This window comes from Rattus norvegicus, chromosome 1 (assembly GCF_036323735.1).
Source record: "Rattus norvegicus strain BN/NHsdMcwi chromosome 1, GRCr8, whole genome shotgun sequence".
NCBI lineage: Eukaryota > Metazoa > Chordata > Mammalia > Rodentia > Muridae > Rattus > Rattus norvegicus.
Window position 1 is genome coordinate 14336200 of NC_086019.1, and position 144179 is coordinate 14480378.

Sequence of the window (144179 nt, forward strand, 5' to 3'; positions counted from 1 at the left end):
AAAGATCTGTATGACAAGAACATCAATTCTCTGAAGAAAGAAATTGAGAAAGATCTCAGAAGATGGAAAGATCTTCTATGCTCATGGATTGGCAGGATTAATATAGTAAAGACAGCCATTTTGCCAAAAGCAATCTACAGATTCAATGCAATCCCCATCAAAATTCTTACTCAATTCTTTATAGAGATAGAAAGAGCAATTTGCAAATTCATTTGGAGTAACAAAAAACCCAGGATAGCGACAACTATACTCAACAATAAAAAAACTTCTGGGAGGAATCATCATCCCTGACTTCAAGCAGTATTACAAAGCAACAGTCATAAAAACTGTATGGTATTGGTACAATCAATGGAACAGAATTGAAGACCCAGAAATGAACCCACACATCTATGGTCACTTGATCTTTCACAAAGGAGCTAAAACCATCCAATGGAAGAAAGAGAGCATTTTCAACAAACAGTGCTGGTTCAACTGGAGGTCAGCATGTAGAAGAATGTAAATCGACCCATTCTTACCACCATGTACAAAGCTTAAGTCCAAGTGGATCAAGGACCTCTACATCAAACCAAATACACTCAAACTAATAGAAGAAAAAGTGGGGAAGAGTTTCCCCCACATGAGCACTGAACAGAACACCATGGCTTATGCTAAGATCAAGAATCGACAAATGGGACCTCATAAAACTGCAAAGTTTCTGTAAGGCAAAAAAACACTGTCATTAGGACAAAACAGAAACCAACAGATTAGGAAAAGATCTTTACCAATCCTACATCTGATAGAGGGCTAATATCCAAAATATACAAAGAACTCAAGAAGTTAGACTCCAGAGAGCCAAATCACCCTATTAAACAATGGGGTACAGAGCTAAACAAAACATTCTCAGCTGAGGGTTACTGAATGGCCAAAAAGCACCTAAAGAAATGTTCAACATCCTTAATCACTAGGGAAATGCAAATCAAAACAACCCTGAGATTCTACCTCACACCAGTCAGAATGGCTAAGATAAAAAACTCAGGTGACAGCAGATGCTGGCGAGGATGTGGAGAAAGAGAACACTCCTCCATTGTTGGTGGGATTGCAAACTGGTACAACCACTCTGGAAATCAGTCTGGAGGTTCCTCAGAAAATTGGACATTGAACTACCTGAGGACCCAGCTATACCTCTCCTAGGCATATACCCAACATACAACAAAGACACATGATCCACTATGTTCATAGCAGACTTATTTATAATAGTCAGAAGCTGGAAAGAACCCAGATGCCCTTCAACAGAGGAATGGATTTTTAAAAATGTGGTACATCTACACAGTGGAGCACTACTCAGCTATCAAAAACAATAACTTCATGAAATCCATAGGCAAATGGAATGAACTAGAAAATATCATTCTGAGTGAGGTAACCCAATCACAGAAAAACATACTTGGTATGCACTCATTGATAAGTGGATATTAGCCCAAAAGCTGGAATTACTCAAGATGCAATCCATAGACCACAGGAAGCTCAAGAAGAAGGATGACCGAAATGCAGATGCTCCCACTCTTTCTTAAAAGGGGGGAAATATCCATAGGAGGGGATATGGAAGCAAAGTTTAGAGCAGCAATTAAAGGAACATCCATTCAGAGCCTGCCCCACATGTGGCCCATATATATACAGCCACCAAAACTAGATATGATTGATGAAGCTAAAAAATGCAGGCTAAATGGGACCAGACATAGATCTGTCCTGAGAGACACATCCAGAGCATGTCCAATACAGAGGTCAATTGGACAGCAGCAAACCACTGAACTGAGAACAGGACCCACTTGGGGGGAATTAGAGGAAGGATTGAAAGAGTTGAAAGAGCTTACAACCCCATAAGAACGACAATGCCAACCAACCAGAGCTTCGGGACTAAACCGCTACCCAAAGACTATACATGGACTGACCAGGGCTCCAACTGCATATGTAGCAGAGAATAGCCTTGTTGGGGCACCAGTGGAAGGGGAAGCCCTTGGTCCTGCAAAGGTTGGTCCCCCAGTGTAGGGGAATGTGGTGGGGAGGCAGTAAGGGGGATGGATGGGGAGAATACCTGTATGGGGGGAGGGAAGGGGATGGGGGTTTATGGACAAGAAACCTGGAAAAGGATTAACATTTGAAATGTAAGTAAAGAAATATATCTTTTAAAAAAAGCTAAAAAGGCAAATCCCTGCCCAGATTGTATATCAGTTGCTCAAAGGTATCAAAACTGAAAGCTTGACATATATAAATTAAAAAATAGATCCCAATGTGAATAAAGTGGGAGTTTTTAAGAGTAGATTGTTAAAATCTTCTGTTCAGTTTTCCTCAAGCTGTAACCTATTTTAACAAATGGGAAGAAATGTCAACAAATTAATGCTTGAAAAAAAATAGGTAAAAGACACAATTATTTCAAGTTCTTTTCCCTTTTCCTCCCCACTAAAAACTACCTAGAGAATGTTTTCAAATGTGATTGCTCAGATTCCCACCCGGCCATAGACCCGAACACCTTCTAGTCCCACCTCTGCTGAGGAACAGACTCCCAGCACCGGACGTGATCCTGCACACTTCACACCCCAGTTGCAGCTTGACTCCCCACGTATTCTGACACACCCAGCATCATAGGATCACAGGCTCACAGGAAAGACAGGTCCTACTCCGAGACAGAGAGGCCAGATAAGGACAGAGATAACCACAAGAACAACAGGCAAACACAAGAACATAACCAACAGAAATCAATTTGATTTGGCAACATCAAAACCTAGTTCTCCCACCACAGCAAGTCCTGGATTCCCCAACACACCTATGAAGCAAGATTCGTGAAGATGATAGATAACTTGAAGAAAGACATAAATGATTCACTTGAAGAAATACAGGAGAACACAAGTAAACAAGTAGAAACCCTTAAAGAGGGAACACAAAAATCCCTTAAAGTAATACAGGAGAATACAAACAGGTGAAGAAATTGAACAAAACTGTCCAGGATCTAAAAATGGAAATATAATTATTAATAAAAACTCAAAGGAAGACAGTCACAGAGATGGAAAACATACAAAAGAGAACAGGAGTCACAGAGGCAAGCATCACCAATAGAATGCAAGAGATAGAAGATAGAATCTCAGTGGTAAAAGATACCATAGAAGACATCAGCACAGCAGTCAAGGAACATATGAAAAGCAAAAAGCTCCTATCTCAAAACATTCAAGAAATACAGGAAACAATGTAAAAACCGAACCTGAGAATAATAGGTATAGAATAGAGTGAAGATTCCTGACTCAAAGGGCCAGCAAACATCTTCAACAATAATTATACAAGAAAAATTCCCCAACCTAAAGAAAGAAATGCCCACAAACATACAAGAAACCTATAAAACTCCTAATAGATTGGACCAGAATAGAAATTCCTCCCATCACATAGTAATTAAAACACCAAATGCACAGAACAAAGAAAGAATATTGAAAGTGGTAAAGGAAAAAGGTCAAGTAACATATAAAGGTAGACCTATCAGAATGACACCTGACTTCTCTACAGAGACTATAAAAGCCAGAAGAACCTAGACAGATGTCATACAGACCCTAAGAGAACACAAATGCCAGCCCAGGTTACTATATCAAGCAAAACTCTCAACTAACATAGATGCAGAAACCAAAGTATTCCAAGACAAAACCAAATTTAAACAATATCTTTCCACAAAGCCAGAGAATAATAGGAGGGAAACTACTCCCTAGAAAAAGCAAGAAATTAATCTTATTGCAACAAACACAAAAGAAGAGAGCCACACAAACATAATTCTACCTCTAAAAACAAAAACAACAGGAAACAACAATCACTATTCCTTAATATCTCTTAACATCAATGGACTCAATTCCCCAATAAAAAGATAGACTAACAGACTGGATGCATAAAGAGGACCCAGCATTTTCCTGCATACAGGAAACACACTTCAGTGACAAAGACAGACACTACCTCAGAGTAAAATAATTTTCCAAACAAATGGTCCCAAGAAACAAGCTGGAGTAGCCATTCTAATATCAAATAAAACTGACTTTCAACCAAAAGTTATCAAAAAAGATAAGGAAGGACACTTCATATTCATCAAAGGAAAAATCCACAAGGATGAACTCTCAATCCAGAATCTATCTATGCTCCAAATGCAAGGGCTCCTACATTCATAAAAGAAACCTTATTAAAGCTCAAAGCACACACTGCACCTCATACAGTAGTGGGAGACTTCAACGCCCCACTCTCATCAATGGACAGATCATGGAAACAGAAATTAAACAGAGATATAGAGAAACTAATAGAAGTTATGAACCACAGATATCCATAAAAGATTTCATCCTAAAACAAAGGAATATACATTCTTCTTAGCACCTCATGGTACTTTCTCCGAATTTGACCACAAAGCAGGCCTCAACAGATACAAGAAGATTGAAATAATCTGATGCATCCTATCAGATTACTGAGGACTAAGACTGGTATTCAATAACAACAAAAATGACAGAAAGAGCACATACATATGGAAGCTTAACAATGCTCTACTCAATGATAACTTGGTCAAGGAAGAAATAAAGAAATTAAAGACTTTTTAGAATTTAATGAAAATGAAGGCCAACATACTCAATCTTATAGGACACAATGAAAGCAATGCTAAGAGGAAAACTCAAAGCTCTGAGTGCCTCCAAAAAGAAACTGGAGAGCATACACTAGTAGCTTGACAGGACACCTAAAAGTTCTAGAACAAAAAGAAGCAAATAGACCAAAAAGGAGTAGACAACAGGAAATAACCAAACTCAGAGCTGAAATCAACCAAGTAGAAACAAGAAGAACCATACAAAGAATCAACAGAACCAAAAGTTAGTTCTTGGAGAAAATGAACAAGATAGATAAACCCTTAGCCAGACTAACCAGAGGGCAAAGAGAGTATCCAAATTAACAAAATCAGGAATGAAAAGGGAAGCATAACAACAGAATCTGAAGAAATTTAAAAAGTCATCAGATCCTACTACAAAAGTGTATACTCAAAAAAACTGGAAAACCTAGATGAAATGGACAATTTTCTAGACAGATACCAGGTACCAAAGTTAAATCAAGATCAGATAAACCAACTAAACAGCCCCATAACCCCCGAGGTAATAGAAAAAGTCATTAGAAGTTTCCCAACCAAAAAAAAAAAAAAAACTTCTTCAAGCCAAACTATAGATCAATAGTGATGAAAAAAAAATCTGCACAGTACTGGTACAGAGACAGGTAGGTAGATCAATGGAATAGAATTGAAGACCCAGAAATGAATCCATACACCTATGGTCACTTGATCTTTGACAAAGAAGCTAAAACCATCCAGTGGAAAAAAGATAAAATTTTCAACAAACAGTGCTGGTTCAACTGGTGGTCTGCATGTAGAAGAATGCAAATTGATCTATTCTTATCGCCCTATATAAAGCTCAAGTCTAAGTGGATCAAGGAACCCCACATAAAACCAGATACACTGAGTCTAATAGAAGAGAAAGTGGGAAAGAGCTTTGAATACTTGGGCACAAAGGATGTGTTCCTTAACAGAACACCAATGGCTTAGGCTTTAAGAGCAACAATCGACAAATGGGACCTCAAAATTGAAAGGGTTCTGTAAAGCAAAGGACACTGTCAATAGGACAAAACGGCAACCAACAGATTGGGAAAAGATATTTACCAACCCTACATCTGATAGGATACATCCAATGTATACAAAGAACTCAAGAAGGTAGTCCAGAGAACCAAATAACCCTATTGAAAAGAGGAATACAGAGCTAAATAGAGAATTCTCAACTGAAGAATCTTGAATAGCTGAAAAGCACTTAAAGAAATATTCAACATCCTTATCAACAGGGAAATGCAAATCAAAATGACTCTGAGATTCCACCTCACACCAGTCAGAATGGCTAAGATAAAAATCTCAGGTGACAGCAAATGTTGGTAAGTATGTGGAGAAAGAGGAACACCCTCCATTGCTTTTGGGACTGCAAGCTGGTACAACCACTCTGGAGATTCCTCAGAAAATTGGACATAGTACTACCTGAGAACCCTGTTACACCACTCTTAGGCGTATACCCAAAAGATGCTCCAACACATAACAAAGACACATGCTCCACTATGTTCATAGCAGCCTTATTTCTAATAGCCAGAAGCTGGAAAGAACCCAGATGTCCCTCAACAGAAGAATGGATACAGAAAATGTGGTACATCTACACAATGGAGTTCTACACAGCAATTAAAAATGATTTCATGAAATTCGCAGGCAAATGGATGGAACTAAAAAATATCCTGAGTGAGGTAACCCAGTCTCAAAAGAACACACATGGTATGCCCCGTCCTGCAGGGCAGTCGACAGGGGTTGGGGACCGCCTAGGAGAGAATGGGGTACAAGAGACGCAAAGAACGGACAGCAATACTTTCTGGTCTGATCAAGCTGACAATTTTTAATTTCTCTCAGGCAGAAGTCCTGGTAGAAGCAGGACGTGGGGTGGGGTTAGGTGACCACAAAGGAATGAGCTTGGCTCAATGAACAGGCTGTTGGCTGGGTAAATCGGCTGGCAGGAGGAACAGTACAGGGAGGGTTGCTAAGTGACCTGACCTCCAGTGCTAAGTGACCGAATGACAAGATTTATATCTATTAAATTCTAGCAGAGCTGCAGGTGCAGGCTTAAGTATGGTTGCTTAGATCTAACATGAGGCTGCTCCCAACAATGGTATATACTCATTGATAAATGGGTATTAGCCCAAAAGGCCACGATGCCCATAATACAGCCCATAGACCATAAGGAGTGTAGAAGGAAGTAAGTCCAGGGTATGGATGCTTCAGTCCTGCAATGAGGGGGGAACAGGAACATCGTGGGAAGTGGAGGGAAAGGGGGACTGGGGAGGGGGAAAGAAAGGGGTGGAAATAAGGGTGGCAGCATCAGGATCTGGAGGAGATGCTGGAAAGGTACAGGGTCAGGAAATCGAACAAAGATATGTAGCAGGGAGGATGAGGAACTGGGGTAGCCACTGGAGGGTTCCAGACACCAGGGAAGTGTGAGGCTCCCAGGACCCAACAGGGATGACTTTAGCCAAAATGTGCAGAGAATGGGGAGACAGATCTGTTGAGACCTCGTCCAGCAGATAGACACGGCTGCCGGTCAAGGGGTGGAGACACCCACTCATCTCAAACATTTAACCCAGAAGTGTTCCTGTTCAAAGGAAGAACAGGGATAAAAATGGAACAGAGACTGAAGGAAGGGTCAAACCAGGGACGGCCCCACCTGGGGATCCATCATGCCTGCAGACACCAAACCCAACGCTGTTGCCATGGTCTAAAGGCGCCTGCTGACAGGAACATAGTGTGGCGGGTCCTGAGGAAATCCAGCCAGCAACTGACCAATGCAGACTTGCATGCTTGAAGCCAACCATCAGACAGAGCTCAGGGAACCTGGTGGTGGAACTTGCAGAAGGACTGGAGGAGAAGAGGGAGATTGCAACTCCGTTAGAAGAACAACATAGGCTGGCCTGACTACCCAGTTCTCCCAGAGTCTAGACCACCAACCAAGGAGTGTACCCAGAGGGACCCATGGCTCCAGATACTTATGTAGCAGAGGAAGACCTTGCCTGATAGCAACTGGAGGGGAGGCCATTGGTCCCTTGGATGCTTGATACCCCAGAGTAGGAGGATGCTGGAGTGGTGGAGCGGGAGAGTATGTGTATGTGTGTGTGTGGGGGGGAGAGCACTCTCATACAGGCGGGGGGGGGAGGAGGGATGTGGAATGGGGTGCTGGTGGAGTAACTGGGGGGTGGGGTATCCTGGGATGGGGGGTTGGTGGAAGGGGTAATTGGGAAGTGGGATATCATTGAGATGGAAATGAATGCAATGATTTTTTAAAAATGTGATTACTTTGTGTGAATACATCACCCCAAATCAATGTGTCAGACACTGAAAGGTGGGACTTACCAGGAGGTGGTCTTTAGGCCCCCTGAACATATGTAGCAGATGTGCAACTTGATCTTCATGTGGGTTCCCTAACAACTGGAGCAGGGAGTATCCCTGACTCTTGTTTCCTGCCTGCCTACAAATTCTGTTCCCCTAACTGGGCTGCCTTATCTGGCCTCAATGGGAAGGATGTGCCTAGTCCTGCAGTGACAGGAGGTGTCAGGGATGATTGATACCCAAGGGGGATGACCTCTCCATCCCAGAGGTGAAGGGAGGGGTAGCCAGGGGAAGGAACTATAGAGAGGGAATGGGAGGAGTGGGGAGGGCTACCAGCAGGATACAAACTTAATAATTAGTGGAGAAATAGCTCCCTATAGTTGAAAATTATGGAACTGTTTGAATATTAGGATTGGGTGTGGCCTTGCTTGAGAAAGTATATCACTGTGGGTGAGCTTTGAGGTTTCAAAGGCCCATGTAAGGCCCAATCTCTCTCTCTGCAAATCAGGGTGTAAAGCTCTCAGCTACTGCTCCAGTGCCTGCTTGGATTGCAACCATGCTCCCCACCAGAACTAAGCCTCTGAAACTGTTTTCAGGTCCCAAACTAAATGCTTTCCTTTATAAGAGTTGCCTTGGTCATGGTGTCTCTTCACAATAACAGAATAACTAAGACAATGTCTAGGTGGAGATGAGGTGTTTCAAAACTACACTCTTTATAACCAGAACAATAATTTTATACTATACATATGAAAAGGGGAAGGCTGATTTGTTATTATTTTACTGCAAAAGCAGCTTATATGTGATACATATGTGTAAGCAGTGAGTAATTTGTAATTGTGGGTCCCCTCCCCCTTTTTTACATGTTTCTATAATGTATGTGCATGCACCAGAGCACACGCGTTCTGGTCAAAGAGCAACTTTCTGGAGTTGTCACTCCCCTCCTACCATGTGAGTTCTGGGGCTCAAACTCAAGTTGTTCAGTTTGATAACAGGAACCTTTACCTCACGAGCTAAAGGGTTTTGTTTTGATTAGTTGCAGTAGCACTTTTGAATGGCTGTCTGTATTTTTCTTTTAACTGAGAATATCCCTACTTCTCTACTATCTTTTCTTACCAAACAACCCTGTTTCTCAAAAGTCCCCAACAAAATCTAGTAACAGATTAAAGCAAAGCCCAATACTTGTTTCTAAAATTTTATTATTCTTAATACACACCTTTCACATACAGAAACCCTCTATCATCACACGACTCCATAACCCAAATGCTTCAATTTAATCAACATTCTTTAAGTATTTACATTGGCTTCCCTCAACAAAAGTGCAATCCAAGACATCTCGACAAGAAATCTTTATAGACAACAACGTATTTTTGAGCTGGTTTTCATGGTGTCCATTCATTATATTCTCTTTCAATTATCTGGAAAAATAATGAAGTCAACAAGGTATGAAGATGAACAAGGTTAGGCAGCGTCCTGTCACGGGAATCACACCTAAAGAAAAGTGCTTTCTCCTCACCTCTTCCCCAATATCCCAACTAAAATTACTCAACCACTGCTTCAAGGATTTGAACAGAAAATCAAACAGGTTAGAAAATAGGCACAGAGCAGACTGCACAATCAGCACTGGTGTGGTAAGACAATGTGAAGAACTCAGACAGGCAGTCTTGGTTGTCCAGCAAGTTATCACTCAATCCATTAAGTTTTAGCATTTAAACATATAATATTCTTTCTTCAAGATTTAATTTTTTCCAAAAAGGTATGAAATTTCTCTTACTTAGAAAAATTAATCCCTTTTACAAAAATTGGAAACTGAGGGATGCTAGAGAAGGCTCTGTGTAAGTGCTTCCCATGTGATCAGGTGATCAGAGACAGCAGAGAGCTGAGACGGTCTGAAGAAATTAGCCTCTCTCAAAACTGGAGCAGTTTAACTTGTTCAAAGTATGGAACACTTTAAAAATAAATGACTAAAAATGTTAAGGTCGGTAAAAAACACTAAATTATTAGTCAATCTGAAAATTATGGGTTATTGAGCACTACTCATCAGAAACAGAAGTTAGATCTCCTAGTTGACTGATAACCTTTACTATCCCAGCTACAACAGAAATGTTGATCCTTCTTACATAATCCAGTTCTAATCAAGGTGTTCAGGCAAAGATTGGTGAAAACAATAAGGTCAGCAGATTTCCAAGGTCAAATTTACCCTTATAGCAAGTATTAATGCCGGTATTTTATTCTCATATCAGCCAAATTTTCCTTCCAAACACAAGTGAAATTAATGCACTAACAGGAGGCAGTACTGGAGTGCAGGGAGAATGCTTCTCTTTTTATAAGACTATACATATTTATAGCCCTGCTTTATCCTCAACGTATCATCAAATGCCAATGTTATCCTATTGAAATAAAACCTCTTCATTTTAGGGTCAGAAAACAATCTAAGGAGCGAGAAGAGAATGTGGCTTACAGCTCCACAGTGTCTTTTAATCTAGAGAACTCACTGGGTACAATGAATAGATTGACTTTGGAACAACAATACAGCGAAATTTTACTAGAAAACGTCAACAGGTTAGAGAACAGCAGTACAAGTATTTTATTTATTTTAAAAAATCAGAAACATGAAGACAAATATGAATCTAAATAGAAACTTACCAAAATTTTAAACTTGAGTATATAACAGATTCATAGGGAAACAGCTAATTCATAATTACAGCTTTGTGCATCAGAGACAATTTTGCAAGTGCTATGTCATAAAGACCTCATGTAATTGCATTAAACTCCAACTGACCAATAATGATCTCTGCTTGTCCTAGGATGGTGATATTTTGTAGATGTGAAACATCAGATCATCAAACTAGAAGTAACGAACCAACTGATGGAGAATATCCACCCAAAGGTGAAGACTCTTAGCTGGTAAATGGGTTCCTTAATGCTATGGTTTCCAACAAATCACCAAGCAGTAGAATTTAAAACTCATTGGTAACAATGCTTAGACAATTTTGAAGAGAAACACCCCCTGTATTTGTAGGGGATAAACCAAGAAAGTGATATAAAATATTTACATGAACTCCAAACTTGCCTGGTCATAAAATGATTGTTTAGTATTCTTATATGTACGTCTGTGTCTTACTTGGAATGACCAAACTCCTTCCTAAGAAGTACTTCTCTAACTCTAATCGCACAGGCCATGTCTTTAGCATATTTCCACACTCTACTGAACAGAGGCTGGTTTTGGAATACTTGGTTTTCTGCATGTGACGGTTTTTAACTACAGTAAGGGATCATGGGAATCTTCAGGATCTATTTTCAGATATGCTCTTTTGCATTACTGTTTCCAAAACTGAACATTCTTTTAAAAAAATAAAACTATTCTTCGTCATCCTAACAAATTTCCCCTTCCTTCTTCAGACCAGTTCTGCATGTGTGGCACTAGCGAGGCAGGAAGGGAAGTGTGGTGCAGCTGGCTGTGCAGCACAGCAGTAGACAGAGGTTACCTGGGAGAAGACGTGGGTACCAGGCAGCATTTCAGCAATGCAATCTGCAAAGGATGCATCAGGACCGCAGCATCAGCGTCTGTGGGTTCCTGACCAACTCTGGAGATAGAGTTCAAATAACCTAGTTCCATCTTTCTGCTCGCTTGACTCAGTGGGCATCATTGCCAAACTCACTTTCCCAGGCCTGTCCGACTCAGCTCACCTAAACACCCACAGTTTTCACATGTCGCATAATTTGGATATTACTTCCAGTATGAGAACTGTTAATTACACAAATGGTCAAAGGAAGAGTACTCACTTCTACCCTCAATCACCCATCAGTGGAGCAAACCTCACCTCAGCCTGTGCTGAAGAAGAGTCCAGACAGCCCAGTACAGTGCTGGCTGTCCAGCTCACATGTACATTCACTTGTCATTTATTTTTCCCAAGGCCGAGAACTAACAATGAATCTCAAGAAAGCTAACGTATTAGTAAAAGCCCCTCCCAACTCCTACCACACCTCTAGCTTAGCCAGATTTCTATCCGTAAATGGCATCCTTCCTTCCTACTACCTTAGAACTCCACCAGATGTTCTGCATGAGTTCTGCACAATTTCCCATCTGGCCTCCAGTCTAACTAAAACACACACACACACACACACACACACACACACACACACACACACACACACACACACACACATATATATTTGGGAACCAAGAAAGGGCAAGGGGCAGCCCTCATTTTAGTGGCACAAATATACAAAGTAAACTCTGCTTCAAATTAGAAAAGAAATTAATGTCACAGAATGCTCCCCTATAAAAGATATGTAGTAAAGTAATAATATCAATAAAATAGCTATTACTAAAGCAAAGCTTTCATCAATAAGCTTCGAGAACTTTGAAGGAGGAGAATGGCTTCACGAAATGGTAGTCCAGGTTCCCACAGTGTGGACACTGCTGGACGTTGCTGTACTCGGAGAAGTACTGCATCCCGATCCGCACGTCGATCACGGGCTTGCCACAATGCTTGCAGTTCAGACGGGCCTGGGGAGACACGAATGGTAAGCCACAACAGCACCGGACACAGTGCTAGTCAAGCCACCTAATCACACCGTTGGGGGCTGACCGAGACTCAGTGGAACATCTCCGTTATTGGCAGAACCAAGGTATGCACATCTAAGATGCATACACTGGCATTCATCATCATCATCCTTCTAAAGACTACAGTCTCCCAGTTTCTCTCTTAATGTGAGGTGTCTGTCGATGGGAAAACTCTAACCGGTACTACCTAAACATCACCAACAGTTACCTAACAGCAATCAGTTACCCCTCGGATTTTAAGCAAGTGGCTGAAATGGCTCTCTCCACCTGAATCTACATAAAGCTTCCCTGAAGAGTCCATGTTTACTTTAAAACCTCATTTACACTTTCATTTGTCTCTATATATCAGTTTTCTTTGATAAAAATAAAATAAAAATAAAATTTCCCTAAAATATCGAGACAAAACGGGCAATCCAGGCAGGAGAGACATGTGTATCCTGAGACTCTGGAACTCACTAGCACTTGACCCCTCACCCATGCCTGTGTCTAACAGCTCAATCCTGGGGACTTCAGCAATAGATCTGGGAGTGAAGAGGATAGGCAGAAATTACAGATCAAACAGTCTAAATTTAGATCCTTCCTAAAAATGTGCTAACAAATTTGTCCTCAAGGCTTCTTGTGAAGGAGCATAATCTGCATTTCAGACAGTGAAAGGGGCACGGTGCTAAATACCAAGCCCAAGAAAACAGGAAGCAGACAGTTGAACTTTAAACTAAATGTGCTCCAAGGTGCACACTTCACCTACACACGCCAACCTCCCATAACCTAGAATGAACCCCCTTTTAACTACTTCACCTCTCTGAGTCCTGAGTAGAGTTCTCTTTAACCTGTCATTCCCTTCTGATAACCAATTACTACTTACTGTTGACTCAGATTTATTAGAAGACTTTCCTGGATACTTGAGAACTGTCTACAACCTGTATCTTCACAGTGAATCTTTCCAATTGCTAAATAATAATAATAAATAGTAATCAAACAGGTTTTCTGTTTCAGTTGAGGGCCAGAGAATAGAACCTTGGCATATATCAGTTTAAAGAATGAACATCTAGTGTAGACTAAAGGGCTGGTGGGCAGGATGCCACTCTCTCTGAATTTCTCTCTGAAGATAGGGAAACATCATGGCTGTTCAACAAATAGAAAGAACACCAGAATAGGAATCTCATATTTAGTCACAGCTGAGACACAATCTGTGTAGACCTGGGGAAAACCTTCAAGGACTTGAGTCATTCATTATAAGCATCCACTCAGAAAGCTGAATGAGCTCTGCAAGGTGCCATGCAAGGCTAAGGTGCCATGAGTTTTATTGTGGCCCAAACCTTTGTTCATGTCCTCACGTCCTTAAAGGGCTAACTCCTGCTACATCACATAGGTACACAGAAAGGCCCCACTTCCTGTGGTTTCTCTTGTCCTAGGGATGGACACAAAGGTACAGTGGTAACCATAAAGCCTGACAGCGAGAAACTGGAAGACGATGATACCATATTTCAAGGCTAATCCTGAATCTGCAATGTGGTCAGAACACCACAAGAACAAAGAGACATAAGGCTGCCCACCTCACTCACAAGCACATTTCTCTTACACAAAACACCCAAATATGCAAAAAAGAAAAGAACTATTGTCTGCCCACCTTTGACTACAACAGAAATAGGTCATCTACTAATCAAACTGATACTAGAAGAATATATTTTTAAAAATCAAGTTACAATGGTAATGATACAAAGTCATGTTGTAACCCAAAGTGTAATATTCATCATCTGTAAAGGATATGGGTTAACACAATGCCAGCAGAAAACGTCTCTGCTACCCAGAATCACCTACCAGGGAATTATGTATCAGGTTCTTCCTCAAGCACGCAGAGTAATCACACATTCAGGTGTTCCTCAGGATTTTTATCCTTTTGGTTTCTATTTCTTATTTAATGGGGTATTGTGTCAGCACCTCCTCCTTTCCTTTGTACAGCTACATTTTAGGTGCTCCTACGAGTCAGGAAAGAATATTGCTGCTTCTAGGTCCTTAGGAATTGTAAAGCTTTCTGGTCAACGTCACATAACTTAAGTGGGAGAACTAGGGTTTTGCAAACATCTCGCAGAAAGTATGCAAGAAGTGAATTTTTTTTCCTGTTCTAGAAAAAAATTTTCCTTTTCAGTTTAAGTTAAAACCGTCCGTTACAAATCTGTAGTACAAATTAATCTCACAAAATGAGAAAATTACAATCAAACAAAACAAAAACCAAAGAAACCGTACACAGAATCTACCTCCCAGGCCACCTAAACAACTGTAGCTACTCAGCATGGCACTTCCATGCCGCCTCGAATGGAAGCGAGGTGTTTCGCTTTTTCTTTTCACTTAACAGATGGAAAATAAATTCAGCTCTCCTACTCTGCATATGTGTATACTTTTGACTAAACAGTATTTTACCTCACCTGAATTCTTTACTCTTAGAAGTACACCCTGACCAAGCACTCACACTCCACATTCAAAGTAACCACAAAGCAGCCTTGAGCTCTCTAAGCTAACTTGGTAACAAAAGTCCAAAGTTATCTACTGCACCCTTACTTCAGTTGACACCAACCTGACAGCAGGGAGAGGCGGCCAGGATGTCGTAGGTGTACATGGTGCCCAACTGGTGCCAGCTGCCATCCCATCGTGACTTGCACTTGATGCAGATGATCTTGTGAACCCCTTCCAGGCAGTCCACACACACTGCATACAGATGCATGAGTCTCCCTGCACACAGAAAACACAAGAATGACGGTGGCTAGGGGGAAAGCAACTGTATCTCCAGTGGTGAGAAAATGCCCCCATCGTCAACAAAAAGCAAACATTTTATTGGATGGATGGATAGAGAGAGTGATTGATTAGAATATCCCTCTAGTTAGGATAATATTGTCTGTTCATCCAGATCCAAACAGAAAGCCACATGCTCATGACCAAACTGCAACCGTGACGAGTCTCCGGAGCCTACATGTGACATACATGCAGTGAACCAACAGGAACCAGCAGCATTGGTCTGACGGGCTGAAACCCACAAATTTCACCCAAAACTGTCTGTCTTGGTATCAACAGCCCCGAACTTTACAACAGCCACAATTACTATGTTAACAGTCCTCAGTCCCAAAGCTGCTCAGCTATCACCACAGATAATGTAGGAACTAGAATTATATATGACTTGTGATACATTAGAAATTCAACATATTATTTACTGAGCTTTTAAAAGTCACAACCTCATCCCTTTACTGTTTATCTAGGACTTAATGTTTATAAAGGAAAGAAGTCATCCAAATATATGAAAGAGTAAGGGTTCAAATAGTTAGTACGCATGTCTAGGATCTTCCTGGGCAATATGGAACAGCAGTACTGCTCAGAACAGGGAGCACTCCAGAACACCTCATGGTGGCTTCTTACTCACAATATGCTGCTACCTAACTCAGACTAGGGGTTTTCCACTGCAAAGACACCTAATGGTCCTTGGAGGGAATATTTTCATTGCATTTGTTTACATGACCCACTTCTTCCTGGAGGGCAGGAGCCACACCTCATTCATCCTTGTCAATTTGGAATCCAGCACAATGTCCACAGCCTGAAGAGCTCTGTGTCCTGAGTGAATGGATAGAGAATGGTAACAGCCATAGACACTATAAACTGTGGGGTTTATAAAGCAGGAAGACTGGAAAGAGCTCTTTGCAATACCATTCACCCATGTTCTAAAACACTGAAAACAGGATCTCATATGCCATACCCACTGAGTTCCTGGGACCATACCCAAAAGTCAATTTCATTATCTATGAGCCACTAGAACACTTCATTTCCAGATTCCTTCTTGGTCCTACTCAATACAGTGCTCAATGATACATCAGGGCTGCTAATGGAAGTTTACAGCGGACACAGAAGGTAATGGATGATGAAGACAGGAACGCTCACTGGGCTCACCAGGGTCTGCCTTGTGCTGTGAGCGTTCCATCCATCCTGTCATTTAACTCTCACTGCAACACTACAAAGGGATCGCGATTGTTATTCCCATTTCAAACAGGAGGGACAGATGCTTAAAGAGCCTGGGCAGCTTATGAATGCTTACAAAGAAAACAAGGAGCCAAAACGAGACTCAGTTCATGTCTATCTTGACGCTTAACTTACAGGCGAAGTCTTGGGAAGCCTGAGTCAAAACTTAGTTTCAGGAATTATTTCCCATTACTATTCCATGCCATTCTATAAAGAGAATTTCTCAGTCGTAGGAAAGATTCCGTAAGCACAATCACATGTGATGCACAGTAGTAAAGAAGGCCAGAGTCCCTCTTACCTAGACCAGTGTTTCTTAGAAAGACCAAATAAAACCATTTTCTGAATCAGAGAGCAGGGTTTGGAGACAAAGCTGGGGAAGGCCAGAAGGATTAAGGGGCAGAATAAGCGAGTAAGAATCCAATGAGCACAGTAAACATCTCAGTAACATATAATCAACTGTGAACTGTGGAATCCCATGGCCTAGAATGTGGCCATCCTGTTGGAATTGGAAATACTTCAAAAGTGTGTTAGCATTAGTGCTTACTATGAATAAGGTACCCAGACTTCTGAGTACAGCAGTAGAAACTGACCCATCACTAAGGCCTTACTGTGGCACTGGTGCCTTTTCTAGTATTCATTAAACCTCTTGACCAGATTCTAAAGCCAGCAGTTAGTTCTTGGTACCTCTAGAAAGTGTACAGAGCACAGTCATTATCTGTGAATACTTACATACAAGTGAGTGTGCAAGCATACAAGTAATTCAGGCCTCTCTAATTTTTGCCTTTTTCCATGCTCTCTCTGATCTGAGATTTAGTCTTGAGCGCTACCACAACTGCTTCCTCTTCTCTTTTCATTTCTAAGATGTAGCTACCGATGTTAAAAATAACATCCCACATGTTCACCAGCAACGCTTCTTTCTAAAGTCTCGCTAGATACCTTCACAAAAAGTTAACCAAATATACAAATGACCTCAGCTTTTTTTCCCACAAAATTGGGTATTTTTCCCAACCTTGTCTACCCCAGCCTGCGAAAATATCATTTATACGGTCTAGAATCAAATTGTACTACATTAGACCCTTCACTTTCATAGTCAAAGCCTCTCCAAATCTGTACTTTTCCTCCAATCTCCCGCAGATATCCTTTCCTTTGAGCTCCCACTATCTACAAACAGCAGTTCATATCTTCATGCATACAGATGTGCCAAAATTTCAACTCTGTCTCCAGGTTGAGACCTTTTCAAGTAGCTCTTTTTTTTATATATCAGTTTATTTTTTTTTAATGCTGAAAACATCTAAATTCAAATCCGTAAGAACCTGGCAAAGGGCTTCCTAGGCGTGAAGAAAACACTGCCTGCCCCGACCTGCTCTCCATATCTCCTACTCCATCCTGCCTCCTGAAGAACCAAAACCAAGAACCGGCCCTTTCTTCTTTGGAAGTCTCAGAGTGCTCAGAGTACAGGACATACACAATATGCACGAGTTATAGCATGTGTTATAGCACATGTGGTGCTATTATTCACAGTCTCGGGCTGAGTACAGTTAAGTTACATAAGTCAGCATATAGCAAGTACTCTACATACTAAGGGTATACACTGATGATCCCACCGAGCAGGTGTGCAAAGTTTGACTGACTGAGGATGGACTAATGATGGGGGTCCACCACAAACACCCTAATTCATTTCCAGAAAGTATGGTACAAGTTTTAAGGTGTAGAAATAAAGGTGTTTCTATCCATTTCCCTCTAAAATTACTAGCAGCTATGCTAAATTAGAAACAAAACAAAAAACTCCCACCTCTGAAAGACAGGAAGAAACCTAACTGCCATCTAACTGTACTTCTGTCACTAGCCATTCTCTTCCCTACCCTGGGAACGGTGCCACCTACCCTCCCCTGCTTCAGCTGAGCACTGTTCCTCTCTGCACTGAGATCAGTGGTTTGACTCTACCGCTGAATAAGGTCAGATGGCATTCGTCTTTCTGTACTTGGCCTATTTCATTTACTCATGTCCTCCAGCTTCATGCATTTGAATAAGCTCATGTGAATCTTCACATGCTTCCAATGGGATGTAGTAAAGCCATTAGAGAAAACCGTATACAGTTCCCTCAGACTGAAAAATAAGCCAGGGATGGTAGCTCACACCTTTAATCCTGGCATTCTAGAGGTAGAGCCAGACTGAATGATCTCTGAGGTTGAGCCTGATCTATCTACCGAGTTCCAGGCCAACCAGGGCTACACTGTAAGACTCTGTTTCAAAAATAAATATATAAATAAAAATTATGAATTACCTAATAGTAACACTAGAACATGTCTTGACTTGTGTAATTATAATAATTAGAATTACCACATGATCCAGAAGTCAAGTCAGTATGTCAGAAGTACTCCCATATTCACTGCAGTATTACTCACAAAAGCTACAGAATCAAACTAAGAGTCCATTAAAAGATGACTAGATGGAGAAAATATTTTGTGTATATACCTATATACACATATTTAGCCACAAAAGAAATTTAATCATGTTTCCATTAAATGGATAAACCCAAAGGGTGTTATATTAAATAATAAATAAACCAGGCACAGCAAGACTACTACCATGTGATGCACATAGTTGTGGGATGCAGAAGTACGGAATAGGTACAATGGTTACCCAGGGCTAGGGAAGGAAGAGAGGCTGGGGTGGGTGGGAAGAGGCTGGTTAATGGGCAAGCACCATACTGTTAGGAGGAGCAAAAGTGCTAGTGTCCCACTACACTGCAATGACTACACCTCATTACATAGTTTTCAGAATAAGTAGGATTTTGAATGTTCTTATCACACAGATTGAAAATATGAAGGGAATGGTATCTTCAGTACTCTAAAGTTCCTTGAGGCCACTCGGCTTTGGGGAATCCCACCTTGTAACAAAAGCTGAAGGACCCCCAGAAAAATCACACAAACACACAAACAAGGCTATCCTGTAACTGCCAACTTTTTCTTACTCTAAAAGACAATAAAGGAATAAAGGAAATTGCGTCTGAGAAACAAGAATGTTCCTGGTCTTTTGGTGGCACATGCTTTTAATCCCAGCATTTGGGAGGCAGAGCCAGGAATATCTCTTCTAGGCCAGCCTGATCTATACAGTGTCTCAAAAAAAAAAAAAAAGCAAACAAACAAAAGAATCCATATATTCAAAATACTAGGAGAGCAATCCAAGGAAATGTTCCACTTCCAGAAGGTTTAACAGAGTCTACACATAACAGGCAAACACAGGATTTTTCTTTCCCATTAAAAGGGGGTCAGAAATATCAAACTAAGAGGTATACTATCACATGAACAGGAGTTCCAGAAAGCGAAAGGTGAGGTATTTATCAAAGTAGTAACACGAAAGCAAAGTTCCTCCAAAGTGAGGATCTGTGTTATACTCAATAATCCATGACAGCCCATAGAATGTGAAGGTGGAGGAAATAAGAAACCACAGTATGGTAGGATTGCACAACAGGAGGCGCAGTAAGGGATCCTTTAAAGAGGACAGAGATTGGAGACATGGGGACGTTTAAGAATATCAGACTTCATGACAGTTGTAACAAGGTATGATAGGAGACAGTGAAGAAACACTTTCTGTAAAGGACGACATGACCCAGCTAGGTAACAAGCCTGTGTTGAGAATGAACAGAGGCATTCTCAAACTTCCAGTGTCTCAGCTTCTGAGGGTGCTGAGGGAAAAATAAAGAAAGGAAACTATAGGTTAGAGAACGAGACTCAAAGCATGAGAAATACCAGAGGCTTTTCTTCAAGTCCAACAGGTCCTGAGTTCTTCAGGGCAGAACAGAGCATGGAGAAGAAGGCCTTCAGAAGAGATGTTTACAGAAGGAAAGACCTTCAAAAACGCTAAGTGTGCAGAAATGCTTAGGAAGGTGGCTTACAGAGCTGCTGGATGTTTTAACCCAAAGTTAAAACAATGAATGCACCACTCTCGGGCCCTGGCCTTCCAGATGCTACACCAGCAGTCGCCTCTCAATAACACCTACGTCGTCACAGGACCGTGGCTCTGCAGCAAGCCTGGCTACAGACTGAGATCTTTGCCTCCAAAAGCCAAAACAAAACACATGGCAACAGAAGAAACGAACCCTAGTTTTGAGGAGTATGCCTTCAAGACTGTTCCTAGAATGGGAAGTATGTCCATATGTACACACTCTTGGTCACCAGCATTAACACGCAGCAGAAACATAGGATTATCTCCAAAGGGGAGAGATCTTACAGGCCAGGCTTATCAAAAGATATAGCGCCTAAAACCAGAGAATTAAGATAATTGTATTCAAAATCCTGATGTCAAAATCCTTGAAGAATCACTTAGCATTTCAATGGGTTTGGCTCTGGGGGTGGAAACAGCAGGGTTTAGTGGGAAGAGGACAGGAGTCACTTTTATCTGGCCCTGTAGCTTACTGTTAAAGTTATTAACTATGATATACAAGCATGTCTTCTTCAGAAGTTTTAATCTCACACCTGTACTGCCCAACTCCTTGCTATTTAAGTTATAGCTAAAATGTGCCAAGTCTTTGTCACACATAGAAGCTGACCACTACTGTCCCCCAACCAAGGGCACGCCCGGACTTCAATCATCCCCCACTGCCCTTTTGATGCTATCAATGTTCTTGCACAATTTTAAAATTAATTCAACTGCTGTGAAGCCATACTGTCCTCTTGTTTCCTCCTTTCCCCACTTACAAGCATCACAGCTTGCTGGGCACATTAAAGGTTTCAAACTATTTCACAGCAAAGAGAAAAATCTAATTCCTCCTCTAAATTTGTATCCCGTTGTGAAAAGCTAAACATTACCTATCCTTCCATCAAATTAGCACAGAATAAGGACATAAAATTGTACCCAGTACAGTGAAATCAGAGTACAAAAGCCACCAGCCACTAGGAGAAGCTGAAACACTCAAGTTACCAGGTTAGTCCCTAGCTAGAGTAAAAACGTCAGTTACAAGTAAGTGAGTAAAAAGGCAGCTCCATCTTGTTGGCTTTTTGGGTTTTAACAAATAGGCAAGGTGAGTCAACACCTATACCTTGAAGGTGACAAGGAACATCATATTCAATCTCATCGTGTCTGGAGGGGCTTAAGAACAGAGTTCCATCCACCAGAGGGAACTGTTCAAACACTGGGAGCGCCCGGTGGCACAAAGCGCAGTTTACCACGTTTCTGTGGCTGGCACTAAGGGCTGCGAGAATGAACTTCCGCAGATCTTCGCCTTGGCCCACTTGGGCATCGTCTTCCATCCGGACATGGAAAGTGTTTAGCTTATGCCTGGGGATGTGCGTGAGAAGTTCAGAGAGGTCCAGTCGCCGCAGGAACTGTACAGGGGTGTCAAAGTGTCCTGCCCTGTGTACGGACAGACCAGCCGAACTGTAATCAAAGTGGGCACTTCTGAACACGTGGCCTCCTGGCATGGCCTTTTTGTGAGGCTCAAGGTGAATGGCATTCTTTAAGAATTCCCCAAGGTATCTGGAGGATCGGGGACCACTGAAGTGGGCCGGGGAAAGGATGGAGTAGCCAGTGGGTGGGGACTGGCCAGGGGAGCCACAAGGGGAGCGGGCCCCATAGGCTGCAGAACTGACTGTCTTTTCCTGGGAGTTCTGCCTGTCCATGGAATGCCGCCGAGGAAGGTCGTGGCTCAGGCCTTTCTGGGGCTTGTTCAGGGGCCTGCACTTTTTTGCCTCCTCCCCAGCCTCCCCTGGAGGCCTTGCCGTGTTCTTCTCTGACCCAGACTTCTTCTTTTTTTCATCTTGCATCCGCTTTACCTGGTACCAGTCTGTGTCCTTTTTTAGGTGGCCCTGCCCGCAGCGGCAGGAGCAGAAGCGGAAAGCCAGGTCATAGCCCTTCTTGGTCCACATGTTCTGGCGGCACTGCTTCTCATTCCAGCTGCGGGCCCTGCCAATGCAGTTGAACTGCACCAAGATGCTGCTCTCCCACTCGTAGAAGCACTGAAGATGCATCCAGGTGCTGTAGGGGCAGTGCTCATTGTTGCACACCACCTTCTGGTAGTCATCCTTCTCCAGGTCCACTGCTCTCCCGAAGCTGCAGATCAGGGGCGTGGCACAAGGAGCTTCTGAAAGAATAAAAAGAGAGATTCAGCACAAGGATACGAAGACTCCATCAGTCTGTCCCTGCTGGCCCATTCATGTGAGCTACACCTCCCCTGGAACAAACACCAGGCAGATTTAGAAACATCCATTATTTCCTTCTGATATAATGCTGTCCCAAAGAAATTTATTTTCTATTATTAATTATTAAGTTTCAAGAAGTCCAAATCCTTCATAGTTCAATTGTGTGCCCAGCCTTATAACAGTGTGGTATAGTTTTCTCAATACGTGGGTGTGACAACATACAGTACCCAGTACCGGAGTTGTATATAAATGAGTCAATGCAAGGCAACCAGGAACTAGTATGAGGCTACTACACTGACCAGTTCTGGCAGCATCTCCAAAAGGGCCCACAAAATGTTTTATCACCAGGAGTTTTAGATAGCATTTGTCCTGAATAGCAGACAGTATTGAGAAAACAGACAGCCTCGGTTCAACTCTTCTTCTAGCAATCACCAGATACTAAGTACAGGATGTTTGGTCAGACTGTTGGCCTACACAGAACTCCAGTTCAGGACGAAAACAACCATTTTCTTAAAGCATACAGAAGAGGAAGCAACAAAGAGGCGTTTCTGAAGTCTTACAATGTTACCCACACAGGGTCCAAACAGTTAAGCAGATTCCCATGATTGAAGAAGACACACTAGCTCAAAGCAGGCCCATTCTGAAAAGGTCAATGTGTGCATGGAGACTGATGGGCACTGGATTCTTATAGCTTTCCAACACCAATCTAGTACATGAGCTTAGAATACACGTTTTAAAATGTAAATCCAACCTGTGAGAAAGACACTAAACAAATTGGTAGTTACCAGGGACGTGGAGATGAGGAGGAGGACAGTACAGATACTCCGTATGATACTGTGACAGAATTTGCATATCATCACACATATACACTTGTCAAAATCCACAGCACAGAAACACCAGCAGTGAACCCTAAAGGTAAGCTATAGAATTGAGTGCTACTATGTACCAACATAGGCTCAGAACTTAAGTTTACAGAACCTACTGACAGTGGGTTGAGAGGATCCATTTGGGGGTAGTATAAGACTATATACACATTTACTGTATTTTCATTTTTTCCCCAGTCTGAAAAAATATATTATTTTCTAAAGTGGGGAAGGAAAGAATAGGTAAGTCTAAATTCCAAGAAATACAAGGAAGTAGGCTGGTTATTTTATTTCTATAAATGTGTATAATATATATATATACACATACATACATACATACATACATACATACATACATACATAATTGTATTTAAATAATTGGCAGGTTATAATTTTGGTGAGAAATATACACATGCTTAGAAGTATATACTTAGGGAGTTCTCAGCACCTAGCATATAAGGCTTATTGATATTGTTTTTATAGATACAATTCTGGCCATTCAATACCACAGGCCCAAACTAACAGCTGCCAGTTATGTGGGCAGAGACTAAGTGTGACTTCCTGCCCAGAAAAGGCCAGGACACAGAACAACAAACCAACAGTTCCCCCAATTGCTTTCTTTGCACTTCTACAATTTTTTTTTATTAACTTCAGTATTTCTTATATACATTTCGAGTGTTATTCCCTTTCCCAGTTTCCGGGCAAACATCCCCCTCCCCCCTCCCCTTCCTTAGGGGTGTTCCCCTCCCCATCCTCCCCCCATTGCTGCCCTCCCCACAACAATCACGTTCACTGGGGGTTCAGTCTTAGCAGGACCCAGGGCTTCCCCTTCCACTGGTGATCTTACTAGGATATTCATTGCTACCTATGAGGTCAGAGTCCAGGGTCAGTCCATGTATAGTCTTTAGGTAGTGGCTTAGTCCCTGGAAGCTCTGGTTGCTTGGCATTGTTGTACTTTTGGGGTCTCGAGCCCCTTCAAGCTCTTCCAGTTCTTTCTCTGATTCCTTCAACGGGGGTCCTATTCTCAGTTCCGTGGTTTGCTGCTGGCATTCGGCTCTGTGTTTGCTGTATTCTGGCTGTGTCTCTCAGGAGCGATCTACATCTAGCTCCTGTCGGCCTGCACTTCTTTGCTTCATCTTGTCTAATTGGATGGCTGTATATGTATGGGCCACATGTGGGGGAGGCTCTGAATGGGTGTTCCTTCTGTGTCTGTTTTAATCTTTGCCTCTCTATTCCCTGCCAAGGGTATTCTTGTTCCCCTTTTAAAGGAGTGAAGCATTCACATTTTGATCATCCGTCTTGAGTTTCATTTGTTCTAGGCATCTAGGGTAATTCAAGCATTTGGGCTAATAGCCACTTATCAATGAGTGCATACCATGTGTGTCTTTCTGTGATTGGGTTAGCTCACTCAGGATGATATTTTCCAGTTCCAACCATTTGCCTACGAATTTCATAAAGTCACTGTTTTTGATAGCTGAGTAATATTCCATTGTGTAGATGTATCACATTTTCTGTATCCATTCCTCTGTTGAAGGGCATCTGGGTTCTTTCCAGCTTCTGGCTATTATAAATAAGGCTGCGATGAACATAGTGGAGCACGTGTCTTTTTATATGTTGGGGCATCTTTTGGGTATATGCCCAAGAGAGGTATAGCTGGATCCTCAGGCAATTCAATGTCCAATTTTCTGAGGAACCTCCAGACTGATTTCCAGAATGGTTGTACCAGTCTGCAATCCCACCAACAATGGAGGAGTGTTCCTCTTTCTCCGCATCCTCTCCAGCATCTGCTGTCACCTGAGTTTTTGATCTTAGCCATTCTCACTGGTGTGAGGTGAAATCTCAGGATTGTTTTGATTTGCATTTCCCTTATGACTAAAGATGTTGAACATTTCTTTAGGTGTTTCTCAGCCATTCGGCATTCCTCAGCTGTGAATTCTTTGTTTAGCTCTGAACCCCATTTTTTAATAGGGTTATTTGTCTCCCTGCGGTCTAACTTCTTGAGTTCTTTGTATATTTTGGATATAAGGCCTCTATCTGTTGTAGGATTGGTAAAGATCTTTTCCCAATCTGTTGGTTGCCGTTTTGTCCTAACCACAGTGTCCTTTGCCTTACAGAAGCTTTGCAGTTTTATGAGATCCCATTTGTCGATTCTTGATCTTAGAGCATAAGCCATTGGTGTTTTGTTCAGGAAATTTTCTCCAGTGCCCATGTGTTCAGATGCTTCCCCACTTTTTCTTCTATTAGTTTGAGTCTATCTGGTTTGATGTGGAGGTCCTTGATCCACTTGGACTTAAGCTTTGTACAGGGTGATAAGCATGGATCGATCTGCATTCTTCTACATTTTGACCTCCAGTTGAACCAGCACCATTTGCTGAAAATGCTATCTTTTTTCCATTTGATGGTTTTGGCTCCTTTGTCAGAAATCAAGTGCCCATAGGTGTGTGGGTTCATTTCTGGGTCTTCAATTCTGTTCCATTGGTCTATCTGTCTGTCTCTGTACCCAATTCTGTTCCATTGGTCTATCTGTCTGTCTCTGTACCAATACCATGCAGTTTTTATCACTATTGCTCTGTAATACTGCTTGAGTTCAGGGATAGTGATTCCCCCTGAAGTCCTTTTATTGTTGAGGATAGTTTTAGCTATCCTGGGTTTTTTTGTTATTCCAGATGAACTTGCAAATTGTTCTGTCTAACTCTTTGAAGAATTGGATTGGTATTTTGATGGGGATTGCATTGAATCTGTAGATCGCTTTTGGTAAAATGGCCATTTTTACTATATTAATCCTGCCAATCCATGAGCATGGGAGATCTTTCCATCTTCTGAGGCCTTCTTCAATTTCTTTCTTCAGAGTCTTGAAGTTCTTATTGTACAGATCTTTTACTTGGTTGGTTAAAGTCACACCGAGGTACTTTATATTATTTGGGTCTATTATGAAGGGTGTCGTTTCCCTAATTTCTTTCTCGGCTTGTTTCTCTTTTGTATAGAGGAAGGCAACTGATTTATTTGAGTTAATTTTATACCCAGCCACTTTGCTGAAGTTGTTTATCAGCTTTAGTAGTTCTCTGGTGGAACTTTTGGGATCACTTAAATATACTATCATGTCATCTGCAAATAGTGATATTTTGACCTCTTCTTTTCCGATCTGTATCCCCTTGATCTCCTTTTGTTGTCTGATTGCTCTGGCTAGAACTTCAAGAACTATACTGAATAAGTAGGGAGAGAGTGGGCAGCCTTGTCTAGTCCCTGATTTTAGTGGGATTGCTTCAAGTTTCTCTCCATTTAGTTTAATGTTAGCAACGGGTTTGCACTTCTACAATTTTTAGTATAACTCATTACATTCCACTCTGCACTCCTATGCTGTTCCCCTTTTGCACCCCATTCTTCCGTATGACTACTAACTGGAACTAGTGGTCAGCATTTCTTTCTTCATTTCCCCAGTTAGAAACTAAAAGCAAAATTTGCTATTCCTTACAAGGGCACTTCTGGCATTTGGACAACTCTTTGTGGAGCGTGACTGCCCAGTGCAGTACAGGAAGTCAGGATCAGTAGACCCTGAACATCTGACCTGTAGAACCCTACCACCTTAACTTCCTGTGACGAACAATGATCTGACCAACTTTCTGATGAACAGGGAGTACCTGAGTGACGAGAAAGATGAATATGGCCAGAGCTTACGAGAGGTCTAACACAGAGTACAGATGGAATCACATATCAAGAGATGCTGGTTAATTCCTGGGACCCAAGAGATATTTAAGGAGAATATGAAACACGGAACATAAACAAGAGATTGGGAAGACAATCGTGGGCAGAAAGTACTAACACCAAGAATAGTACAAGAGAGTCCTCTATAGAGAACAGTAAGATAGAAACAGAAGTCACTGGAAGACAAGTCAAGAGAAAATCATGTCAAATGGGAAATGTTTAAGAATGAAGGTTAGTGTTATATCCTTGAACTACTGACAATTTGGGGGTTAGATAATTCCTGAGGTGGGAGTTATCCTGTGCGTTACAAAATATTTAGCTACATTCTTGCCTTCCACCCAATGGTTACCAATAATATCCTTTCTCTCAAATTTAATGCCCAGAATGTCTTCAGATATTCCTTGTAGGGCAAAATGATTGAAAACTACTAGTAAGTAAAAGCCAAGAAGCTCACAGAATGAGCACTGAATCGAGCACTGCCATCTCTGTGAGGGCTGTTCTGGTGCGTGAGGGATGCATCAGAGGCAATGGTGAAAAAGATGAAACACAACAGTGTGTCTCCGACTCTCTGGGAAACCTGTCGTGTAGACACAAAGGGAGGAACGGAGAATGGGGATGGAACAGAGAGCAGCCAAGGCTGAGATCAGAGCATTTTTCTAGAAACTTAGGACAACTCAGTAGTTTGAAAACGTAACAAGGGAACAAATCATCAACTTCCTTAGAGACCCAGCCTCACAACAGCCCGATGAATATAACACAGCCTCCCACCACTTCTAACCACACAGGTGGACATACCTCTTCAAAGCCTGTGCAAACACTAGCTATGACTCCTGCATTCCAATTATCTCCTTCGGAGTGAGATGCCAGGGCCTCAGCCAAACAGCCTCAATGACTACCGTGAGCTCTCCAACTGCCCTCCTAGGAGTCTAAATCCTTAATCCTCATTTGTACAAATCCCATTTAGTATAGGAGAATAAGTAATTCACAGCATTAATTCCACTTCAGAATGCCTGCATGCCAGCACCATTTACAGTGTTCAACCTTCCTAATGCTACAACCCTTTAATTCACTTCTTCATGAAGTAGTGACCCCCAACCTTAAAATTATTTTCATTGCTACTTCATAATTGTAGTTTTGCTACTGTTATGAATTGTAATTTAAATATGTGTTTTCTGATGGTCTTAAGTGATCCCTGTGAAAAGGTTGTTCAGCCACCAATGTTGTCGTGACCCACAGATTTACAAGCTAGTACCCTTGAACAAATTACTTCTTTTCTTGTCGTGGAAAACACAGATAAAAATATTTTAGTTGTTAATGATAAAAAATTCATACATATACACATAGTGCTTAGAAGAGAATGGGTATGACAGCTTTTAAACCTTAGGTCCTCCTGCCTACTGCTTCAAAACTACCTTTGTATACCTACTAGACCACCTGACCCAGGCCTCTTACAATCAGGACCTGAATAAAGTTGCATTAAAACACTGCCATGTAAAACTCACACAAAGCAGAAGGAAGAAAGAGCTGTAATCCTAAATGGAAAAGACCCAAATATAGTAAAGCACACTGAAAAAGGTGTACAAATGGTTCATACTGAGTAACTACAATCTCTTGGACTATGTCCTTGAAAATGTTAGTCAAATAAGTTCAATTGCTTTTAATTTTCAATTCTTCAGAGGAACAGCCTTAAATAGCATATCTTGAAAATGTAATGATAATAATAACTAAGATATATGAACACAGAATTAACTAAGGTGGCTACTGATCTCTTCATTCACAATACTCATAATGTAATCCTGAATATGTAAAGCCTTAGGAAAAGACTAAGGTAAACCAGTAAGAAGAGTTCTATTAGCGCATTCCCAAGTGCGGCAGGCCTACTTACATCTCAATATGAAGCAACGCCTACCTGACACACTGTGCTGGCTGATTTGTGTGTCAACTTGACACAAGCTAGAGTTATCACAGAGAACGGAGCCTCCTTGAGAAAAGGCCTCCCTGAGATCCAGCTGTAAGGCATTTTCTCAATTAGTGATCAAGGGGGGAGGGGGGAGAGGCTCACACTGGGTGGTGCCGTCCCTGGGCTGTAGTCTTGGGTTCTACAAGAGAGCAAGCTGAGCAAGGCAGGGGAAGCAAGCCAGGGGAAGCAAGCCAGTAAGTAACACCCTCCATGGCCTCTGCATCAGCTCCTGCTTCCTGACCTGCTTGAGTTTCAGTCCTGACTTCCCTTGGTGATGAACAGCAATGTGGAAGTGTGAGCTGAATAAACCCTTTCCTCCCCAGCTTGCTTTGTTTTGTGCAGGAATAGGAACCCTGAGTGAGACACAGACCTGAAGCGGGATGAATCAGCAAACTCTATCAAGAGCTCTAATACAGACGCATGGAAGGAGACATTAGAAACTGATAGCTCTGCCCACACTCACCTGTGTCCTTAACGCCGTCACTCACCACCACAAGTCTCACCTGCTTTCTGCCTCCAAATTTCTATGTGGAAAGGCCATGCTACAGTGTGGACCTAGTTGGGTACTCCCCATATATTCACGTGTTGGTCTCCATTGGGGCAATGTGAGAGGGTATGGATCTTTACGGGAACTGTGCCCTTGGAAGGACTCTCTTAGTCTCTTGGAGCAAGAGTATGATCATTGGTTGCTCTTTCTTGCTTTTGTCTTCAGTTAGTTAGGAGCTTTTGAAATGTAATCCCAGTAACCTGGCTGACTGATGACCTGTTCCTGTACTACTGCCTTACAGAGCCCACACAGAACTGGACCCATGCATACACCATGCCCTGCAACCTCCAAACCTATGAGCTAAATAAACTCTTCCTAAGTACCCTGCCTCAGGTATTTCATTATAGCGATGAAAAGCTGACAAATATAGGTCAGCACTCCACCCAGCCAGTCCTTCATGTTTACACATCAGCCTCTGTAGCTAAGCTGCAAAAACAAAAGCAAAGCCAAGTGCCTGCTTAATTCTGAGTAACACATGCAGCAAACACCTCACTCTGTGACACACCTCCAACCCCAGAAGAAAGATGGGAGGAAGGCAGGAGATTAAGCAACAGGATGATTAGAAATAATAAAAGAAGAGTGCACTGGAGCAACACAGAGATTTCTGTTTATGCCCTATCCTCTCCTGTAGTCTCTCCTTCCCCTGACCACACTGGACAGACAATAGAGATGAGTAAGATAGAGTGCATGTGCTAATTCTGCTGCTGACCTACACTGAGCCATTCATCATCTGTGAGCATACAAACACCTGCCTCCTCATCTCAGCTGTATGTAACCACTGCAAATATATTGTGTATTGCTTTCAACTCCTCCTACCATAGCATTATACCTTGTGGCTAACTCTCCAACTAAATGCAAACTAAATGCCCCAGTGTACGTCCTACTTTTCTGTTTTATATATACCATACAATAAATGCTTAGAAATGAAGTAACTAAGTGATGCTACACTCTTCTCCACTTCTAACCAAGCATCTAGAAACACATCCTGTGATTCTAAGAAAACAGCACCAACAGATTCCAAATCATATCTACAATAAATCAGTTGTAAAATCACTGACTCTTTTGTTGTGCTGTTGTCTCTATGTAGCCCCGGCTGTCTTGAACTTGCTACACAGACCAATAGATCAGCCTGCCTTTGCAGATGCTGTGGTTAAAGGCATGTGTCACCTGAAATCCCTGATTCTTAAGAGAATAGCGGTCCCACAAAGATATAAATGGGATGAACTAACCACACACATCTAAAAACTTATAGTAAAGAGAAACTGTACATTCAATAAAAGCATGCATCACAACCATCTCCTGGAACATTAAGTGATACTGAAAATGTCCTTGTACATAGTCATCAGTGTTTTTAAAAAATATCTACAGAGTTAAAGAAACAGCTCGGCTGGGAAGATGCTTACTGTCCTCTACAAGTGCATGATTTTGAATCTCCAGCACCACCATAAACGCCAGGCGCAGCGCCCTCATCGGCAAGCCTAGTACTGGGGTGGGGATACACAGTCTGCTAGAGCTTGCTGGCTAGCTAATTCAGCCAATCAGAGTGGAACACTATCTTAAAAAATAAAGTGGAGACTGGTAGAGGTTCCCAAAGTCAATTTCTGGCTTTCACATGCACACCGGAGCATACAGACAAACATGTATACAAATGTACCACGTATACCCCACATATCACTCATATCCTGTCCCTCCAGATATATACACCAAAATCATGTATATAAACCTTCCAGGACTAGTTTTCACATGTTTATCCTCAAGTATTCAGGGCACAGCTTCTATTTCTCCCTACTCAAGAGAAAATATGCGAATTTTTTTCTTACTTAATCTTGCCCATTCTGGACAAAACTCAGAAGTTTCAAGTCTCTACGCACAGTAACAGGGCTAAGGTTATGTGGCAGTCTGTCATCTCTCTCCAAGCCCCTCATCTGATACACTGGTTCTACTTTAGGCCTTACAGCTTTTTAAAGGGTCTGGTAAACTGCAAACGCAGAGAACAGCTGGCTGTTCACCCCAAATCAATACATCTACAATACAACTCCGACATCTAAGGGTTGGGGGCACCATGGAGAATACGGGGCAGATGAGCCAATGGAACAGGATATGTGCTGCAGATAGTGTCTTCTATTCTTCACAGGAGGGCTGTACCCATGAAATCTCCACAATATGGTCACTAAAACAAAACCTATATAATGACAATACTACCTGACACACCAATATTGGTGTGGGAAATCTCACAAGGCCCCACCTTTGAATAAATGGCTGTAGGCAATCAATGGCTGCTAGGAGAGAATCAGTCTTCTCTAGGCACAAGCCTCCTGACAGATTTAAATAATAAGCCCTAAATACATATACACAGGAGCAACACTAAATGGACTCAGCAGGTGTATGTATATACACATAAACAAAGATGTAACAATAATTAAAGTAGTATTCATGAACTGGAGAGGAAGTAGGGGCCACATAGAAGGAGTTGGAGGGAGGGAGGCAGGGGTAGAAACTGATACAGAATTCTTGTATGAATTCTCAAAAAATAAAAATTTTAAATGTAAAACAATAGAATAGTCATTTACTGCTCATTTATAAGGTACTCTGTTTTCAGGATTTTAACTGTAACACTGAGTCCTCTCCTTCCCTCTTAAAACAATTTCAAGTATCCTACACATACTGAGAATTAGGTGGGGCTGGGTCAGGAAGATAGAGCATCTGAATTTATACAGGCTTTCTAGACCTCGAAAGTCTGTAGTGGAGACGAGGTCTGACCTAACCTTATAAACTTGTGACTAGGAAAATGCAGTAGGTATGTAATAAATGTTTTGTTGATGAAAGGAATGGACCAAGCAGATGTAATACTCTGGAGTAGCTGAAGTGCTGGTAAACAGGGATGGGAAGGAGAGAACAGATATACCCAGTCTTTTTTTGTCACCTCACTTCCTCAAACAACAACTACGCCCCCAGCCTTCTGTACTCAGGACACCAGATATGAGTTTCAGAATTTCTGAGCAACCGATGTCAAAGTAGTCTCCCTCCCAGAATGAAATCCTGATAACTGTCTTCACTTTCTAGCTTCAGACACAGAAATCAGCCTGTGTAGCTCACAATTCATTAGTTTTCAGGCCTTCATCAGGACATTTAATGCCACTGTTGTTTTTTTAACCTATAAAATGGTAGAAATAACAGTGCCTACATCAAAGGGTCACTTTGAGTAATAAAAGTTATTGAAGTAGTTCAAATAGAACTTAACACCTATTCATTTAACTTTAAGCAATTATTGCTAAAAAGTTGTATCAGTTTGCAACAACATAATGCTAAAAAAGTAATAAATAAATAAATAAATAAATAAATAAATAAATAAAAATCAAGAGACTGAGTTCACAACACAGCTCCAGAGAGGTGACAGACCTTCTGTTCACATACACAGACTGCTGAGACACACAGGAGGACACACTGTTTACCAGCAGTTCAAACAGATACGTTATTAGCCGTTTCTTACTTCTCCCCTTCTATTGCACACAAGCACACACCCTCCTCTTCCTCACCTGGTTCTTTATCTTAGCTTCAAATCCCTTTCACAGACTCCTAGGCCAGAGAGATGCTCCTGACTCCAACTCACACCATCTCTCTTTACAGTGAATCTCCAAGCACCACATTAAACACTCTCATGCAAAAGGCTACCACTATCTTGCCTGTACTGCTTTCAACCTAATTCCTTGTTGATCATGACTTCTCCTGTGTGTTTTAAGCTACAAAGAGGTAGTAGGGTATTTTTCCCTATAATAAACAGAGCAGGATGGCCTACTACAAACATTTCCTAACTGACTTGTTTTAACATCTTACAGATGCCCTCAATGTCAGAAATAAGCACTTTATATCTTCTCCAACCTAAGCCCTTTTATTCCAAAATTGGGTGACAGGGATTGATAAAGCACAAAATTGAATTTTATTTATGAAATTGGTCCTAAAGACCTGCCCCAACCAAAAAACAAACAAAAAACCCAAAACAAGACAAAACAAACAAACAAACAAAAAAACCTCAATCAGCTTGCGTCTGTGATTCATGTACAGGAAAAACATGTTCAAAAGGCACAAATAAGCAATCATTATGCTGTGTTAATTTAATGGGTGTCTTGTAAATTGTATCAGCTTTATTTCCACATCCGATTTACCTCCTAAATTAACAATGTGACATTCAGTGTCTTTCATTCCATCTCCTTTCTCCTCCAAAGTTACTGATTTTCACTATGTTTTTAAACACTAGTATCAATTCACCCAAATACTTTGAAGGGTATAGAATTTTAAATTATAACAGAGAACGTCAAAATATCACAGTGTCACCCAGATCCTTGCAGATGTTCTACTAAGGTTAAGGATTCACTGACACACTGCCAAAAGTAAGTAGCTCTAAAACAAATAGGACCACTGAGTAACAATGCATTTTTATAATTTAATGATCTGCTACTTTGGAAATATAATAAAGTGGTTTAATGCACAATTTGGAGGAATGTATCTGCTAAAGCTATACATATAATGTAAATCTTTTGTTAATATTATTCAATTTGAAATTTGTATAGTTAGATTTATATAATAGATAAATAGAGTTATATAATCACACTGCCGTAGACAACAAATTTGCAGGCTTTTACTCTTGCTCCGATTTAGAGCTTAAGGACATAGAAAACAACATGGTATTTTTTTTTTTTTTTGGTTCTTTTTTTTTCCGGAGCTGGGGACCGAACCCAGGGCCTTGCGCTTCCTAGGTAAGCGCTCTACCACTGAGCTAAATCCCCAGCCCCAACAACGTGGTATTTTAACATGTAAATAAAGTACTAGCAATCTTCTGAAGGAAAAGCAGGGTCAGTTCTCTAAATCGCATCACATCATGAAAATAGTTATATGTGCAAATGTATGCATATAGACGTGGATATCTGCAAAGAGATTTTTGGACAGCTTTTAAAGTCTTTACGTCACTTTATAGCACTGCACTCCAGTTTTAAAGCCTTTTTGTTCATGAGAAAATAGGCTGCATTTTCATAATCTTTGCTAATATCCTCTGTAGTCAGTAATAAATAGTCAAGATTTGGCCAACATTAAATGCCTTATTTTATCTTATATAGATTCCTATTACCATATAAATTATAGTTCAGGACCTCAAAACGCACTACTTCTCTCTTATGAGTTTCCAAATGGTGTCTGAAGAGTAAAGACCATAAGAGAGTCCCTGTTCTCCCCCACCTCTGGAATTCCAGTGGCTTGAAGATGCAAAGAGTAAAACCTCTCTCTTCCTTAGGCTGTCCAACAGATAAAACATGATTGTCAGATTATCTGGCAGTGTGAACAGTAAATACCAGCTTCCTGTCAGAAAATACAAATATTTGCTTCTATTCAGTATCTTCTAAAAGCTCAACTGAGAAGCAAGTTTCAATCATAGTGCATAGGTAAGCATGGAAATCAAAATAAGGACATAAGGAAAAAGCATAATATATTCCCCAAATACTTGCCTTGGTTAGGGTTTCTAATGCTGCGATTACAAAACAGCAAAACCAAAAGCAACGTGAGGAGGAAAAGTTTTATTTCAGCCTACAACTTTGAGGTCATATATCACCCCTGAGGAAGTCAGGGCAAGAACTTAAAGCAGGAACCTGTAGGCAGGAACTGAAGCAGAGGTCATAGAGAAACACGGCTTACTGGCTTATTCACTCAGTGCCTGCACAGCCTGCTTTCTTATGCAACCTAGGAACCTCTGCCCAGAGACCACATCATCTACACTGATCTAGACCCTCCTACATCATCACTAACACCCCCCTCCAAAAAACATCCCACAGCTTGCCTACAAGTCAATCTGTTGAAAGCATTTCTCAAGGAGGTTCCCTCTCCTCAGATGACTCTATACCTTGTGCCAAGCACAAAAAACTAGCCAGCACAGTGCTTTAAAATTCAAACTGTAGACTTCACTTAGGAAATATTTCAGAGTGATCAAAGTTTTCTTTTCTTTTTTTAAATTGGGTATTTTATTTATTTACATTTCAAATGTTACCCCCTTTTCCAGTTTACCCTTCAGAACCCCCAATCCCATCCCCCACCCCCTGCTTCTATGAGGATGCTCTCCCACCCACCCATCCACTCCTGCCTCCCTGCCCTGGCATTCCCCTACACTGGGGAAGCAAGCCTTCACAGGACCAAGGGCCTCTCTTCCCATTGATGCCCAACAAAGCCATTCTCTGCTACATATGCAGTTGCAGCCATGGGTCCTTCCATTTGTACTCTTTGGTTGGTAGTTTAGTCCCTGGGAGCTCTTTGGGGTCTGGGTGGTTGTTGTTCTTCCTATGGAGTTGCAAATCCCTTCACCTCCTTCAGTCCTTCCTGCAACTCTTCCATTGGGGTCCCTGTGTTCAGTCCAGTGGTTGGCTGCAAGCATCCCCCTCTGTATTTGTCAGGCTCAGGCAGGCCTCTCAGAAGGCAGCTATATCAGGCTCCTGTCAGCAAATACTTCTTGGCAACCGCAACAGTATCTGGGTTTGGTGTCTGTATATGGGATGGATCCCCACGTGGGGCAGTCTTTAGATGGCCTTTCCTTCAGTCTCTGCCCCACACTTTGTCTCCATATTTCCTTTAGACAGGAGCAATTGTGGGTTAAAAATATGGAGATGAGTGGGTGGTCCCATCCCCCAACCAGGGTCCTTGCCTAACCTCTAGATATGGTCTCTACAGGTTCTCCCTCCCCTTTGTTGGGTATTTCAGCCAATGTCATCACTGTTCGGTCCTGGGAGACTCTTGCTTTCCTGGCATCTAGGACTTGCTGGTGGCTACTCCCAGTTCCTCATCCCCCACTGCTACACACCTCTGTTCAAATTCCTAACCCTCTGTATATCATCCCAGTCTCCTGATCCTATCTCCCCCACTTTCTTCCTCCCAAGTCCCTTCTACCCTCTACTTCCTGTGAGTATTTTGTTGCCCATTCTAAAAAGGAATGAAGCATCCACACTTTGGTCTTCCTCCTTCCTCCTGATCTGTGAATTGTATCATGGGTATTCCAAGCTTTCTGGCTAATATCCACTTATCAGTGAGTGCATATCATGTGTGTTCTTTTGTGACTAAGTTACCTCACTCAGGATGGCATTTTCTTTTTCTCTTTTTTCTTTTTTTTTTAAATTTACATTTCAAATGGTAGTCCCTTTCCTGGACATAAGCTCCCTATCCCTTCTGCTATAAGGGTGTTCCCCTCCCCGACTACTGCCTCTTCCTGCCCCCCACGACATTCCCCTACACTGGAGGCTCCAGTCTTAGCAGGACCAAGGGCTTCTCCTTCCATTGGTGCCCAAAAGGCCATCCTCTACTACATATGCAGCTGGAGCCATGGGCCAGTCCATGTGTAGTCTTTGAGGAGTGGTTTAGTCCCTGGAAGCTCTGGTTGGTTGGCATTGCTGTTCTTATGGGGTTGCAAGCCCCTTCAGCTCTTTCAATCCTTTCTCTAATTCCTCCAAGGGGGGGTCCCGTTCTCAGTTCAATGGTTTGCTGCTAGCATTCACCTCTGTATTTGTCAGGCTCTGACTGAGCTTCTCAGGAGACAGCTATATCAGGCTCCTGTCAGCAAGCACTTCTTAGCTTCATCAATCTTATCTAGTTTTGGTGGCTGTATATATATGGTCTGTGTACCCATGTGGGGCAGGCTCTGAATGGCCATTCCTTCAGTCTCTGCTCCAAACTTTGCCTCCATATCCCCTCCTATGAATATTTTTGTTCCCCCTTTTAAGAAGGATTGAAGCATCCACACTTTGCTTATCCTTCCTCTTGAACTTCATGTGGTCTGTGGATTGAATCTTGGGTAATTTGAGCTTTTGGGCTAATATCCACTAATCAGTGAATGAATACCATGAGTGGTTTTTTTTTTTTTTGTGATTGGGTTACCTTACTCAGAATGATATTTTCTAGTTCCATTCATTTGCCTATGAATTTCATGAAGTCATTGTTTTTGATAGCTGAGTAGTACTCCATTGTATAGATATACAACATTTTCTATATCCACTCTTCTGTTTAAGGGCATCTGGGTTCCTTCCAGCTTATGGCTATTATAAGTAAAGCTGCTGTGAACATAGTGGAGCATGTACTTTTGTTGTATGTTGGAGTATCTTTTGGGTATATGCTCAGAAGAGGTATAGCTGGGTACTCAGTAGTGGAATGTCCAATATTCTGAGGAACCTCCAGACTGATTTCCAGTGTGGTTGTACCAGCTTGCAATCCCACCAACAATGGAGGAGTGCTCCTCTTTCTCCACATCCTTGCCAACATCTGCTGTCACCTGAGTTTTTGATCTTAGCCATTCTGACTGGTGTGAGGTGGAATTTCAGGGTTGTTTTGATTTGCATTTCCCTGATGACTAAGGATGTTGAACATTTCTTTATGTGCTTTTTAGCCATTCAATATTCCTCAGATGAGAATTCTTTGCTTAGCTCTGTACCCCATTTTTTAATAAGGTTATTTGGTTAACTAGAGTCTACCTTCTTGAGGGGTGTGTGTGTGTGTGTGTGTGTGTGTATGTGTGTGTGTGTGTGTGTATCAGCCCTCTATCAGATGTACGGTTGATAAAGATCTTTTCCCAATCTGTTGGTTGTCATTTTGTCCTAATGACAGTGTCCTTTGCCTTACAGAGCTTTGCAATTTTATGAGGTCCCATTTGTCCATTCTTGATCTTAAAGCATAAGCCATCAGTGTTCTGTTCAGGAAAATTTCCCCTGTACCCATGTGTTCCAGGCTCTTCCCCACTTTCTCTTGTATTAGTTTCATTGTATCTGGTTTTTATGGTATTCCACAAAATAGAAACAGAAGGAGCACTACCCAATTTGTTCTATGAAGCCACAATTATACTTATACCTAAATCTCACAAAGACCAAATAAAGAAACTGAACTCCAGACAACTTTCCTTACGAATGTCAATGCAAAAATACTCAATAAAATTTTCACAAACTGAATCCAAGAACACGGCAAAACGATCATCTATCATGATCAAGTAGGCTTCATCCCAGAGATGCAGGGATGGTTCAATATACAATAATCCACTATATAAACAAACTCAAAGAAAAAAGAAACCACATGATCATCTTATTAGACAATGAGAAAGCATTTGACAAAATTCAATACCCCTTCATGTTAAAAGTCTTGGAAAGATCAGGAATTCAAGGCCCATACCTAAACATAGTAAAAGCCATATACAGCAAACCAGTAGCTAACATCAAACTCAATGGAGAGAAACTTGAAGCAATCTCATTAAAATCAAGGACTAGACAAGGCTGCCCACTCTCTCCCTCTCTTCAATATAGTACTTGAAGTCCTAGTCAAAGCAATCAGACAACAAAAGGAGGTTAAAGGGATACATATTGGAAAGGAAGAAGTAAAAAATATCACTATTTGCAGATGATACGATAGTATACTTAAATGACACCAAAAATTCCACCAGAGAACTCCTAAACCTGATAAACAACTTCAGCAAAGTGTCTGGATATAAAATTAACTCAAACAAGTCAGTAGGTTTCCTCTATTCAAAAGATAAACAGGCTAAGAAAGAAATTAGGGAAACAACACCCTTCACAATATCACACATAATATAAAATACCTTGTGTAACTCTAACCAAGCAAGTGAATGATCTATATGACAAAAACTTCAAGTTTCTGAAGAAAGAAATTGAAGATCTCAGAAAATGGAAAGACCTCCCATGCTCATGGATTGGCAGGATTAATATAGTAAAAATGGCCATTTTGCCAAAAGCAAACTACAGATTCAATGCAATCTCCATCAACTGCTCATAAAGTAAGAAAGAGCAATTTGTAAATTCATTTGGAATAACAAAAAACCCAGGATAGTGAAAATTATTCTCAACAAGAAAAGAACTTCTGGGGGAATCACTCTCCCTGGCCTCAAGCAGTATTACAGAGCAATAGTGATAATAACTGTATGGTATTGGTACAGAGACAGGCAGGTAGACCAGTGGAATAGAATTGAGGACCCAGAAATGAACCCACACACCTATGGTCACTTGATCTTTGACAAAGGAGCTAAAACCATCCAGTGGCAATAAGATAGCACTTTCAACAAATGGTGCCAGTTCAACTGGCAGTCAGCATGTAGAAGAATGCAAATCCATCCGTTCTTATCTTCTTGTACAAAGTTCAAGTCGAAGTGGATCAAAGACCTCCACATAAAACCAGATCTAAGTTTTCCTACATGTTCTTAAGTAAGTTATCACAGATATATGCATAAAGAGCCCTCAAACTTCTCCAATAGGCTGTCCGTCTGTCCTACAGTATGACATCTTAAATCATTCCTGGGCTTTTGTTACAAGGCTGTAAACACTGGGGACAATAAAGTGTAGGACTCCTATGCAAAATAAGATAAGACTTCTCACGTCAGATGGCTGAGAGCTGGCTACTGAGTCAGTTTCGTTCTTGGGGACAAACTGCTTTTAAAAATGACAGCAGACAAACTAAATATGGCTTATTTATAAAAAAAAAAATTGTCCTTAACACTTACTGTTTACAGTGCCTGATAGTTAAGTGACCGGCTTTTGTTATTTAATCTAATAAAGACTAGTGCACACCACTACTATGTTTGCCTCTCGACCTCTTCTAATGTCTTAGGATAAACACTATCTTAGGATAAAAACAGTTTAATTGTAGAAAAAAAGTGCATAACTAAAACAAAAGTCTCTTCACATGCTTTCTTAACTTACAATTTACTTTTATCAAATATGAATTTTTTTTTTGGTTCTTTTTTTTTTCCGGAGCTGGGGACCGAACCCAGGGCCTTGGGCTTCCTAGGTAAGCGCTCTACCACTGAGCTAAATCCCCAGCCCCTCAAATATGAATTTTAAGTACAAGTCTGTACTTGATAGGCACTAAAGTTCCAATCCTCATTTTGCAAAGCCAGCCAGAGAAGGGTGCTGCTTGGCTGGCCTCAATGCAAATTCAGTGAGCAACCTTCCTTTTTCCTTTGCAGTGACACGTGACTTCATACCCTGCCAGCCTAGTAATTTCTCTTTTTTGTATTGAAACAAGAGAATAGTATGAAAGACAGAAAAATAAATACAAATGACTATTGGAAATACTGATAATAAGGTTGTGTGCCAATATACTGATATCAGTACTTCCCCTTTTCTACTTCTAAAGTAAATGACAACCTGAATCTTACCCATCATAACTGATCATGGCTATATTTAATCACTTACAAATATTATGGATGAGGTCAGATTTCTTTTTAATTGGTATATGCTAGTAAGTACAGTCAACATCAAGTTACTGCATTTGCCTTTAGTCTATCTACAATAAAGAGGGAACCAAGCATGGTGGCACAGGTTGTAATCCCAGCACTTAGGAGGCTATGGCAGGAGGATCAAGGATTGTGAGTTCAAGGCCACAGTGCACTAAATACATAGTCAGACACCATCGCAAACTGCCTTCCCCTTCTCTCCTTTCCCTCAAAAGCAGGTAGAGGTGGAATTTCAGTGGTAGAGATTACACCTGGCTGTGACATGCCCTGGGTTTCCTCAGCAAAAAAGTAAACAAAAAGACAGGAAGAAGGGAGAGGGAAAGAAGAAAACGAGAAAAAGAAAATGAAAAACAGAAAGTAAAATAGAGGATAACCCAAGTGCCGACTGGCAGCGGAGCACACTGCAGACAAGGAGTGTGACAGCCACTTGATTGGGTTAATGAATACCTCAGCATTAAAGCAGACCTTCAGGCGGGCTTACAGAGTGTTTACACAGAGGCTTGCCAGAGAAAGACAACCCACTCTAAACGTAAGGGGCACCATTCTCATGGCCTTAGGTTCAGCTAGAGAAACAATGATAGTCCCCTTTCTCTATAGACCAGCTACATGCCTTCACTGCCATGCATTCCCCACCATGAGAACTACACCCCTCTGCCCTGTGAACTATAATAAACAGATAAGCAGTATGTTGTCAAGTATCTGGCTGTAGTATCCAGAAAAGTAACTAATACAAGGACATATACAGAAAAACATAATAAACTCCCAAAGTGCTTTAATAAACTATAAACTTTAATCACTTCATAGAAATATGACTAAGTCAGTTGTCTGAGAAAGTTTATCATAGATAATTGTGAACACAAAGTGTCTTCCTATCTTACAGGATACTGACTGTCTTAGTTTTGTTTCCTGTTGTCACTCAAAAAAAAAAAAAAAGTCTTCCTATGAAGTCTTCCTATAAATCAAGATAATCCCCCACAGACATGGCCACAAGCTAAGTTAATCCCAATGAGCTACCTTTTCCAGGTGGTTCTAGATTGTCAAACTGACAATTAAAACTAACTACCACGTGAACATGGATAGTAATGGACAGATGTATGGGATTTGTTTTGGATAAACAACGCTTAAAAAGGACTCCCTTCTAAAAGATAAAATAAAATCACCTGGTTCATTTTAGTATCAAATAATGCAGTGTGTGCTGTGTTTTTGATCTGGAATCCAAGGAACTCTCTGTGTTAAAGGCCTGATCCTCAGCTTGGTTAACAGGATGTGATGAACCTTGAGAAGTGGGGGCCTAATGAAAGGCTTTCAAGTCATTGGGAGAAGTGCCAGGATTGTGAGATACCAATTGTTTCCTCTCTTTCTGACTTTCCAGTCATTATTTGAGTGGATTTGCACCTCTACAGTCAAAAAGCAATGGGCCAATTAACTGAAACTTCTAAAATAATTTGCCAAAACAAACTTTCCTTTCTTTTTCTGAGATTGGTCTCTCTGTGTAGCCTGGAACTCACTCTGCAGACCAAGCTGGCCTTGAGTTCAGAGATTTAGCCGCCTCACCTCAGTGCTGAGAGTAAAATCATGCACTACCCATTCAGCAACCTCTCCTTTATAAACCAATTAGTTTAAACATTTGTTACAGGGACAAAAAAGACCGACTACCAAACTGTAGAAGAAAATGCTCTAATTCCCATCAGCTGCTGAAGATATAGGACAATTCAGAAATATCTTCAATAACTGTTATATGCCTGGTGCAGAGTTTGTTTCAGGGGTTAGACATGAGGGAAATAAAAGCAAGTCCTATCTTCCCCCCATTTTTGTTTGCCTTGTATTTTTGTTTTTATTAAAACCTGGGTGCCTAATACTAGATAACAACTAAAATGTTGATTTCCTTTTCTTCCAAGACTTGTCATGGTTGCTTATTGCTATACAGAGAAAATGATCCATGCTTCTTTCTGAATGTTTCTTTAAAAATACCATAGTTCCACAGAATAGAAATAAGGGAGATCCCTTCATACAGAGTCTACAAATGCTTCCTGAACACACAGAGGACTCTTCAGTCATATACTCAAGAACCATTAGCTTTTTGGTGGCCTTCCTTCTTCTATCCCCAGCCATCAGCACACACAGAGTAAAGAGCTGGGCTAGAGATGTGGGTTAATGGTAAAATATTTGCCCATCACGCTGATGGGCCTGGTTTGATTCCCAGCAGCACTTTAAAAAGAGCAGAGAAGCTGGGCATCACCATAGCCATGTACAATTTTAAGTCCAGTACTCAAGGCAGAGGTAGGCAGATCTCTGTAAGTTCAAGGCTAGTGTGGTCTTCTAAGAGAGTCCAGGGCAACCAGGGCTCTGTTACACAGAGAAACCCTTCCTCTAAAAATCAAAAAAGAAAGAAGAAGAAGAAAAAAGAACACAGAGATAGTGACCGATAATTTTGAATAACCAGATAGACTATGACACATAAAGTTCTATAACCAAGAACAGTCTATTCAAAATAGTCAGCACTTACACTTAACACTCATACTTACTTAGCTTCTAAGCTAAACTACTTTAAAGAAATATTTAAACTCAACTACAGCACAAAAACTTCCTGACCCTTTCCTGTCACAAAAAGACAAGGAGGTAAATCTTCTCCATCTAATAGAGCTGCTAAGTTCAAAAGAAAAGAGGAAAATTACAAACAAAAGACCAGTTTTCCTTGAAAGGAAGTCAAGAGACACTCTGTTGGTATGAAGAATATTAAATTAGACAGAAGAAACACAGGCACAGAGACCAAGGTTAGCCTCTTTCAGGTGTACCCTGCTGGGTTAACACACGAACATGTGTGCTTTGCGTTTAAACCAATAAAATCTTATCACAATACAGTTAATGTCCTCCCTCTACCCATATCCTTAAATAAACAATTTTATTTACTTATTTAATTTGCTGAGCTGAAATCTCCAAAATAAGGTATTTTCTAATCATGTTTTCCCTTCAAAATAACCTGGTAAAATGCTTTCTTGTTATCACCCAAGCAGTCATTCTATTGGGACTTAGGGGGACAAGCCTTTTGCCTACAGCCAAACTGAACAGAGCACTTCTCGAATGCTCTATTAGCAGGCAGCGAGTAACAAAGAACCTGTTACAACAAGGAAAGGTTTGTAGAAGGAGAGGGCATGTCTAAGTCCTATACATACTTTTGTGCAAATGAAGAGAACCCAAGAATCAGTCACGACTACGTCCTCTTGGCCTAAAAGTTTACCTCATGCATGTACACTTAGCACAGCCCATTATGACACAACCCTTGAAGAGTAGTTCATAAAATGTTCTAAGGGAGACTAATGAGTGCCAACTTACAGACTCCCAACGACTGTTCACGCTAGGGATGCCCCAAAACTAAACATTCTTTTTTTACCTTTTGTGAACACAGATAAAGTTTTGTACTCCAAGATTCAAAATTATTCATTTCAAAACTGAAAAGAAAAAAGGAAAGTATCCTTTATAAACTGATGAACAAAAAAATCTGGAAATTAAATTGTATTATAAAGCCTTTTGCAGGGATTCTAGAAAGACTAAGTCAAATAACTGGTTTTCCCTGAAGCCAGCGGGAAGGTTCTCTAGGGAAATGTACACAGTAAAGCTCTCATATCCAAATCTGTAGAGAAACAAAAGCCCCTCCCCATACAAAAAGCAATGCATGAGTTTTGGAAGATTAGCATTCACTGTGAGCTCCTTGGAGGAAGGCCAAGGTCTGTCCTGGATCCTTCCGACAAATCAGAGTATGCATTCATCACTAGTCGGAGCGCAGCCACCCACCCTCCTTCACAAACTGAGAAGCAAAAACGCATCTAGAAAGCACTAAAACCCCTAGATCATGGCACAACGAATTGCTTTTCCAATCACCTTTACGGTTTACAGAGGGTTCATCACAAGCAATATCATGTTACCCTCACTTTCTCGAGATAAAACTGAGGCTTAGGGAAGTGAAATGGCTCAATGGGTAATGGCGATTGCCACCCAATGACACGAGCCTGACAACCTGAGTTTGATCCCAGGAACCCACAGGAAAACGAAAGAACAGAACTCACTTCACAAAGTTGTTCTCTGACCTCCACATGTGTACTATGGCACAATGCAACCACACTATACCACATCAGAAAATCCATACACACAGGCATGCACACAAACATGTACATGCACACAACTTTTAATAAATTAGGCTTAGAAAGGTTCAGTAATCTTGCAAAATGGCAACCAATGTACAACTCTAACCTGTGCCTCTCAATTTCATTCTTTAGCATAATTAGTGAGTTTGGGAGCCTTTTCCAAATCACTGATATCTAAGAAGATGTGCACCTGCCTGAACCAGCATCATGCACGGTGCATGAATAAACTTTTGATTCAACTGAGCACATGTTCTAATTTTATTAACATACACATGCCATTTCAGTTCGAGTGCCTGAATGAAAAAATGAAACCTTTCTTCTGACTGAATTTAAGTTTGCTATCATAACCAAGAATAGGCAATTTGGCCTTTAAGAGGCCTCCTCAGTTTGCAAACTGGTTCATGAGAAGAGGAAACAGGAGCCTTTATCAGCCGGCTGCAACATGCTACTTAAATGGAATAAAAAGTGCAAAGAATCTGAGTCAGGTGTTGAGCACTGAGCTCAGCTGTCTGCTAGAATGTAGTGGCCATGGATAAAGAGTCAGAGGACAGCAGAAACTGCAGTCAGATCAGTAGAGTCCATAACTTAACAGCATTACTGTGCAAATGGGATTCAAAGGACGCAAGTGTCAATAACTATGCTATGCACAAACTTCCCAAACTTCTGCTTTTCCAGAGACTCTGTCTCTATGTAGATAGCATATGATCATACAAAACATTTCTAGCTAGCATAGACTAACCTAAAGCTGACAGACAAATAGCAAAATACAACAGATGCAAAAAGTCCTGAATAAACAAAGACTGTGTAAATCAATAGAACACAAAAGCTTGTAAATAAAAGATAAAAAAAAAACAGGAAAAGTAAAAATGACTCACTGACAATCTTTCAAATGCAAACAATTTGTATATTTTTCATTTATGTGACTGCCAAAAATAAAAATGATGTTCAAAATTTACATCAGAGAATATGAAGAAATAAGCATTCCACAGGCTAGGGTACAGCTTAGAGGTAGTATATTTTTCTTGCAAGTAATGAGAAGGTATTAGGTTCACTCCCCAGCAAGGGAGGAGGAGAGAAGAGTAGAATAAAGGGAGAAGGCAAGAGGCTGACAGAAGCTCTCCCTTATGAGCCTTTGCTGCTACTTTACTACAGGCACCACAGGGTAAGAATACACATGGAGCTAAAGCCTTCAGAAGAAGTCTCTGAGCTGCCCATGTGTTAGACATGCACATTTCTTCTCCAACCGCTGAAGGACACTTTCCCTTCTCATTGCCAAGTTCTCTCCATGACTTCGGGTGTCACTGCTCTAGACACACCATATTTGTTCATTAACAGCGGCTGCCAACTATCCCAGGCTCAGTCTCTCAGGTTACAGGACGCATCTGCTGCCAATAAAAAACAGCTAGAACTTAATTCTGTACATTGCCCAGTTTCCATTTCTGTCCAGACACTGTGTTAGTCATAACAAGTAGTAGTAAGCTTTTATAATAGAATTCTATGAAATACCATGTTGAAATCATCTTCACACTCAGAAATGCTCACAAAGTAACATCAATCAGAGCTTGTGATGTCACCCAACACCCGAAAGGCTCTTCTGACGTGTTTTTAAAACTTGAAGGATATGATCTAAAATATAACCAAACCTACACTTGCCCATAAGAGAAAATATACATTAAAGTATGATCTTCCTAATTTGCAATAGTAATCTGAACTTTTGCTACAATTCATCCTCTTGATTAGTCTTATACGGGCTTATACCTTACAGCATTCTACCCCAAGCCAACTGTCAACAGAATGAAATGAACAAAATCCTGAGTTACGGCATGTGGGTAATCCTTGACTATCTTCAGTTGCTCTTGGAGGATGATAGAATTTGAGTGCCAAATACTTTAGGAGTCTTGAATATGTCATTATATTTAAAAAAGAATTCTTTACAAAAGTATTTTGAGTTGAGAGTTTTCACTTTTGGAAAATCTCTTATCTGACTAAAAGTAGAGCAGTCTCCCTCTTCCCACCAAGAACTCAATTACCAAAAATCACCTTACTGAGACTGCTTCTTTTACCAGAAGTGAGAAGTCTCCGTACCACCAAAAGAAACACCATCACAAATGGTTGGACTCTTCCATTTATTCTAAGGGCCCATTTGACCTTCCAAAGTTGATGTTCCCCAGAAGTGCCCCTTCCCATAACTTGAAGAAATTCTATCCAGGACTGTTTCCCATACTTCTGTTACAATCTACTCTGCAGTTCCTCAAAGCCTGAACCTATGAGGGAAGAGGAAATGCTTGTCCTCCTAACATTTCACCAGGAACTGCCCTGTACAGTGCATCTGAGAGCCATGCTCACTTACCCAATGCACTCTAAGCTGTTTAGATAACTAACATTTCACACTTTCTCATTAAGTCATCTTTCTTAAAGATCTCTTAATATATTTTTCTTAGATTGTTCTCAAGTTTCTTTATTGTCCTAAGTATAACAGTACAAATTATTTGCTTCCCCTTTCCACATATCATAAATTACAACATAATTTATAATTTATGTACTATAAAAACTACTTATTTTCACCAGTTTAAAAGAGCTCTAAAGAATCATCTTGTTAAAATAAACAATTACTTGACAAGCTTAACGACGGCCCGTGGCTCCTACAGCTGTCTTGGTCACTCTTTGCTCGGTGACGGGTGGTTCAGCAGCTACCATACAACCACAATCTCTACTCAGCCCCATCAGTCGCATCAAGTAGACAGCAACCAAAACGCAGAGCCTTTCTTACGTCCTCCTACTTGAAACATCTTTAAAAGTGTAGACTGCTGCTCCCATGTATAGTTTAAGATTATGCTTCCTGTCTTAGAAGACAATAAGCACATAATAAGTGTCTAGTAGATAGAGAAGGGCACAAAACAAAACAGCGAATACACTGATGGAATGAACTCTTATTGTTGCCTAAACAAATCAACCCCCATGGTCCTTTCACCTCTCAATCTTTACCTCCAGTCCCTATAGCTAAAGCAATTCTTTACTACACACGTTCCTGCTTTCACTTCACAGCTCCTCTATAGTACATGCAGTAACATACTTGTGTTTAATTTTTATAAGGAAGACCTGTTTCATACCTTATTTTCTTTCTAAATCATCCAAATTGTTTCCAATTAAACTGAAGAGAAATGATGGTAGAAGAAAAGATTATTTATAGTCAAAGCATTGCTTAAATAAAAATCCATATAATACCAATCATCTTCAACATTAACATTAGAATGGTGCAAGACAGAATTTCCTCATCTGTGCTTGAACATTCACCACCACCTGCTACTAACCCACTCTCTGCACAATTTGTTGAATCTCTGTGAGCTACCAAACCACTAACCTCCCCTAAGCACAATAGCATCTGCTCTAAGCACTGAGTCAAAACAGCACTCTCCTGCTGCTGGGACCTTCATGGGTACCAAAACTTCTCTAGCATGCTTGTAAAACTAAGAACCAGAGACCAGAAAGAGACCAAAAGGGATTAATAACCCTAGAAGAGTGATTTAGACTAAGTGCATCCTTTCTATATGTTTTGCCCTTTAAGGATGTTGTGATAAAATAACATAATCCATACAGCAGACCCTGACCAAATACCAAATCTATCCCCTGATCTTTTACTTCCCAACTTTCAGAACTGTGAAAAATTTATTTCTATGATTTTAAAATGTCCAAGCTGTGGTATTTTGATTGTTAGATCTAAAGCCTGCCTGTTCCAATGACAGTCTGATGCTGATGACAATGTCCTAAAGATAAGAACCCTGGAAGGCAACAGAAGCCTATAGGTGGGTTTCTGTTTTCCAAGAACCTCCCTTAATCTGCCCCTACCATGCCACTAAGGTCAACTACTTTGGGCAAAAGCATCGGTCCTGTCAAATTGCAACAGCTATATCAGCTCAAAGACTCATCCTCTTGACCACATATCAAATCTACTTCTTGTTGTGCCATTTTGCCCCCAACCCATGCCTTAAGATAGCCCAATAAACCTTTTCTCCACAAATGGTCTAGTTCAGTGGTTTCAATACAACTCATTTACAGATATAGCAACAGGAATTGACTTAGAAATAACTGGATAAATTATATATGTATGGATAGGAGTCACATAGAAGAATTAAACTCTCTAAGATGCAGAAACATGATGGTATATTATATATTCTTTTAAAATGATGATACCTAAATACTTAGTACTCTATTAAAATTTCCATAAAATATTAAGTATAAAAATCAGATTATAAAATGTGACTATATGGCCTTTATTTTTTTTAAAACTGTGTATGTGCTTTTGTCTATATAGGATACTTAAACTCCTTCATCACTTTCCTTAGGACTCCTTCTTCCTTTCAAGGCCCAGCTTTTCTGTTGCATGCATTTGTTTCCTGCATTTTTGTGTGTGTGTAACTTTAAGTGTTGCATATACCTTCCTTTGAATCCATCTTTCATCTTTCCCCTTCCATTGGTTCCTTTCTCTCTATCAGCAAATATGGTCAGATCTTCCCATCATCCTTCATGATAAATCTTTTATACTGAGCTATCTGCAATGATTAATACTGTCAACTTGATAGAATCCAGAATCACCTAAGACACAAAACTCTGTAAATTTCTAAATTGAGTTAATCTAAGTGGTAAGACCACTCTAAATATGAATTCATTGTCCTTCAATCAATGAATCAAATGAAAATGTGGTGTATATATAAACTACGGAATACTATTCAGCTGCAAAGAAAAACCAAATCATGAACTCTCCAGGTAAACAAACAGAACTAGAAGAGATTATAGTGAACAAGGTAACGAGACCCAAGAATACAAACATCACATGTTTTGTTTTGTTTTATCAGAGGCTCCTAACTCCAAATCTTCAGGTTGAGTATATATTCCGGATTAAATACAGAATCCAGAAAAGAAAAAAGGGTGATGGGAGAACAATACTGAGGGGACTAGCAGGGTATAAGTGATACGATAGGGGAAGGGATAAGAAAGAGAAGGAAGGACTCTATTTAGGGACACAGGAAGAAGATAAATATAGAAGAAAGACAGTAAAATAACATTAAGAATGTCTGAAAATCTCCTAAGGAATCATACTATAACTACCTACCTAAAGGAACTATAATGCAGGATAAATTTTGGGTTGAATGTTTTCTTATCCTGTCTACAAGTAATGCAGGCACAGGGGAGGGAGCAGGGACTGAGGGAACGGCCAACCAATAAACCATCCCATGGGCACGCACCAATCCCTGACACTATTAGTGATACTCTGCTGTGCTTGCAGAGGAGTCTAGCATGGCTGTCCACTGAGAGGCTCCACCCAGCAGCTGACTCAGACAGATAGAGACACCCACAGCCAAACAGTGGATGGAGCTTGGGGACTCTTATGGAAGAATAGGAGGAAGGATTGTGGGCCCTGAAGGAGACAGGAAGACCAACAGCATTAACTAGCCTGGACCCTTGGGGCTTGCAGCCTGAACCACCAACCAAAGACCCACTCATACGTAGCAGATGTGAAGATTGACCTTCACATCTTGGGTCCTGAACAACTGGAATGGAGGCTGTCCCAAAAGCTGTTGCCTGTATGTGGGATATGTTCTACTAGCTGGGCTACCTTGTCTGGTCTCATAAAGACCTGAAGTGTCAGGGTTGGGGGATACCCAGGGATCCTCCAGCTGCTTCGAGGAGCAGGGGAGGGAAGATGGGGAAAGGATTATGGGAGGGGGTGATCGGAATAGGGACAGTGAATGAGATGTAAAGTGAATAAGTAAAAAAAAAATAAAATAAAAAAGAAACTATAATACACATAAGCTCTTTGAGCTGAAAATACTCCCTTTAAGAACCTTCTTTTGAAGACATCTAGTTGATCAGGAAGTGTCCAAGAGGCGCCCCAAACATTACAAACTATTGCTATTGCCAGGTGAGGAAGATTTCATGCACTTCAGACACAGGGCCCAGGGGCTCCTGAGCTGAAACCAACCTGAATGTCTCCTCCCTGAGGACTAGTTTTCATAGTACCAGGAGTCACCACGAAAGCTTCCAAAGGAATGAAGCAACCAACAATCCTGCCCACCATGGCTCCTCTGAGCCACATCAACAACCAAGGTGGCAGGAGAACCTAAGGGTGTGGTAGTGGCGCTTGTCGCCCGGCAGCTAACAAAGCTCTCTGACTGATTTAAGACTTGTTCAACAGGAGGGAGGTCATGGTTGGTACTAGAACCCTAGCCAACTACTCAGGACTTCAAAATCAATCACTTTACCCAGGTAAAGCGCTGTGTTAACTGTTCATGAAGGACATCTCTCTTTGCAATAGATGCAAACCATTATAGAAGACCATAGCCAATCAAAATGCAGTTGTGGAGCCCAGTCACAATGGAGAGGCCGACAAAACAAATTCCACTGCTAAGGCCGAGGGACCTATTACGACTGTAAGAGACAGAGGATCAGAAACTGTGCTCTAAGGTTGCATAGCCTAGTAATGTCAGAAACTACATCCAGACAGTCTCACCAACATGAGCAGACAAAGTCAACAAGAGAAAAGCTAAACTGCGCAGGGATGGGGGTCGGGGAGCACAAGGCCTCACCCTACATAAAGAGCTAAGGAGAGCTGAAATTGGGAGACAGAGTTTTTCATAGGGAAGAGCACGCCAACTGGTTATCCAATTCCAAAACGTGAGTCCTAAAAATATACTTACAAGTAACATTATATTGACTGAGCAGGTTACATTTATATATGCTTATACATACACATATATACCTGCAACAACTGAAAAGAGGCCATGAAATTGAAAAAGAGCACAGAAGGGTATATAGGAGGTTTTGGAGCAAGGAAAGAAATTGATGTAATTATCGTTTGATCTCAATATAAGAAGTTTTAAGGATGGAAAGGCAAAGGATCAGTGCTTCCTAACTCAATAAGGCCACTGTATAACCTCTATCACTGACTCCTACTTGATTACTCTGCTTAAGGTACAATTTAATATTTTCCTTGGGAAAATGAAAGAAGAAAACAGAATAGCAGTTGAGCAATAGTGTTAGATACTTAATGACCTTTATCAATTATTCATTAATAGTTCTTAATCCTGTAATAGATTTTTTATGAGTAAACATTTCATGCAATCATAAACATATTTTTCTTCATAAATAAATTTAAAAAAAGAATTGTGGGGCTGATACTATGGGTCAACAGTTTACATCAGCTGCTTTTCCAGAGGACCAATATTTGATGGCATGACATGACAGCTCACAACTATCCATAATTCCAGTTTCTGGGGATCCAATAGACTGGTCTATAGAGCAAGTTTCAGGGCTACACAGAGAAACCTTGCCTCATACACAGAGAAACAAAAAAATTCTTTTGAACAATCTTTAGAGAATGCTTCCTAGGGAAGCTCTTCCTGGTGGGAAAAATAAATGTCAGACTGAAAGAAGGTATGTAAAAATATAAAATATTAATATTTTAATATTTGTTATCTCTCAGTGGTGGGATTATATATTTTTACTATAAATATGAAAAGAATTTGGCATATCATAACTTTTTTCTTTCTTAAAATTTCTTTAGACCTATGTATTTTTAGTTTATGTGTATGGGTGTCTCGCTCACTCCTATGTCTACAAGTGTCCACAGAGACCATAGGAGGGTGTCAGATCCTCTGGACGTGAAGTTACTGACTGCTGTAAATCACCATGTGGGTACTGAGAACCAAATCCAGATGGCTGTGGGCCACCATGTGAGTGCTAAGAGCCAAACCCAGATCCTTTGCAAGAGCAACAAAGCTCTTAACCACTGAACCATCTCTCCAGGCCCTCTTTTTGTTCTTTCTCCCCTACTCCTACACCAGGGCTGAGAAATGAAGCCAGCACTTCACATACACAGGGCAGGCAAGGAGCTACATCTCCAAGCAACATAATATTTTCAACCTGTGGTTCTGGACCCTTCTAGGGGTTGAAGACCCCTTCACACCGGTTGAATATCAGATATCCTTCATCAGATATTTATGATTCCTAACAGCAGCAAAATTACAGTTATGAAGTAGCAATGCAAATAACTTTATGGCTGGGGTCACCACAAGGTACTGTATTAAAGGCAGTGTTAGGAAGGGTGAGAGCCGCTGTTTTAAATAAATCTCTTCAGAATGTATAAGAGTGATCACCGATATCCTCAGGACATAGTCCCCCTCCCTTAACATAGTCCTTCAGTTACCTTCAAGTTCATTAACCAAATTAATTAAAATTTAGCACAGCTAAACGCTTGAAGTAAACTCATAAAAAGACTAAGCTACAAGATTAACTGCCAGTTTTGTCTCCTGATTTTTGCTTTGGTGTATGGCTTTGAGGCAGACTCTTACATAGTTCAGGCTGGCCTGGAATTCTCCATTCTTCTAGCTAGGATTACTAGCATGTACATATCTTATCATCTGTCTTCAGTTCTCTGAGGAATATTTTACATTCTTAGACATAGGAAATCTGACACTGAAAGTCTAATTTCTAAATTTAATAACTAATCCTGTAACAAGCAAAGAGAGGAGCATCTGATCTAAGAAGTAGTGTTTCTACCAAAGATGAACTTCAAAAGGCAATGTCCACCCATACAGTGGTGGTGCACACCTTTAAACCCACCACTCCTGGGAGCAGAGGCAGGAAGATCTTTGTAAATTAGAGGTCAGCATGGTCTACAGAGCTAGTTCCAGGACAACCATGACTGTACAAAGAAACCCTATCTCAAAAGAAAAAAAAAATGCCCAGTCAGGTGCTGTGATACATGTCTATTACTGAAGCACTCAGGAGGCAGAAGCAAGGAAATAACAATTGAAAAAAGCCTTGGCGGGGGGGGGGGGGGGGGGGAGGAAGGAAGGAAAAGCAGGCAAACACTATTTTACTTCTGATTCATATAGGTAATTTATACATGTATGAATAAAGTAAATGTCTAAAAAAGGACAATCCATTTAAGGTATACTACAAATCTAGTTATAAAGTGTTTACTTACTGATCAAAACATAAAGCAAATTATAAATCCTGTTCAAATAGTACTCAGGTAGTACTCAAAAAATTAGAAACTGATACATGATTCAGAACATATCTCTTCATCAAAATAATGTTATACAGTGGTTATCCCTAAATCTGTCCCATAAAACCTATATAGCAGTTAATAAGATATATTTATTTATCCCATACTGGTGTCTGTGATGCCCCTGGTACGTCTAAAGGAAGCCAGTAAATGTAAATGTCGGGGTACGTCTAAAGGAAGCCAGTAAATGTCGGGAAAACAAGAGTCCCTCTCCACGTAAACTCATCAGCAGAAAGACAACCCCAAGGTCTACTATTTTCTAGGGGAGCACATTTCAAGGTTTTATATTCTTAGACTTACAGGTTTAAATACCTATCTCAAGGTTCAAATGCACCAAAAAGCAGCATATCTCTGGTGTGCCTATAATACATGTCTCCCTCTGTCCAGTCCTGCCTCCTTTTCTCTCCCACTAACGAAGAGAACTCCACAATAAGCCTCCTGCCTATAAATCTCTTTCCTCTTTCAAGAGATTTCTTCGGAGGATTGAAATAACTTACACTATAAACTCCTTTGGAACTGTTCTAATACACTCTCTTTAATATACACTAGCTATCTTGCTTCATATTTAGGGAGGTACTATGATCTCATTTGATATATGCAGAAATCAGGCTCAGAATTTAAATAACTTACCCAAGGAAATCGGAGGTACTAATTTAAAATGGGTCCTAAAATGCAAGGGAAACACTAACTACATCTACACCAAGCTGGCGAATGACTTAAGGCAGAATTAGTTCAAAGGCTGTGCTGGCAATGAAGGTGCAGTGAACCTTGCTCGGCCACAAAACATATTTATAAAAGTATGTGCAAACCAGGTCTACTGAAAACCAAATATACCACAGTCAAAATTGCACGTGTGTTAGAGCTGAAGAGAAAAAGCCAGAGGCCTAATGTAGTCAGACTTTCAGAATGAAACCAGTTGTATCTACTGCCTGATTACTAGAGTCTAAAAATAATGAATGACAAATCTCGTCCACCTACAATCACACTGCTCCAGTATGTGCACACAGATGTGTACTGTATAGGAAACGATGGCACTTCCCCACACTTGTTTCCTCTACTCCCTGAAGAAGGCTTCATAAATTAGTATCTAAAAAATAGAAGTACAACATCCTTTGAATTCTTATTCAAGTGCGTAATAGCAACCAGTTCAACTGCCTCAACTCCAACCATACTAGTTTCCTCAAGCTTCCCCTGGCTAACAATCTTCGTTATAGAGTGAGGCGTTATTTATACTTACAATGAACAGCTAAGGGCTAATACGACCTTGCTTTGTAACTACAATGCCCCTGCACTTCCAGAACACAAAACCACTCTATAAATCTGAAACAACTACTACTAGTCAATATGTTTACATGCAAGCATAGATTAAAAACTGACTTGATCAGAACAAACCACTGAAAATCTTAATAGGTATGAAACATGGTCAAGGGCAGCCTGAGAGCTATATAACTAAGGCATTGTCCCACCACCAACAAAAGGCTGTAATATTTAGGAATTCTTTTGAAAATTTCATAATAAAAGCTAGTATCACAAGCAAAAACTTGAAATATACTTAGAAATCATAAAGGAGTCCAACTAGTGTAATTTTAAAATGTAAAAATAATTGAGTCTTGAACCAACAAGATGGCTTAGTGGGAAAAAGCACTTACAACTGGAGTTCAATACCCAAAATCTACATGGTAAAAGGAGAGAACTCCTGAAAGTTGTCTTCTGACCTCAAAAATGATGCTATTTGCGCGTGCACACGCGCGCGTGCACACACACACACACACTTTAAAAAAATGAACCTTTGTTAACATGTTTATAGCCCCTTCCTATAAAAATTCACCAGTATCAACTCACCCCTATATCTATACTATATATATATATATATACACAAATATGTGTATACACACACATATACACATATATCTCTTACAATTTCCCTATCATTTTTGTGTAGGCTTTAGAACCTGTTAAAATTGTCTTCGGAAACAGAGAGATGATCCTTCCAGTCACCTCAAACTATTCGCCAAGGCGACACCAACAATGGGCACCATAAAACTCAGCTCACTGCTCTTGAATATGCAGCTTCTGAGATGCCGGTTATGGCAATTTGGGGGCCCACTGCTTCTTTTTCCATGTCTAATAAAATAAAGACCTAGTAAGAAATACACAGCCTTACACAGATAGACACAGTATTGCCAAGTCTACCAGTTTACTACTTTATAACATAACTGGCTTAATGTTTTCAACCTAGGAGGAACCACCTACCAAAGAAACACTTCCTCAACTGCTTGGTGAGACTCAAATCCTTCAGTGTGGTAGAGCAGGGCAGAAACAAAGGTCTTTGTGAGACCCGAGGATATACTAGAGTATAGCCATTAGCCTCGTCCCTCTCAAGTGCACAGTACTATTAACACTGCAAATTAAATAGCTGTTCATTTAAAATAATAATCTAATAATTATCTTAAATATTTTAAACGAGTAACTAATAGCTGTTATTCATCAACCATTATCTGCAACGAACTTTTATTGACCTTACATGATAAACCTTTAAAGTAACAAGAAATGGGAACCTAATAGAAAAGTGTCGCTCTGAGCCTCCCTCACAAGAAACCTCTAAAAGACCAGTGTAACCCCCCAGTTCTACCCCCACTCCCATCAAGTTTGTACATGAGGAATTGAGGTTCAGAAAAACTGGCCTTTCTCCAGATATCAAAGCCCTAAATGACTAAGGCTGAGTTGGTATTGTGCAGAGTCTAAGTATCTTCTCAGTCACATCAAAAGGAAGGTTAGAGATAAGAAAGCGAGAATGTGCACAGGCTAGCCAAAAGTATTATCAAACACCTACAAACGTGTAAGTTTGCTCCTGGTAATAAATAAACAAATCTTCCTATTTCAAAACTGCAGGGGCTCAACCAGTGGGGCCCATATCCAACAGCCTGTAGTCTATCTCCTATGGGAACCACTGTGGTGTTCTTTTAAGTACCCTTTTTCATCTACATAGAGAATGGCCTAGGAAACTGAACACTGTTAAAAAGCAAAGATAACTATTATAAAGATTCTCATCGACTCTCATGAAAATATACATTCTTTCCTCTGAAAAACTAACCACCTGACAAGAAAAAGTTTAAAAACCGCCCAAATAAAATGTCAAGCATCCGGTCACAAAAAACAGTGTCTCCAGAGTAAGAAGAGAAAAATCCTGTCACACCTTAGCTATTACCTACATTCTTCCCTTCTAAAGGATCGTTTAAGTGCTCGTGAAATTATCGGGCTTCTTTAGAAAAACAAACGTGAAACAATTAGACAAGGGACCTAAAAAAAAACAAAAAACAAAAAACAAAAACAAAAACCTCTAGGCTGGGAACGGAAGTCAAGTTCAGATTCTCTTCCTTCCTCAAGCGAGACAGGAGAATTAAATGAATACCCCCCCAACACACACACACACACACACACACACACACACACACACACACACACCCTCTCAATCTCTGGCCTCTCCACCTGTGGCAATCAGGACTACACACACACACACACACACACACACACACACACACACACACACACACACACATCTGCTGGGAATTAAGGTTTTCAGGCAACACAGCGAGAGAGAGAGAGAGAGAGAGAGAGAGAGAGAGAGAGACAGAGAGACAGAGAGACAGAGAGACAGAGAGACAGAGAGACAGAGAGAGAGAGATTAGAGAGACAGAGAGAGAGACAGAGAGAGACAGGAGAGACAGACGAGAGAGAGAGACAGAGAGACAGAGAGACAGAGAGACAGAGAGACAGAGAGACAGAGAGACACAGACAGACAGACAGAGATTAGAGAGACAGAGAGAGACAGAGAGAGACAGGAGAGACAGACGAGAGAGAGAGAGAGAGAGAGAGAGAGAGAGAGAGAGAGAGAGAGAGAGAGAGAGATCTGCTGCGAATTAAGGTTTTTCTTCTTTGGGGGCAAAGGTGGGTGGGTGGATCGGGTAAGTTTTCATTCGGATCACTCTAACTTGGGCACCTTTCCTTGCTTGCTGGCTGGCTCGCTCCCCTAACCCAGTAACACTTCACTCTCAGCCCGCGCGGGCACCACGGGGAGTAGGCACCGAACCGGAGCGCCGCCGCGGGGCCCGCAGCCGCTGTCCACGCTGCTCCGCGTGGGGACCACGAAGGGAAAGCCACCGCGGGGCGGAGGGGCGGGGCGAGCACTTCCTGACTCGCATTGTCCACGCGCCGCCCGCGCCACCCAGGGCCCCGCCACCGCGCCCGCCCGTCGGGGAGGAAGTTGGCGCTCGCCCCGCCGCTGTCGTCTTACCATTCTTGGCGTCCCCCGCGGCTGCAGCCCCCGCAGCGATGGTGGCGTTGGCGGCGCCCGTGCCCGCACCTCCCGGGCCCGCCGCGCCGCCGGTGCCCACCGCGCCGAGCGACACCGCCCCGCAGCCCGCCGCCGCCGCCAGGGCCCCTCCGGCCGCCGCGCCTGTCGCACCCGCCGCCGCCAAGGCCCCGGCTCCATTTTCCTGCTCGTCCCCGCTGCTGTTGGCGCGCTTGTTTTTGCGGCCGCCTTTGCTGTTCTTGGGGTTGGGCATCTCCCCGACCCGCTCGCGGGTGTCCCGGTGTCCGGCGCCCACGAAGGTGGCTCCCCGCGGCGGCGCCTCGGCGGCCACGGAGAGCGCGGGCCGGCCGCTCTCCTCAGGCGCCCGCCCCGCCGCGCGGCCCGCGCCGCGCCATTCCGGCCGCCGCGCCCTCCCCGGCAGAAGCCGGCGCGGCCACGCGCGGCCACCCGAGGCTCGCAGCCGCGCGGGCGCAACGGGCCCGCGAGCGGAGCGAGAAGCTGAGGAGCCTGAGGGAAAAGGCGGGTCTCGGGCTTGTTTTGATTCGGCTGCGCTGACACGCTCGAGGCCCGCCCCCGCCCGTGACGACACTGGGGCTCGAGCCTGGTACCGCCCACCCGGTGACCTCACGACAGGTCGACCCGCCCTCGTGACGTCACGCTCGGCACTCAGCCCTCCGCCCTGGTGACGTCATCCAGGCCCCTTCTCGGGAGAGGGAGGCTCCTCCCGGGCTTCCCTGGCATGCAGACAGCCATGTCTGAGAGCCAGGTAGAGTGTTAGTGAAGTTGTTAACTGACCTTCTGACCTTACTGGAGCTAAAGCTTACAACATGGTCTGGAAAAATAAACAGGTGACTAAAACAGGAAAGCAAAACGAAGGGTTTCGGATATAGGCGTTCCTGGAGAGAGCAGTCGAGCTCCTGCATGGGAATTCTTCAGTCTTGTGCTGGACAGCTTATTTAACCCACACTTGCCAACCAGAGACCCAAGGGCTCTGCCAGGAGCAGAGCCAGCCTGAAACAGGCTGCACTAAGAAGACTGAGTTGTCTGGAGAGAATGGCCGGGCTGTGAAGACCTGAAGGCACAGCCATGCTCAGCGATCGATGGCCAACACAAAAGAAACTCAATGGCATCTTCAGAGGTTTCTGTCTCAGAATGTTTTGTCAGGGCCTTTTTTTTTTTTTTTAATATTACAGGTCCTTTGTATATACCTTATGGCTTCAGGTTTTCTGTTTTTCTGGAATTCCTCACTGAACGAATGAGTGTTTTTCTGCATCTGTATGTGTTTCTCCTGCTTTTTCTTTTGTTTTGTCCTATATCGTGTGTTTCTTTTCATTTTACCTTACTATTTTATTATTATTTAGATGCATATTTGTGTTCTAAGGAGAGGCAGAAAAGCTGTGGATTCGGCTGGGAAGGGAAGTGGTGAGGATCTTGGAGGAGCCGGAGAAGTGGAAAGGATAGTGGGATATAGTGCATAAAAATCTATTTTTAATAGAAGAAAACTGGAAAGAAAGAAAAGGAGATGAGGGCACGGGGCTCCTGGGAAGAGCTTGATGTGGTCTCCTTTTGTGCACTCTATTCTGCCCCTTTCAAAGACGAGCTTCTTTCCATCCTTCTGGTCTCAACTCGCTTTCTTCAGAATGAGCCCATACCTTCCCAGAAAAGCTGTCAGAGTATCACCTTTTACTTGTCCCGTCTACCTCTGATTATGTTGGTAATATGTACACTTAAATATTTCCCCTCTTTCCCCTCACATGAAACAGCCCTATTTTTGTCTTGGGTGCTGTAAGAAACAACTGAAATGAACTTGGTGAACGTATAAATAAAAGGGTCTTGATCCATGACTACAGAAAAAGACTGAACTCACTTTTCAGTGACTTCTTCCTAGAGTGTGATCTTTAATCGCCTCGGCTCTTGAGTCAAAGCACTATGGCTCTGCTGAAAAGTCTAGAAAGATGGCCAAGGAACTGCTCAGACAAGAGCCATCTGCATGAGTTCCTAGCTGAGAGTCTGACAGGTAGAGCCTGGAGCAACTGGGATAGCACTGTATACTTGAGAGCAACTGCTAGTAGTTGGAACTTTTTCGGTGGAAAGATTATAGCCCTTCTTAGCCCTCAATACCCTCTATGTCCAAGGAAAGTAATCCTTTAGAAGGCCCTAAGATAGATAGGGAAGGAGAGATGGGGGAGAGAGGTGAGTGCAGGAGATTAATATCAGGTGCCTTCCTTTATTCCTCATATGTGTGTGTTATTTAATATACTTAATATTTGTATTTGATATGCATATTAAATACAAGATTTTCAAATGTGTGAAATAGGCCTAAAGGACTCTTCTGCCTGTATTTTTTTCTGAACCTTAATATCATCACTAAGCCATTAATAACCTACTAAGTCTTCTCTGGTAACCCAAAGTTAGACTTGTCTCCACGAATCCCCTATACCGTTTTCGCCAGAAAGGCTTACACACTCAGTATGAAATTGTTTACTCACTCGCTTGTCTTGTTTGGAGCTCACCGTAATGGCAACAACTGCGTCTGTCTTACTATTCACACTGTGCTTACCACAGTGGATTTTATACAGTAAGACATCACGTATGTTACAAGAAAAATGAAGGAAGGAAAGGACAGGTGAACTGGAGGCATATGCGGGAAGATTCGGTGGCCACTTAAAATTGGGAATTAAGGACCCCAGTCAAGCTGGTGTGACAGCTGAAAGAACTATGACAGTGAGAAGGCATCAGCAGGAGAGTGTGACTGTGGATGAAGGTAACGGGTAAATATGGTCCACTTACAACGTCGTTAGCTTCATTACTGTTACATCGCATGAGAGGTAGAAGAGTTCAAAACACGTTTCTACATTACCTTTGGCCTGGATTTAGTTTTGTTTTGTTTTGTTTTTTTCAATTGGTGATTATGAGGTACAAAGAAATTGAGATAATTATTTTCTCTGAGTAAGCCCTCTGCTCATGCAATGTTGATCAGAGGTAGCACACACAAGCCCTGCAGACAGGCATCTGTACCAGCTGCCTACCACCTCAACAAACCTTCCCACAGAAACAGAGTTGGCTCCAAGCGCACAGGCACTTGCAGTTCTAGTTAACTGTGCGAGTCACCTTCTCATTCAAACTGCAGCGAAATGAAAAGGGAAGAAGAAGCTGGACCATTTCCATGTGCGGCCTTCATATCTAATTTTAGACCTAGTCAAATTGGTACAAAGGCAGGATACAAAAATACAAAAATTAAGATGTTAGAAACAAACTAAAGAGCCCTCATTCCCACTTTCTATACTCTGGAATTTCACCAAAATCCTGACATCCCAACCTTTTCCCTTTTTTCCCACCATGCCTAGGAGTGAGGGTTGCGTACAGAGAGAGAAAGAATGAGGTAGATGCCTCCCCTTAGATACTTCCAGGAAAAGAAACTGAGACTGAGAGCTACGGAGGTTGCTGTGCTGTATACCTCTCATGTGCCTTCTTGGTCTTGAACTCCCCCTATCAACTCATGTATGTGCTCTGAAATTCACTTCAAAAAAGCACCACTCTGGGGCTGGGGATTTAGCTCAGTGGTAGAGCGCTTACCTAGGAAGCGCAAGGCCCTGGGTTCGGTCCCCAGCTCCAAAAAAAAGAACCAAAAAAAAAAAAAAAAAGCACCACTCTATTCTACTCAGTTCTCTTTCCCTTTGACTATCATGGGCTCTGTCATACAGTCCTCTACAAGTTTTTTAAAACAGTAATAAACCAAGGCCTTTGAAGATGAGCAATTTATACCTTTGAGAAAAAGAATGAACAAGTCTTCTGGACTAGGTTGGAAAGAAAAAGACCATTGTTTCCGTGTTGTAATTTTGTTGATTTGACCTTTGGGGACTGCATTTTGAGCTCTTGATGGCAGTCAAACCTGGGTTAAGGTTTGACTATAGAAAGGTGCATTATCTTTACTTTTAAATAGAGCAAAAAATGAAGAAGCTGAGTATGGGGACTGGAGAGATGGCTCAGAGGTTAAGAGCACTGACTGCTCTTCCAGAGGTCCTGAGTTCAATTCCCAGCAACCACATGGTGGCTCACGACCATCTATAATGACATATGATGCTCTCTCCTGGTGTGTCTGAAGACAGCTACAATATATAGTATACAGAATGCATAAGATAAATATTTTTTTAAAAAGAATAAGCTTTTAAAAAAGCTAATATTTAAGAAAAAACAGCTTGGTCTAAAAGGTTGTAGAAAGACTCAAAGAATTCTAGAGATCATGTGGTAATGTACACAAACACCAAGGCACTATGGTGATCTGCTAAAAGTTACTTCAAATGAATATGTCTTGAATCACAATTAATGTGATCAGTGTCTTCTAGAAAAACCATCCTCTATGCCCGCAGGTTTATGTTGAAGAACATTGACTACTGTGGGTTTGTTTCTTCATTTAAGATTTGTTTGTACTATTTTTTGTGTATGTGTACATTAATATGTGTAGAGCTGTGTGAATATATTCTGTGTGTGTGTGCACATAGGTGCAAGCACAAGAAAGCAAAAAGAGAGTATCTGATCCTCTGAAGCTAGAATTACAGGTAGTTATGGGTGCTGGGAAATGTACTCTCGTCCTCTGGAAGAGAAGCAAGTGCTTTTAATGGCTGATCCATCTCTGCAGACCCTTGAAAATATTAGTGAATTAGTAATGCAAACACCACATTGACTACTAAATGACAAATCTGTTCTCAATTAGTAATACTAATATTGTTCTCATATATTTGCTTCAAAATCTCTTCAGTCAAGTTACAGTTACAGACATAGTAAAAAATATTATGTCCATGATTTTACTGCAAGCTCAGAATTTTATTCTTCATAATCTCCAAACTTGATTTTTTTTTCCCTCTAACTTCTCAGCCACCTTTGTTCTCACGTCGGCTTCAGTATTGTCTGAGACCTCAGTAATCGCTAGATGAAAACAATACTCATTCTAGAAACTGAGCATTCAACCTGTTGCGTGTAATTTTAAATGCACTCTCGCTCGGTGCTCAGTGGCGGCAGCACGCTTGGAGATCAATGCCACCAATGGCCGCCTCACCCACAGCTAACTCACCAAGCTGCTCCAATCTCACTCAGCTCTGCCAAACCCGCCAGCTCATACTCTTCCAATGAACGCCACGAGCTGCGATCGCTCTACACCAACCAACCACCGGGCAGTGGCTAGCGCTGCCAATCCTCTAACAACCTATGCTCTTTCTCTTGTCCACCTTCGTCGCCGCGGATGGAAAACACCAGACAGCCTTAATACTTTAAAACCAGCCAGATGACACAACTGCTGGGCCCAGAATCTATAGCCCTAAACTTATCAGCTATTCTACGTCAGATTCCTCCGGTAGAGGAGCGGCCACCATTTCAGTTGTCCCCAGGCTTTACATCTCCCTCCAAAGTCTGACTGAAAAGCCTCTCTTTCTCTTTCTCTCCTCTTCCCCCTGGGACCCGGAAGTCCCCCCTTTTCTTTTCGCCCAGCAATTGGCTTCTGCAGTCTTTATTGACACAATCAAGAAACAATCAGGGAGCCAGATTTTAGTATCAGCTCCTCCCCCTACATTAAGCCCTCAAGAGGTTCAGACCAGGTTCAGATCCCCTCAGTTCCTTGTCACCTGACCTGGAATGCATAACAAGGAAGCAGCAAGCAAGAGAGCAAGGACAAATTAGCCAAAAGCTAGTCCTTATAAAACAGTATATTTTTAAATAATACTTATTGGGGGGGGGTATTGTATGCAGGGTACAGTCCGAGTGTGGTATCGCAGAGGACAACTTATGGGAGTCGTTCTATCCTTGCACTATGCGTCCTGGGAATTAATCAAACTTGGGTCTTCAAGCTTGGTAGCTAGCAACTTTACCCGCTGAGCTGTCCCACTGGCCTGGGAGTCAATCTTTTATGACAGCGGAAGAAGCATCCACTGTTTTTTTCATTAGTTTACTTTTCCAAAACAAGTGATTAGGTTTAGCCCAAGTTAAAAGGCACATTACAGACCGACATGAGCACTAGGACATGTAGACCATTAAACCTCATCGTAGGAGCAATCTACCATAAATATGCAAATATACTGCCTATAATCTCAAACTGTACAATTGTACCTTTTAACATTCAGATCTTAAATGCCTCCCAGTGGCTCATACTAAAATCTAGGTCAAGAACACGTGGCCCTGGAGGTGGTCAAACATCAGGGTATGGAGTCTAACTGACTGAAGGAGGTTAGTGGTGGTGTCCCCCTGAAGGAGAAATCACCCGCTCTCTCTCTCTTTCTCCCTCATTCTTTTCTTCCTGGCCCCACAAGATGAACAGCGTGCCCCAACACACTCTCCCTACAGTGAAGTGCTACCTAACCACACACCCAAAATCAACAAAGTAAAGTGATAGGATACAGTGTTGCCTTTGCAACTGTGAGGCAAAATAAATGTTTCTTCCTTTTAAGTTGACTTTCTCGACTGTTTTTCATCATGAAAGCTGAGTGAATAATACACCAATTCCCAAAGACTTAGGCTTGGTTTGGAGAGGAAAATGGCAAGGAGTTATTCTGGTTCTTTCTTTTGAAAGTGTTGCTTCAGGTAACCATTGATGATTTGAGATAATTAAATCTAAACAACTGTTAACTGTTTAAAAAAAAAAAAAAAAACCTTTGCCTGAGGTATTTTAAACCTATGTATTGGAAGCACTGTTGGCTTTTAGAATAACCACAGTGTTCTAAAGCCTGGGTCTGCTCCAAGGATACCCATTATTTAAGTGCCCAGGGTGTTGCAGTACTCGGTTCTGGAATACATTTGATTGACATGAGTAGAATTAGTTGCCAAGAACACTTTTCCTTCTTTTTTTCCGTTTGGAGGAGATGCCTCTCTCCTTTCTTTGTGATTTTTTTTCTCTTTTATTGGCTATTTTCTTCATTTACATTTCAAATGTTATCCCCTTTCTCAGTTCTCCCTCTGGAAACTCCCATCCCATATCCCTCCCCCTGCTTCTATGAGGATGCTACCCCACCCATCCACCTACTCCCTTCCTCCTCCCCTCCCTGGCATTCCCCTACATGGGGCATCCAGCCTTCACAGGACCAAGGGCGTCTCCTCCCTTTGATGCCTTACAAGGCCGTCCTATGCTACATAAGAGGGTATAGCCATCAGTCACTCCATGGGTACTCTTTTGTTGGTGGTTCAGTTCCTGGGAGCTCTGGGGTGGCTGGTTGGTTGATATTGTTGTTGTTCCTATGGGGTTGCAAATCCCTTCAGCTCCTTCAGTCCTTTCTTTAACTCCTCCATTGGGGACCCTGTCTCAGTCCAATGGTTGGCTGCCAGCTTCTGTCTCTGTAATGTCAGGCTTTGGCAGAGCCTCTCAGAAGACAGCTACATCAGGCTCCTGTCAGCATGCAACTCTTGGCATCAGCAATAATGTCTGGGTTTGGTGTCTGTATATGGGATAGATCCCCAGGTGGGGCAGTCTCTGGATGGCCTTTCCTCAGTCTCTGCTCCACATTTTGTCTCCATATTTTCCCCTGTGAGTATTTTGTTCCCCCTTCTAAGGGTATGAAGCATTTACACTTTGATCTTCCTTCTTCTCGAGCTTCATGTGGTCTGTAAGTTGTATCTTGGGTTATCTGAGCTTTTGGGCTAATATACACTTTATCAGTGAGTGCATACCATGTGTGTTCTTTTGGGATTGAATTACCTCACTCAGGATGATATTTTCTAGTTCCAACCATTTGTCTTAAGAATTTCATGAAGTCATTGTTTTTAATAGCTGAATGGTACTCCAGTGTGTAGATATACCACATTTTCTATATGTAGTCACCTGTTGAAGGGCATCTGTGTTCTTTCCAGCTTCTGGCTATTATAAATAAGGCTGCTATGAACATAGTGGAACATGTGTCCTTGTTACATGTTGGGGCAGAGATGCCTCTCTTAATGTGCCTAACTATATCTAAAAGCACTGTATACTTTAAGAGTCACAACACATACTAGTATAGTAATCAGGGCCCCTGATTAATAGCATTCCCTAGTAGCCATGGTATGAATTCTTATCATGGCTAATACGAGCTTAGGATCCAGGTAAGACACGGGTTTTACTATTGGCTCTCATGAGCTTGTGGGGACAACTCAGATATATTGTTACCTTACATTTGAAACACTAGACATGGGTATTTTCAGTGTTCTGTTGCGCTTCTGGTCAGTTCTCTATGAAGTGGAAATTTCTGGTTTCTTGGAAAGCCAGTTATGTCAAATGATGTTTTGCTGGAGAACACAGGGGAAAGAAGGCATGATGTTTAGAAGGAATATAAATATGACCACACAGACCATGGGAGCTCAAGCATTGGTTTGCTTGGCTTCACCTCATGATTGGTTCACCTTACATTGCACTGCTGAGCTCCCCTTGTGGTGGTGCCATAGAGAGAAACTCATCAAAGAACTGCCGTTAAGGTTCCTGCAGTTTCTTGCCACTTCCAAAGCCTCACCCGGTTGGCAAGCCTTGCGGTGTCTTCTGGATTGAACCGCCCTTGCTGGTTGATGTGTAGTGACTGTGGAGTGGACTGGGCTGAAGCTGCTGATTCACATTTGGTGTCTGCTAGTGGACTGGACTGTTGATATCCTGACAACGATAATTGGAATTGTCCCCCCAAGAACTATTTCTAAACAGGTTTACTTCCCCCGTGTCCTAACAACTGTTCTTTTCCACCGCCTCTGGTGGGTGGTGGGCTAGAGAGGAGGTTGAGCCCTCATTAAAGTAAGTTGAGAAAAATTATGACTACATCTTTACTTATCTGCTGTGGTAGCATTTCTACTGGAAGCTTCACTTTTAGTGCTGAGACATTGATTGTTTTTATGGTCTTCCCGGCTTGGGCTGTTATGTTTTACCATTAATATTTTCAAGTTTGGTTTATGTAAGACATTCCCAAGAGAACCATAGCAAGAACTCCACCCCTCACTAATTCTTTGAAACGTATATTGATAGAATGAACCATCTGCCTTAAGATAAAGTGTTGCCCTGTTAACCTGTAGGTTTTCTTTGTAGAGTGGAGTAAGAGGGAGCTAGCTAGTTTAAAGCATCAGTTTTTTAGATTAAAAAAGAAAAAACTCCCTTCTAATTAGGCATTCTTTCTTGTACTTAAATCTGGTACAGTCTTGGTTATTTTCTAGAGCAGTAGTTCTCAGCCTTCCTAATGCTGCATCCCTTTAATACAGCTCCTCATAGCGTGCTGAAATAAAATTCAGCATGAAATGAAAATGAAATCCAGCCATAATATTATTTCATGACTACTTCTCACCTGTAATTTTGCTATTGATATTAATACCTATATTAATACAATGTAAATATCTAATATGGAGGAGATCTGATATGTGACCCCTGTGAAAAAGGCCACACAACTCCCAAGGGACCAGGACCCACGGGTTGAGAACTGATAGCTATCCTAGCAGTAACATTTCTAGGTCTCAGACTGAACACTGATTTTAGGTTCCATCTCAAATTACTAGTTCTTTGGTTAAAAACTCATGCATCAGCCAGATTTCCTAATATGATCTTGGACAAAGTACTTACAAAATGGGAAAAATAATATCTGTTCTAGAGTTGATAATTAATGGGTTCCTCTGTTATTGATGATGACGTGTGTGTGTGTGTGTGTGTGTGTGTGTGTGTGTGTGTGTGTTTTGAGACAGATTCTCAGGCTTCAACTCACAATTCTGCTGCCTCAGCTTCTGCAGTAGTAGAATTATAGTCCTGAGCTACCATTCTAGGTATCAAATAAGATACATGTCTATAGGGCTAGCATATACTAAGCTCTAAAATATTAATAGTTATTATATCCAGGAGTATTTAAAGTCTATTTTTAACCACCAGTTGCTATTTGTCTGTCTTGCTTCCCTCTTTTTAACTATAAACAGTCACCTTTCTCTAAAAAGGGACAAACAAAGGCAGCACTGGTGGTGGGTCAAGGTTCAACTGTTTTCAGCATACAACAGAAATAGTTTTAGTTTTATCAAACGCAAACTATACCTCATGTCCTGTTACATGCAAGTTCAGATACCTTAACAGGACAATCAAAACTAACACTGGTGGTAAATACCAATTTTGCAACATTGGGTACTCTGATATATCAGGCTCGGAGGCAGGAGGGAGGAGATTATGAGAAGCCAAGTTTGCAGGTAATTTACTCAGCTATGAGAAGTTAGTCTGAGTCTCTAAATTCCCTCTTTAAAGTAAGGACTGATATGATGGAAACACTCTAACAGAATCAACTCGATCCAAATGGCGGGAACAAGAGGCAGGCCGTAGATCCGTTATGTTGCTGGATGAGGTCATGAGGATTTATTCCTACAAGGTTAGAAGTGTGGAAGACATTGTGAAGGAAGAAATTACAGACTGGATCAAATGGAAAAAAACTGGTCATTAAAAGGCCATCCTATCAAAATCTTATTTTATTTATATCTTATCCTAAATTGCAATACCCACAAATACCTTGGTGGCATTTTGTATTCTAGTAAATCCCATGAGGGTGAAAAAGGAGTTCCCATGGTGGCTTGTTTGTCATCATGATATCGATCGTGAATCAAGACCTGGAAGTACTAGAGTAATAGTCATGGAAAGACACTGCTCATGTAATTAGATTTCTTTTAACCACTCTTGCTTAAGTCAACAGTCTTAAGTTCAATGGCTTCCTGACACGTTTTCACATTTCTGAGAGAAAAGAAGGTCTAGTATTCCCTGCCAGATGTCCCAGATCACTTTGGTGTCAGGGGGCCATTGTGAATTAATTCAGTGGCCATGTTTTTAATGTTCAGACTGAGAAAAACAGAAGCATCAGACCTTCCATTGCAAACATTCCAAATCACTGTTTCTCGATGTAGTACCCGGAAAGGCAGACTTAACTGTGTGTGTATATATATATATATATATATATATATATATATATATATATATATACATATATATATATATGTATGTATATATATATGCATACACACACAATATATACTGAAAACACTGTAGTCAACATCAGTGGGTTTAAAAATAAGAAACTTGGTTGAGTTCATCGTGTCCTTAGTTCACATAAGAAGCATCATCCCCCCTCTTGTCTGTAGATGACGCCTGGCTTGACACTCTTTCCTTTCACCTTACCATGGAAGAGAAAAATAGCGTTGCTCAAATCACCACATGGTTCCTTTCAATTATATAATAGTGAGCCACTAGTTCACTTTAAGCAATATTTATCAAGCCTCTAGTGGAATCCTTGCCAGATCTAAGTGCGAATGGATAAAGAAGCAACGCCACTTTACTCCCAGGGACCTCCTAGCCGAGAGGAGGAAGTGAATATCTTTATACTCAGGACTTTATTTAGAAGGACTTTCAGACGGAAATGAAAAGAAAGACGTACGACGGGAGAAATGAAGCCCACTGGGAGCAAGTTAGAAAGGAAAGGTATGGTCCTATGATCATAGGACCATACAATTCGGTAACGATAAGAGAAAAGGATACGGATGAAGCACGTATCTACGGGAATTAATTCTCAGGCTTTTGTCAGATATGGGAGAACTGTCATTAACGAAACAACTCGCAATTTCTATCAAATAAAAGCTGGCTCACTGGGGTTGGGGATTTAGCTCAGTGGTAGAGCGCTTACTAGGGGTTGGGGATTTAGCTCAGTGGTAGAAAGGCTCTGGGTTCGGTCCCCAACTCCGGGGGGGGGGGAGCTGGCTCATTGCTCAGGGCGGGGAAAAGACCCCCTGTATTCCAGATACAGAACCGAACAGACAAAACCCCTGTACAAACAAAAACACTATCGGAGAACTGAAAAACTCCCTTTACAGTATCCTAACCGTAGGTTGAGTGAGGCTACTTAAGGGGAACCTCAGTAGAGGTTGCAGGGATTATCACCAGCGCCAGTGCAGTGACCTAAGTTTACAGGGCTGCACTCACCACACAGGACTCAGTAAGGGTGCTGCAAGTGTAACCTAAAAATGTGTTCGCAGTTCTCTGGCAACAGATGGGATCGAGCTTCAGTTTTATCGTTCAAAGCAGGAACAGACAGAGCCCGGCGCTGAGGAGAAGCTCTGAGAATTTGCATTTAGTTTCCAGAGGAAATATGTGGGTTTAGCCTCACTCTCTTGGATACAGATATTTATTAGAGACGGAAGCAATTTGAAAAGTAGTATCAACGTTAAAAAAAAAATCAAAGTAGGCCTTCAATGGTAAGCCATATTTTTCAAGGCAAAGGCATATATCTCATGTATCTCAGCCCACCCTTAATATTTAATATACTGAATAAACTATAATAAATTAAGGACTTTGACTGTCCATCAAAGTGTCTTATTTAGGGTTTCTATTACTGTGAAGAGACACCAGTGCCTTGGCAATTCTCTTATTTGTCTATTAATTAATGTATTCCCCTTACATGCTGATAGAAGGCCCCCTCCCTCCTCTCCTCTCAATCCCACCTTCTCTCCCTAACCCCATTCCCCTCCCCTCCTCCTCTGAGAAGGGGAGCCGCACCCCTGTACCAACCTTCCCTGGTAGCTCGGATTACATCAGAACTAAGTGCATCCTCTTCCACTGAGGCTAGTCATGGCAATTCCCCTGCCTCCACACGAAGATCAAGCCACACATCTGCTACAACTGTGTAGGGGTCCTAGGTCCAGCCCCTGTAAGCTCATTAGTTGATGGTTCCGTAACCCATGGGCCCAGGTTGTTTGGCTCCGTTAAGTCTTCCTATGTTTTCTTTGACCCCCTCCACCTCCTTCAATCCCTCCCTAGACTCTTCCACAAGACTCCCTGAGCTCCACCTAACGTTTGTCTGTGAGTCTCTGTATCTGTTCCCACCAGCTGCTAGATGAAGCCTCTCAGATGAGAGCTGTGCTAGGCTCCGGTCTGCAACCATAGCACAGGATCATTAATAGTGTCGGGTTGGCTCTCTCCCATGGGATAGGTCTCAATTTGGGCCAGTCATTAGTTGGACAGTCCCTCAATCTCTGCTCTATCTTTATTTCTGCACAGCTTAAATATAGGGCAAATCTGGGTGGGTCGGTGTCCACCTCCCTCCACTGGAAGTCCTGTCTGGCTACTGGAGGTGACCACTTGAGGCACCATCTCTCCCACTGCTAGGAGTCTCAGATAGGGTCTTCCCCATAGCTCCCCAGGAGCCTCCCTGTACCAGATCTCTGGCTTGTCTCAGAGATGTTCCCTGTGGTGGTTTGTATATGCTTTGCCCAAGGAGAGACACTATTTGGAAGTGCGGCCTTGTTGGAGGAATTTGTCACTGTGGGCATGGACTTTAAGACCCTTGTCTTTAGCTGTTAGAAGCCAGTCTTTTCCTAGCTGCCTTTAGAACAAGAGGTAGAACTCTCAGCTCCTCCAGGATCACCTCTACCTGGATGCTGCCATGCTCCTGCCTCCATGATAATGGACTGAAACCCTGAACCTGTAAGCCAGCCCAGTTAAATGTCATCCTTATAAGAGTTGCCTTGGTCATGGTGTCTGTTCACAGCAGTAAAACCCTAACTAAGACAGACTAGGGTATTGCTGTGATAGGCCTGACCTTGCTTTTGTTTAAAAGATTGTAGATTTTGGGACTTTGAATTTGGAAAGCAGTGGAATGCTTTAAGTGGGGATTAAGGGGCTATCTTAGTAGGGATATGGAAGACATTGTTGCCAGGAGTTCCACCTCTTGTTCCAAAGGCAGCTAGAAGACTGGCTTCCAGGTAGCTAGGACGAGAGTCTTAAAGCCACGCCCACAGTGACACACTTCCTCCAACAAGGCCACACCTCCAAATAGTGCCACTCACTAAGCCAATCATATTCAAACCCCCATATGCCCCCCCCACTGACTTCCCTTCTCTCTCTCAGTTCTCTTACCCCTGACACCCATTCTCCCCACACCTGATTCACACCCTGTTCCCCTCTCCCATTCCATTCCCTCTCTACATCCAGTTCCTATGTCTATTTTATTTCCCTTCTGAGTGAAACTGAAGCATACTCCCACGGACCCTCCCTGTTACATAGCTTCTGTGGATTGTAGCGCGGTTATCTTGTACTTTACCGCTAATATCCACACAAAAGGGACTACATACAATGTGTTTTTTTTTCTGCGTCTGTATTACCTCATTCAGGATGATATATTATAGTTCCATCCACTTGCCTGCAAATTTCACGATGCCCTTCTTTTTAATAACCGAGTAGTATTCCATTGTATGCATTTACCACATTGTTCTCTACCCATTCTTCAGTTGAGGAACGTTTGGGTTGTTTCTAGTTTCTCGCTATTATGACAAAAGCTGCTATGAAGAAAACTGAGAAAGTGTCCTGGTGGGATGGTGGAGCCTCTTTTGGGTATATGCCTAGGAGTGATAAAGCTGGGTCTTGAGGTAGAACTATCCCCAATTTTCTGAGAAGCCGCTAAATTGATTTCCAATGTGGCTGTACCAGTTTGCACTCCCATCAGCAATGGAGGCGTGTTCCCCTTGCTCCATATCCTTGCCAGAATGTCACTTGAGTTTTTTATCTTAGCCATTCTGATTGGTATCTCAGAGTTTTGATTTGTATATCCCTGGTGACTAAAGATGTGGAACATTTCCTTAGGTGCTCCCTGGCCATCTGAGATTGCTCTGTTGAGAATTCCCTGTTTAACTCTGTATCCCATTTTTCATTTGGGTTGTTTGGGTTGATGGGGCTTAATTTCTTGAGTAATTTATACATAGTTTGTATATTAGCCCTTTCTCAGATGTACAATTTAGTGAAGAGCTTTTCCTATTCTATAGGCCACTGTTTTGTCCTATTGGTAGTGTCCTTTGCCTTACACAGGTTTTTCAATTCCATGAGGTCCCATTTATTAATTGTTGATATTAGTGCCTGAACTAGCAGTATTTGGTTTAAGAAGTTTGTCCTGTACCAACGAGTTCAAGGCTATTCCTCAGGTTCTCTTCTATTAGATTTAGTCCTATATTGAGGACTTTGATCCAGTTGGACTTGAGTTTTGTGCAGGGTGATAGATATGGGCCTATTTGCATTCTTCTACATGCAGACATCCAGTGAGATCAGTGCTATTGGTTGAAGATGCTTTCTTTTTTCCCCATTTTATGGTTTTGACTTCTTTGTCAAAAATCAACTGTCCACAGGTGTGTGGGTTTATCTCAGGAACTTTGATTCTATCCTAGAGATCAATGTGTCTGTTTTTATGTCGCCAACCTGCAGTTTTTATTACTATTTCTCTATAGTACAGCTTGAGATCAGGGATGGTGATTCCTCCAGAAGTTCTTTTATTGTTCAGGATTGTTTCAGCTATCCTGGGTTTTTTTGCTTTTTCATATGAAGTTGAGAGTTGCTCTTTCAAGGTCTGTAAAATAATGTGTTCAAATTTTGGTGGGAATTGCATTGATTCTATAGATTGCTTTTGGTAAGACAGCCACTTTTTCACTATGTGAATCCTACGGATCCATGAGAATGGGAGATCTTTCCATCTTCAGATATCTTTTTCAGTTTCTTCTTCAGAGACTTGAAGTTCTTGTCATACAGGTCTTTCACTTGCTTAGAGTTACACCAATATATTTAATATTTTCTGTGGATAGTATGAAAGGTGTTGTTTCCCTAATTTCTTTCCCAACCCATTTATCGTTCATATAAAGAAGGGCTACTGATTATTTCTAGTTGGTTTTGTATCCAGCTACTTTGTTGATATTAGTGCCTGAACTAGCAGTATTTAGTTTAAGAAGTTGTGTCCTGTAGGAGTTCTCTGGCAGAATTTTAGTGGTCAATTATCACTTATATCATCTGAGAACACCAATACTTTGACTTCTTCCTTTCCAACTTGTATCCCCTTGATCTCCTTTAGTTGTTTTACTGTACTATCTAGAACTTCAAGTACTATAGTATGTGACTGTGGAGAGAGTGGACATCCTTGTCTTGTCCATGATTTTAGTGGAATTGCTTTAAGTTTCTCTCTGTTTAATTTGGTGTTGGCTATCTGCTAGCTGTGTATTATCTTTATTGTGGTTAGAGACTTGTATCCCTAATCTCCCCAAGACTTTTATCAGGGTGTGGACTTTTGTCAAAGGTTTTTCTCAGTGTCTAATGAGATGATTGTGTGGTGTTTTTTTCTTTCTGTTTGTTTACATAGTGGGTTACAATGACAGAATTTTACACATTGGACTATCCTTGTATCTCTGAGATGAAGCCAACTTGATGGATGATCTTTTTCATGTGTTTTTGGATTCAGTTTGCAAGTATTTTATTGAGTATTTTTGCTTAAATGTTTATAAGGAGAATTAGTCTGAAACTCTCTTGGTCGAGTCTTTATGTGTTTTATGCATCAGGGTGACTCTGGCCTCATAGAATGAGTTTGACAACATTCCTTCTGTTTCTAATTTGTGGAATAATTTGAAGAGTATTGGTATTAGCTATTCTTTGAAAGTCTCATAATATTCTGTGCATCTAGCCCTGGGCTTCCCCCCACCAGCCCCAGTTGGGAGACTTTTGATGACTGGTTCTATTGTCTTAGGGGTTATAGGAATATTTAGTTTGTTTACCTAACCTCGATTTAACTTGGTAAGAGGAATCTATTAGAACATTGTCCATTTCGTTTAGATTTTTCCAATTTTGTGGAGTACAGCCTTTTGAAGTAAGGCCTAATGATCCTTTGAATTTCTTCAGTGTCTATTATGTGCTCCCCCTTTCATTTCTGATTTTGTTAATTTGGATACTGTTTCTCTGCCTTTTAGTTAAGTTGACTAAGAGTTTATCTATCCTGTTGATTTTTGCAAAGAACCAGCTCTTGGTTTCATTGATTCTTTGTGTCACTCTCTTTGTTTCTAACTTATTTCAACCCTGGGTTTGATTATTTCCTGCTGTCTATTCCTCTTGGGTATGATTGCTTCTATTTTTTGTAGAGCTTTTAGGTATACTTTAAAATTGCTGGTATGAGAACTCTCTCATTGCTTATGAAGGCACCTAGGGCAATGAACTTTTTTCTTAGCACTGCTTTCATTGTGTCGCATAACTTTGGATATGTTGCAACTTCATTTTCACTGAATTCTAGAAAGTCTTCAACTTGTTTATTTCTTTCATGACCCAGTTGTCATTCAGTCAAGAGTTGATCAGTTTCCATGAGTTTGTAGACTTTCTTTTGTTTTGTTGATGCTGAAGTCCAGCTTTCATCCATGGTGGTCTGATAAGATACAGGGGATTGTTTCAATTTTCTTGTATCTGTTGAGGCTTACTTTGTACATGGTCAGTTTGGGAGAAGGTTCTGTGAGATGCTAAGAAGAGGACATTTTTGTGTTTGGGTGAAATGTTCTATAGATATTCGTTAGGTCTATTTGATTCACTACATCTGTTTGTTTCATTATTCCTCTGTTTAGTTTCTGACTTGATGATCTGCCCATTGGTAAGAGAAGGGTGTTGACATTTCCCACTATTAATGTATGGAGCTCAGTGTGTGATTTAGCTTTAGCAATGTTTCTTTTACAAATGTGGGTGCCTTTGCATTTGAGGCATAGATGTTCAGAACTGAGATGTCATCTTGATGGATTTTTTTTTCTTTGATAAATATGAAGTGTCCTCCACCATCTCTTTTGGTTACTTTTGGCTGAAAATCTATTATTTTAGATATAAAAATGGCTATTTCATCTTGCTTCTTGGGTCTGTTGGCTTGGAAAATCTTTTTCCAGGCCTTTACTCTGAGTAGTTTCTATCTTTGTTGCTGAGGTGTGTTTCTTGTATGCAATAGAATGGTGGATCCTATTTATGTATCCAGTCTATTAGCCTGTGTCTTTTTATTGGGGAATTGAGTCCATTGATGTTGCGAGGTATTAATGACCAATGACTGTTAATTCTTATAGTGTTAGTGAGTGAGAGTGTGTGTGTGTGTGTGTGTGTGTGTGTGTGTGTGTGTGCGCGCACACACGCTTGCACTTCTCTTACTTTGTTTTTGCTGGTGTGTGATTATTTATATTCTATGATTTCTTGGGTATAGTTAACCTCCTTGTGTTGGAATTTTCCTTCTATTATTTTTCTGTAGGGTTGGACTTGTAGATAGATATTTTTAATTTGCTTTTGACTTTGAATATCTTGATTTCTCTATCTTTGATTGTTAAAAGTTTTGCTGGGTCTAGTAGTATAAGCTGACATACTTGGTCTCTTCAGGCCTGCAAGATATCTGCCCAGGCCCTTCTGGCTTTTAGAGTCTCTGTTGAGAAGTCAGGTGTAATTTTGAAAGGTCTGTCTTTATATGTTTCTTGGCCATTTTCCTTTGTAGCTTTGAATATTATTTTTTTCCCATATATTTAGTGCTTTAATTATTCTGGTCCAATCTATTTGGCATTCCATAAGCTTCTTATATCTTTACAGACATCTTTTTCTTTTAGTTGGGGAAATTTTCTTCTATAGTTTTTTTAAAAATATATTCTGGGCTGAAAGTCTTCTCCTTCTTCTATTGCTATTATTCTTTAGTTTTAGTCTTTTCATCATGTTTCATATTTCTTACATGTTCTATGTCAGACAGTTTTTAGACTTAACATTTCCTTTGAGTATGTATTAATTTGTTCAACCATATCTCCTATTGCCTAAAGTTCTCTCTTCCATCTTTTGTATTCTGTTGGTGATGCCTGCGTCTGTAGTTCCTGTTCTCTTCCCTAGGTTTTCCATCTTCAGGATTGCCCCAGTTTGTGTTTTCTTTGTTGTTTCTATTTCCATTTTCAGGTCTTAAACAGCTTTATTTATTTCTTTCACCTGATTGTATTTTCCTACATTTCTTTAAGCGATTTATTCATTTTCCCTTTAAAGACCTATATCATCTGTATAAGATTGGATTTAAGGTCATCTTCTTGTGCTTTGGCTGTGTTAGGATATGCAGGGTTTGCTCTGATAGAATAGCTGAGCTCTAGTGTTGCCATAGTGCCCTGACTCTTGTTGGTCATGTTCTTGCGTTGGCCTTTAGCTATCTGACTGTGCCTGGTACTGCCTGAATATTCCTGATGCTGACGGGACTCCTCAGGGAATCAAGCAGAACCTTGGGCCTAACAATGGAGCTCAGGGAACAGCAAGCTTCTCCCTTCTTCTGGCTGTGTCCCAGGTGGAATTGAGTGTCTCTGGGATCCTGCAGGCCTCCTAGGGAAGGGATGCAGAATGGTGGAACTTACAATGGAGCTTATGGGACATAGGGTAGCTCCCCTCTGCTGGATATGCCCCAGGTGGATCAGACAGGCAGGGGATAGGCAGGGCAGGGTCTAACCTAGATTTTCCTGGGGCCAGGCTAGCCTTCTAGGAAGGGAAAGAGAATGGAGCTGAGGGGAAGGGGGATCAGCAACTCTTAAAAAGGAAAACATTTAATTGGGGTTGGTTTATAGGTTCAGAGGTTTAGTCCATTATCATCATGGCAGGAAACGTAGTGGCATGCAGGTAGATATGGTGTTGGAGAAGGAACTGAGAGTCTTACATCTTGATGCGCAGGGAACTGAAAGACACGTGTTACACTGTGCATAGCTTAGGCTTATGAGACCACAGAGTCTGCCTCCACAATGACATACTTCCTCCAACAAGGCCACACCTACTTCAATTAGGCCACACCTTCTCACAGTGCTGTTCCCTGTGGGCCAGACATTCACACACATGAGTCCGTGGTAGCCATTCCTATTCAAATCACCACACAAGGGGCAGCTGTGCTAAGAATGAATGAGAGTTTCAAGTGAATCTCCCCAGAAGTCCAACGGCACAAAGCAAAAGTTATTCTTTGAATATTAATTCTGATTCTATATAATTTATATTTTTAAAAGAAATTACACATTCAAGGATATTACTTTTAGCCTAGTAATAGAAAAACTGTGAGCAAAACATAAAAGAATATCCTGATTATAAAATACTCACACATCTAATGTCCAATAAAAGGTCATAGATTTCTAAATTGTTCAGTGAATGGGGAAGATGGCAAAGTTTGATTTAAAGAGAAGTGAAATATAGCATATTTCTGGTGCTGAATTTATGAAGCTAGTATTTTCATCAGGATTCAGTTTGGCAGCAAAAGAGACAGGGGAAGGGGGATCCTTCTTAGATTCTTCAGACCATTACTAGCTTTCTTATCATGAATAATAATCTAGCTTTCGAGTCCTGGATGGGTGCCTGACAGAAGGAATCTCAGAAGTGCTGTGATTGGGCCTGACACTTGACAGCCAAGGATAATGTCAGGTTTCCACAGATGAAATACAAAGCATGGGGTGATAGGCAGGGAGGGAGGAGCCATCTCAAATCTCACCTAGATGCTCATGCAGTCTTCAAAAACATTGACATCCACATTTCTTTTGGGGAGCGATAAGGAAATATATGCTTAGATTATAGAACCATGCTTAAAATCTCTAACCAACAGGGAGGGCATTAGCTCTAAGGCCAACATGTGGTATTTCCCAGTAACGAAAACCAAATACTTAAAATTCATCTAGAAAGAGTGGATCTTTTCATAAAAGATTTCTTTTCTTTGCTAAAGGCAGATGTCATCTTCAGTGCTACAACCACTTGAAGACAGTATATGTGACAAGTGAAAAAGGGATAGGGGAGAGGTGTTTTAGTAGTTTAAAAAAAGTGCAGAGGTAGGTATGGGTGGGGAAACCAGGAAGGGAAGGAAACTGGGCTTTCATGTTGGGAGTGGGAACAGGAAGAAGGAAGCAGCTTTGAATGAAGAGATGAGTCTCACACAGTGAAACATCTGTAACGCCTCCCACCCACCAGGCTCCAAATACACACAGAGAATCACAGGTAAAATGACAACCTTTAGACATTGGCACAGGGCATATTTTATTAGAGGATCAATAGTAGTGTTTAATTCTGTGTGCTGGGTCATTGCTTTTACTCTTTACAAATAATTAAAAGGTAAACCTCGATAAAGCCTAATGGATAAGGGAAACACAGAAAGGCGTGAGGACATTGAGGGGCAGGAGGACTTTAATTGACAAACTATCAAGATGACTGAAAGGCTGTAGGCTTCTTTGCCTTCACCTCATTCTTGACTCACTTGTCCACTGCATTTTCAGATCTTGTGATTATGCCTCCACAGGCCTTCTATACACACACACACACACACATACACACGCAGAGAGAGAGAGACAGAGAGAGAGAGAGAGAGAGAGAGAGAGAGACCTACTTCCTCTGCCATCTTTTAATCACTTGTAAAAATGTATTTCTGAGCTATACTTCTTTCTTCTGTAGACTTGCCCAGTACTCGGACATCTTTGTGTGTTTATATGAAAGCAACTGAAAGAAAGGGAAAACAGGGTCTCAACAGGCACATAAAGGAGTAGAAAGAAAGGGAGAAAAAAAGAGGAGGGACTAAAAGAAATTCTGTAGCCTCTTTAAATGTAGATAATAAAACAGGCCCAAAGGACAACTTCATTTCCTTTCAAAGCAAGTCTTCTATACCCTTTCATAACTAAGTCCTTATTTCATTTGAAATTAGTATCTGCCATACATGTTAAGAACTTATGTATACACACAGAATGTATACATATTCAAATATCAGTGTTCTGGGTGTGCATGTGTATAGGGTTGGTTTGTGTAAGTGTTTACATAGATGTGTGCAAACATGTGCCAGCGGACGCCAGGGGTGTCTGCATTGATGTCTTTCTAAGTCATTCTCCACATTCTATTTTTGAAACGGGATCTCATACTGAAGTCGGAACCCACTGATTGAGTAGGCTGACTGAGAATCATTTGTCTCTGCCTCCCAGCCCTAGATTTATAGACATGCTGCACCAGTCAAGTTTTACAAGGTTGCTGAGTTCAAAATGTAGGTCCTCGTGATTGCCTAACATGAACTTTACCAACCAAACCATCACCCAAGCTCCAAACTCGAATGTTACAGCCCATGGTTTTCCCCTTAAATATCTTTTATTTCCCTCATAATCACCGTTTTGTCTCTGTTATTGATACCAACGTGGTGGTATCAATACCAACCAATCTGACACCAACACGGACTAAGTTGCTGGAAGACCGTTTAGCATACGTTTATTTTCCTGTTTATATGAGTTGTGCTTTCTGAACATCTAGAACAATTCATGAAGATGTGTAGGGGGAGGAGCTGATAACTAAAATCCAGTTCCCTAATTGTTTCTTGATTGGGTCAATAAAGATGGCCGAAGTTAACCGCTGGTCGAAGGATAAGGCAGGATTTCCGGGCCAGACAGGAAGAGAAGGGGACACAGAGAGGATTGGGGTCTCAGACCCAGCAGTGGAGCAAATAGGACTGAAAGTTTGTAGCCTGCGGAGGCTAAGGAGGATGGGGCAGGATATTCTTTGCCCAGCAAGTTGTGATATCTGGCTAGTTTTAAAACATTAAGGCTGTCTGGTGTTTTCCATCCACAAGGACTCAGGTGGGAGGAGAAAGTAGGCGCTGGGGAGGTTGTCGGAGCATGCGCAGTAGCTCCAGTTGTTCTCCGGAGAGACAGTTGTTGGGTAGCTTAGCAGAGCCAGTCGTAGGAATGGGCAGGATGAGAGTGGAGCCAGCTGCGGTGTGGCCTCGGAGCTAAGTCACGAGGGGCCTCAGCATCAGGCAAGGAGCAAGTGTGCAAGATGAGTATGTCATCTGTCTGAAATGATCAGTTTCCCATCTTAATGACTCAAAAGGGCCTGACAAGAACTTCTTCCGCTCCCCCGTTACTCTAACGTGAACCACCCTCAGCTTTGAGAAGGAAAGCTCCAGTTTACCTGCAGCATCCTCTGTTTTGTTAAGGAATAAACTTTGTTCTTGGTTTTTAAATAACTCTTAATGAGTTAAACGAAATGTGTTGCGTTTTATGCAATGCATTAAGTCATTCAAGAACAGAGAATGAAAGGTTCGTGGGTGAAATGACATATGAGCTTTCAGTCAGGTCTGCAGAGGAAGTCAGTCTACCATGGAAACACCTTGCAGTCTGGTACAAGTGACGTGATAACTAGCCAGAGCACATTGGCTGGTTTGAAGTAAAGAGCACTGTGTGAACATATGGAAAGAAATATAAGAATACAAACTGGGCGATACATGGAATCGGTTTGTTTGTTTGTTTGTTTGTTTGTTTTTGTTGTAGTGCGAGGATGGAATCCAAGGCTTTAGGAATTCCAGGTTAACAGTGATCACTGAGCGACAGCCCCAGCCTCCGTTTTCAAAAGCACTAATAGAGTCCTTAAGAAAACCCTGCCGAACAGCATGATGGGCCCTCCAGTTTACAAATCACTCAAACTCTATTCTCTCACTTGAAAGTCCGTGCTCTAACGTGATCACCCGCTGCTGTTTTTTATTCGTTTCTGTAGTCCCATAATGTTCTAGAGACATCCTCACCAGATTATCACTAAGTCTTGGTTTGACTTTAAACTTATCCATGTCTTATTATCTAGACCTAACCCTGGGAGGCAGTCTACTAAATTATAGGGTGCCTTGGGATCTAAGAAAGTTTCTTTACAAATATTTTTAAATTTACTTTTACTTTTTATGTGTATAAGTCTTTTTGCTTGTATGTATGTACGTATGTATGTATGTGTGCTACATGCATGTCTGATTCCCTCAGGAGCCAGAAGACAGCATTGGATCCCCCCAAAACTGGACTTTTAGATAATCATGAACTCCTGTGTGTGTGTCGGGAAATCTGGGTCCTCTGCAACAGAAGCAAGTGCTCTAACCACTGAGCCACCTCCTCAGACACAAAAAAGTTTCGGTGTATGGCAAAAGTAATCTTACATCCTTATAATTTGTACCTGTTGATCCTAGTTTTGCTTTCTGGAAGATGCTATAATTTGCAGAGAAAGTTTTAGATATATAATGATGATTTACATACCCTAGATCCCAAAAGTAGGGAATTGAGAGAGGTGTAATATGATTCTGCTCTTGTTTGGATCTAAATGTCCCCCAGACCAGAGGTCCTTGTGTTAAAAGCCACTTCCAACTTTAGAAGGTGGTAGAACTTTTGGAAGTGGAACCCAGTAGAAGGTCTCCAGGCCTTGGGGCTGTGCTTCAAAACAGGTCATAGGAACCCAGCCTCTTCTCCTTAATCTTGTTCACTTCCTGGCCCTGAAGCAACAGGATTTTTGCTGGGCCATACATGACCACCATGACATAATGCCTTGCTATAATCCCAAAACAATGGAGCGAAGCAAATCACGGACCGAAGCCTCCAGGACTGGAAGCAAATAATCTTTTCTTTCCTTATAAGGTGTGGTGGAAAAGCTGACACAAATGCACATTTCCTTTCCAGCATTGGCGAGATTTGTGCATCTCATCAGTATATGCAGAAGGTATGAAACTGTGGTATTTTTTTCAAACCATATGTACCCATTACCGCTTGCTTTCCTGTGCTGCCTTCATCCCTACAGCCTCCCCAGCCAGACTGGAAGCAGAGAGCTTTGAAGTTCAAGACTTGGGGAAATTTTCTTCTCAACAGGTTTTTGAAAGTATTAGAGGATGGGGCTTATTTTTAGTCCAATACACTTCTGGTCAAAATTGTCGCTTATAATCAAAGGTCTTGCGAGACGTGTACATTGTCCCAGCCTTGGGTAAAACTTCAACTTTTAAGAGCAACACTGAAGCTATGCCACTTCCCCTGCTTTTGAGGTTAGGAGCAAGTGTCTGCTCTCGTGACCACAGTTAAGATCTTATCTTCTCTTGTTTTTCTACCTCTGATAGGCTGTCCCAGCACTTCTCCTTAGAGAATAGAAAAATGGTTGATAAATACCTCTTTCCTGGCTCCCATGGATAAAGCAGCAGGAAAACACACACAGACACACACACAAACACACACACACACACACACACAAACACACACACATACAAACACACACACACAGACACACACACACAGACACACACAGACACACAAACACACAAACACACACAAACACACAAACACACACACAAACACACAAACACACACACAAACACATACACACAAACACATACACACAAACACACAACACACAAACACACACAAACACATACACACACACACACACACACACACAAACACACTCACTCACTCACTCACTCACACCCCAGTCTTTCTGGTGCCTTTGAAGCTTCTGTGGACATTGTATTTCTAACTCTCCTCTCCCTCTGTGTTCATAAAACCACCAGATTCTCTTCCTGCTTTGGGTCTTTCTAAACACAAATGTGTGAGATAGATTGTTCGAATTAGGAAATTAGTTCATAATTTACTAACGTGATGACTTCTTTTGGGATAACAGTAGAGTTGCATTTTTCCCCCATTGCTCAAAAGCTGTAATAGAATGAGCAACGGTGCTAGAAAGCACTTGAGAACTATTTGTTACTTTAAATGGCCAAGTTCATCGCCCCTTACGATGGGAAATGATAACTAAATGTAATTAACAGCATAGCTCAGTAATAAAAATGTTTGCTTTGCAAACCTGGCCGTCTGAGCTCGAACCTGTGGAAAGAGAGAAGCAAAAGTCGCCCTCTGATGTCCACAAGCAGGCTGTGTCCCACATATTCACGTACTCATCATACAGCCACATGCACAATAAAAATAATTAACAAAAATCATCAGACCTGAAGAAGAATACACTTAAGTGTAAAATAATGCTTTTCTCTTTACTTCTTCAAGTCAGAGAACAACAGTTCTAACAATTTGACTTTTGTGAAAGTTAAACTAATTACGTTTCACGTGCTTGCATAAATATTTAACCAATTTAAGGACCACCACAGGAGTTAACCTTGACTTCGTGACTTCGGAGCAGAAGCACACCCACTAGATTGTGGCTGTTTTAATGATCCGTGGGCTTGCTCTGTTATGCCATTCAAAATAAAAGGAAGAGGGCCTTTCATTTATTTTCTAGAATATTCCAAACATCTTGAGGTTAGTAAGTAGACATTTTCTTAATGGTTCTCAGCCTTGTGGGCTGGGTGAGTCCAATCCCTTGCAGCCAATTTACACAAACAAATGAGAAGAAATGGTCGTCATGTTTCAGCTCCTTGGACAGTAAATGTTATGATGTCAACTCGATTGGGTTTGGAGCTGCTCAGATAGATGGTAAAATATTGTTTCTGGTCTACCAGAGTCTCTCTAGCAGGATTAGCATCGAAACCTGCCAACCGAGTGAAACAGATCAGCCTTACTAATGTGGCTGTCCTCACCGATTTGGAGGCCCCGAACTGGGTTTAAAAGGCAGAGGAGGATTAGATTTGCTCTGTACTTGATTGGGAACATCTGTCTTCTACTGGTGAAAATTAGTACATCTGATTTGGGTGTTGGGGACTCAGAGTCATATCACTAATAATATATCCTTTTCTGGCCATCAGGCTGATGGAATCATTTTCCAATTTTCCTTCAGGTTATGAGACTTCTCTCTATGACCACACAAAGCAATGCCCTTTATAGATGCACAGGGTACATGTGTCCTAGTAACTCTGTTTCTCTGGAGAAACTTGACTAATACAGCTATGGTTCTGTGAGCTCTCACCTATCAAAAATAAAAAGAGAGAGAGAGAGAAAAATGTGTATATTTCAAGCCCCCATTGACTGCTTAAAACCATGTATAGTATTCATACCTACATAGACTGGCCTTGAGTTTAATTTATAAAGTAGACATAGTAAAATTAACAACTAAGGATGAAACATAACATTATAACAGTGTATTTTAATTAAAGTTATGTGAGCCTCTTTGTTTTCCCCCCTCTCCCCTCCCACCTTTCTCCCACCTTATTATATTGTATCATACTATATTTTCAGACCAAGATTGACCATTGATAACAGAAAATATGAAGAGTACAATCATAACTGAGAGAGAAACAATATTCTTAAATATACACATAGTAAGAATTTTGTAAAAGAACAAACTGACCCTCATCTTCACAGTTGGTAATTTAGTTAACCTTGAAAATGACTTGGTCTTCAGCGTTTTCAAAATAACTTCTTAGAAGTAGAATTGCAGTTTAGTACTGGAGGCCTGCCCAGCATATATAGTCTATGAATATTTTAATCTGCATTTATTTTTCTCTGTTTATAATATTTATGTTATAAATATTATATATTTGCATTTCTGAGAAAGACAGAGAGGGAAAGGGGAAAAAGGAAAGGGGAATGAGAGAGAGAGAGAGAGAGTGAGAGAGAGAGAGAGAGAGCGCTCCCCCCAGGGAATTCTTCCCTGTGACAAAAGTGAAAAACTACTGACTTGGATCAATTACAGATACTAGGGCAGCTCTGTGAAGGTTTTACAAAGCAGTAGAGTACAGTTTAATTATGTAAGTAAAGAGACAAGATTAGGTCAAGAAGTGAGAAGTAGGAAAAAGGATTATGTTTGGAACTGAAACAGGGCAAGAATAATTTAAAAATATGAAGAAGCCCATGATCCATACTTGGTCTCCTTTAGACACTTGATTAGTAATAATTAAATTGCATTGTAATCGAGGTGGAATAATCGTAATCGAGAAATGTTAAGTAGCTCAGATCATTGTACTTATCACTGGGTCTGTTTAATTACTCCTGATCCTCTCTCCGCACTGAGAGACATTGAGCCCCAGAGAATATTCTGTCAAATCTTTTCTCCTACAACCATCTTTCCAGGAGCTTAAGAGTAGAATGCTATTAGCAACTTGTGCTTCTTATTCTAAGTAGACTGCATGTTACCGTAACCCCACGCGTTAAAAGGTAACTTTGAAGGGGCTGGTAGAATGGCTCCGTGGATAAAATTGCCCACCACCAATCCTGACGACCTGAGTTTGATCTTCCACAGGGTGGAAGGCAAGAATTGGCTCCCACAGGTTGTCCTCTGACCTCCATTCAAGTGCATGCACACCAAACGCATAGGTGAAAATGTAATTTAAGAAGTAATCGAGATTTTTATAAAACCACCCTAACATAGGGGTCTTAAGAGTTCCATGAAGGGACTAGGGAGCCAACTAACTCCAAGAGCACTCACTCAACAAACTTGATGAACTGAGTTTGATTCCCCAGTCCCTTCATAAAAACTGTCATGGCCCAGCATTGCTGGACGGAGGCAGGCAAATCCTAAGAACTGACTGTACTATACGCAGAAGGTTCAAAGGCAGGCGAGAGAGTATGGGAAGTCACAACAAGGTTGTACAGGACATCTTTTCTATTCAGCCTTATCATCAGCTTTCAAATGCAAGAAGACGGGTGTAGGTTGATGTCATTATGCAAATAAAGGCTGGAACATGACAGAACGAGGCCTGTTATTGGACAAGAAGGGAGGATGGGCGGGAGAAAAGTTTTAGAGAGGAGAGGAGGCCTGAGCGGAGCGAGGAGAGCAGCAGTAGAGCAGAGCGAGGAGAGCAGCAGAAGGAGAGGCAACATAGGAACAGACATGCATCCTTACATAGTTACAGGTTGTTATTAATATTCTTAAGGGATGGATGTGGACAGGATTTTGTGTGTCTAGATGAGCAAACTATCTTATCTAGGTGGGCAATTGTATCTTATCAAGTGGTTGTAAGTTGATTGTGTGGATGTACATTGAGCATTTAACACATAAATCTGGTTGGTGGGTTCCAGTTTGCTGAGTAATGATGTCACTGGGTGTTGGGAATGTGAACAGAGTTTGTGACAGGAAGCCGTGCTGGGCTATAGAATGCTTGGGGCTAGCGTGTCGTGGGGCCGAGCTAGCACGGCCGGCAGAACTTGATGTGAGTCTCAGGCATGGTAACAACCACCAAGGGGACAGTGCGTGAAAGCGGTAACAGAGAAACAGCTAGAGCGTACAGATTCGCAGGGAGTGGGAACTCTGGGGACCAGGTCGTGTGCCTTTTTAATTTTACCACAACAGATGGGGACCAAGAACACCTTTTCCATAGCCCTTGAGCCTGTGCTTTACCTAGCTCCTGAGCAGACTGAGCCCTGCCTTGTATAAAACTCATGTGAGTAGGTTCAGGCAAGTGTATATCTGTGTTTTGAGGGGAGGGCATATCCATCATAATTTACACTTTTCAATAAAGTATTTTTCAAGAACTTTTTTCTCCTGCAGCTATGAACTTAATTTTTAAACAAAATCAATATAGATTATTCTTGAAGATTGTGTCCCAGTAGCCTAAACCTCTCTTCAATAGGAAATGGTCAAAACTAGCAAACCACAAGAACCCAGACAACAAATTCTTCCTCCAAAAGAATAATGCTGGCTCCTGCCTCAAGCTTGGACTTCTAGCCTGCAAACACATTTTTAAGTTTTAAGACAACACATTCCTGTTGTCTTAGCTGCAGTTCGTGCTACGTTGTTAGGAGAGCCTAAGTAAACAAACACAAACTCCAACTACTTTATTTGAAGTTTCAGAACAAATGGAAAAGCAATTTCCTACGCATGAATAATTATTTTAAAATAAAAAGTTACCAGGACTGTAGAGATGACTCAGTGGTTAAGGGCACTGGCTACTCTTCCAGAACTGTATTTCTAAACCACATAGTAGTTAACAACAATTTATAACTACAGTTCCAGAATATTGGATGATATATATACCAAAACTAGATAATATTAATGAAGCCAAGAAGTGCTTGCTGACAGGATCCTGATATAGCTGTCACCTGAGAGGCTCAGCCAGAGTGTGGCAAATACAGAGGTGAATGCTAGCAGCAAACCATTGAACTGAGAACGGGGTCCCCATTGGAGGAATTAGAGAAAGGATTGAAAGAGCTGAAGGGGCTTGCAACCCCATAAGAACAACAATACCAACCAACCAGAGCTCCCAAGGACTAAACACTACCCAAAGAGTACACATGGACAGACCCATGGCTCCAGCTGCATATGTAGCAGAAGAAGGCCTTGTTGAGCACCAATGGGAGAAGAAGCCCTTGGTCCTGCCAAGGTTGGACCCCCCCAGTGTAGGGGAATGTCAGGGTGGGGAGGCGGGAAGGGGGGATGGTTGGGGAGGGGGAACACCCTTATAGAAGAAGGGGAGGTGAAGGGGATAGGAGGCTTATGTCTGGGAAACCGGGAAAGGGAATAACATTTGAAATGTAAATAAAAAATATCCAACAAAAAAATTTTTAATTTTTTAAAAAATTAAAAATAAACAATTAAAAAAAGTTTAAAGTGTAGAGTGCCTTTTTATTGCTTCTCAAACTTTTGGCTAATAGCAAGTGTAAAGTTTAAGGCTTAAATGTAGCTCTACTGGCAATGTACTTTCCTATCATGCATGAACCTCGGGGTTCACTAAAGCCAGGCATGGTGGTATATGACTGTCTTCTCAGCCCTCAGGATTTGAAGGTTGCAAATCAGAAGCTCAGGTTCATCCTCAGCTACATCACCAGTTTGAGGACAACCTGGAATATAAGAGACTATGGCTAAAGCAATTAAAGTGCTTAATATAATTTGCTAATATATACTGAAGTCCATCCTGGGATTTCTGCAGCCTTGGTGTTTGTAATCTGAGGATATTCCTCTTTCACATATCACAGCCGAGAGTCACTGTTCTGGCTTCACAGATTTATATAGGAGGGGAAACGATAGGTTTAGGCACAAGCCAAGCCTATTAGTCCAAGGTGAGACCTCCATCCACTAAGGCCTGACACTGGGTGGAGACATTTATTGCCTTCACCGTGATCTCTACTGAATGAAGCTCATGCAGTAGAGTAACAATAGTCTGGACAATTCTTCCCCCCAGGCCTAGAGCTCTAGGAAAGTGCTTAGCTTAACAGAGAAGAAAATCAGCAAGAGCTCACCTTCAACCAGTTTGGCCTTAGAGCCACGGCCCTACGGAAAACCTAAAGGAATCTCATCTCTCCTCAGAACAAAGACCATTGTCTTTGCTATTGGTTTTCTATAACTGCCATAATCAAGAAGCACATATGAAGAATAGCAGAAGCATATGCGTCATCTCACAATTCTAGAAATCATATTTCTAAACTCAAAGCTTAGGGAGTTGTTTCTTTCTCCAGGCTGTAAAGGAGAATCTCCTCCCTGCACTCTACCCAGTTTCGTGATTGTCGGAAGCATAGCATCTACCTCTGCCAATTCAATCCTACCTCTTCACATAGCATCTTCCTACGTGACTGTGTTTGTGCCCACGTAGTCCTTTTTAACAAGAACGTAAGTCATACTGATTCAACGACAACTCTAATGACCTCACTCTAAGTTGATCATCTATTCCCAGACAAGGCTTCATTCACAGATATAGAGGTTAGGATTTCAGCATATTTGGGGAGGTATAGGGGGTAACTGAGTCCATAATAAATGTCAACGTTCCCATCCATACCCTGAGAGACTCAGTGGTTCTGGACCAGAACTTGATCTAGTAGGCACAACACTCACACACTCTAAAAACTAAAAGAAAGACAGCTATTCTCCTGTGTGTGCTCTGCTAGAAATGCTGAGTTCAAATCATATCTCCAATTGCACTTGTGCCTATGTCCCTGGGTGAAATTATCCATTAATTATCTGTTCTTGGCCACTGTTTAGAACCAAAATCCCAAAGTTCTCATACCATGAATGGGTAGGTTCTTCCTTTTAATGTTCTAGGTATTCTATTTCTTTTTAAAACTACTTTCGGTACAATATGTTTTTTTTTCCAGAAAATTGACATTTAATCTGTTTTCATAACTGCAGCATATACTCCTTCACAGTGTTCTGTTAGGAATTTTTAAATTCCTAACATATGTGATAAGTTATGCTAGTTTAATTTAATTTTTGGGACGCCAGTCCTTCTCAACAACAGTGGTTTGCCAACACAAAATGTACTTCGTGTTTCCTTGTGTGCTTTTTGGTTTGGGTACCTATTTTCATTTTAGTTTGTTTTGATTCTTGGTTTTGTTCATTTGTATTTTTTCTACAAAAGAGAGAAAAAGAACATGATGTTAGGTAGGTAGGGAAGCATGAAAGATCTGGGAGGAGTTGGGGAGGAAAAGAATAGTATCAAAATACATTTAGAAAAAATTAAATAAAAAATCTAAATGCAATAAACAAATAGATGAGTAATTTTAAAAGAGTTTGTTTCAGAAAAAGAAAAAGAACATTTTTTTTTTGTTTTTTCGGAGCTGAGGATCGAACCCAGGGCCTTGCGCTTCCTAGGCAAGCGCTCTACCACTGAGCTAAATCCCCAACCCCGAAAAAGAACATTTTTAATTGTATCATACAGACTCGAACAATCAAAAATGAAGAGAAGGAAGGATCGATCTTATTATTAATCTGCATAGAATATAAGCAGCTGACAGCCTCCAACTGGCACCTTCAGGCTCTACCTCATATGTTGAGCAGAGCCCTTGCCAAGGACTAAGTTCACCACAGGGCTGTTCATTTCTGCCCAACATGAGACTGCTGTAAAGGGCAACTTGTTTCAGGGCACTCTGTTGGGTTGGACAAGACAACACAATACGGAGCACTCCCTATCTAACTTGTTTCCTTTCTCTGCAGTTTTACAAGCATCAGATCTGTCTCATCGTCTGAATGCTTTGCATTACCAACTCATTTACTCCTCATTTTATCTTTCCCAAGTATTACACTCAAATAAATCTTTTATTCCCATATTAGTTGATTTGTCATCATTATAACAAAATATCTAAGATAGCAAATGTATAGAGAAGTTTTATTTTGGCTCCCAGTGTGTAGTGTGTCCAGTCCATGGACAGCCTTGTTGCTCGGGGGCTACAGTGAGGCAGTACATCCTGATGGAGCATAGGAGAGAAAACTGCTTATATCAGAAGCCAGCATTACAACCTGTTGCATGTCCCCAACCTGGCTTCCCTTGAATCCTCTGACAAAAGACACAGACACACAGTTGCTTGATTACAACTTGCTTTCAGGCACAATTATTGGGTGCAACTGTCTCTTGCCTGGAGAGCTCACTCTTACCACTTTATTTCCATCTCTCCCACCTGCCCTAAACTTCAGTTGGTAAAATCCCCTGACCATCTGCCACTCCGTGGCCACTCTGTTTTTGAGATCTCACATGGTTGCCCAGTTCTCTTTCCAAAGCATGGCAAACCCTGTTCTCCTTCCTTGTGTCTCCTCTCCTCCTCCAGGGACCCAGAAGTCCCTCCTGTACCTTTCACCCAGAAATTGGCCTATGACTTTCTTTACTGACAGATCAAGAACCAATTGTGGAACAGGACCTTAGCATCAGAACTGCCCCCTATAACAACTTCCAAGGCATGCTCCCAAGGATACAAGAACTTCTTAGAAGGGTCCCCCTGTCAAATATTCTGTCATCAGAATAACACTACTCTGGGATCCAACACATGGACTTTATGGGCATTCAAGATACAAAATACAGCAATATTCAAAATACCTTTCTAATTTCAGCTTCCCAGGAGATACCCTTGGCACACATGTGAGGATGAAATCTGTGACCTAGAGTTAATATTTTAAACGGATTTAAAAACAGGAGAATGAAAATCATATTGGCATCCAGATTTTTAAACGTAATATAGTTCTGCCTTTATGTGAACTAAAGGAGAAAAATTATTGTTCATGAAATAAAAAAACTTAGACAAAACTTTCAGAAAAAAATCTTTATAGATTTTATTTTTATTTTTCAGTACGTTTATATATGTGCATGGGTATCTAAAGGTGCCTGCAGAGGCCAGAAAAGAACATTGGATTCCCTGGAGTTGAAGTTATAGGTAGTTATTAACCACCAACATTGATGCAGGGAACTGAACTCGGGTCCTTTGAAAACACAATATGTGCTCTTCACCACTAAGCAGTCTCTTTAATTCCAGGAATAAATTCTTAACTATTTCATTTAGGAATAAAATCATGTGAGGGAGCCAGGCAATGGTGGCACATTCCTTTACTTCCAGCACTCTGGAGGCAGAGGCAGGCAGATTTCTTGAGTTCAAGGCCAGCCTGGTCTACAGAAGATTTCCAGGACAGCCTGGGCTACACAGAGAAACTTTGTATCAAAAAAAAAAAAAAAAAAAAGAAACCCGATGATGATGATGATATTAAATACATTTTGTTTGCAAATAATGTGAAGTGTCTTGGAGACAATGGTAAATCGTTACAAAGATGCAAAGCTGTTTACAAAATATTAGACTGGATCACAAGAAACCAAAGTCTACAACAGAAAAGTATATACTACTATTTAATTAGAGCATACAAGTCCAGGTGGCTATGGGACAAAAGGAAAGAAGGGAGAGACAAGACAGCAACACATTACAAAGCCAGTGCTCATTTGGTTTCTAAAATGACCAACTAGAAGAGTAGAGCAGTATGTGGCTGGTAATGTATCTGTTCTCTAGGGACTATGTGAGTGACTATTAGGACCATATTCAGCACCTTCTAACACCATTGGAAAATAGCTTCACCCAAGAGAGTTGACTTCTGGGTACTTCCGGGTACTACTATTATGGATCGTCATAAATGGTGCCACACGTATCAAAACCTCTCAGGATTCAAGTTCAAAAATGAAGCCCCCAGGAAGGAGGTAAGAAGAGGAAGAGGAGAATCAAACAGGAGCAGGCAGTAGGGACCTGTCTGGCTGTGCTTATGTAACATTGAAGCCCACCCAGACCTACCTGTTGGACAAACTAATACTTGGACAAAGTCTTGGAGATACTAAGACTAAAAAGTTCTGAAGTGCACATAAGAGGTATTCAGAACTATGGATGCTTGGGTCTCTACAGTAGAATAAAAGCAATGACTGGGACCTAGGAAAAGCACAGCTGCCCTGATTATCCGTTTCTTTTCAGATCAGCATGGGTCTCTATGGTCACAGGTGGACCGTCTCAGAGATGATGGTGATTCGAAGCAAAGGAAATAAAGAGGGCAGCCTCATGTTGGTGTACCCCAAGCTTGGGTCAAAAACAGAAACAACCAGAAGGGACACATACATCATATAAAATAGAGAAGGAGCCTGTATTATTCAGGGTTCTCTAGAATCACAGAACAAAGATGGCAATATTGGATATTAACTTATAGATTTGTTATACTCCTCATCACCACCGGAATGTAAAGTTGTGAAAAATCTTCAAATGATTTCAGATTTTAACTGGAGAAAGAAATGAGTGAGATTAGGGCTTTTAAAAATGAAAATAAACCTTGGTCCTGCCAAGGCTGGACCCCCAGTGAACAGGTTTCTTGGGGAGAGGGCGGTAATGGGGGAAGAATTGGGAGGGGAACACCCACATAGAAGGGGAGGGGGAGGGGCTAGGGGGATGTTGGCCTGAAACTGGGAAAGGGAATAACATTTGAAATGTAAATAAGAAATACCTAATTTAATAAAGATGGAAAAAAATGAAAATAAAGTCATATGAAGAATCTAGACTTGTTGACTCTTGAAAATATATTGAATATATTTAGGTTCACACACACACACACACACACATACACACACACACACACACACACACACACACACACACACACACAAAACCACACCATGAAAAAAAAAATCAATGTACAAAACAGCCAAGAATAACCAAAATAATTTCCTTTGGTCTTGTTAAAGAATGTCTCTGGTCTTTATGAAATTAAAATCAATTGTTTTTTTGTGTGTTTTTTTGTTTTGTTTTTGTTTTTCTTTGTTTCTCCTGAGGGCTATGAAGGGAAGAGCTATTCTAGGCCCTTCTCTCTGGTTTATAGATGGCCATTTTTATGTTTTCTTGGCATTTTCTCTGGGTGACAGTTGTACCCAAATTGTACCCTAAAATTATTTGTGATAGGAGGAAGGATTGAACCCCTGTGCGCCCCAGTCACAGGTGTCTTCAGGGCACTTACCCAGCTTGTCATGTGGATGTTGGGATCCAAACTTTATTACTGAATTGCCTCTAAATTTCACCTTTGAATAAAGATATCAGTCAAGTTGGACTGTGACCCATTCTAATGATCTTACGTTAACTCCACAGTCTCTGTACAGACTCCGTCTTCAAATGTGGTCACATTTTAAAAGTGCATGGGTAAGGGATTAAGAGATGTGGATGCTAGTCTGCCTACGCAAGACAGTTGGTGACAGGCGTTACTGGTTTTGCCTTGACAAGCCTCCTTGCACTTTCTTCCTCAACCGAAACCCTCTTTGGCAGCAGTATTTCCCAGAAGTCACCACTACATCCACAGCTTCTTCTACTGGTTCTGGAGTTTCATTTTATGGGGTTTTGGAAAATGTCAAGTTCTTTATTAAAAACAAAACATAGCCCTGTGTATTGCAAGCACTATAGGATCAGCATTTATTCCATGTAAAATATTATTAATATTCTTTATGTATTAATCAATGGTGAGAATTAATACGGTGGCAGTTGTTCCTCGGCCAGCTAGTTCCCCAAATAACCACACACAGAGACCTTTTAATATTTCAGAGCTTAGGCCTTAGCTGTGCAGACTCTTAACGAACTCATCTAAGAGAACCTGACCACATAGCCCCATCTGGTCATGTGGCTAATTATATCTCCAGGCACATGTCTCCTGGCAGAAAAAATAAAAACAAAAACAAGCAAACAACAACAAAAAAACCAAACAAACAAACCCTCTTTTCTTGCCAGAGTCCCTCTCTCCCTACCAGGAAGTCCTGCCTTCTGTCATGTCTCCTGGCAGAAAAAATAAAAACAAAAACAAGCAAACAACAACAAAAAAACCAAACAAACAAACCCTCTTTTCTTGCCAGAGTCCCTCTCTCCCTACCAGGAAGTCCTGCCTTCCACTTCCTGCCCAGCTAATTAGCCATCAGATTTTTATTAAAGTCAATCAGAGAATGCCTTATGTAGGTAAGGAAGAACAGAGACACAACTCCAAGTATTCTCAAACAAATAAGTGGATTTACCATGGAAAGAACCTTTTTTCTATCATCCCAGTGATTTTTTCTAGGGAGGATCAAGTTCCTTGGGAATGGGTATGTCCTCTTTCTGTTGTTGCTCCCTCGGTCCTCTTTCAAAGGGTCTCTTTGCTTTTTCTTTTTTTTTTTTTCTTTATGGAAACAGTCATAAAGATCTATAATTAATATATAGACCTTTCAAACAGACTTCTAACTATTTTTCCTGCAGAAACCCCTTCCCATCCCTAAAACCTTTTCTACTTTGTCATGTTTTGTCCCCTTGCATGTAGGCTGTGCATATTTATCCCCACCGTGTCATCGACTCTATCGTATAACTTTTGATAGACTTAATGCACTTACACTGTACCAAAAGAGCTCATTCTGCCCTTTAAGGGTCTAAGATAAATAATAAAATGTAGGCTTGAGCTTTGGGGCTAATAGTAAACACTGTTTTCCCCTTATTTCGTCATGAGATATTTATAAGTGATTTAATAGTAATATACTGGCATGTGCCTATGGAATGTTCTTTTTTCCCAAAATAAACTCTTTAAATGTTTAAACACAAGGTGGGTTCATTAAAATTGCATGACGTGGCTAAGAATACAAGGAATTTAATGAACAGTTGCTATGTACCATGATCTATGTTAAGCACTTTGAGAACATTATCTTACATATAGTTCCTTAATGGCCTAAATGGCTAATATTTAACAGTAATTGGCAATGAGCTAGCGAAGTGCAGAGAAGCCAAATAATTTCGGAGACCCAGCTATGTCACTGTGGTGTTTGGTTCAAACTTCTAACATTAGCCATGGAGTCATATTGCCTCTCAAAACTAAAAAAGGACCAAAAAAAAAAGTGTGTATATGGGTACAAGGTTGGGGGCAGGTCAGACACACATAATAACAAACTGCAAAATGTCACCAGAGTAGTTGGTAGGGAAGGAACACTCATTCTGGGTTCAAAATACATGTAGCCATCTTAAAAATATGCCGGTATTTTCGTTATTCATAACCTATCATTTATATATTTCCACATGGTTACTAGAAAAGTTCTCAAGACATAGTACTAAACCATCAGCTAGGTTTTGGCTATGTCAATGTTGGCCCATGAGAAGCCAAGAGCCAATGAGTCAGATACTTAAGCCTAAATTGTGTGTTAACAGCAGGGTGTCCAGGAAGTCAAATTAAGGTTTCCATCTTTCAAAGTTGCCTGTTAGTATATTGTAACTTTAAAGCGACAAATAGGTAACACTTCTACGTGAATCTTTTTAATTAATTAATTAATATTAATTAATTAAACACAGTGTTCTGCCTACATATATGCATGCATGCCAGAAGAGGGCATCAGATGGTTGTGAGCCATCGTATGGTTGCTGGGAATTGAACTCAGGACCTCTGGAGGAGCAGTCAGTGCTCTTAACCGCTGAGCCACCTCTCCTGCCCTGGATCGCATTTTGAAGTGGAGTAGGGTGTTAACGTCAGCCTCGGTAGTGAGTCACTCCTGCAGAAGCAGCAATGTTGGCAGTCATAGAATGTAGAGAGGATGTTAGGGCGACAGAACCAGGCCACAGCACACTCATCTCATAGTCTTATGGCTTATCTAAAAGGTAACAACTGCTGCTCAGGATGAGTAGGAAGATTCAGGAGGCCTTCATTTTCCTTAGACCTGATGGTAAGGATAGGGTCTAACTAATCCCTTTCTCATTTTATGACTTTGGTTCATATTGATGTTTTAGGATTGCACCCACCACCTTGCTAAGAGGTCTTAAAGACATGCTGACACTCACAAAAATTCCCTTCGAGAATGCAGAAGGGATCTCTCTCTCTCTCTCTCTCTCTCTCTCTCTCTCTCTCTCACACACACACACACACACACACACACACACACACACTGGTATATAGGACTTGGTGTGCTAATACAGCACACCAAGATCTGCTAAATCAGTAATCAGTATCACTAAAATAGCAAAACTTTCTTGTGTGTGTGTGTGTGTGTGTGTGTGTGTGTGTGTGTGTTGCGCATGTGTGTGTGTATCAGAAGACAACTTATATCATTCCTCATGAGACAGCCACCTTGCACTTTTTTGGTATTGTTTTTTATTTTGTTTTTGCCTTTGCAGTGCTGAGAATTGAACCTAGAGTCACGCATGCCAACAAGAGCTCTACTACAGCAAGAGCCCTAACCCTCACTTTGTTTTTTGAAATGCAGCCTCTCTTCAGTCTGGAGCTTTCCAAATAGACTAACTAGGCTAGCTGGCCAACAAGCCCCAGGGTCTGCCTGTCTCTGCCTACCTAGTGCTGAGATGACAAGAACCATCCATCCAGTGGTTTGGTTTTGTTCTAATATGGGTTCTGAGAAATGAACTCAAGTCCTCATGCCTGTGATACAAAGATGTTATAGACAGAGCCATTCCCAGTGTGGAGGTTTGGTTTGCTGTCTATTGTAATGCTAAGTGTGGGACCCCAAGACTTAGAGTCTGCCTGCAGATGTGGTAACCCTGTCCCCAAGTTATTTCTGGTTGGTAAATAAAAATGCCAATGGGCAATACTTGGGCAGAAGAGACAGGGGTGGGCTTTAGGTTGCTTGGGCTTGGGGTCTGAGGAGAAGCACAAGGAGGAAAAGATGGAGAAGGAAATCAAACCGTCATGGGTTAGGTGAGCCATAAAAACATGGCCCTGAATGCTGGCCAATTAGAGTTAAGAGCAGCCCAGATGAAACCTAGTAAACAGTAAGTAATAATTCGGGGTTAACTATAGGAAAAGTAACTAATATCATAGAGGGACAGTATCTGCCCAGCTCTCGTGCTGTTTAAGGCTTATTGTAAATATAAAGGGTGTGTGTGTGTGTGTGTGTGTGTGTGTGTGTGTGTTATCCAGGAATTAAATGGTCAAAGGTAGGGTAGAAATCCCAGGCTGGGATTTTAAAACAGCCCAGCACTCAAGATAGTGGGCTTTCTAATCTAAGTGATATGCTCTGCTGTACACCTTGTGGTGGGCATTCTGAACTGGCGAACTCAACACACAAACCCATCCTTCTACTGCTTGGAACTCTAACAATGACTTTGCCAAGTCCGCTTGACAGCTGGGATTCTCCCTGTGAGCTCATCTGCCGTGCGCACACAATGTCACCTGAAAGAGAGAGCAGAAATGAGCTAGAGGCCATGCCTCTGCCAATACTTTTGATGATTTCTTTCCTGTCGCAATGTCCCTGAATCTGTTCAGAGCTTCCTAGAAGTTAAGGGCATTTGAAAGAGCAAGAGTCTTGCTTGAGTTCATCTTCTAGATGACTACAACACTGTACAGGAAAGCATCTCAGGGAGAGAGCTGATCAGAGTGTGAAACCCATATTGTTCTTAGATTCCTGAAGCAAGTTGGGTTTTCAAACCATCTGTGTAAAATGTCTTCCTCAGGCAGGACACTCTCCAGGACCCACCTCAGATGCAAACTCTGAAGCTAATAGATCCCAAAAGCAAAGGCAGGAGCCAAAGAGAGAGGCAAACAGCAAGGTTCCTTCCAGAGAGCAGATCCAGGTCTAACTGTGACCTTGGTTTCTCCATCATCAGAACCCAGGATTTCACTGCTTCTGCCTGGAAGAAATTAATTCACATTATCTTATGACTGCCACACATTTCAGACCTCTTTGTAACAAAGCAGGGTATTGAGGTGACCCTATTTTTGCTGTAGTTATTTTGAGCATGGGACGCAGACCATAATACTTTTCACGGATGGCCCGACAATGCGAATGATTCACAATCCTGCTGATAAGGAGCATTGTGCATCACATAGAAGTGCTGGACTTTGAACTGACCATAGTAACAGGTAATGTGCTTGAACTGTATCCTTCAGGGAAGAAGTAAATGGGATGGATTTGTAGGAAAGGGGGTGACTATATTCAGAAACCCAGAGGGGAAGGTTTTAACAGAGTCTAACTTTAGTCCGCTAAAATCCACTATTTTCTTTAATGACAGAATTTGAACTCCCACGCTATCTGGAGCATATGGCTGCCAAAGTATCAGATGTATTTCTCAACACCCTCACAATTAATGCTACGTTACTAGCTTTTAGCCCACGGGATACATGTGACTAGAAGTGATTCTGTCTTTCCAGAGTGGTAACCTCCACAATGAATGTGTGTATGCTGTTTCCCCCTTTGCTGTGTGTCGGTTAGGAGCTTTGGGAAAGAGATGACAGTCACTGGCTTTGAATGATCCTGAACAGAACTATATTGGTACCTTAGTTGACTCGTTGTATACCTCGATGGATGGCTTTGCTACAAAAAGCTTTCCTTGAACTCTAATACTTGTGTTTGTTACGATAATACATAAACAAATTAAAAGCTCATGACCAGGAAGCTGAGGGCAAAATCTAACTACAATAAAAGTAGACACGTAATTCCCATTTGTAACCATTACAATCCCTGGAACTCTGCATTTCTTTTCTGTTTTAATGTGTGTTTTTAGGTGTGTGTGTGTGTGTGTGTGTGTGTGTGTGTGTGTGTGTGTGTGTGTGTGCCTGCAAGCAGACAAATGCCAAACAATAACCTTGGGTGTCACCCTCGGGATAGCCATCCATTGTTTTGAGATGAGATCTCTCATTGGCCTGGAGATCAGCAACAAAGCTAGATTGGCTGGCTAATGGACTCCATAGATCCTCGTGTCTCCAGTTCTCCACAGTCGTGTGCCACCACACCTGGCGTTTTCACATGGGTTCAAACGCTATACTCGATATCTTCCCTAGCTTGGACCCTTGCATTTCTGTGGTATCTTTACTTGCATCTATCTCCTCTCACTCTGTAGATATCCATTGTTCCCCTCTCTGAAGCCACAGGAACAGATGGTGAATTACTTGTGTTTAACACTTTCCTTATGCCCAAGATTTTCGTGGGCATTTTATATGATATGAGGTATTGTAATGGTTTGTATATGCTTGGCCCAGGGTGTGGCACTATATCAGGAGATGTGGCCTTGTTGGAGTAGGTGTTTCACTGTAGGTGTGGGCATAAGACCCTCATCCTAGCTACTTGAAAGTCAATCTTCCACTGGCAGCCTTCAGATGAAGATGTAGAACTCAGCTCCTCCTGCACCTTGCCTGCCTGGATGCTGCCATGTTCCCACCTTGATGATAATGACTGAACTTCTGAACCTGTAAGCCAGTCCCAATTAAATGTTGTCCTTCTAAGAGTTGCTTTGGTCATGGTGTCTGCTCACAGCCGTAAAACCCTAAGACAGGTATGCACCAGGATCATCGCTAATTTCCACGTAAGAGACATTCCTTCCAGATGGATTTACTAACTTTTTGAAAGCCATCTGTCTAATCTGATGTCGCTAACGATCAGTTCCTTTGAGTTCAGCCTTAGAGCTGTTCAACTGCGCACATCCATGGGCCTAATCTCAGGTGTTTCTGAGTCGGATAGAAGAGTGGTTTTCCTTTCTGTGTTCTGTATGGAGCCTCTGAATCAGACCACATAAATATTCACATACCCCAGGAAGCCTATTAACAATTCCGCTCCCCTGCTAGGAAAGCGTGGAGCCTGGCACTCACCCCACCTCTGCATGAGCTGGGCACAGAAGCACCGTGTGTGGACTATGCCCAGCTGACTGTGGGCCTGGCGCCCAGGATTATGAAGGTACCAGCTTCCATGAACGACAGTGAGGTATGGTAGCAATCTTCAACCTACTCTCTACCCCGCGACTTCATAGAACTGCGCTTATTGTAAGTTAAAGATACTTGTATTTGGCATACATTTCCCACACCTATTAAGATCCATCTATTAAGACTGGCATCATTTATGTGTTTGTTTAACTAGCTTATGGTACCTACATAATCTTAGAAGTTTGGTGACTGTAAATGTCTGTGTTTTAAAGACCTGACCAAAAATTATTTTTATAAGTCAGACATTTTACTTTCCCCCTTGCTAATTCAATGTGAATGTCACGATGCTAGTATGTTCAAATTTAGCTTTCTATGTTTGAATGGTTAAGAAGTGTAATATCTGAGCAGTCATTTAAATGGAGTATACCCAACACAATTATATATTTCTAATGAATTTTTAATGCCCTAATTGCTAGTGTTTCCAATCATTTCAAGTACACTGTTGGTCTAAAGGTCAGTACTGCTAACACCTTTTAAGTTTTTAAAATTTTATGTAGCTTCATACATATATACAAAGTGCCATGATATATTCATCCCCCAGTACTCTCTAATATCCTTCCGCTAACACTTCTGAATGATATTAAATACAAATAGAATTTTCATGGAAAGTGCAGTTATCAACGAGAGGAATAATACTTCATTCTCAAAATTAGTTCAAACAAAAACCCATGAATGCTACTTATCAGAAGAAGTTTGACTTAATTTCCCCCTATTTTTTAATTTTATAACATACAGACTAAGAAATATTTGTATGAAATAAGTATAAAGGTATAGAGAAAGTTTTGCTAAAAGAAAGTCACAGAATTCCTTGAGTTCCTTCTAAATTTTGTATCATAAATCACCTACTGGTTGGCCACAACACTATTTTCATATTGTATCAAATGACAATTTTATTAGGCACGTCTTCCGCTTTGTTGAAAGAAAAGAATGGGAAGCTATCTGACTCCCAAGAGAATCTTCTTATCCACTATTATGACTTTTTCTAAGAAACTACATAAGATTTGTCAGTTGACTACTAATTAGATGTTTCGACTGGAGGAGGTAAGACCAGTCTCTGCATAGTCATGGCCGGCCTGGAATTCACTGTGTGGTAAAGGCTGGCCTCAAATTCTTCACAGTTTTTCTGTCTCACTGCGTATGTGTGTGTGTGTGTGTGTGTGTGTGTGTGTGTGTGTGTGTGTGTGTGTGTGTGTGTAAAATGTCTTACTAGGTAGTTCATGTTGGCCTGGGACTAATGTCCTACTGTCTTAGAATCTTAACGATGGGATCGCACATGTATGTCACCACACCTAGCCCATTCCTAACACATTTTATTATCACATTGTTTTCAGTGTTTTTTTTTTTTAATCAATGGGATTAGGCAACAAATTCAACTCACTGAATCCATAAATGTTTGTCATCTCACATAAGTCGCAAAGGCAGTCATAGCAGGCTTGCCTTCTTGGAAAAAAACAAACAAACAAAAAAAAAACCTCTTCCTTTAATTTCTGATTCAAGTAAATAAATTCACGTGCATTTTAAGGAATATTTTGAAAAAACATTGAAATATAAAATATGAAGCACATCCTGTGAGACAGATATCTGGAAGAACCAAAGTCAAGAAGTACTATATAATTAGTTTTCCCATTTCCATAATAAATAATAATAGAAAACACGACTGTTTTTAAAAATCAAATTGATAATTATATATTGTAGCTCGAAATTCTGGCTGAGTCACCTTTAAATCGGAGACAGACTTAGAAACTAGATGTCGAAATGAGGGACCTTTATGAGCATGCTGGCAGAGTGTTGGGTGAACCATTATGTATGGGATTTGAAAGCTGAGGAATTGATTCCAACAAAATGTGGCCCTTATAACGTGCTCCTACACCTGCAGATATAGTCTGGTTTGAAGGTCACTGCTCCTATGAAACAAGTAACTAACTTGCTTAGACCCTTAATTGAGAGACACACACACTGTGATGAGCAGGACTGAAGTCACCAGCCTTGCTTCTTGAGCTTCAGCTGAATGACCTAATCACCCTCAACACAACTCCTGAGTTCACTGTCTTTCCACTGAGCCCTGCTACTCAGCCTGCATTCCTTACACCAGAGTATAAAACTAGATTCACCTTATCACCCACCTGTAGAAAGCCTTTCTTTTTCTATAAATAACCATTCGTCACGAACCAAACCACTGTTTAGTTCAGAGACACAATCTACACAGCTTAAAAACTCCTATACACTGCCAAAAATCATCTCATTAGGTGCATTAAAAAAAAAAACTGTTGATGAAACCCAACACTCCTTCCTGATAAAAGTCCCGGAGAGACTAAGCATAAAAGGAACAAACTTCAACACACAAAGGCAATTCAAAGCAAACCCACAGCCAACATCAAATTAAATGGAAAGAGATTCAAGGCAATTCCACTAAAGTCAGAAACAAGAAAATGTTGCCCATTCTCTCCATACCTATTCAATATATTCCTTGAAGTCTTAGCTAGAACAATAAGACAACTGAATTCTAAGGGGATAAAGATAGGAGGGGTTGGAGATTTAGCTCAGTGGTAGAGTGCTTGCCTAGCTGGGGACCCTGGGTTCGGTCCTCAGCTCCGAAAAAAAGAACCAAAAAAAAAAAAGAAAGAAAGAACTCAAAGTATCTTTATTCTATATGATATGACTTTACATGTAACTGTTCCTAGAAGTTCTACCAAGAAATTTCAATCTAATAAATACACTCAACAACGTGGTTGGATACAAAGTCCACTCAGCAAACTCAGTAGCCTTCTAGTATGTGATTAACAAACAGGCCAGGAAAGGAGTCAGGAAAACAATAACTTTCACAATATCCTCGAAATAAATAAAATATATTTGGGATATCTCTAACCAAGCAAGTAAAATACTTCTATAATAAAAACGTTAAGACATTAAAGAAAGGAATTAAACGTGAGTATCGTGGTGCTTGCCTTTAATTTGGCACTCAGAAGTCAGGGGCAGGTGGGTCTCTGTGAATCTGAGGCCAGCTTTGTTCCAGAACAGCCAGTGCTACGCAGATAGACCATGTCTTGGAAAACAAAACGACAAAGTCGAAGGAGTAGCCGATGGAAAGATCCCCCATGCTCATGGATTGGTAGGATTAATACAGTGAAACTGGCCATCCTACCAAAAGTAATCTACAGATTCAGTACAATTCCCATCAACGTTCCAACACACTTCTCTACAGATCTCGAAAGGACAATTTTCTGCTTCAGATGGAAACACAAAAAAGCCCAGGATTGTTAAACCAATCCTGAATAATAAAAGAAATGCTGGATAATAAAATCCTGCTGGATAATAATAATTAAAAAAACATACCTGATCTCAAATTGTACTAGACAGAGTAACAAAACAGAAACAGTATTGGCACAAAACAAGACGTGATTATGGAACCAAACATATCACAATACACATCAATGGAATCAAATTGAAGACAAGACATGAGTTCACACTCCACACCTCTCATTTTTTTTTCTGGAAAAAGTATAGCATCTTCAAAAAAATGATGCTGGTCAAGCAGATGGCTGCATGTAGATGCATCTGAATATAGCCATACTTATCACCCCAAACAAATTCAGCTCCAAATGTATTGAAAGAATCAACACAAAAACAGATAGACTAAACCTGATAGGAGAGAAAGTAAGACATAACCTTGAACTCATTGGACTAGGAAAAGACTAGAGAACACTGATAGCACAGCCACTAAAATCAATATGAAATAAATGGGACCTCCTGAAACTGAAAAGCTTTTATATGGCAAGGGATATCTTCATGTGGATAAAGTGTCAGACTACAGAAAGGGAAGCGACTCCACATCTGGGCTGCTTGCTTCTGTTTTATCTTAATTTATTTTACTATTCCTTAGATGCCTGCTTGTTTGTTTTAAATGAGAAACAAAAGGGGGTAGAATAAGGTGGGAGGGGAAGTGGGAAGAATCTTGGAGGAGTTGAGAAAGGGGAAAACCATAATCAAAACATATTGTATGGGGGAAAAAAACACCTCTATGTCCAATTGACAAAAAAAAAAAAAAAAAAAAAAAAAAGAGGAGTTTCCAAAACATACACGAATGGCTGAGAAGCACTTAAAGAAATGTTCAACAGCTTTAGTCATCAGGGAAATGCAAATCAAAACTACTCTGAAATGTCATCTTGCACCAGTCAGAATGGACAAGATCAATAAAACAAAATGACAGCTCATGCCAGCAAGGATGTGGAGTAAGAGGACCATTAATTCATTGCTGATGGGAGTGCAAACTTGTACAGCCATTATGAAAATCCATGTGGCAGTTGCTCAGGAATATGAGACTAGATCTACCTTAAAATCCAGCTATACTAACTCGTAAGCATCTACCCAAAGGACTCTAGATCCTTCCGCAGAGACACTTGTTCATCCATGTTCAGCACTGCTCTGTGCATAACAGTCAGAAATTCAAAGCAGCCTAGACGTCCATCAGTGGGTGAATAGACATGCCGCATTTGCACAATGGAATACTGTTCAGCTGTTAATAAAAAAATATACAGAAATTCACAGGTTAATGAATAGAACTAGAAAAGAAAATCACCCCGAACAAGACAAATATGGTATATATTACCTTATATGTGGATGTTAGTGTTAAGCAGTTAGGTGTTCTATAAGCACGCTACCATACATATAAACATAGAGGCTAGGTATACAATAAGGGATGAGGGGAACCTCTTGAGGAAGGGGATATATACTATATTGTTATGGGTGAGTGGGGTGAAGAGGACAGTTACAGGAGGGTTAAAGCAGGGGAGGAGGGAAGAAGGAGTTAAAGGAGAGATTACAGAAAAGGACGGCTACCACTAAAGGTCATTTGAGGGGTCACGTGTAAACCTACAACAGTAAAAGCTTCTTAAACTATATACATATATGTAAGAAGTCTAAATAAAACCACCAAATAATGAGGGAGATAAAGCCCCAACTAGCCATCTCTTACCACCAAATGGAACCTCCAGTGCCGGGAAGGGGTTACAACTAATTGAGTTGTCAGCCCAAGGAGTCCCATGGAAACCCCCAAACAACACAGGATATTGTCAGTGCTATAGGTTGCTCTCCACAAACTGATGGCCATGTACTGTTGCTAACTATAACAACCACGCGACTCACTGAACACAGAGGAATCAAGTGACCTACCCAGAGCTTTCCCCGCTACTGACTTGTGTTCACAGTACTGGAGGGGACTCTGCATTCTACCAGAGGAGAAAAGTAAATACCAGCCCAGCTACAAAATCATCAACACGGTGGTGCCCCGCCTGCAGGATATGCCGCTACAATGGCGGTGCAAAAGTTGAGGGAATAACCAATCACTCTCTGGTTGGCTTGAAGGCCCACCCCATGAGATGGAATCCATGCATGATACTGTTCAGGTGACCTATAATCCAAGACAACACAAGCCACGGACCTAGGGTAAAAGCAATATCTCTGATCTGCTGGAGAAATAAAGCAATAAAATGAGTCCTAACAAAAAATTCTGATATATAATCGATCACTGTCTTGTTCAGCCACCATCCGAGAAGGAAGATTCCTCCTGAAGTAGATGGGAACAAATATTAGATACCTCCAACTGTATGATATTCAAAGAGTGAAAGCCCTTACAACCCTTGGTCATAAATGGGATGTCTTTATCAATCCCTCTCTCTTGGGGCTCAGGGAACCCAGGAGAAGAGGAGATGGAAGCCTTCTGGACGTAACAGGACTGATGCACCTATGAACTCACAGACGCTGTGGCATAGGACCTCCACAGGTCTAAGCCAAACAGGTTCCCAGAACTGAGACGGGGAAGTAGACACAAGCCCATCTCCTAATCCAGATGTCATCTCTAATTGACAACCCCTCACAAAGGAAAACTCGTTTCTCCAATGAATTCTCACTGGGTGTACAAACCAGACTTAAGGGCAGGCCCCATGCCCAGCAGTAGATGGTCAACACAAACAAACCCAATGGTACTCTTGGAGGTCTTTTGTCTCGTAGTGCTGAAATGGAAACTTAGCGGTTCTTTGGAAAGTCATTTGTGTTGGATGATGTTTTCCTGGGGCAAACATATGAACGAGTATTTTCCCAATGAGGGCACCGGTGACAGGATAAGGCAGACTCATGAAGAAATCTTTCACGAAACAGACACAAGAGAAAGCAAGCGCATGAAAGGACACATGATAAAGGGTTCATCACTAATGGCATGCATGTATTGGTCTGCCTTACCTTAACGTAGTTGAGCTGCTCTTGTCAGGACTCCGTAGAGAGAAACACACCGAGAAGCTTCCGGTAATGTGCTGCACCTCCTTGCCACTCCCAGGGACTCTAGTGAGGGGCAGAGTGGTGTCAGCTGAGACACACATGCTAAGGCAAGACAAGTGCTGAAGCAAGACACATACTAAGAAAGACCTGTGGAGGACAGGTGATGTTTGGAGGGAGTATAAAGAGGACTCGACAGACCGTGATGAAGTTTGAGCTTGGCTTGTTTATAAAGCTGGCTGTGTAATGCTTGTTGGTCTTGAACCTTTGATGGTCTTCCCTGAGAGAGGCACAGCTGAGAACTCCTGGTGTTCTTCCTGATCCTGCCTTCTGACTTATGCCAAGGCTGAGGCCTGGCTGTCTCTTTGCTAGGTAATGCCACCGCCGCTGATTCACGTTTGCTGTCCTGACTCTTCCAAACTGGACGGCTGGTGTAGCCATAAAGTGTTTGTGAGTAGACTGAGCTGCTGCTGCTGACCTGTGAACTACACTGCTAATTTCCTGACAACACAGATAGGATTTGCTCCAAAGAATCACTTCTAAACAGGTCCACTTCCATGGTATCCTTTTTTTCCCCCACTACCTCTGCTCAGTGGTGGGCTTGAAGGAAGGTTAAAACATTTAAGAACTATCATTTAAAATAAGGTTTGAAAAAAACTAAAGTTATACTGGGCATTTCTTTTAATCTTACAGGTCTTTTGCTTATAGACTATGTTTTCTGATTTTGTGCTTTTATGGAATTCCTGTGTATGCAAAGATGTGTGTCTGTGTCTTTAAATATTGCTTGCACTTTTTGTGGCTCCTTTTTTCCCCGTTGCTTGGTTGTTTTGTCCTATTCTATTGTTGCTGTTGCTGTTGTTGTTGTTGTTGTCTGTATGTTTCCTAATGAGAGAGAGAGAAAGAAAGGACATGAATTTAAGTGGGTGGGGAGGATCTGGGAGAAGTTGGGAAAAAAGAAACAAGATCATAATACATTGCATGAAAAAAATCTGTTTTCAATTTTTTAAAAGGGGAAAAAATGCATGCAAGTGCAAGTACATTGTATCTTTTAAAATATAATAAAACATACAAGACATGTGTCTTCCCGGTACCTGGGATTATAGGCCTGTGCCACCTGGCCCAGCTTTGCTAAACACGTTTTTGCTTCACGTTTTATTTTATTTGTTTTGTGGATGCAGGGTCTTGTTATGTAGCCTGAGCTTGCCTGTATCTCGCTCTTCTCCTGCCTTAACCCCCGAGACGTGGGAGTGCAACTGTGGCTGTCGCAGCCAGTTTCCAGATGTCTAATCTTTGCAGGCTATCCTGATTCTCCCCCTCCTTCAACTAAACACATAAGCAAAAGTAGCTAGTGAGTGGACTTGAACATTTTTGTTTCCAAGAAGTAGCTGTTAAAAGGGATGTGCCTGGATATAGAAAGATCATTCTTCATGCACATGTGCATACATATCTCGGTAAAAAGCTGCAGTATGTCTCCTCAGAACTGTCACTGTTTCTTCTTCCTTCGTGGTTAGGAAGTTAACTGGTTCTCAGTAGCAGTAATCATCAAACTTGTATACTCTGGGGTTCCTAACACTCTCTAAGGAAATTCGTTTCTCAGTCCCCAAATCCCGTACACACCGGTCTGCCTGGCAAGCAGCCAGCATATTTATAGAATATCCACATCTGACATCCACTTTCTGAAAAGTCCGTCTTCCACCTTACAGGAGAAGGCAAACCTTTAACTACCTGAATTTCACATTACACTTTATTCTTGATATAAACCGTGTAACACGTGAACATTATGAATGAATGAATTAATTTTATCAGTTTACATCACACCATATATATTAATTGTAACCCAAACTGTAGTTTCATAGTTGATACAATTACGAGTGGATTCTGTAGCTTTGTTGACCCCCAAAATAAAACCACATCACAATTTAAAATTGTACAAATTTAATCTAGAGAGAGAGAGAGAGAGAGAGAGAGAGAGAGAGAGAGAGAGAGAGATAGCCTGCAAAATAGGAAACCTCAAACCAAAACAGTTGGAACCTGGTTCACAACATCACCACACTGTTTATAAATGAAGGAAACAGTTTGACCTTTTTCTTGATTGGTTCTTGCAAATGAAAACTCTTCAACGGAAGCTGACTTGTTAAAGCCGGTTTGCCTTCAACCCTTTCGGTTTAATTTTTTAAAATCATTCTGACAAGGACACAGACCGTCTCCTTCACGTTTTACTCACGGATAGAGATTGTATTGGAGGGAAAGCAGGATGTCTTGAGTTTTGGGGTATGTGGCCTGTGAACGGCCTTAGGATATGTCACGGATGTGGCTTCCTTTGTATTTAACTCCTCCCTCTCCTCAGCGCTAGAGAGACCCAGTGTTTTGAGTGTGTTACATAAGTGCCCCACCGTAGAACTGTGTCCTCTCCCAACTTTTGCTTTTGATATGTGTGTGTGTGCATGTGTGTACGTGTATACATCCTGCAGCTCACACATGAAGGTCAGATGACAGCCTTCAGGAGTCCGTTCTCTCCATCCACCCACCACATGGGTCCTGGGATCTAACTCTGGTTGCCCGCTTTTGGGACGAGCACCTTTACCTGCTGAGCTACCTTGCCAGCCTCAGCGTGGTATGTGTGTCGGGGTCCAGCTGTGGTTCCTCCATTTCCTCCCTCTCAGGGTGTCCAGACACCAGGATGGAAGGATTACAAGGAGTTCAGAATGGGTGGGCTCAGCGAGTCGGTTGGGAGTGAGTGCAGGGAGGCGGGGCTTCTCCAAGGGTCTCAGTGTTAAAGCTGCCTCTTTTAGACGAAGACCGAAGACCTTCTCAGACGATCTAAGATGAAACAGTTCTCAAAGGTGACCTTAGCTTCTGCGTTTACTTTATTCAGGGTGACCCAGGACTATGTATATATGAACCTTGGAGATTGAGAAAGGTTCTTCCTAGCTCGAGGTGTCATTGGCTGAGGCTAGGATTACCTTTGCATGGAGAGGTATTCCAGGAAGTGGAAACCGTAATTTCACCAGGGATTACGTGACATTGCTCAGGTAAAGGTGGGTTGGGCTCCCCAGGTCAGGTGGAAAAGAGGAAGCCCCATTAAGAAAAGGGAGTGCTCGGGGCTGGGGATTTAGCTCAGTGGTAGAGCGCCTACCTAGGAAGCGCAAGGCCCTGGGTTCGGTCCCCAGCTCCGAAAAAAAGAACCAAAAAAAAAAAAAAAAAGAAAAGAAAAGAAAAGAAAAGGGAGTGCTCTATCTGGCACTGAGCTCAGGAAAGCTGTTTGGACATGGTAGAACACGACCTTATTAAGAAGGTGCGATACCCGAGGATCTGTTTTAAGGTTCTTTGTTTAATTTCTAAAAACCCTGGCATGTGAACTAACTTAAAGAGGACTAATCTTGAGAATCTCCTTCCTTAATTTGGTTGGGAATTTCCTTTTAACTAGCACGTAGATTACTTAATCAGAATGTACCTGTGAAAATGTACGCTGTACCCGGAATGGGGCGGAAAGAAACTGAAAGCATTTACCTTCACACTCTCAGCACAAACAGCGCGAACCCGCGTCTGGTTAGGTTGGGTCAGAAAGGACTTCCCCTTCAGTCAGGTGTAACTTTACTAACCCCCTGCCATCCAGAGCCATCTACAGAGCATGCTCCCCATTAGCACTGCCCCTGCTTTCAATCCCTGCGAGGCCCTCTCTGGGAACAAGAAAGGTGAGGTGACTGGAAGGCAGGAAAACAGTGGGAGGAAGAACTACAGTGAACTGCTCTAGGAAGCTGGAAGGAGCAAGAAGGAGAAAAGAGAGAACAGTGCTCATGCCAAATATTCCTCCCAATTAACCATCTCTGTGAAGAGAGGAGATCTGGAAGAGTGAGGGGGGATGATAGAATAGGAGGGGGTGGTTTTTGTCCCCTCCACCCCATCTTCCAGCCAGCACCATACTGGCCCAGCCCAGCTTCACTTCCTCTAGGAGTAGGGAGGCTGAGAAGACCTGCTCTCTCTGCCTTGCCGGTGAGACAGACCTGAAGCCCGGGATGACAGGAAGGAGGCAGGAAACGGAGAAAACGAGGAAAGGAGAGAGAGGGGAGAAAGAGGTGGGGTAGGACAAGGAGAGGCAAGGAATGGGAATGGAAAGCAAAGGAAGAGAAGAAGGAGGGAAATAAAAAGTGGAAACAGGAAGAAGGAAGAAACGAAGTACCATTACCAGATCTCTGGTCAGTTTATATTTTAAGAAACTCTAGATATCTTTCATTTGTTTGTTTGTTTGGTTGGTTGGTTGGTTGGTTGGTTGGTTGGTTGGTTGTTGTTTTCAAGAAAGGGTTTCTCTCAACCATGACTGTCTTGGAACATTCTCCATAAATCATGCTGGCCTCAAATTTACAGAGATCCACCTGCCTCTGCTTCTCTAGTGCTGGGATTGAAGGCAGTCATCACCACTGCTGGCCTAGAAATTTTTTTTTTTTTAAGTTTTGCCACTTCAATTTTTATCTTTGTTTTAGGAAGTAAACTACGAATCTGAATTTCTTCAGAAACCATAAAGACGAAATGAGGCGCACACAGAGGAAGCATGTGAGGTGGTGAGGGGTGCAGCAGAGGTCCTAGAACTCTGGCAGATTGTGCTAGCATAGACTCTGGTGACTCAAGCTAGACCATACGGATTGGGTCCTGCCTGCCACTTAGAGGCTGAGAGGAGACAAAACTCGATTGGAAATTAAAGAACTCAGAATTTTACTGAGGAAGTGGCAAGCACCTCGGGAACCTTTAAATACAGGCGTTGAAGGGACTCTTTCAGAGGACCCTTTTCCCCACAGCGAAGTGAAGTCTGGCAGTTGGGGCCCAGAGGGAGAAGGGGATGACGATGACGGTAGTAATAGATGAGGCCAAGATATCATTGAACATGGCTACGGCCTTATTCTGGACAGAAGACAATGGGCAAGAACTGAAGGTGTTGGCATAATAGACAAACCTTGACAGGGAAAACAGGAATAGATCCCAAGGAAGGTACTGAGATAGAACCCCAGGCCAGGCAGCTCTGAAGAGGAAACAACGCTGGGGGCAGACTGAGGATGATAAAGACAAAGTAAGTCAGAGAGAGGAAGAGGTAAAGAAGGGTGTCTCCTGCCCAGGGACACCCAACACAATACACAAAGGAGTAACATACTCTTATATTTTGAAAGGAAATATCTCAACGTTAACACTATCATTAAACACGGTTTTAAAATATTGTAGTTTAAACATGGATCAAAATGAAGTACTTCAGTAAATCGATCGTAATCTAAGGGTACATCTTCCAGTTAGTTTTCATTCATGGCCACTTACCCATAACAAAAAAGACCTGCTCACTCAGCTCTAGGATTCTGGGAGGCATAGGAAAGTAGAAGGGGCAATCAAGAGGTTACTTATGAAATCATCTTATGAAATAGTTCAACATGATACAAATGGTTAAACCAGTAAAAGGTGCAAACACGGATAATAGCAAGGGTTTCTGGACACCCGCCATTTATAACATTATTTGTTGGAAACACATCACGAACTTCAATAACAACAACATTCAAGCCCTCACTGGTTGAAGTAAACCACCTCATCTGGTATTTTCATAGGAGAGATTTTTCTTTGGGATATGATTTAATGAGATTTTGGAGACTCCCCAAAGGCTTATCTAGCTGACTCTCCTGATACGACATAGATATCTAATCTCTTGTTACAACTGAGAATCTTCAGCCAACATTAGTAGCACTGTCTGTGCCCTATGTGACACGAAACCCCAAGATCATACATCACTTGAAACAGAATAAAAACACCTTTTAAAGATTAATGGGCTTTCAGTGAATATGTAATCAGTGCCCTTTTAGCCAAGCATAAATCTAGTTTTAGATGATATGATGTCTAATTTATGCTCAACTTGATTATGCTATAGCGTAAACGTTAGTTTAGAGGCAGCTATGAAGGTGTTTCGGTGTGACTCACACTCATTCAGTTTTAAGTAAAGAAAATTACCTTTCATAATGTGTGTGGTTCTCATCCAGTCATTGAAGGGCTTAAGAGTGAGAAATGAGGAAGAAATTTTGTCTTAAGACTTGTTAGAATTCTGCCTGAATTTCTGGTCTGCGTGTTTGGTTTATTTAAATGAAGATATAATGGAGGGCGTGGGTCAGCGGGGAAGAGCACTTGCTTTACAAGCATTAGGGTTGAATTCAAATCCCTTGTGCATTTATATTCCTGGCTCTGTGGACAGGAAGAGACAGAAAGATTGCTGGGGCTTGGTGGTCACCAGCCCATCCAGGTTCAGTAACAGACTGTCTCAAGGGAACAAGACAGAGAAGGGCAAAGCAGGATACCAATGTCCTCTGGTCTTGTATACACTGTACACACACGTGTGCAAAACACACACTCGTGCAACACAAACACAAATAAGGTATGTACAAGTCTGGAAAGTACTCCTCTCCCAGTCAGCAGTATCTCCCAGCTACTCATTAGTTCTGCTCTGAAGCACTGTGTCTTTACTGTAAGGCTCTCCTCTGATAAAATGCGAACATGATGGAGCCAAGGCTTCATAGTGTAGCTAAATTTCATATTACAAGTTCTAAGTCTACCATGGACTGTGTCTCAGAGAAAGAGGACTCAACAACTACTGTAGACCACATTCCTCTGAGCAAAGTAGAGGCCACCTCCATCAGATCAGCTGTGCCTAACCCCCAGGAGGCCATCAAGAGCAGGCCTGTAGACTGTTGATGTTCCTTCCAAAGGATGAGACTCCCAACCATTTGTATGTAATTCTGCCCTAATTGCATGTTCCATGTTGCTTCCTGGTGTTCTCTGGAGAGGCTAGCTTCTTCCATAGATAGACAGGAAAGCTTAACTGACAAGCTCAGTCTGTGTGGCTATAGGAAGCTATCACCTATGCGGGATGAAGACTTTCCAATGCAGTTGCTAAAAAGTAGGGTCACCCACTCTCCTGCCAGTAACCCCTAACCTAGGAGACAGCTCAATACTCACTGGATCCCCAGGATGGTGGAATCCAGCTTTAGCTTGTCACTGGGCCCTTAGGAAGAGTTACATAGACGTTGTGTCCACCACAAGAAATTGTTACATTAGTAACCCTTTTTATACTTCAAGAAACAAACCTGGAAGCAGGCATTATGCTCATTACCATATACATTTTTACAAAAGCACACATTTCTAGTTCATCTATTGACGGAGTCAGCTCAGTCAGTCTACAGGTTCCCCAAGGAGGGAACAAGGATTAAAAAGAAAAAGACAATTACACAACACTATAGCATGACCCCAGCCAGTTCTGAGGTGCCGAGGTGGGTTTATTTTTTTTCCCAATCTAATTTTATACCATTTTAATTACATGCAAGTAATAAGGGCAATTCTAGGCTAAGGAACAAGCAAGACAATAAAACACAAATAGTCAAGGAACAAGCACGGCAATAAAGTCCTGTGATCACTGTTCCTAAGGACTTATCAGGATGACCAAGCTATCTGAGCCTACTTCTCTGTCCTAGCCCAAAGTCAAACTCTTGTCTGAAGCCTACTTCCTTGTTCTAGCCCAAAATCAGATTCCTGCCTGAGCTTACTTCCTTGTCCTGGACCAATGTCAAATTCCTGACAAGTTGCTAGAAGCAGCCCTAAAATCTCTCCACATCTCACCCTTTTTTACTTCATAAACCAGACTGCGTCAATCTTAGGATGCCTTAATTGCCCATCATGGACTATGCATTATCAAAAGCAATGCACTTCTGTCTTAGGTTGGTAAGGCTTTGTGCAGAATCTTACCCATCATTGGTTGCCAGCCTGTTAAATTAATAACTCTGTCTGGGGTTCAAGCCATGTATTCTGGCCGCCAACATGTTGATGTTGTTAAAGGCAAGCTTTATCACAATGGGAAGGAATAAAAGTATTCTCAAAACACGAAGGGCCAGCATGATCAAGCTATCTGTATATGCCATTTTTGAAGCTTGACCAAGATAGGAATACTGACCTCAGGCCATGAATAATTTCATCATCAATATTTGCAGCATCAAAGCTCAGAAGAGTAGCGTTCTTTAAATTCATAATCTCGGTATGCAAAGTTGAAACATCCAGAGGGGTGTTAGGATTGTGCCAAATACCCTGCAAGCATCTTTGAACTTTCTCCCAATTATAGTGACTGTCATTGTAAACTTTAGAAGTAACACAAATCCACTGGTAATTAGCATGACACGCAAGATAGCTTCCTACTCTTAAACCCTGAACCTCCTCTCCAGTAACTTGAATTGTATCATAAAGAACATCAATCCATTGTTCCAAATGCCTGTCTAAATCTTCTTGAATACTTAGAAATTAGTTACTAAAGTAGCTGTCTTAACTTCTTGTGTCAAAGCAATTGCAGAAGTTATTACTATTAATGCTAGCTACTAATGTAATTAAAGCTGCTATGCCAGCAATAAACAAGCCCTGTGTAAAGCCTGACTCAATTCTTCCAGTACTTGAAGCTTTTTTTAGAATACCAAAGTCCTATAATACTCACAGGCAATAAAGCAAAAGCTGGTTGATAGACCATCATAACAGACATGCCAGGTTTCAACGCACTAACACAATTAGAAAGTGTACAATCAATACAACTTACGATAAATACTGTAGAAGAAACAAAAGTAATTTTCACACAGCCAATTAATAAAAGATTAGGAGCCTTAATACATGCTCTAACACTTGTTCCAAGGCCAGATCCTGTCCCAACTTTGTCTATTGCTAACAGCTCTTCATAAAGAACTGCAGCTAACTTCCAAAAATGTCTCTGAAAATGTCCAGAACCAGCCTTCCAAGTGAAGACTGTTATTTCCGATATTGGATTGATTTCTAGACCAGTCCATGATTGAGTCAGAATAACTGGTCACATTAAAGGAAACATTATAACAACTTCTCTATTTGATTAATTTTCTAAGGCAGTTTTCTCAGTCTCCATGTTCTCTGTCCCACAAGGCCTAAAAGTGTAGGTCGATGTCATTATACAGATGAAGGCAGGTACAGGATAGAACAAGGCCTGTCATTGGACGAGAAGGAAGGACGAGCAGGAGAAAAGTTTTAGAGAGGCAGAGGAGGCGAGAGCAAGGAGGCGGGAGCTGATAGAACATGGCAGCGGATGTTAAGATTCCTCTAGACACATATTACAGGTTGTTATGACTATTCTTAAGGGATGGACGTGCACAGGATTTTGTGCATCTAGGTGGGCAAATTATATCTTATCTAGGTGGGCGGTTTGTATCCTTATCAATTGGTTGTAAGATTGTTGTGTGCATGTATTATGGATTGAGAATTTAACATGTAAATCTGATTTTTGGGTTGCAGTTTGTTGGGTCTTGATTTTACCGGGCGGCTGGAACCAGAGAGTTTTCGGGTAGCAATGGGAAAGATACTAATCTGAGATGAATTAGCCATAGTTCCAGCGGCCCACTGGAGCCAGAACTAGCAAGGGAGCAAGACCAGGGTACACACGGGAACCATTCTGCTGCCTTTTTTTATTTTTACCACAACAAGAAGCTTGAGGCAAGGTAGCTTATCCAGTCTGGGATATAGGCAAGCAAAGGTAAGTGAGGAACATACATCCAATACAGCTTCCCTGTCGCCATTGTCAGGGCACTCAGCAAGCTCATGGTCAGCATCATTCTTTGTCACATCAGGATGTCACACCAATCACTCTGGAAGCCACCATGCTTCTGCAGCATCCTGAGGGGGAATAAAACACAAACATGCTGTCTTCCCCATATTAAATACCTGATCGGGGTCATGCCATATGTCACTAAGTGGATCCTACCATTTCACGTAGACATAAATATGCCTAGTCGTAGGGTGCTAATTTGTTCCTGTGTAAGGCCTATAATCTGCCCAGAATACAAATCTACTGTGGCATTGCCCTCACTAATGAGTCCAGGCAATCCAGCATGAGCTCTTAAATGTTCTATAGAATAAGGAACAGTACATTCTCTTAAGTTGAGTTGTACTTGCATAAATAATTGCAAATTTTGAGAATTAGCGGAATCTAAAAAAAGGAACAGTTTCAAGCAACTCTAAGCCATGAGCTATATATTGCCTATCAGAATACAAATTAAAAGCTTGATTTTTCAGCATTTCAAACACAGCAGCTACAGCACCTAGTTCAATCATTTATGCAGAGGCAGGGGGAAACTCAAGAGAATGAACATGTGATCCAATTGCATATGCTGCCTTCCCATTAGATGAGCCATCTGTAAATACAGCAAGCATGTTCCCTATAGGCCTGTATGTAAATTTACAGGAAAGCATGCATAAAGGCAAATTGTAACAACATGTCTTTTGGATAATGATTATCAATTTTGCCTGAAAAGTTTGCACACACAATAGGCCAAATATCAGTATTCTGCAATAACCAATTTAGTTGCTGCTTGGAATAAGGAATAAATATTTATTTTGTCAGGTTCTTTCCCAAAATACTTTCAGGATTCTATCCTATAATTCTGTATTAACACAGCAACAGCTTCATAATAGGGTGTTAAAACTTTACTTGGAGAGGAAGAAAGATTAATCCACATTAATGGTCCCTTTGGCCAAAGGAATACTGTGGGTACATGAGAGATAGCAAGAACACAAACAGCCAACAATTGGTCATACTCTATAGAGTGTATCTGTTGTTGGCTAGTAGCTTCCTCTACTTTCTGCAAAGCTACTCATCCCTCACCAGCTAATTGTCAAGGGGAATTAGGACTTGCATTCCCCTAGAGAATATCAAACAGAGGTTTAAGTTCTGTGGTAAGCTTAAGATGAGGTCTTAGCCAATTAACACCTCCTAACAACTTTTGAAAATCATTAAAAATAAACTATCTTTTCTTTTCTTTTCTTTTTTTTTTGTATATATTTGGGGGTAGAAAAAAAAAAGAAGAGGGGGTGGGGTAAGAAACATCATCTATATCTAAATGAGGGACTAACATATTCGCTCCCCTCCCTGCATCACCAACCTTTCTTTGTCAAACTGCCTACGTGTAACAGATATGTAGGACTCTGTAGAACAATCAACATTTGTTTCTTTGCTTTCCAAAAGCAACTTGAGAGGAGACACAAGAAGGCAGGGATTAGAGGTTTGGTTCTGGCAGTCTCAGACTCCTCCCCTCCCCTCCCCTCCCCTCCCCTCCCCTCCCCTCCCCTCCCCTCCCCTCCCCTCCCCTCCCCTCCCCTCCCCTCCTTTCCTCTCCTCTGCTCTCTCCTCTCATTTGCTAGCATTAACACTACCCTTCTACAGGGAGCTGGCCATTTTCAGGGTTTGCTTTGAATTCTCTGTGCCGCAATTTGTTTATGATATAACTGATGTCCCACATATTGAAAAATATATTGCCTTTGAATCTTTTCTGGAGCAACAACTGATCCCCAAGATTTTAAAGCTTGTTGTATAAGAGCAAAGGCTTGTAGGAAAACTCCTTCAGAGGGGTCAGCTAATAAAATACCATCCATATAATGTGTAATGCACAGAAGGATTCAAAGTCCTAACCTCTTGTATTTAAACAGCAACATTTTTTTTTTGACATGAAGTAGGGCTACTATCCATTCCTTGAGGCAAAACCTTCTAATGACATCGCTTCACGGGTTCCTTAAAACTACAAGCCAGCTCACTAAATGCAAATCTCCCACAGTCAGCGGCGTGCAAAGGAACAGCGCAAAAACAATACTCCAAATCCATAATAGTTCTATATGCATTTCCTAGGAGGGCAGCTGGAGTAGGCAAGCCAGGCTGCAATGCCCCCCCAAGTTCCCTAGCTTCACCAACCCTTCGCAAACAATGTAACAGTCTCCACCTGCCCAACCCCTCCTCCTGATGAGAAATACGTGTAAGTTAGAATCCTGAGCCTGTGACCACACTGTGAAATGTAGCCAATGGAACACTGGTCCTTCAACCACAGTCTTCACGTTTCCCTTGCAACACCAGAGCACAACCACAAGTTTGAAATGCAAAACCCAACCTCCAACAAACAACCCGGTCTCTCCAAAATCTGCGCCAAGGGTATCACTCCCATGTTACAAAAGGCTGCCAGTTCCTGCACACGAATGCAAGATGGCGCAGCCTCCCAATACCTCACTGTCCTATCCTTCTTTATAAGTCTGGTTTCTAGGATAAGAATTACATTAAATATTATCCCAATTTAGAGATGTCTTTAGAGACCTGTTCCCCTGGGCTGGCTCATGCCACGTGTTGTTCGGGATGACTCCAACCCTGAGTTACCAGCTTTAAGCCAACTTTCTGTTACCAGTGTTAAAAAAAATTTTTAATCATACACAATATCTATAATCCAATAATCTATAACCAAAACATGCAAAGCATATTTATACATTTTTAAGCCAGAGACAAAAATAAAGTGGCCACGCATTTCATTATTTAAACCAGACAAAAATTCTTACTTTTTCTGGCTGTAATTTCAAGAGAGGAGCACCTTGTGACCTGCTTAACCCAATAAACACAGTCACTGAGATGTTTCTAGGAAAAACAGCCATCCACTCCCTTACCATAGAAGCTGACAATTCGCCTCTGGCAGGGCCTCTCCCGCTGTGCTGGACTCCATGCTACAGATGCAGGGCTCCAAACGCCAATTGAGACAGGTGCAGGGCTCCAAACGCCAACTGAGACTGCTTCTTTTTTTTTTTTTTTTTTTTAATGCGTTAAAACTAAATCAAGGGGTGAACGACTAGCAGATAAAGTTTTGACCATTTTTTTCTTTTGGACATGAAACACAGAACAACATTCAAGCAATCAAACGAAAACGCAGGCATAAACTTACAGACATGGACGGATTGGTGCACCGAGGACAGACAATAGACAGAAAAGGAAGAGAACTAAATGAGCCACCAAAGGGACCCAGATATCCTACCTAAGGGACCCAGAACCAGAACTAAGCATTTCCCCAGTGGTAGCCAGAGAGGAGGCAGGACATCTCCCGACCTCCTCCTGTCCCTAGGAGATCTATGGAACAGCTGATGTTCATTTTCTACCGTCCCAGGAGAGTGGAGGACGACTGCTTTTCTTAAACTCATTCCCTCTCATGTCTAGTCAGGGCCCAAAGACTAAAAGTATCTATGAGAAGTATCTTCGCTTCTCTACATTTTAGCATAACTCTAAAAACATACACAAAAAGCACTCGACCATTACCTTGTCCCTTTTTACAAGGTTTATTCACCGCAGATTCAAATCTTCTTTACTTTCCTTTGCACACGATTCCAATTCCCACAGTGTCCTTCACTGTATCCTGCTTACTGGAGCCCAACCTCAAGCCAGCTCAGTCAGTCAATGGGTTCTCCAGGAAGGGAGTGAGATTTGAAAAGAAAAAGACAATAAGGTAACATTGTAGCATGACCCCAGTCAGTTCTGAGGCTGAGGCAGTTTTTATTTTTTTTTTCCTAGTCTGCTTTTTTACTATTTTAATTACATGCAAGTAAGGTTAAGGAACAAGCAAGACAACAAACAAAGTCCCATGATCACTGTTTCTAAGGGCTTATCAGGATGACCAAGGTACCTGAGCCTTCTTCCCTGTCCTAGCCCAAAGTCAAACTCTTGTCTGAAGCCTACTTCTTTGCTCTAGCCCAAAATCAGATTCCTGCCTGAAGCCTACTTCCTTGTCCTGGCTCAATGTCAAATTCCTGCCAAGTTTCTAGAAGCAGCCCCAGAAGCTCTCACAATCTATCATGTACATATAGCATGACGAAATTTTACAACCCAGGCACATTTGTGTAGTTTAGCGCCTGAATCAAGAAACAGGATTAACACCCTAAAAAATTATCCCCAAGCATCATGCTGTAATTTACACCTGCACAAGTGTATGTGTGTGAATGTACATGTAGTCATGTCCTGCTTAGCAAGGAGGATATCTAAGAAACATGTCATTAACATGATTTCATCATGTGAACATCACAGATATACAAACTAAGCTATGATATTATTAGACAGCATCATCTTTTTTTTTTCTTTTTCTTTTTCTTTTCTTTTTTTTTCCGGACAGAACTGAGGACCAAACCCAGGGCTTTCCACTTGCTAAGCAAGCGCTCTACCACTGAGCTAGATCCCCAACTAGACAGCATCATCTTACATGAATGAGGTTGTACATGCAGTCCTTCTTGATAGAGACATCGTGATATGGCACATAACCTGTATATTATACATGTACATACATATTTCCAGCGTCCCAGAAGACTCTCCCGACTCTAGCTAGTCCAGTGTTCCAAGACCGAGTGTGTTTAAGGAGGTGTAGCCGGTAGACTCATTTCATTTTCGGAAAGGCAACTGCAAGCCTGAGAGTCCAGGTGCAAAGAAATTGTACAGCGTGCACGCTGGAATCCAGTTTCTTTCCCTCAGCCTCTATCTCTGTAAGATACATACACAGGTAAGATACGTTGTTAACGTAAAATTTCAGTTCATTAATCTGAGACTCAGCGATCTCAAACTAGCATTAAGTCAGTCCCACTCCAAAGCTCACGTCTTTTCTGTATATTCTGATTACTCCTGAAGTAGTACATGAAATTGCTTAGGGCATAACATGGTAAAGAAGTTTTTGTTTTAATTTTAACACGTATCAGGAAAAATAACCAGCATATCAAAAGTCTGCAATAGAAGTTCCTTTATAAAAACCTAGTCCAAGGGTAAACACTCCTATCATAGGATCCAGCAATGTACTTCTGAGTAAATAAATACTCACCACACAGCACCCACAAGCACGTTTTAGTAACGATTGTTAAATTGCAAGCATCCTAACATTGGATAAGTCATAAAATGCATAAATAAATTGCAGAATATTATTAGAATGGAATTATACATGCTAATAAAAAAAAGAACAGATTACCGCCGATGTACATAACAATGTAGATTACCATCTCAGGCAAACGGGGGATACGGAAAGGAACCTGTGATGTAAAATTCTGCTTATAGGAATTGTAAGAGGCAAAACTAAAATGCGGGTGGCAGGTAGCAGCACGGTGGCGACTTAGAGGGGTGATATTCACAGGGAAGGGCTGTGAGGAAACATTCTGCAGCCATGGAAAAAGAAAATTCTCCAGATGAGATCTCACAATGTTACCCATGCTATACTCAGACTCCGGGATCCGCCTCCTGAGAGTTGGGATCACAGGTCCCACTATACCTGGCTCACAAAACAGTTTATGTCTTGTCTTGCGACGCAGAGTAGATACGGTGTGTGGGTGGTCGTATGCAAATGTGTGCCTACACATGCTTATGCCGATGGGAGAATCTATGGAGTTTGAAATGTACATTCTAGAAAAAAATCAATATTTAAGATAAATGTATTGTCATTCTTTTAAAGTGAACTACTTTAGCAAAATTCCTAAATTAAGAGTAACTCTTGTGGGGCTTGGGGTGTAGCTCAGAAGCAGAGCACCTACAAAATATATAAAAGGCTCTACTTTCAGTCCTTAGCATCCTCCAAAACATACCCCATCCTAGGCTCCATGGAGATTGTAATGGCCAGGAACGTGAGTTAGCTCACAAGCTGTAGAGAATTGCGATGAGCATAACAAAGGGGAAAAAATGCCTTTTAGTCAGGAACCCTCGTAGGCCCAATGTTGCACTGGATAGGCAGAACCTAGTGATATCGTTCACTCGGGATAACCAGACACATGGCTAGAACTCCACAAAGGCACCACCTCAACCTGCTCTGTGACTGGAGAGTCTCCTCACAGACTGTCCCCTAAACAGGAGACTACTGTGAGAAGGACCTGACCTCCAGCTTAGATATAGCACACATGAGAGCAACCTCAGGGAGACAGGCTTGGAGCCATAGTTAGGAACGTAGAGTGAGATTTTTGTGTGATTAACCTCAGTGTAATAAAAATATAACGTTTTTCCTCCATCTTTATTAAATTGGGTATTTCTTATTTACATTTCAATTGTTATTCCCTTTCCCAGTTTCCAGGCCAACATCCCCCAGCCCCCTCCCCTTCTCTGTGTGTGTTCCCCTCCCCATCCTCCCCCCATTACCACCCTCCCCACAACAATCTCATTCACTGGGGGTTCAGTCTTGGCAGGACCCAGAGCTTCCCCTTCCACTGGTGCTCTTACTAGGATATTCATTGCTACCTATGAGGTCAGAGTCCAGGGTCAGTCCATGTATAGTCTTTAGGTAGTGGCTTAGTCCCTGGAAGCTCTGGTTGCTTGGCATTGTTGTACATATGGGGTCTCGAGCCCCTTCAAGCTCTTCCAGTCCTTTCTCTGATTCCTTCAACGGGGGTCCCGTTCTCAGTTCAGTGGTTTGCTGCTGGCATTCGCCTCTGTATTTGCTGTATTCTGGCTGTGTCTCTCAGGAGAGATCTACATCCAGTTCCTGTCTGCCTGCACTTCTTTACTTCATCCATCTTATCTAGTTTGGTGGCTGTATATGTATGGGCCACATGTGAGGCAGGCTCTGAATAGGTGTTCCTTCTGCCTCTGTTTTAAACTTTGCCTCCCTACTCCCTCCCAAGGGTATTCTTGTTCCCCTTTTAAAGAAGGAGTGAAGCATCTGCATTTTGGTAACCCAATCACAGAAAAACACACATGGTATGCACTCATTGATAAGTGGATATTAACCCAAATGCTTGAATTACCCTAGATGCACAGAACACATGAAAATATAACTTTTATTACACCAACTACTTGCATCTACTTTCTTACTCATGACAAAGATACAGCTGTGCTGGTCATGGGATTGGGGAAAGAGAAGACAGGCTGCTATTCTTTCTCTACTCATGATTTGGGACCATGGGAAAGGGAAAGTAGGCTAGTGCATCTGTAGGGTTGGTCTGGGGACCAACCATAGTGACATCACCCATAGGTTTATTACACCTGCTCTGTCTTGTGGTTCACTCCAGAGTCTGCATTTTAGCAAGACTCTCGGGTGGTTCCTGAACGGACAAAGTTGTGATACACGCAGCAGTCGGGACTGCTTCGCATTCACCTGCTTTATCTTCCTAAAGCAGATTGACTCTTCCTGGGCTCCTGTAGGAGAGAGAGAGAGCTCAGACCCTTCAGGAAAGAACACGAGAGTCCTGGGAGAGAACCTGGCTGATTCCAGGGTTATCTGTGTGTGACCCACAGTGTGGCTCTCTGAGTTCTTCCTCACAGATGGACTGTGAGCATGTTAGTGAAAGAAGTGTGCCAGGAACCTTTCCCAACCTCTCTAGAGCGAGGTTGCACCGATGAAAGAAAAGCAAATGTGGCGCCTGCTTAACAATGCTTTAAAGATCGCTTCTCGGCCTTTTGGCTAAGATCAAGTGTAACAATGCTTTAAAGAAATCCCTGTTCTTTTGGTATTTGTGACTCTATAAATAATAGGGAAGGAATATCTCCACTTGTTGTTTTTCTTTACTTTAGATGTTTAAAAATACAGATGCAATGACCTCTGCTCCAGGGAAGACAAAGCAAGCGTAATTGAAAATCTGTAATAACAGAGATGAGAATCCTCCAGTCTCAGCTGAAGTTGGAAAAACTACTGTGTTCACTCCCTTTTTAAAAATATTTATTTTGGGGCTGGGGATTTAGCTCAGTGGTAGAGCGCTTACCTAGGAAGCGCAAGGCCCTGGGTTCAGTCCCCAGCTCCGAAAAAAAGAACCAAAAAAAAAAATTTATTTTATGTATATGAGTACACTGTAGCTGTCTTCAGACACACCAGCATAGGGCAACAGAACCCATTACAAATGGTTGTGAGCCACCATGTGGTTGCTGGGATTTGAACTCAGGACCTCTGCGAGAGCACAGCCAGAGCTCTAACCTGCTGAGCCATCTCTCCAGCCCATTCACTCACTTTTTAATGAGCTGCACCTCCCCCAGGACACAAACTTGGCAATGTTGTCCACTTTGGTAGAGGGTAGAAATCCCTATGGCCAATGCTTAGATATTTGGAATTTAACTTATAAAAGAAAGAAAGAGGGGAACCCATTAACAGCTCTTCTCCTGTCTTTCAGAATCTGTCTTATTATGCTGGAAATCAACCTAGAGTCTAGCCCAAAACTTAAGATTTGAATCATACTGGATTTCAGCAAAATCTAAAGATCCAGGGTAGGAGGTTGTTGGGGTGGGAGGTGGAGGGTGAAATCCTTTTTTAGTATCTCCTTTTTTCCTTTCTCCTCTATACATTTTCATTAAAAACAAAACAAAGAAAACAAAACTAGCACATCAAAGCACCCAACACATTGGGAAACAACTCCCAGCCTTAGACTTTCATTCACTTGTCTATCTCTTCTATTGCTGTCCCTTTAGATTTGGGATGGGGGCGCCCTAAAGACTTCTAGCCCAACAGGGAACAGTCAGACCAGGAATGTAAATGATCTTGGGCTACCTATGCCTTCGCCTCATTCAAGGTCTAGGAATTTAGATTAATATTCCCTCAGGGTCAACCTCTCTGAATTGTATGGATTATGTCAGCTTTTCCATCTAGCTAGATACCCTGACAACCTCTGAGAAAACTGGAGTGATAGAAATGTGTACCTCCCAAGCCACTGGCTTATCGCCTCATTGTTTGTGTCCTGGCCCTCTCACACCCCACCATCACCACCACCGCCACTACCACCACCGCCTGGGTCTGTCAGCATGTGTAACCAGCTCTTCCCCTTTCGCAATACCTCTCTCTGCTTTCAAGTATTTGATTCTAAAACAGAAGTTACTATTCTTGCCGTAACATAATAATTTAAGTAAATTTTGGCTCTCCAGGACATTTTCCTTAATGTCACCAGCCCATTGCTTGAATATTGTAACTCAAACTTTTTGGATCATTGCCCATGTAAATATGGAAAATGCCTGCCCTACACACACACACACACACACACACACACATACACACACACACACACACACACACACACACACACCACATACCAAGTACTTCCAGATTTTATTTTCTAGTAGGAGAAAAATTAAGTGATAAACTATAGCTCCTTAGTTGGATGGTTACTCGGTTGGTTGGTTAGTTGGTTGGATGGTTACTCGGTTGGTTGGTTAGTTGGTTGGATGGTTACTCGGTTGGTTGGTTAGTTGGTTGGATGGTTACTTGGTTGGTTGGTTAGTTGGTTGGATGGTTGCTTGGTTGGTTGGTTAGTTGGTTGAGGTTTTTGAGACTGTTTTGCGTAGTTTAGGCTGATCTAGAATTTACGATCTAGCCTAAGCTTGCCTAGAACTGGCAATCCTGGTAATCCTCCTTTTACAACCTTCAGAGCACTGTGATTAATAGGTATATATCACCTTGACTAAACACTATATATTTTATGCCAATTGTGTAGTGATAGACTGAATTATTTGTAAAAGTTTAATTTGATCAGACTACAGATCACACATGCCACTGCTGCAAGTGTGTGTGTCACACTTGCAAATATACTAAATACACAATCAACAAACTTTGATTAATGAAGCTAAACGTACAATTTTTAAATAACTAGAATCATAGCAACTGAAAGTCATAGACCATTCATAAAGACACTGATTCCATTGACAGAATTCCTTAAAAACATGTGTGGGAATTCAAGCATCAGCACGTGCTACATAATGCCAGCCTACAACGTACAAACATTACGTTAAGAATCACTTGTCAGATGAACTGGGCTTTTCATCAACTGTAATTGTTGAATTCAGTTTATAGTTGGCAACGCTCAGCTTTCTGAGTAGGTCACTAGTAAAGCACCTCTTAGCCCTCCCTGTGTAAATGGAAATCAGTGATGAAATATCTGACTTCAGTGAATAAGAGTGCTTGCAGGTGAAGAATTGTATTCAAATATCTAGCAGCAAGTGCAAAAGGCTTGGGGGCAGAGACAGATGGATCTCTGAGACTTGCTGGCTGCCAGTCTAGTGAAAGAAAGAAAGAAAGAAAGAAAGAAAGAAAGAAAGAAAGAAAGAAAGAAAGAAAGAAAGAAAGGGAGGAAGGAAGGAAGGAAGGAAGGAAGGAAGGAAGGAAGGAAGGAAGGACGAAATACGAGCAAGCAAGAAAGTTCTAGGCTCAGTGAGAGACCCTGTGCCAAGGAATAGGGTAGAGAGCAATGAAGCTGGATACCCAATATCCTCCTCTGGTGTTTGCAAGCATATGTAATGAAGTGTGTACCAAGCCTATGTATGTGTATAAGTATATATTATACACACACCCTACCATTCACATACACACTCAAAAATAATAAACACTGCGAAGGCTAAAGTTATGTTTCAGGTTTTAATCACTGTGCCTAAGAGATCTATATATATTAAAAAAAAATGCCTCTAACCTACAAGCCCCACTTGCCCAAGAACAGATAAGCTCCTGGAATGCTGGGGGCTACTGTTCACAAAGGACAGCAAGTCACATGTTTTCACTTTTGTAAACAAGGTTGGTTGCCCCAACTGCACAAGAGGTAGGTGGGAGGCACTGGTGTAGGAAATACTTCAGGGTGTATGCTTGCCCCCAGTTGAAGGACGGTGGAAGTGCATAGCCTTCTGAGTTTGCTTTTATAACGTAATTCGCAGCCCTTCTCCCGGACTCCCGGGGATGGACCTGGTCAGTGTCCATCATCCTAGCAGGTACCTAACCAAGCTTGCTTCAAACGTGGCTCAAAACTTATGAAAGTGGTCTCATTCTCACCCAGTGGGCTCGACACCTTGCTTCTTACATCCATATTGGATCTCAAAGAGAAAATATTCATGGACCTCCATTTTGAAAACCATTATATAGGTCCAGAACAGTCAGACAAATTGTTTTGTAGGGTCATCTGCTGCCTTCCTCCCACTTGACTGCTCTCTCTGCCTCCACCCTACTTTTCTACTCCCATTCTGTATCCTACTTTCTAGTTCTTTGTCATTACCTGCCTCTCAATGCCCTCTCCAAACTTCACCTTCATCCAAACCTGCCTTCATTGTTCTTGTTCTCCAAGTACATGGGAACATTCTACTCAATAGCAAACTTCAGACAGGACTGGACCATAGTAGAGCCCTCTGGAAATACCTACTGTCCTCTCTCCTGTAACACACTTCCCGTAGGGTGAGGGAGAGAGGGGACCCTGATTACATACCACCTGGGACTAGATGGCACTAGCTTCATCCGTAATATTCCACTTTCAGAATGACATTGTCAAGGCTTGTTTTGCTTTCTAAATATATAACATAATCTGAAAGTCCAGACATGAAACTATCAACCCATCCATCCATTCATCCCCCATCCATCCACCTATCCCCCATCCATCCATCCACCCATCCCCCATTCATCCCCCATCCATCCATCCATTCATCCCCCATCCATCCATCCATCCATCCATTCATCCATCCATCCATCTATCCAACAGTTATTAAGCCTCTACTAATATGCTGCTGGTGCTACTGTAGTCACTGTAGATTTGTGGTTGAGCCCATATCCAAAGCACCTTACCTTTATTGTGGATGCTTCATAGATTGCCCTTTTCTCTTCTTGTAGGAAGCTATTAGTAAGCTTCTTTCCTCTGATTAGAATATCAACAAACAAATATTGAGTACATGTATGAACTGTTTGCCATTCTAATCAAACAGTGCATTTAAAAAGTTAATTTGGTACCTATTTCAGATGGCACATAATTGTCACTAAATTGCCGAGCAATTAGATAAAGTTGTACCAATAAATCTGTTACCAGCCCCCACATTGTTTCCTGGGCTGTGTTATTTTTATTTTGCAAGATCTATCCTTGACTGCAGGCATGCAGCTCTTTCTCTTTTGCTTCTCACACTTCAGTTTCTTCAGAACCCAAGTGAAATCAATTACGACCCTAGACTGTGTTTTCCCTGGGCCTGAGTCCCATATTCCTCAGAGCCCAGACCTTTCTGGGCTTTTCCTGGTGTTCATCTTCCCTGATCCTTATCTCTGCCTGGAGGCTGGTGAGAGATAACACAAGTCAAGCAAACCTGGCTTTGAAAAGATTACAGGTTTCAAATATGCTGAGGCATCAATCAACAGGCCTCTCCACCATAGGTGATGGCACAGTGGAGATGAACGTGAGCTCTGGATGTCCTGCGTTTGCAATTTGAGAGTCTTAGAGGAAAAAAAACCCCAAATATAGCAATATATAAATACACAATACATATATATACATAATATGTACACATATAATATGTATATATTTGCATATTTGTATTTGCATATGTATATTGTGTATGTGTATATATTATATAATACAATATATCAATATATATATTAGAGACAGTGGGAGGGTTCCCAGTCAAATATGGTGAAACAATCAACTTTAAAATATTCTTATTCTTGAACCCATTCTCAACTGCAGTCAACAAAGTCAGGAATTCACAAGCACAAAGAGTGTGAAAGGAGACGCTAATAGCAGAGGAGCGATATGAATCACCTGGCGGAGACAGGCGAGCAGAGCAGAGAAACGGCAGCTGAGAATGCTTGCCCCTGCAGACCTGCACATAAGAACACCAGCAAGCTGGAGTTCACCTCTAATTACAAGGCCTGGGAGGGGCTCAGCCGGACACGGCCATTTCTCTAAGACAGCAAAAGGGTATTGATGGAACTAAGAAGAGTTGGTTAGTCATCTGTCCACAGCGCTGAGGACGAGTCTAGGTAAGGACTCCTCCTCTGTACTACACACCGGCAACCAAGGTCTCTGAGAACCTGGAGAGGAAGTAGTTCCTTACTGGAGAACTCAAAGCACACCAGACAAGTGTGATGAGCAGAGTCAAACACAAAAGAGGAAAGTCTCCTGCTCCAGTCGTTTCGGTAATTGCTTCCAGAATCTAAGTGCCTGTGAGATAAAGTCAACAATGGCTGAATTCTTTCCTGGAGAAATCAAATGGCTTCAGGGAAGCATGGGAGAGGGACATTTTTACTACTCAAGACTCTCGCAGTGAAAACGTACATGCTATCTGATTACCCTATACTAAAACTCAAGGGTTCAGAGAAGTGTCTGAGTTGGTTAAAAGTGTTTGCCACACAAACAGTGAGGACCTGGGTTCATCTCCTCAGCACCACACACACAAAAAAATGGCTGCTGGGGGTGGCATAAGGCTTGTTTGTGTAATAGTGGATATATTTTCTGGAACCAGTACTAGCAGCGAAGGACTCTTTCCTTCCAAGGAGGGTCCTCCCTGTTAACGTTAACAACTCCATGATAATGAGAAACAGCACAAATCCAGGAATCGAGGGTGTGGCTATGTCTCAGCAAAATGGTAAGTGCTGGGAAAGAGCTCTAAATACATGAGTTTGAAAATATATAATTTCTCAACTATGCAAAAAATAAGGATGCAATATGAGTTATATGAGGGGCCTCCCTAATCTAAAGGAACAAAAGCAGCTACCCTGTGAGCCAACTTGTCAGAACATTACTGAGGACAATTTAGGGAGTGGTGATCGCAGGAGATCTCACCCAGCTGAGTTTTTTGTTTATGCCTACAAAAGCAAACAGGTTCTTGAGTTCAGGATCAGCCTAGGACAGAGCAAAGTTACCCTGTGGTCTGGTGAAAAATGGAAATTTCAGGTCAGGGTCCCACCCAAATAGCCTATCATCTGTGCATAAGAGAGGCAGACAGATCTTTGAGTTATTTTGCTATGTTAAAAAAATGTATGCTTGCTGTTTCCCAAGAATCAAAGGGCTGGGGGTCACAGAATACTGATTGATAAGATAAGCAAAAGGAAACCTGGAGTAAATGACTGGATTGATATGTAAAATAAAAGACTGGACCTGGGTTCTGCAGGAGATGGGATAGCCAGAGAATTTTTTAGGGTAATAAGAGATAAAAACTGCTTGGAGAAGTGACACAAGCAAGCATGGCATGGACACAGAAAACTCTCAGAATAGCAAGTGAGCAACAAGCAGAATATACACAGAGAGCTCACCAGAGAGAACACGGAACACAGAAGCAGACTGGAAAAGTATAAAGCAGACACAGGCCGTCGGCTTGGACTCCCAATTGGACTTTGAGTCTTTCTTTTCTCAGCTCCCAGACACCTATTTCCCAGAATGCCTCTCCAAACTGAGGCTGGCCCTTGGCAACAGAGCATGTTTGCAATCCCAAAACTAAAGAAATGAAGACAGGTGGGTGGATCCTTAGAGCTTGCCCCAGTTGGTGAAGTTTCAGGTGCCAAGAGAGACCCTATCTCAAAATAGAAGGTAGGCAGCAAATTAGGACTACACCTGATGTTGACTTCTAGCCTTTATACTTACACTCATGTGTACCCACACATACATGAACACACATTGAAGGACCCTGGGGGCTTTTGCCAGCCTTACACCCACCACCTCAGGTCAAGATTAGGCCAAGTACCAGCTTCCCGCCTCGGGTCAAGGCTAGGCCAAATTCATTCTCCGCCCACAGTTCTCAGGAGGAGTAGGGACATTCCTGAAAAACCACAGAATATATTGACAGTCACCTGACCCTCTGGTCCCAGACAGAGTTCAAATTCACATCATATGCTTGCTAGCCAATAGATTCAAAGGTCAATACGTTTAGCCAGTAAGTTTAAACTGTAACCTTGCTAATGTAACCTGTACCCTGTACCCCTAGAAAGTATAAAAACTGTTTGTTATAGCTATTTGGGGTCACTCGACATGAGAGGTGATTGACGGTCAACCCCGACATGCTGGAAAAATAAACCTCTTGGGTTTGCATCTAACTCGGTCCTTATGTCTCACTAGGGAGGTCTCCCGGTAGTTAAGATTCACTTCGAGCCTTACAACATAATCATATACATAGTTCTCTCCCTCTCTCTCCATTCATCTCCCTCTTCTTTTTTTCTCTCCTTCATTTCTATGCAAGGAGTCATATGTAAAAAATAAATAAATAAATAAATAAATAAATAAATAAACAAACAAACAAACCAAGTTCTTCCTCCCAGCCCCTGCTCCAGAATGACAACTCTGAGACTAATTATTAATTAATAAATGCCTAGGTCATAAGCTCCGGCTTGTTCTCTGAGTCACTCCTATTATCCCTTTTGTTCTAACCTGGGTTCAGCTATGTGGCTGGTTTCCTCTCCTTGTCTTCTTACATCCATCTCCTCGGAGTTCCTGAGGCAAAGCTTCCCTTTATTCTAGCCTGAATTCAGCTGCTGGTTAAAGTCCATCTCCTCCACATTCCTGGCCTGCTACTTCCTCCGAGTCTGACTGGCAATTCTCTGTCCCTCCTGGATGTCCCACCTCCTGTTTCCTGCCTCAACTCATTGGCCATAAACTTTTTATTGACAGGCGATACTTGTAAGAGATTCTTTCTACAGTCATATTACCCTAAATGTTGTTGGCAACACACACACACACACACACACACACACACACACACATATATATATATACATATATATATATATATATATCCAGAAAGAAAACCATATTCAGAAATAAATGAAACTGACATTGCAGGAGATGAGAAGAAAAGAGAGAAGCTGGGCATGGTGGATCATGCCCGTAATCGCAAAACTGAAGAGGACAGGACGAGAGGCTCACTGCAGCTGTGAGGCCAGAGTGGGATATAGGGTGAAACCCTGTCTCAGACAAAAAGCAAGCAAAGGAGAAACAAAAGAGGAGAAAGGGAGAAAGCCTTTCAATGACATGATCTCTGAAACAAACCATCCCCATAGATCTCCCTCCCTTCCCACGTTCCATTCATCGTGCCTCGTTGCTACTCCATGGCCATTTATGAATTAGCCTCAAAAATCACTGGACATTCTAGCCTTTTCTTTTGGAGTAGTTTAAGCCTGCTGTCTTAGTTATGGCTTCTATTACCGCAGTGAAACACCATGTCTGAAAAGCAAACAGGGGAGGAAAGGGTTTCTTTGGCTTACACTTCTGCAGCACTGTTCATCCTCAAAGGAAGTCAAGACAGGAACTCGAGAGAGGCAGGAGCTGATGCAGAGGCCATAGAGGGGTGTTACTTACTGGTTTGCTCCTCATGATTTGCCCAGCCTGCTTTCTGATAGAGCCCAGGACCACCAGCCTACCACACAGTGGGATGAGCATTTCTCCCACCGATCACTAATTAAGATGCCTTGCAGTCAGGTCTTATGGAGGCATTCTCTCAACTGAGGTTCCCTTCGTTTAGATGACTTTAGCTTTGTCATGTTGGTATAAAGCTAGCCAGTAGACCCACCCAGGTTCAAATAGAAGATATGCTGGAACACCTCCAAGAAGTAAGGCCACTGAGCAAGCCCTCAGACCCAAATGCAGGCTTCCCCACATCTGCCACTCCAGGAATGTGCTATTACACCACAAATTTGTTCCTGACCTGTAGGCTGAGAGCACCCATAAGGAACCACACTACAGTGAATGGACACTTTAAGGGATCTAGGAAACTACGCGTACCCTGCATTTTTCTACATACTGAAGAAATAGATGACTTTTATACACTTTTTATCTTTAAGACAAAAATTCTTTATGGGGCTGGAGAGATGGCTCAATGGTTATGAGCACTGATTGTTCTTGCCAAGGTCCTGAGTTCAATTCCCAGCAACCACATGGTGGCTCACAACCATCTGTATTGAGATCCGATGCCCTCTTCTGGTGTGTCTGATGACAGCGTACTCACATACATATAATAAATAAATAAAAATTTAAAATAATTATTTGTGACTAAGATGTAAACCCATTTGAAATCTCTGCTGAATCTAGGCATTGAAATTTTATATTCTATATGTTGTATAGTGTCTTAATCTTAGATACAGAAAAATATAGCAGCCACTGGGAGCTTTTTTTTTTTTTCCTTAACAGGAGTGACCATGTCCTTAAAGTCAAGTTACTATCTAACATCACAAAGATTTTATAAGAAAGGCCTATTAGAATACGGTCACTTTGCCTTGCCCAATCTACAGGCCTTTTGAATATCTCAGCACTGAGACCCTGTGTAGAAACTTTAGCTCTCTAGTATCCCTAACCACACTCTGAACTACATGCCTAACCTCACCACAGCTACAGCCATAACTAATTAGAACAAGGGTAGCCAACTGGCCCAATCTTTGGCTGGCCCTGACCCACAAGTGGTTTGGCAGATAAAGTTGTCAGTTATGGACAAACCGAGCCTCTTGGACTTCTACTGAGCATCCGTTTTGGTTTGACTCTAATGAACAAATGATCACACCGCACATTTATACGGTACACTGCGATACTTTAATACACGCATTGTGTAATTATTAAATCAAGATGATTAGTACTTCAGCCACTTCTCATTTCTTTGTGGTGAAAACATTTTTTTAAAAAAAAATCCTCTCTTCTCATTATTTTCAAGTACTTAATGTGATCGTTAATTACTGTCGCCCACTGTACAGCAGGAACGTTAGAAATTACCGTTCCCATCTAATGGCAACACTGTACTGTTACCCAATACTTTTCTCAGGCATTTGAGCTCAGATGTAGAGACCAACACCACAGGAAACAGTAATCATCGGCAAGGACTAAGCTGACTGTCGGAGGGTGTTTTTGTGCACTGTGTATTCAAAGCTAATTTCTGTACCCGGAGATCTGGTTGCACTCCAGACTTTGGTATGACTCAGTATTTTGTAAAACATGTTTCTCCATCACCTTCTGGTTGGTTAAAAAAGAACTGAACAGCCTAGAGCTGGGCAGGAGAGCAAAAGACGAGGACTTCTGTGGAGAGAGAGGGAGAGGGTCTCGGGTGGGGACCAGAGGAGTTGCTGTTGAGACATGGATGAAAAAGGAGGTGCCGGGAGAGACTAGGATAGCAGGTAATGGGTCACGTGGCTGGGAAGTAAGCTAAGCCAGCATTGTCTGGTTAGACTAGTTCAGAATTTGCCCAGCTGTAGTGCCCAAAGCTTTTAATAAATATAAAAATCTCCGAATCATTATTTGGAGCAAGAGCAGACATACAAAAAGAGCTCCTACTTTTACAACTGAGTTAGAGAAAAGATGAAAATGGCAAGGAGGTACCAACATGGCAGCCCCAGTGCCATAAAAGGACACCCACGTGCTTGGGCTGCATCCGGACTGACAGAATCAGATCACCAGAGTCCTTAGGTATTGAAAAGCTACAAAATGGGGGCGCTACAAAAGCCATTCAGATAACCTCTGGTAGGGAGTCTTCATCTCAAGCTTCTGGGCCATGGTTCTTTCATGAATTTCATGAGATCCTCTGTCTTCCTAAATGTCCCATGTCAACCCTGAGAGTTACAACCCCTTTACATAGCTAAGTGGATTTCCATTCCATCTCAAGGAAAGTATGTAAATAAACGGTAACTCAAAGGGGACATGTAGAAAAACAGAATTTTTAAAAGAAATTTTGTTGAGGCTACCAGCAAGAGAGCCTGCAGGAGATGGGGTTTTCACACTGACTCATCTTCCAGAAAAACAGGCTTGTTTTGTTGTTGTTGTTGTTGTTGTTGCTGCTGTTGTTGTTTTTGTGTTTTATTTCTCACCAGCAAAGCCTCCTGAGAAACTGATTTTCTCTTAAGAGTTATTTATAACTGATTTTTTTAAAGGAAAAGGAAACCTATAGATAAATTAAAGATGGTATGTTTCTCTTGGCTTTCTCTAGACACAGAGGACCATGCTACTAAACCCAATAACCCAGATTATCATGCTTTAATAATTTGTCAGCTCAGGCGCTTTTCCCACAGTGTTGTCTAGAGCCATGGGCATATTCTAGACACTAGGGAAATCTAGATGTAAGTGGTACAATTGAATCCTTCAAATCAACATTTTGACCTTATTTTTAAATTCTGACTCCAGGACACCAAGGCATGGTTGGATCATCTATGATGGAAACAAAAAAAAATTTTTTTGCATATGCAAAAGTCTTCTGTATCTTTAGCCAATATTCAACCAGAGCTGTTCACCATATTGACAACAAGCTATAATTAGATTGCCATATAATCTCAATACATAAGATCCTCTGTAGCACTTTAAAAGTCACTGCATATCAAGCTGTTCCTTGCAGCTCTTTATGATCCATTATTAAGACATAAACTTAGAGTTTTTATATCTAATAATTCAGCTCTAGCACAGGAGAGGCAAAGCTTCGTGAGTTTGATGTCAGCCTGGTCTACAGGGTAAGTGCCAGGACTGTTAACACAGAGACCTGTCCCAATAGACAAACAAACAAACGAAAAAATCAAAATAATGTCCCAGCCTTCCTTTGCAGCGCAGATCTTGAGACTGACTCTTTTACCCTCCTCAAGTTACTTGATTTCTACGCCATTCTATGAAGTGACAACTCTACTTAACACAAACTAATCATCTGGGAAGAGGGAAGTTCCATTGAGGAATTATACCCATCGGATTGACTGGTTGGTCTACAGGCTTATCTATGAGGTATTTTCTTGATTAGTGATTCATACGGGAATGCCTAGCCCACTGTGGATGGTGCCACCCAGGGCAGTTGGTCCTGGGTTGTATGGAAAGCAAGCTGAGCATATTACTAAGGTAATGAACTGGAACCTAGCTTGTAGCCAAGAAAGAGAAACGTCACTGTAAATTTGACTAGAAATAAAATTTACAACTATGAATGATCCAACTAAGGTCCGTATATAAAGTTGTTAAAGAAATGACTGCCCAGGCAATGGTGGCTCGATAGGGAGGGAGAAGCCTGGAACTCTGTGAGTTTGAGGACAGCCTGGTCTACAGAACAAGTTCCAGGACAGCCAAGGCTACACAGAAAAACCTTATCTCAAAAAGAAAAACAAGAGAGAGAGAGAGAGAGAGAGAGAGAGAGAGAGAGAGAGAGAGAGTGAGTCACTGTTACAGGATACTTGATCACATTTTGAACCTCATGATTGTGAACTGGAAAAGCCTTATTGCAGTATGCCTCAGCCCTAGCACACACCTTTAACCCAAAAGCTTTCTGTAAAGAAGAGCTAAATCAAGTCCTGTAGCTAAATAACGAGATGGTTCCAGCAACCACTTGAGTGGGAATGACCATAAGAAAACCCAAGAAAGAAAAAGGAGGTTCTTTGACAGCAGGGAGAAAGGAGCTGTTCTCTTCTAGTCGGTTGGTGGAGTAGGAAGTTCAGCCAGGTGATTTCTCCGCCTCTCTGATCTAGCAGGTTTTGACCCCAGCATCTGGCTCTGGACTCTTCATTGGTAAATCAAATGTTTGCGATTTTGTTTTTAAAAACAATGGCCGCCTGGAACCTAAAGGGAAGTATAGAAAACTGCATTATGAGTACCAGAGTAAATAAGAAAACTAGTTAGCCAACTTTCTTAAAGCAGTAGCCCTGACAAGTCTGAGTCATGGTCCCGTCACAGCAGGAAATGACTTTAAATTTTTCTTAAAAGAATGCTTAGAAGGCATTTGTGGCTTGTTGTTGTTATGCGGATGAGGGCTGGCAGGGGATGGGGCACCATGATTGGACAGTAAAAAATAAGGCGGGGACAGAGTTTTGGTAAGGGGAGAAAATAAGGAGAGAAAAACCAAGACCGAGGCAGAGAAGGATGACCCAGATCCCTACGGCCTTAAATGGCCTTAGGTAGTTATGAATATTTCTTAAGGGATGGATTTCTATAGGTCAATTTATCTTATCTAGGAGGTTTATATCATCTGAGTTGGCTCTGAGTTCATTGTGTGGATGTTTTCTGGAACATAAATTTACTGAGATAAATTACTTAGATAAATCTGATTGTTAAGTCACACGCTTCTGGACTTTTGATTCAGTTGGTCTGGTGTGGGTTGTGACAGTGACCACAGGGGGCGGTTGCAGGAGACCTGTTTGAAACTGGCCTGGCAGCAACCCGCCTTGGGAACTAGACAGATGGAGAGGTTGCTGCCCGGCTCGGTAGCATGGGATAGAGATTGGGAGCTTAGCAGGTGAGACGCTTTGCTGAGATGAAAATCCCCTGCTAACGCCATGTGGCCCTACGTGGCCCTACGCTGCCGGCTACCGAGGGTTTGTAGGTAATTTTAATATTTACCTATGCCTTCTGCCAATCACGCCAACTCTTGGCCCACTATGAACTTAAATACTTGTGCAAGGCACTTGCTCTCACTATCACAAAAACATCAACATTCATCATGAGAAGTCCATGTCCCAACCTTTTGTCTTCTTTAGACAGAATCTCCCTACGGACCGCAGGCTGGCCCCAAATCCCTGGTCCCTCCAGCTCAACCTCAGTTGATGAGATCCGCAGGTACGCACTGCTATGCTTTGTTTCTGGCTCCAGTCCTGGTTGGTTCCTACCCTTCTGGTTTCTGAGTTCCCAACGAGGCTATCTATGCTGAATCATCTCTGTAACTCGTCCTTCCTGTCCAACCTCATAGCTTTTGATTTACTCACCCACTTTATTGTTCCATCCCCCTCCTGCTGATCAGCTTCTATCACTTCTCAATGCACCCGTTGGATACTGCGGCCTTCACTGATTTCACCCTGCTCGACGGTCTCCACCATCTTCATTTGTGTACCGTGGCTGCCATGTGCGAACACAGATGGCCACATACTGTTTCAGTCTAACTGAACGGTGAAAAGATTGACTTCTCGCCTTATCCCCCCAACTCGGGGCTAAGTTTGCATCCATTGCAATAATACGGTCCGTTCTTATTTGTTTAATTTTGTGGGGTTAAGATTTTTTTCTAAATTAAGGTCACTACAGTGACCTAATTTTAGTACAAGAACTCATTTGTTAAGAGGCACATTCATACTTGAATGACAAAACACAGACTTCAGGAAATGCAGTTACATGATTTTTTTTTATTACATAAACATAATATTTTCCACCGCAGTTGGTCTTTAGTTCGCTTCTCACTTTGACGGAGTGTCAAGTGTGGCAGAGACTAAGAATGGTTTAAGAAAACAAAAGCTTTTTCGCACCTCTGAAAACATTTTATTGCCTACGTCTCCCGATTACCTTCTTAAGAAAAAAAAAATAACAGGTTTTGTTTATTTTTACATTGTAATGTTTTGCTCCAAGGTATAAAAACAGGACTTCTCAACAAGTCCCCTTTTGTTTACAAAGGTCTATAAAAATACATAAGGAACTTCATGTTTGTCCTTTAACTTAATTATTCCAGTTTACCAGATACCCCCAGATCTGCAAACCACATTAATCTTGCAGCAATACAATGTCAACATCATCATGAACACCTTGCAAAAGCAGCTCTCCTGCGTACGTAACAATCTTCCTTCGTTTTGCGGCTTTCAGAGTTCCCACCAACGCTTCAAAGAGATTGGCACATCTGTCGTCTTGGAAGAGGACCCCAAACTTCACACTCAGTTTCCCATCGGCATCTAATTTGAGAGACGCAGGATTAGTAAATGTCTTGCCTCCACGGACGGCAAACTTGGAACACCTTCTGGAAACACCTAGCCAGGGGTAACCAAGATTAGAATTTAACACCGGACCCCTTCCTACCCTGAAGGAGCAAAATAAACATAGTGTGCTTTCTAGACAAAACCTCAAAAGGACAGAAAGCAGCACTGATAAAATGTGAATGTGGTCAGTCATGACGGTATGTGTCTTCTATCCCAGCATTCGAGAGGCAGAAGCAAGCAGATCTCTGTGACATCACATAGAAAATTTTAAGCCACCCAGGGCTACACTGCGAGACCCAGCCTCAAAGTTTAAAAAAACCAAAACACAAAGTAAACATGCTGTACTACTAAGGCTGTAGATAAATTTTTCAACTTTGACTTTCAAAATTGTTAGGTGGGACTGGAGAGATAGCTCAGACGTGAAGAACATTGGCTGTTTTTACAGAGGGCTTGGGGTTCTATTCCTAGCACCTACATGGTAACTTACAGCTATTGGTAACTCCACTTGTAGGAGGTCTGATGGCCTCTCCTGACTTCCACGGGCTGCAGGCATGCATGAGGTGCACAGAGATCTATGCTGGCAAAACACCCATACAATCTTATTTTAAAATAAAAAAATGTTAAAAAACAAAGTCTTTTGAAAAATAGACAAAAATAAATTTATTAGTTGTCAGGTTGATAAAGGCAATAGACAGAACGGAAAGAACATGTTCTGGATGTACTCAAGGTGTCCAGGGTTGCACTGAGGGTCTTTAAATAAGTCAAATTCTTCTATTATGACCACTGAATCTTAGTTCCTGGGGGGATAATCAGAAATTATTTTGGGTGTCAGTTTATTAAAATATGTGTTAAAAAAAATAGGGCAGAGAGAAGCAGCTCTGCTGTTTACCCAAGCGCTGAGGGGTGCACAGAGGTAGGGGTGCGAGGCGCCCTCAGATCAGCCTTCAAGTGCGGACCACCCAGCAAATGAAGGCGAGAGTGAGCGGGATGGGCTTCTCACCAGGATTCAGAGACATCAGTAAAGCCGTTTAAAAGTTCCCTGAATAGTAAACCCCAATGTGTAATACACTTTTCTATTCTTTAGAGGTGCCAAAAGCAGAAATGGTATAATCCCAAAGTTATTCTTCCCTCCCATCCTTCAGTCTGACAAAGGTCCAGGGGCCTGCACCCTCCCTTGTGTCACTGTGATTGTGTCCGTGCATCTCCAGTGACCATGTGTTGCTCAGCGGAAGCCTTTGGTGTTTCTCACCCAGGTAACTTAACCTATTCCCACTACACCTCCAGGATGTCCATCTCGAGGTCTAGCCTCGAGAAGACCCTAAGCACTGAAACAGAATCTCCTTTTTGATTCTATATCTCTGTATTTGAGCCCAAAGCAGGTATTCAAGAGACCTTGCTGGATGAAAAGCTTTAGATCTCCAAGAAATCATATTCTCCATTTCATCTTCACTAGCTGTGTGAAAAATGAGAATTTAAAGATTAAGACTTTAAAAGAAATAGATAAAATTTTCCTTCATCAATTTCCAGCCGGAGCTCGTATATCATAGGCAGATTAGTCCAAATCACTCCAGGCTCAACCTAAATAATTAACAGTAACATGTCAAAAGATGACAGTTCCGTATGATTTCGGTAAGCCATCTTTTGCCAACAATAAAGTCAGGGTGTCCTGGTGAAGCTGTGAATTTTTAAGTATTCCCATGCATATGGATGGTATAATCATCTTGTCTTCTCATTTGTAAAGCTGTTCATTTTGAAGTGGAACTTCAGCTCGCCCCGGGGTAGAGCACAGACACCTTCAAGAAGTGCAAAGGTTGGGGAGGGGAACACCCATGTAGAAGGGGAGGGGGAGGGGTTAGGGGATGTTGGCCTGGAAACCGGGAAAGGGAATAACATTTGAAATGTAAATAAGAAATACTCAATTTAATAAAGAAGAAGAAGAAGAAGAGGAAGAGGAGGAGGAAGAGGAGGAGGAGGAAGAGGAAGAGGAGGAAGAGGAGGAAGAGGAAGAGGAAGAGGGAGAGGAAGAGGAAGAGGAGGAGGGGGGGGGAGGAGGAGGAGGAGGTGGTGGTGGTGGTGGTGCAAAGGTTAGAAAGGTTAGAATGTTAAAGCCAGCTGAACCAGGCCAATGAACAGCAGGTTGCATGAATAGGAACAGGGTAGGATGATGTCATTATGCAGCAAGTCAGGTCCAGGACAAGGAGAAGCCTATCATTGGATGAGAAGGAAGGGTAGGCGGGGTGGAGGTGGGGTGGGGGAGTCTAGGAAGGAGAGAGGAGGAGGAGGAGGGGCAAGAGAGAATCAAGATGTAAACTAACGCAGGATAATCCAGATCCAGGCGGACTGGGTTGATTCTGTCTTGTCTAGGTGGGCGGTTTAAATCTTTATTAATTGGCAGTGAATTTGTTGTGTGGATGTATTGTGGATTGGGAATTTAACAAGTAAATCTAATTGCTAAATTACAAGTTTCTGGAACTTTGCTTTCCCGGGCTAAAGAGGACAGTGTGTGAAAAAAATAGCTGAGTGGCAGTTGGAGCGTTCGGATCTGGTTCTGTTACCTATGAGGAATGAGAATGTGAAAGGGCCCGAAGAACGTGTGTGTGTGTGTGTGTGTGTGTGTGTGTGCGTGTGTGCGTGCCAGGCGTGGTAACTACCACCTAGGGGACTGCACAGAGAAGGTGGCTTGTGGACTATGTGGTAGAGTAGCAGCTGGAGTGAGAGGATCCGGCTCACAGGAACTAATAGAAAAACAATCCTTTTTAATTTTTACGGCAACAGAACAGTCTATAAATTTTTGGAAATCGGCTCTAAACAATCCAAACAACATAGTAATTCCAGCTGGACTAGGGAGACCCTAGGGATGTAGGAGAGACACAGTAAGGAGTGGTCCTAGTGAAAATGAGACTCCCCAGGCTTGCATCGAGTGGGTGTAATAAAGGGGGGAGAGAAAAGTGCAGTTACAAAGACTTTATGAGACCAGGGACTTAAATGCTAATAAACTACATGCACTTGTGTCTCCTCAGTGTCCTGTGCAAACACCGATTAGTTCCCATTCCAAGTGCACCTTACGTGGTGTCCCTTCCTCAACGAACCTGTCTACACTTTGTTGTCAAGTCCCACTTGACTCAAGGCTTAACCAAATAAGTGAACCCAACTTATCAATAATCTATTATCAATAATAAAGTTATCAGTAATCTATTGAACTGAGTGCCAGCGCCTCACAGTTCAACAAGTCCCCCTCCTCCCCACCAGATAACTGCCTCATCAATTAAGAAATAAGATGCTTCAGGAAAAGGAACGTGCCTGTGTCACTTATACTTATCAAGGGCTTGGCAACATCAGTCAGTGACAAGATGATTAAACTCATGTGGCTGTGACCTCCACAAAACTTCCGTATGGCTCTACCATCACATTTCGGTTATGTTGTCAAAATAAAGTGACAAGAAAAGACTCAAGGAGGAGGAGGCTGGGACTGGCCCAGGGACGGAGCACCTGCCTAGACTGCCAGTTAGCATGGATTCGATCCCAGGACTACCCAAGGGGACAGAAAGAATAATGACACCCAAAGAGACTTGTGTTCTAATTTGTAGTACTTGTGAGGACCTTACCTTACAAGGCAAAGGTGACGTTTCGAATGTGATTAAATAAGGGCTCTAAAATGGGGCATTCTTCTGGATTGTCTGGGTCCAATTCATGGAATCCTAAGAGTTCTTAAGAACGTAAGAGTAAGGCAGAGTAATGCAGTGTGAGCGAACGACTCCCCACATATGCTTTGGAAGACAACGGAGAGCCACAGCCAAGGAATGCAGGCAGCACCAGAATGTAAAGTGAAGTGGAAGCCAGGAGCTATAGTCTCCTCAGAGCCCTCCAGAAAGGACTGAAGCCAACCAGCCGGCCAGCACCCAGATCAGAGCCTGGCAAGACGTCATCAGACGCCTGCACTATAAAAAAAAAAAAAAAAAAAAAAAGGAAATTCGTCCTAGTATTAAACATCTCGCTTAACCACTGCTACATCTGTGGGAACTGGCTACAGCAAGAGTAGAAAACAGACGCAGGGGTCTGAGGAGACAGCTGACTGGAGAAAGTACAAGTCAGGCAAGTATTGGGGTTTGAATTCAATCAGCAGAACCCAAATTAGAATAGGGGGGGTGCACAGTGAGGAGGGGAGGACAAGAAGATCCTGGGGCTCACTGGCCACTCAGCTTGGTCTCTACATTCGCAAACACAGTCATGCGCATATACACAGGAAAGGAAGAAAACAAATACAAGAGACACTAGGAATAAACAGCTTAATAGAATTTTTAAAGGGTGTCTATTGGGGCTGGGGACTTAGCTCAGTGGTAGAGCGCTTACCTAGGAAGCGCAAGGCCCTGGGTTCGGTCCCCAGCTCCGAAAAAAAGAACCAAAAAAAAAAAAAAGGGTGTCTATCCTACTATAGTAAAGAAAAAAATTGTAATTTATAAACAAGTCTAAGAAGAATTAAGCCGTAATAGCATAACTTTTTTTTTTTATCATAGTACAGGTCAGGCTGGCCTTCAGCCCACGATCCTCCTGCCTCCGCCTCCCAAGAACTGAGATTACAAGGGCGCTGTGTTTGTTTATAAGATACCCTGAAACATTAGTTTTCATTTACATGATAATTTTTAAAACTCCGAATCCCATTATTCTAGCTGCTGCCAAATATGCCCGCTGTTCTCACATTCATACGCCCTTGCACACCTCAGACACCGACACTTCTCCCTGTAAGTACAACCACCCCAGTACAACTTAGGAGAAAGACACCAACATACCAGCTTGACACACTGCTGTCCTCACAATAGCTGCTTGGACACTAAAGACAAAGACACCAAAAAAAAAAAGAAAGAAAGAAAGGAAGGAAGGAAGGGATCTAAGTGGATTTATTTTACTTCTATGTTTAGAATTGTAAACATCTCAAAAAAAATTAAGAGAAAATGAAGATAATTGTGATGACTACTCTTGGTTGTCAACTTGACAATAT

At 41.6% G+C, this 144179-nt stretch overlaps 2 protein-coding genes across 6 annotated transcripts in view; both read right to left on the reverse strand.

Annotated features, from left to right (window-relative positions):
- Positions 1–9106: 9106 nt before the first annotated feature.
- Positions 9107–59027, reverse strand: Heca (hdc homolog, cell cycle regulator). Of its 5 annotated transcripts, XR_010052133.1 has the most exons (5): positions 58466–59009; positions 21538–22578; positions 15070–15224; positions 14316–14473; positions 12302–12440 (listed from the first exon to the last, which is right to left on the reverse strand). XR_010052133.1 is itself a non-coding variant. In NM_001107514.2 (4 exon segments), coding segments are annotated over 4 exon segments (1632 nt in total). In that variant the 5' UTR covers positions 58737–58992; the 3' UTR covers positions 9107–12275.
- Positions 59028–138602: 79575 nt separating this feature from the next.
- The window catches only part of Abracl (ABRA C-terminal like), a 10191-nt gene continuing 4614 nt past the window's right edge, over positions 138603–144179 (reverse strand). Inside the window, exon 3 of the mRNA NM_001099647.1 lies at positions 138603–139159. Within this exon, the coding sequence (NP_001093117.1) occupies positions 138975–139159 (185 nt within the window). The 3' untranslated portion in view covers positions 138603–138974. The remainder of the gene's footprint in view (positions 139160–144179) is intronic.

Excerpts from the sequence above, each read along its gene's own strand:
- Heca (XM_039112451.2), bottom strand. The coding sequence starts at position 58,736 with ATGCCCAACCCCAAGAACAGCAAAGGCGGCCGCAAAAACAAGCGCGCC. Across the intron at positions 22,579-58,465 it reads CGCGGGGGACGCCAAGAATG|AAGCTCCTTGTGCCACGCCC; the intron begins GTAAGACGACAG and ends TTATTCTTTCAG. Across the intron at positions 15,225-21,664 it reads GTGCCAGCCACAGAAACGTG|GGAGACTCATGCATCTGTAT; the intron begins GTAAACTGCGCT and ends TTCTGTGTGCAG.